This window comes from Phyllobates terribilis, unplaced genomic scaffold, assembly GCF_046119375.1.
Source record: "Phyllobates terribilis strain yellow unplaced genomic scaffold, ASM4611937v1 Scaffold_9__5_contigs__length_417890890, whole genome shotgun sequence".
In the NCBI taxonomy this organism is placed as follows: domain Eukaryota; kingdom Metazoa; phylum Chordata; class Amphibia; order Anura; family Dendrobatidae; genus Phyllobates; species Phyllobates terribilis.
The window spans coordinates 398962093-399106271 of record NW_027362769.1 but is presented as its reverse complement, the minus strand read 5'-3'; the positions used below and the strand labels follow the sequence as shown (position 1 = coordinate 399106271).

Here is a 144179-nt window from a genome sequence, read left to right as displayed (position 1 = left end):
GGTCACCGCCACGGTGACTACAATCCCCAGCATCTGTAGGCCCGGCTCTGGGTACCCCACGGCCCAGGGGGCGCGTCACTGACACCAGGTTCCCCTCGGCCCAAATCACGTGGTCACAGCAGTTCGCCACTGCTGAGACCCCTACCACTAACATGTACAGTGCTAGTATGATTTTTACAGTAGCTGAATCCGTTATATCACTATATAGCTGGCTTAAAGAAGCACTCCTCTTCCACCACCTCCTCTTCCTCCCGTCACACCATCACAAATTTTATCTTCTTAATATATTGCAGTCATCATATTATATAGCACCGCGTATTTACAATTGCTCATTTTTCCTTTCTACCCAGATAATTCTTCTCTTTTCCATTAGGTCTACGACTTCATGTGATTATAAACTGAGGAGCTGAATCCTTCTAAGCTCTATGTAGAAACAGGAGGTCAATTTTACATATATGTTATAAGTCCCTGCAAAAGTCCCTGCCAGTGGGAGGAGGGAGCAGCTGAGTCAGGAGGTGAAGAGAATAATGATAAATGCAGGGTCAAGAGACGTCCTGTTTCTACATAGAGCAGAGAAAAGAGAAGAATTATCTGGGTAGAAAGGCAAAATGAGCAATTGTAAGTACACAATGCTGTATAATATGATGACTGCAAGAATTAACTGGGTAGAAGGTCAAAATGAGCAATTGTAAGTACACAATGCTGTATAATATGATGACTGCAAGAATTAACTGGGTAGAAGGACAAAATGAGCAATTGTAAGTACACAATGCTGTATAATATGATGACTGCAAGAATTAACTGGGTAGAAGGTCAAAATGAGCAATTGTAAGTACACAATGCTGTATAATATAATGACTGCAAGAATTAACTGGGTAGAAGGGCAAAATGAGCAATTGTAAGTACACAATGCTGTATAATATAATGACTGCAAGAATTAACTGGGTAGAAGGGCAAAATGAGCAATTGCAAGTACACAATGCTGTATAATATGATGACTGCAAGAATTAACTGGGTAGAAGGGCAAAATGAGCAATTGCAAGTACACAATGCTGTATAATATAATGACTGCAAGAATTAACTGGGTAGAAAGGCAAAATGAGCAATTGTAAGTACACAATGCTGTATAATATGATGACTGCAAGAATTAACTTGGTAGAAGGGCAAAATGAGCAATTGTAAGTACACAATGCTGTATAATATAATGACTGCAAGAATTAACTTGGTAGAAGGGCAAAATGAGCAATTGTAAGTACACAATGCTGTATAATATAATGACTGCAAGAATTAACTGGGTAGAAGGACAAAATGAGCAATTGTATGTACACAATGATGTATAATATGATGACTGCAAGAATTAACTGGGTAGAAGGGCAAAATGAGCAATTGTAAGTACACAATGCTGTATAATATGATGACTGCAAGAATTAACTGGGTAGAAAGGCAAAATGAGCAATTGTAAGTACACAATGCTGTATAATATGATGACTGCAAGAATTAACTTGGTAGAAGGGCAAAATGAGCAATTGTAAGTACACAATGCTGTATAATATAATGACTGCAAGAATTAACTGGGTAGAAGGGCAAAATGAGCAATTGCAAGTACACAATGCTGTATAATATGATGACTGCAAGAATTAACTGGGTAGAAGGGCAAAATGAGCAATTGTCAGTACACAATGCTGTATAATATAATGACTGCAAGAATTAACTGGGTAGAAAGGCAAAATGAGCAATTGTAAGTACACAATGCTGTATAATATGATGACTGCAAGAATTAACTTGGTAGAAGGGCAAAATGAGCAATTGTAAGTACACAATGCTGTATAATATAATGACTGCAAGAATTAACTTGGTAGAAGGGCAAAATGAGCAATTGTAAGTACACAATGCTGTATAATATAATGACTGCAAGAATTAACTGGGTAGAAGGACAAAATGAGCAATTGTCAGTACACAATGCTGTATAATATGATGACTGCAAGAATTAACTGGGTAGAAGGGCAAAATGAGCAATTGTAAGTACACAATGCTGTATAATATAATGACTGCAAGAATTAACTGGGTAGAAGGGCAAAATGAGCAATTGTAAGTACACAATGCTGTATAATATAATGACTGCAAGAATTAACTGGGTAGAAGGGCAAAATGAGCAATTGCAAGTACACAATGCTGTATAATATAATGACTGCAAGAATTAACTGGGTAGAAGGGCAAAATGAGCAATTGTAAGTACACAATGCTGTATAATATAATGACTGCAAGAATTAACTGGGTAGAAGGACAAAATGAGCAATTGTATGTACACAATGCTGTATAATATGATGACTGCAAGAATTAACTGGGTAGAAGGGCAAAATGAGCAATTGCAAGTACACAATGCTGTATAATATAATGACTGCAAGAATTAACTGGGTAGAAAGGCAAAATGAGCAATTGTAAGTACACAATGCTGTATAATATGATGACTGCAAGAATTAACTTGGTAGAAGGGCAAAATGAGCAATTGTAAGTACACAATGCTGTATAATATGATGACTGCAAGAATTAACTGGGTAGAAGGGCAAAATGAGCAATTGCAAGTACACAATGCTGTATAATATAATGACTGCAAGAATTAACTGGGTAGAAGGACAAAATGAGCAATTGTATGTACACAATGATGTATAATATGATTACTGCAAGAATTAACTGGGTAGAAGGGCAAAATGAGCAATTGTAAGTACACAATGCTGTATAATATGATGACTGCAAGAATTAACTGGGTAGAAAGGCAAAATGAGCAATTGTAAGTACACAATGCTGTATAATATGATGACTGCAAGAATTAACTTGGTAGAAGGGCAAAATGAGCAATTGTAAGTACACAATGCTGTATAATATAATGACTGCAAGAATTAACTGGGTAGAAGGGCAAAATGAGCAATTGCAAGTACACAATGCTGTATAATATGATGACTGCAAGAATTAACTGGGTAGAAGGGCAAAATGAGCAATTGTCAGTACACAATGCTGTATAATATAATGACTGCAAGAATTAACTGGGTAGAAAGGCAAAATGAGCAATTGTAAGTACACAATGCTGTATAATATAATGACTGCAAGAATTAACTGGGTAGAAGGGCAAAATGAGCAATTGCAAGTACACAATGCTGTATAATATAATGACTGCAAGAATTAACTGGGTAGAAAGGCAAAATGAGCAATTGTAAGTACACAATGCTGTATAATATGATGACTGCAAGAATTAACTTGGTAGAAGGGCAAAATGAGCAATTGTAAGTACACAATGCTGTATAATATAATGACTGCAAGAATTAACTTGGTAGAAGGGCAAAATGAGCAATTGTAAGTACACAATGCTGTATAATATAATGACTGCAAGAATTAACTGGGTAGAAGGGCAAAATGAGCAATTGTAAGTACACAATGCTGTATAATATAATGACTGCAATAATTAACTGGGTAGAAGGACAAAATGAGCAATTGTATGTACACAATGATGTATAATATGATTACTGCAAGAATTAACTGGGTAGAAGGGCAAAATGAGCAATTGTAAGTACACAATGCTGTATAATATGATGACTGCAAGAATTAACTGGGTAGAAAGGCAAAATGAGCAATTGTAAGTACACAATGCTGTATAATATGATGACTGCAAGAATTAACTTGGTAGAAGGGCAAAATGAGCAATTGTAAGTACACAATGCTGTATAATATAATGACTGCAAGAATTAACTGGGTAGAAGGGCAAAATGAGCAATTGCAAGTACACAATGCTGTATAATATGATGACTGCAAGAATTAACTGGGTAGAAGGGCAAAATGAGCAATTGTCAGTACACAATGCTGTATAATATAATGACTGCAAGAATTAACTGGGTAGAAAGGCAAAATGAGCAATTGTAAGTACACAATGCTGTATAATATGATGACTGCAAGAATTAACTTGGTAGAAGGGCAAAATGAGCAATTGTAAGTACACAATGCTGTATAATATAATGACTGCAAGAATTAACTTGGTAGAAGGGCAAAATGAGCAATTGTAAGTACACAATGCTGTATAATATAATGACTGCAAGAATTAACTGGGTAGAAGGACAAAATGAGCAATTGTCAGTACACAATGCTGTATAATATGATGACTGCAAGAATTAACTGGGTAGAAGGGCAAAATGAGCAATTGCAAGTACACAATGCTGTATAATATAATGACTGCAAGAATTAACTGGGTAGAAGGGCAAAATGAGCAATTGTAAGTACACAATGCTGTATAATATAATGACTGCAAGAATTAACTGGGTAGAAGGGCAAAATGAGCAATTGTAAGTACACAATGCTGTATAATATAATGACTGCAAGAATTAACTGGGTAGAAGGGCAAAATGAGCAATTGCAAGTACACAATGCTGTATAATATAATGACTGCAAGAATTAACTGGGTAGAAGGACAAAATGAGCAATTGTATGTACACAATGCTGTATAATATGATGACTGCAAGAATTAACTGGGTAGAAGGGCAAAATGAGCAATTGTAAGTACACAATGCTGTATAATATAATGACTGCAAGAATTAACTGGGTAGAAGGACAAAATGAGCAATTGTATGTACACAATGCTGTATAATATGATGACTGCAAGAATTAACTGGGTAGAAGGGCAAAATGAGCAATTGCAAGTACACAATGCTGTATAATATAATGACTGCAAGAATTAACTGGGTAGAAAGGCAAAATGAGCAATTGTAAGTACACAATGCTGTATAATATGATGACTGCAAGAATTAACTTGGTAGAAGGGCAAAATGAGCAATTGTAAGTACACAATGCTGTATAATATAATGACTGCAAGAATTAACTTGGTAGAAGGGCAAAATGAGCAATTGTAAGTACACAATGCTGTATAATATAATGACTGCAAGAATTAACTGGGTAGAAGGACAAAATGAGCAATTGTATGTACACAATGATGTATAATATGATTACTGCAAGAATTAACTGGGTAGAAGGGCAAAATGAGCAATTGTAAGTACACAATGCTGTATAATATGATGACTGCAAGAATTAACTGGGTAGAAAGGCAAAATGAGCAATTGTAAGTACACAATGCTGTATAATATGATGACTGCAAGAATTAACTTGGTAGAAGGGCAAAATGAGCAATTGTAAGTACACAATGCTGTATAATATAATGACTGCAAGAATTAACTGGGTAGAAGGGCAAAATGAGCAATTGCAAGTACACAATGCTGTATAATATGATGACTGCAAGAATTAACTGGGTAGAAGGGCAAAATGAGCAATTGTCAGTACACAATGCTGTATAATATAATGACTGCAAGAATTAACTGGGTAGAAAGGCAAAATGAGCAATTGTAAGTACACAATGCTGTATAATATAATGACTGCAAGAATTAACTGGGTAGAAGGGCAAAATGAGCAATTGCAAGTACACAATGCTGTATAATATGATGACTGCAAGAATTAACTGGGTAGAAGGGCAAAATGAGCAATTGTAAGTACACACTGCTGTATAATATAATGTCTGCAAGAATTAACTGGGTAGAAGGGCAAAATGAGCAATTGTATGTACACCGTGCTGTATAATATGAGGACTGCGGTATATTAAGAGGAGAAACACTGTGATGGGAGGACTCACCCCCAAAATGTAGGAATTGGGGGAGTGGGGAGTGATATGATATGTGAGCTGGTTTAGTCGGTGCGTCCGGGATGATGTTCAGCCTGACCCACAGGGTGAGGTTTGCAAGAATATGCTGGGTCTTTTTTTGGTCTTCTTTACATTTTCCTTTAGTAGATCTTTGATCATCCTAACCGAGCTCCTGACGTGAGCCGCCTCTCTGGACGTGTGGGAATGGAAGGACAATTTGTGCTTTTCTATTTTATAAAGCAGGGTTTTATTTGTGTTTAGCAAAATGTGAACACTGTCCTGTCAGAAAAAAAGGGTTAATATGCTCTATAAGTCTTATAACGAAACAAACACCAGCACTAAACGGACTGTCCATACGTGGGACTTACAGCCCGATTCATCAGGACTGGCATCATTCACCCCAGATTTGATAAGATATGCTGGAGTCGGACGCTCCTGATTCATGAAGAGCCTCTGTGTGCGCCCCCCACAGATCCTACTGCAGTCCTGCAGCCCTGCCGGAGTAAGATTTGTATTTGTGGCATAGTGACCTCCGCTGCACGTCATGAATGTCACCGTGCAGCGACTCGGTGTGGACTTTTCAAAGCTTTTGCGCCAGAATTCTGGCATGAAAACTTTGATGAATCGAGCCCTAAATCTGTTATAAATCGATATTTGCAGTTCAGACATAAAAATAAGATGAAATATATAATCACAGAACCTCTAATTGTAGAACGTCAACCATAAAGGAAAGGGTCTTACCTGCGCTGTCCGCCATGATGATATAATACCGTTTTCAGGATTATAATCTTCTGATGGACAGCCTGCAATAAATAAGACAAAAAGTAGGTAACAAAAACAATCCTCTTACCCTAAACCAGTAATCATGGTTTATCTCTGATGTTACATAGGACTGCAGGTGACATCTACTACAGTATCAGTACTCAGAGAGTTATCACTGTGTTATCTGTGGTGTTACATAGGACTGCAGGTGACATCTACTACATTATCTGTACTCAGAGAGCTATCACTGTGTTATCTGTGGTGTTACATAGGACTGCAGGTGACATCTACTACATTATCTGTACTCAGAGAGTTATCACTGTGTTATCTGTGGTGTTACATAGGACTGCAGGTGACATCTACTACATTATCTGTACTCAGAGAGTTATCACTGTGTTATCTGTGGTGTTACATAGGACTGCAGGTGACATCTACTACATTATCTGTACTCAGAGAGTTATCACTGTGTTATCTGTGGTGTTACATAGGACTGCAGGTGACATCTACTACATTATCTGTACTCAGAGAGTTATCACTGTGTTATATGTGGTGTTACATAGGACTGCAGGTGACATCTACTCCATTATCTGTACTCAGAGAGTTATCACTGTGTTATATGTGGTGTTACATAGGACTGCAGGTGACATCTACTACATTATCTGCACTCAGAGAGTTATCACTGTTATCGGTGGTGTTACATAGGACTGCAGGTGACATCTACTACATTATCTGTACTCAGAGAGTTATCACTGTGTTATCTGTGGTGTTACATAGGACTGCAGGTGACATCTACATTATTTGTTACTCAGAGAGTTATCACTGTGTTATCTGTGGTGTTACATAGGACTGCAGGTGACATCTACTACATTATCTGTACTCAGAGAGTTATCACTGTGTTATCTGTGGTGTTACATAGGACTGCAGGTGACATCTACTATATTATCTGTACTCAGAGAGTTATCACTGTGTTATCTGTGGTGTTACATAGGACTGCAGGTGACATCTACTACATTATCTGTACTCAGAGAGTTATCACTGTGTTATCTGTGGTGTTACATAGGACTGCAGGTGACATCTACATTATTTGTTACTCACTGGTGAGTAACAAAAATAAGGATTATAGATTAAAGATACAGATTTCCTACTAGTATGCATATCCGATGGACTGTTAGGTTTTGATGTGAAGTTAATAGTCATTAGTCAATTAAGCTAATGATTAAAAAGCACTCGAGTCTCCCACCAGACAAGTGACTTTGTTTTTCCACATGAGTGCTGCTTTCAATCAGAAGCCTTTAATGGGCTGCAGTCTTTACACTTCTGTATGATGAAGGCTGCAACTGATTAACAGCTGCTGATAGGCTTTACCGCGTACATGACAAAACAATGTGTGGGTTTCAGCTCACTGGTAGATACTCACAGGTACATGGTTTTCATATCAAACCAGCCTAAAGTGTATTGTCCATCATATACTTCATATCTCCAAAATGAAAACAGCCTTTATCCAGTACAAGTGAATAACATAAACAGTCCTTTCTTTGGGCACAATAAAACAAAGTAAATGTAGCAGCCTTACGAACCTCGGTATTGCAGGCAGTAGCAGCTCCAAACGTGTTCACCAAACAAACACCTCCCTATTCAGCTTCTAGCACAACTCCACACTGCTGAGCTAACCCAGCTGCTGTTAAGCCTGTAAGCTCCAGGCAAGATCATGGGAACGACTCTTTTGGTTACTCTTAAATCCCGGACCGATATCCAGTCAAATGAGCCCTCTCAGTAACCAAGTGTTACTGGTACAGACTTTACATTATCGAGGCCAGCCGCATCGGTGACACATATCTGTCATCCAGGACTTTACCTCCTGCTTTCTTATCAATACCATATGACTGGTGGTAGACTCAGAACCTACAGTGCTGATACAGTGTTGGTATGTTTTTTTTATTTTATCTGGGGAACTTTAGTGTTTAAAGACGGGTTGGCCAGTATTGGACCCTCCTTTTAATGAAAGGTAACAAAGATATTGACAGTCATGAGGAATGATTATATATATGTATATATATATACATACATATATATAAACATTCTATGATTTAATGCAAATTAAATTTGTGTTACATTTTTTGAATTCCCCAAGTCCAGTAAATTTTAGCAATTTGCTCCCTGAGAATCACCGAAAATGGCTGATGCCATTTTACAGATTGTGTACAATTGCATCAGTCACAGAAGGCTCACATGACTTTGGACGCGGCTGGGCTTAATTCTCCATAATGCCTTTCAGCTATCACATCACATGGTATAGAGCAGCCAATCAGGAATTACTATCATATCATAGATAAAAGCAGAGGCAGAGAATTCAGCAGCCACTTTGTGGTGAATCTGGATAGTGAAAAGTCATCACAGCTTAGCCATAGAGATATAATGAGAAAGCCATAAAATACTGAAGAAATTGTTCAGATAGTGTGTGATTGTACAGCAGCAGCAGTTTAGTTTGCGGATACTAGACCGTCGAATACCTCTGTTTATCTTTCAATTACCCATATCCATATATGTGGAGGTCACTTTGATATTACTTTGGCTATGTTGGCATTGAAGAGTTTTAAAGGGGACAGTACAATCCTAGGAGAACTCAGAGTGTTACACACATATTTACAGAGCAAATTGGAGGCTTAGCTGAACTTCCGATTCGCTGTCAATCCTTTTTTTTTTTATTTAAATTCGGAAAATCTGGCGAGTTCGAATGTAAAAATATTTGATCATTTCTAATATGACAAGTATCCGATGTCTTACCTCCAGCCGCTCACAGATGTGTTCATGCCCATCAGGGACTGCCTTCTATTTCTAGAAGGATATGGCAGATCTATTGATTGGGACGATCCATTGCCTTCTGTCAATGAATAATATGTACAGGAGATTTTGTGATGGAGATTTCTCTTGTGACTTGTATTACATCTTCTGTAAACAGATTGTGAATAAATGTCCAGATTCGTCGCTGATGCTAACTTTTTATCAAACTCATTCTCAGTTAGAGATGAGTGGATCGTTTCACTTGACCACGGTCCAGGTCACTACTCTCTGGCTGTACAGAAGTTGTGCAAACTTCCTTATGTTCCCGGTTCCCCGGCGGGGCGTTGGATTCACCGGTCTGGCGTGATGTGCAGCATGCGGCGCACAGGTGACATCTCATCACACAGCTAATCATCAGCCAAGCCTGGGATCCCGGAGGGTAAAGAAATTTGCACAACTCAGAGCACTAACCGGTACGAGGTCAAGTGAAGCAACCCGCTTATCAATTGCCCTGTGTGAAGGTCCATTTACAATACCCAGTCACCGATTGGCGTTTGCTTAATAGCCAGTTTACACCGGCAGACCCTACTTCAAATGCTCAACTGAATAATCAGTAATCGATCACTCCGTGCACACAGGCGGCCATTGTTCTCGGCAGTGCGAGTCCTGTTCACACAAGTCAATGCACTGCAGAAAAGGATGATCTTTTGTGCACCCAACGAACCAGTGTTTTGCTTGATTGTCCGGTGATTGGCAGCCCATTTAGTCTGCCTTCCTATAAATGCTCATTCATGATCATCTTGCAGTGTATACAGATTTTAAGCGATAATAAACAAGGCACTTCTGGAAAAAGGTGAGCAAGTAGGATTCAAATCCGTAAAAACACTTGGCACTCGCTTGGTGTAATCAAAAGAAATATATTTATTTATTGTAGGAACATCCAGACAAAATTCAGAGACCTCTCAGTCAAATACAAGACCTTCATCAGTCTAATAAGGAAATATAGAACAAAAAATGTATGTCTTGTATTTGACCCAAACGTTTCTGAATTTTATCTGGATGTTCCTACAATAAATAAATATATTTCTTTTGATTTCACCAAACGAGTGCCAAGTGTTTTTACGGTGTACCCAGATTTTAAGGCTGTATTTACGTTGGATGATTATCGGAAACAAGCCCGTGTCCTTCTTTGAGAACTCAAATGTGATGTCAGATGAAAATAAGTCTATCAGTCTCTTACCTTCTCGATGCGAGGTTTCACCGCTGAGGCCAAGAGAGCTTGATCTTTAATGTTAAACTACGAAGGCAGCTATATAGATATGTGACGCGCCCCCTGGGCCTTTGTTGCTGCTGCTGTGCAGGGGGAATACCCGGAGCCGGATCGCTGGGGGTTGTAGTTCTCCGTGGCGGTGACCCAGTCCGTGCCCAGGGTGGTCAAACCAGTGGCAGTCTAAATGTTGTAATAAGTGTCCGACTACGCCACCCGTGGATTGTGGTCAGTGGGGACCGCCGCTGCGCTGCAGACCGCTGAGGCTGATGTTGTTTGCGCAGCCGAGTATGGGATGACTCCCCACGGGAGAAGTATTGCCTCAGGGCAGCTAATGTGGAAGATGATGGGAGTGATGGTGTGAGGGTCCCAGTGCTAATGGTGCTGGAGCGGCAAGGAATCACAGAGACGTGAGGTGCAGTTCAGGGTCTTTACTGATGGTACAAGGCAGACCCTCCCGGGAGTACTGGCTAGTATAAGGGGCCTGGTCAGTCTGCGAGCAAGCAGGAGTTCCCCTGGCCAGGTGGAGTTGTAGGCCTCCCCGTTAATCTGCACTCTTCCTGGCTACCTTGCTGTCAGAGGTTACAAGTAGCCCACGTCCCTGAGTATACCGTGTGGTGCTCACCCATATGGCTGGTGACTTGGGGCCTTCTGTTAGCCTCCGCTCCTGGATGGCGGCGCTGGTCCCTTCTCTGTGACTGAGCCTCCGGGCTTCTATGGCCAGAGGACCTGGAATCCCCTGCCGGCTGGTTTCTGCTGCTGGGTGTATATCAGTCCCCACAGCCTCGGACTCCTGTGTCCGGTTTTAGTGTCTTCGTCCAGGGCGAACTCTGCTCAGCTCCAGCCCCTGGACTTCTGCTACTGCTCTTACAGAGCTCCTGTTCTCACTTTCCCTGTGTCTGGAACTGTCTGCAGCTCCACTCTGACTCTGTCTGCTTGTTCTGCAGGCTCTGTCTAACCTAATCCCGCCCCAGACCCAGTTTATAAGGGCAGATTCCTCCCCTCCCAGGTCTGGGCGGACCGTGTTGCATGTTTAGGGATCCTGACCAGAGAAACCTCCCACTTGCTCTCAGACATAATATCTCTATTACTGTGGCAACCAGACCCCTGGGGTGTCACATTCCCCCCTAGTAAATTTTAGTACTCCGGGACTAAACACATTTTTGAAGAAACATAAATACAAGGTATAACAATAACAAGACAACATATTTACAAGAAGCTTTAGTCTGTAGAGGTCACGGCGTTTCCGTGACCGGGTGTCCATATCACCCAAGGTGAAGTTTATGAAACAAAGGGGGTGTCCGTGTCACCCAACAAGGCGAAGTCTTGGCACAGAATAGGGGACCTGTCCAAAGCAAACCCCTTGTGTTGTCCTTGGGTGTGGCTGCAAGGGTAGACTAACTACTTTGGGCCGCAAGGAGGCCACGCCAGACAGGTTTTCTCTTCCGCGGCCGTCTTCACAAGAGGCACCAAGGTGCAACTATCTACAAAACTGTTCCGGTTATCCAGTGTCCATAACCTGTTAGTCCAAATAAATCTGCAGGGTAACTGAGAAACATAATTAATAACAGGCAACAAACATAAACCATAAACATTTTTCAATAAACAGTCAACTTTACAGTGCACTGGTTTAGATTCTCCAGCGAGCGGGCATCTGACCTCTAGTGACTCTAGTGGACCTACGGAGCTCACTAACTGGTTCTGCACTACAGGGTGTAGGAGGTGTTATGGGCAAGCTGGGCAGCTTTCTGCGCACTCTTTGGCTCACTAGGGGCACGGCAGGCTCACTAATAGCAGAGGGTTGATCCTCCTGTACTGCTGGTGTGGACTCTTCTGCCTCTTGGGCCGGCTGCTCTTCCAGCTCTACCAGTTCCTCTGTAGGCACTTGCGGGGCTGGCTGGAGAAAGGTGAGGACGGGTACTACGACAGCGCCGTTTACTTGTGTCCAAGACCGGGGGAAGTCTCCGAGTACGGTACTGATCATTTCTTCCCTTTCCTCTGCGGGTTGAGGGTTTTCTTGATCTTCTTCAGGGCTTTGCAGCTGCTCGGGACACTTCTTCAGGTGGTCTCTGGAGACAATGGCTGTGGTTTCTCCTCCATCCTTACTGATTACGCAGATTTTTGGGTTCTCATGGCTTGATGGCAGTACGGTGTACGGGTCCTTCTCCCACTGGTCGTCCAACTTGTGGAGCCGCCTCTTCCTCTTCAGGACCTGCTCTCCAGGTACCAGGGGAACAGCGGGAGCATACTGGTTATAAGCCTTCTCTTGCCTTTCTCTAGCTTGAGACAGACTTCGCTCGACGCTCTCCTGCACTTTCCGATACTGCTGCTGCCGTTCTGTATCCCAGTCTGCCTCTGGCGAGGTGTCCTCAGGCGTCAGGACTCCCATATCCAGGTCAATAGGCAGCTTACCAGGTCTTGCTCTCATTAGGTAAGCCGGGGTACAGTTGGTGGAACCTACAGGGATGTGGTTATACATGTCCACCAGATCGGGCAGTTTCTCAGGCCACAGACTGCGTTCTTCCAGGGGCAATGTTTTTAGCAGATCTATCACCACCTGGTTCATCTTCTCGCAGAGTCCATTGGTTTGAGGGTGATAGGGCGTTGTTCTTATCTTCTTGCAGCCATACAGGTTGCAGAACTCCTGGAAGACCTCCGCTTCGAAGGCTCGTCCTTGGTCTGTCAACACTTGGTCCGGGTACCCGTGTGGATGGCAGAAGTGCTGCTGGAAGGCTCTAGCTGCTGTTTGAGCCGTTAAGTCCTTGACCGGGACCACCACCAGGAACCGGGAGTAATGATCTACGATTGTGAGGGCGTAGACATACCCAGATCTGCTTGGAGCCAGTTTCACATGGTCCAGGGCTACCAGTTCCAGTGGCTGTCTGGTGATGATGGGCTGCAGGGGAGTCTTCTGGCTGGCACGGTCTTTTCTTCTCAGGTGACACGGGCCACAGTCTCTGCACCACCTCTCGATGGCTCCTCTCATGCCTACCCAGTAGAACCGTTCACGCAACAAGAACTCCAGCTTCTTCCATCCGAAATGCCCTGCTTCGTTGTGGTATGCCTCCAGAACCATAGCCGCGTCTCGTCTTGGGACCACTACCTGCCAGGTCAACTCATGCGTTCGAGAGTTAACCATTCTCCGGCACAGCTTCTCCCTGTAGAGGAACAGCTTACTTTTCTCCTTCCACAGTTGCTTGGTCTCCTCCGGAGCATCTGGGTCAAGACGGGCATCGGCCTGGGTCAGCATTTCCTTCACCAAATGGACTGCGGGATCACTGTCTTGCGTCTCCGCCCAGTTGTAGTGGGGCAAGGGATTGAACGTCACGGAGCGCCTGTCCTTCACACGGTGGGAATACAGGGTAATCCCATGACGGTGGAACGCAGGGAGCTCAACTTCTTCCAGATCTTCTGGATCTTCCCCTACGTCCGGTAAGTTCGGCATTCTAGACAGGGCATCCGCGTTGGCATTTGAGCGTCCTGCCCGGTATTTGATGGTGAATTCAAAGTTGGACAGGCGGGCCATCCATCTCTGTTCCAGGGCACCGAGCCTTGCAGTGTCCAGGTGTGTCAACGGGTTGTTATCCGTGTACACGGTGAATTTGGAGGAGGCAAGGTAATGCTTGAAACGTTCGGTCACTGCCCACACTACTGCCAGGAACTCCAGCTTGAATGAGCTATAATTCTCAGGGTTCCTCTCCGTGGGCCGTAGCTTTCGGCTGGCGTAAGCGATTACCCGTTCTAGCCCAATGTTGCTTGCGTCCGTGTGGAGGATAAAGGGCTGGCTGTAGTCTGGATATGCCAGGATTTCATCCCCCGTGAGGGCCATCTTCAGCTGGCAGAAGGACTCCTCTTCCAGCTTTTCCCACCTGAAGGGCGGCTTCTGGTTTTTGGCTTTCCGAGATTGACCTATCAGGAGGTCCTGCATAGGGGCTGCCATTTTGGTGAAACCGGGAATGAATCTTCGGTAGTAGCCTACCAACCCGAGGAACTGCCGCACTTCCTTTATGCTGGAGGGTCTTGGCCAGTCCTTAATCACAGTGATCTTATCAGGGTCAGGAGCCACTCCGTCAGCACTCACCACGTGTCCCAGGTACTGCACCTTTGGTTTCAGGAGGTGACACTTGGAGGGTTTCACTTTTAGGCCGTAGTTTGCCAGAGCTTCAAACACTTCCCCCAGGTGTTTCAGGTGGTCCTCGTAGGTCTTGGAATAGACGATGACATCGTCCAGGTATAACAGGACCGTCTCAAAGTTCCGGTGTCCCAGACAGCATTCCATCAACCGTTGGAAGGTTCCTGGTGCGTTGCAGAGCCCGAACGGCATGCAGTTAAATTCACTGAGACCCATCGGGGTGGTGAATGCGGTCTTCTCCCGGTCCGCCTCTGCTACAGGAACCTGCCAGTACCCGCTAGTGAGATCCAAAGTAGAGAAGAAGTTAGCAGATTTTAATGCAGCTAAGGACTCTTCTATCCTTGGTAACGGGTACGCATTTTTGTGTGTGATACGGTTGACCTTCCTGTAGTCTACACACATTCTCATAGTGTTGTCTTTCTTTTTCACTAAGACTAGTGGAGCTGCCCAGGGGCTACAGCTGTCCCTGATTACCCCAGCCTCCTTCATGTCTCTAAGCATCCCCTTGGCGTGTTGGTAGTGTGCCGGGGGTACGGGTCGGTATCTCTCCTTTATGGGAGGATGGTCTCCCGTGGGGATGTGGTGTTCTACCCCCTTTACTCGCCCGAAGTCTAGCGGGTGTTTACTAAACACTCTCTCGTACTCTCGAACCACCCGATAGACTCCCTGTTTCTGGTGTGAGGGAGTGGAGTCAGTACCCAAATGCAGTTGCTGACACCAGTCCTCCATTGGTTTCTTAGAGCCGTTACCTTCCTCTGGTTGAAATGGAGGCAAGGGTTCCACGGCCTGTACAGAATTCTGGTTTATGGTGAACAATTTGGCTAGCGTGGCATACCGGGGCAGGTGTACTTCTCTCTCCCCGATATTTATGATGCGAACGGGCACCCTCCCATGGCGTACATCGACCACCCCCCGTGCTGTCAAAATGGTGGGCCTACTGTCTGAGTAGACGGGTTCTACCATTGCTTGGTAGTCTCTACCTCTTAGACCATAGCTGCCCGGCACCAAATCATCATCTCACTTTTTGGGGGCATGGCAATAGGGAACGGGTCACACATTCTCACGCTACCTATCTCACCACCAGATAGTTCCACCTGTTGCCGCTTCATCAGTGCCCGGATCTCTTTTTGGAGCACACGCTGCTGGCCGGAACTGGCGTTCTTGGCAACCTGCTGTAAAATGAGAATCACCTCTGCAAGACAATTTTCAATCACATTAGTTCCCAAGGTTATTCTAGGGTGACTCTCATGACGGTCTATGTCCACTATTATCAGTCCTTGCGCCGCCAGTTCGACTTTACCGATCTTAATGGTCACCTCTTTGAATCCCACCTGCGGCACGGGCTGACCATTGCTGGCGATGATACTCAGGTCGTCATCTGGGTAGCGGGTTATGTCCGAGTCATTCCAGTACTGTTTAAAGAGCACGTACGGGATGGTGGTCACCTGTGACCCAGTGTCTAGTAGGGCACTCATAGGAATGCCATCCAGTACCACAGGCAAGATTGGACGTCCCCCTACGTATTTATCATGCCAGTTTGATGGGCCTGATGGTCTTATGCCTGGGGGTTGGCCCTCTACCCCAGGTTGTGCCCGTTTAAATGACAGTACCTTGCCACATGTCCGGGTTGATTGCAGCGGCGGCAGATGGGTCGTCCGTCCTCGTTGTATCTGTCGCTGGGTCTTCCTCTGGCCGGTGGGGTCCTCCTCAGTCGGCGCCACGGGACGTCCTCCGGTCCGGATGCCAGCTGGATCTTTCCTGGAGAAGAGACCTGTAAAGATTGCACAGTTCTGGTTAGCGCGGCAACGCTCTTAGTCAGCTCTTGGACCTGATGGTGCAGGTCTGTAGCCGGGTCACTGTTTAAAGCCTGCGCATCAGCTCCCACAGGCCCTGCAGACAAGGGCGCCGTCTCCTGATGGTAAGTGATAGCAGGGCACCTGTGGGTCACAGCGCCACCTGGTGCCGGTTCTCGGAGCACCCGGATGGCTCTGTCCTTGAACTGTGCAAAGTCCAGGTCAGGGTCCTGTAAGGCCATTGCCCGCAACTGGGTTCGGTGGGCATTGCACAGTAGACCCTCAATAAATTGTTCAGTCAACAGCTTATCTTCATTTCTCACGCTGTCAGGGTCTGCCTGCTTAATGGCTCTCAGGGCCTCTTGTAGGTTTAGAGCATAGTCTCTTATACTCTCATGTGCCCGTTGTTTGCACCCATAAAATCTTAGTTTTATTTCGGCTGAGGTGCGGGTGTCAAATGTGTCTTTCAGCCGGGTTAGTATGTCTCTGACAGTCCTCTTCCTCCCAGGTGGCCAGGACTTTACCTCCCTTTGGGCTGCCCCGATTAATTGGGCCACCAGGATGCTCACTTTTTGCTCTTCTGTGAGGGGGTACACCTGGAAGAGGCTATCCAGTCTTTCTCTAAAGTCATTTAGGGTATGTGACTCCCCTGAGTACTGGGGTAGCCAGGTTGCCCCTGGGATATAGGGCATGGTGAATGGCATGACTGCTGCAGCAGTTGCGCTGGCGGTGGCTGTGGCAGTGGAGCTCCCCTCGGTATCCGGCATCCTCTTCCCCCCTAGTGGACCGTGGCCTACCTTGCGATGCTCTTCTTCCGTAGGCCGCGGCTCCGCAGTCGATCGTCGGGGTTGAGGACCTGGCGTCGCGCTCCGATGACGTCAGCGTCGCTCTTCCTCCCTTCCAGGACCTTGCGCAGCGTCAGAGCGTGGGGCGGAGCTTCGGATCTCGCGCGCTTTCGGCGTCCACGCCCCTCTTCTTCCCGTGCGGCATCCCGAAGATGGCGTCCGAAGGCGGGAAGCAGCTGCGGATGGCGGGAAGAAGGCAGAAGACGGCGGGAAACGGTCCAAGATGGCGTCTGATGGCGGGAATCGGCTCCGGATGGCGGGAAACGACTCTGGACGGCGGGAAACTTCACCACAGGTAAGTTCAAAAGTCTTTTTCAGGCACGCAGTACCCGGTGGTTGCGGGCACGAAATCCTGCCAACTACGCCAAAGTTGACGCGCCCCCTGGGCCTGTGCTGCTGCTGCTGTGCAGGGGGAATACCCGGAGCCGGATCGCTGGGGGGTTGTAGTTCTCCGTGGCGGTGACCCGGTCCGTGCCCAGGGTGGTCAAACCAGTGGCAGTCTAAATGTTGTAATAAGTGTCCGACTACGCCACCCGTGGATTGCGGTCAGTGGGGACCGCCGCTGCGCTGCAGACCGCTGAGGCTGATGTTGTTTGCGCAGCCGAGTATGGGATGACTCCCCACGGGAGAAGTATTGCCTCAGGGCAGCTAATGTGGAAGATGATGGGAGTGATGGTGTGAGGATCCCAGTGCTAATGGTGCTGGAGCGGCAAGGAATCACAGAGACGTGAGGTGCAGTTCAGGGTCTTTACTGATGGTACAAGGCAGACCCTCCCGGGAGTACTGGCTAGTATAAGGGGCCTGGTCAGTCTGCGAGCAAGCAGGAGTTCCCCTGGCCAGGTGGAGTTGTAGGCCTCCCCGTTAATCTGCACTCTTCCTGGCTACCTTGCTGTCAGAGGTTACAAGTAGCCCACGTCCCTGAGTATACCGTGTGGTGCTCACCCATATGGCTGGTGACTTGGGGCCTTCTGTTAGCCTCCGCTCCTGGATGGCGGCGCTGGTCCCTTCTCTGTGACTGAGCCTCCGGGCTTCTATGGCCAGAGGACCTGGAATCCCCTGCCGGCTGGTTTCTGCTGCTGGGTGTATATCAGTCCCCACAGCCTCGGACTCCTGTGTCCGGTTTTAGTGTCTTCGTCCAGGGCGAACTCTGCTCAGCTCCAGCCCCTGGACTTCTGCTACTGCTCCTACAGAGCTCCTGTTCTCACTTTCCCTGTTTCTGGAACTGTCTGCAGCTCCACTCTGACTCTGTCTGCTTGTTCTGCAGGCTCTGTCTAACCTAATCCCGCCCCAGACCCAGTTTATAAGGGCAGATTCCTCCCCTCCCAGGTCTGGGCGGACCGTGTTGCATGTTTAGGGATCCTGACCAGAGAAACCTCCCACTTGCTCTCAGACATAATATCTCTATTACTGTGGCAACCAGACCCCTGGGGTGTCACATATGCACAAAGCAATAAGGAAAATAGATAACGGCAACATTCCAGAGGTCGTACCTGGCAATATAAATAAGCTAATAAGGAAACATGATGTAAATCAGAAGACATGTAGTAAATGGTGTGACAGAGGTTGTAGCAGGGAAATTAGGTGTGCTGTAGATAATTCTTTATTACCATGGTATGTAACTTTCTGGGGGAGTATTATATGATGCCCTCGCTTCTTATAGCTGGCTCCAAGTGCCGGGAAGCTGGCAACACATGACATACCAACTACAGAGGTTCTGTGGATAAGTGCTATAGGTTGGGGAAAGACCTAGTGACCGACCCCATAAAATCTTCACCATTAAAGAAGTTATCCAGTACTTTATATTACCCCCCCCCCCCCAATGTATCCCCCCCGGGGCCCCTAAGGATTTTTCTAAATACCTTACGTTGCTGTTCCTGCCTGTGAGCGGCGCTATCCTTGGCCGCTCACAGGCATCACGTGACCCCGCACTGACATCACTACAAGTGAGGCGTGACTCAGCGCTGGGGTCGCCGCGGTGACTGCTGGGTTATGGGTGGGGTTACCCCCCGCATCACACCCAGCATCCACCACGCGCTTTCCCAATGAATGGGGAGAGGCAGAGCGCGCGGTGGATGCTGGGCGTGACACGGAGAGTAATCCCGCCCACAGCCTGGCATCCACCGTGGAACGCAGAAGACTGAGACCCCCCGACTTCTGCCAGTCATGACGTCAGTGGATGTCACAGCCGACTGCAGCCGGGGGTCACGTGATGTCTGTGAGCGGCCAGTGATAGCGCCGCTCACAGGCAGTATCTGCAACGTAAGGTAATTACAAAAATCCTTAGGGGCCCCCGGGGGATACATTGGGGGGGGGTGAATATAAAGTACTGGACAACCCCTTTAAACTCTATGTATCAGAATCAATATTCTTCAAATATGTTGCTCAATAGTGTCCCCCCAGGCTGGACAGCATCATTCAAGTTATTGTGGAAGGGCGAATGTATAAAGGAAATTAAAGATGATGCAAGAAGGGGAAACCAACCAGTAGCATGCTTGCTCAGTGATTAGGCATTGTTTATTTCCAACACTGGGGGTCCTAGGTTAAAATCCCACCAAGGACAACATGCGCAAGGAGTTTGTATGTCATCCCTGTGTTTGCGTGGGTTTCCTATGGGTACTTTGGTTTCCGCCCATACTCCAAAGACCTACCGATAGGAAACTTAGATTGTGAGCCCCAATGGGGATAGCAATGATGCTGTAAAGCTGTGCAATTACTGGCGCCATATAAAAGTGATAAAAATTAATAAAATGTATTATCTTAAAATAACTAAACCCTCAACGGGTCCCACTTGCTGATGTGGTCTGTGATGAAAAGGGCTACATTAGCTGCATAGAAGTATATACATTGGAACGTTGAACATGAGCGGAATGAACATTCGAAGCCTGAACGTTATCAAGAGGGAAATCGAAAGAACAAGTGCAGACCTAGTTGAAGTCCATGAATTGCAATGAATTGGATATGGGGACTTCAGCTGAGACAGTGGCACCATTTATTACTCATACAACAAGACAGAAAGGAAAAAGGCAGTTGCGAATATGGTCAACAAAAGGATGGTAAGGTGTGTACAGAGCCCCCAGTACATCAATGATAAGGTCATGTCCATCTGCATTAGTTGTGACCATCATCCAAGTCTATGCACCAACAGCAAATGCGTCAGAGCTGAACATTGAGGAATTTTATGCCTTGGTCCTGTGCGTTCGCACTCAACAGAACCCCGAGAAAGCATATTATCTACATTATGAGTAACTTCAATGCTAAAGATATAGATAATGTAGATTGGGTAGGGGAGATAATTGGGATAGGCAAAAGATGAGGAGTTCAGTTTTGGCCACATTGAGCTTTAACACGCGAGAGGAGAAAGAAGATATAGCTGAGACACTCGGGAATTCTGGACAGAAGAGATGTGACATCTGGGCCAGAGAGGTAGATATGAGTGTCATCAGTGTAAAGGTTGTACTGGAGACCATGGGACTTTTAGTTGTCCCATGCCAAAGGTATAGATTGAGAAGCGTAGGTCCCAGGACAGAGTCTTGAAGGACTCCAACAGAGTGAGGGCAGAATGAGGAGGTAATATGGGAATGGGAAATGCTAAATGTGTGGTATGAGGAGATCCAGGAGAGGACAGGTCTGTGATATTGAGGAAAGAGAGGATCTGTATCAGGTGGCAGTGATCAACTGTGTCAAAATCAAATTACGGTCTGAAAGGAGGCATATAGATAATTGTCTGTTTACTTTGGCGGTAAGTATGTCATTAGTTATTTTGGTTAGGGCAAATTTTTGGGGTGGAAGCCAGATTGGAGGTTGTCAAACAGCATGTTGGATGAGAGATGGGAGGAAAGTTCAATGTGGATATGCTGTTCGAGGAGTTTGGAGGCAAACGGGAGCAGCGATATTGGGTGATATCTGTACATAGAGGTTGGGTCAAGAGATGGTTTCTCCAGGATAGGTATAATCGTTGTATGTTTGAAAGCAGAAAGGAAAAGAACAGAGCTTAATGATAGGTTGAAGAGATGGGTTAGGGCTGAGATAAGCAGGATGATGAGATTTGAGAGGCGATGAGATGGGATCAGGTCAAGTGGTGAGGTGTGATTTAGAGAAAAGAAGGCTAAGTTGTCCTTTAGTGATGTTATGTTTGAAGGGCATTGGTCTGTTACATGGAGGGGTTGTGGTGGTTGAACAGTAAAGACTTGTTTGATTTGATCAATGTTATTTTTGAAATGTGTGGGAAAGTCTTCTGCAGAAATGAGGGATGTCAGACTGTGCAGCAGTAGACGGGGTAGGGAGTTAAAAGCTCTGAATAACTGTTTGGGGTTGTGGGATAGAAAAGACATGAGGCCTGTGAAGTCATCCTGTTTAGCAGAGGTGATGGCCATCTTGAATGTGAGAATTGCTTGCTTGAATATGGTAAAGTGTTCCTGTGAGTGCGTTTTCTTCCATAACCGTTCCACAATCCTGGACACTTGCCACAGCTTTTTAGTGAGGTTGATGCCAGTGAAGTTGTCTATTGGTTCATCGCTCTTTGTTATGTACAAGAGGGAAGGCCAAGTCAGTAGCTGATGCCAGTGTAGTGTGGTAGAAAATGGTGTTGTGGAGAGAAGATATGGAGGACAGCAGTAGAAGTGAGTCAGAGTGTACACATTTCTGGGGGTGGCGCTCGCTACTGTACCTGGGGGGGCACTTGAAGAGATTAAGGATTAGAAAGTGAGTGGATGGTGGTCAGATAGGGGACAGGCAAACTTGTGAAGTTATATAGGGAACAGAGACACGTGAAGATGAGGTCTAGCGTATGTCCGTCTGTGTGAGTGAATGTGGAGGACCACTGAGTAAGACCAAATTATGAAGCAAGTGATAGGAGTTTGAAGGCTGCTGACCGATGAGTGTCAGAGGGGATGTTGAAGTTACCCATGATGATGAAAATGTCAGCAGAGAGGAAGTGCAGAAACCAGGTGGAAAAGTTATCGATAAAGATGGTGGCAGGGACCGTGGGTCGGTATATGACAGCCACTTGGAGGTTGAAGAGACAATGGGTATGGACAGACTACACTTCAAAAGGGAGGATAAGGGAGGGTAGAGGTGTAATTGGGTTGAAGGCCCAGTTGTTAGAAAGAAGAAGGCAAACTCTTCCACCATATTTATTGCCAGGGTAAAGAGTGTGGGTGAAGTGAAGGCCACCGTAGCACAACGCAGGTGTTGGAGCGTGTCATCCATGTGTCTGTGAGGCTCGGGAAGGATAGATTGGCAGAAGTAAAGAGGTCATGAATGACATGGAGCTTATTACAGGTGGAACAGGCATTTTCATAGAGCTCCAGAGAGAGGGGGCGGTGGAGTGGGGGTCAAGTTGATGGATTTTAAATTGAAGAGGCTGCAGTAGCTTCTAGTAGCTGGTGAGAGATAGGAAGGAGAAATAATAGAGTGTATTAGCTGTGGAGGTCCAGGATTGGAAGATATATCACCAGCTGTGAGGAGAAGCAGCGAGGGAGAGAAGGTGGGCATATGAGAGAGGGACAGGAGGTGGGGGAAGTAGAGCGCATATGTGACACCCCAGGGGTCTGGTTGCCACAGTGATAGAGATATTACGTTTGAGAGCAGGTGGGAGGTCCTTTGGTCAGGGATCCTGTGCATGCCACACCTCCTGCCCAGTCTTGGGAGGGGAAGGACTTCCCCTATATAAACCTGGGGCTGAGGCAGGGTAGGGAGTTCTGAGAGGAGAAGACAGGGAGCAGAGCTGCTCTATGGGCTCTGCTCCACAGGCAGGCCCTGTCCTGGGGCCTGAGCCTGGAGTCAAGGAGAGTAGAGACAGAGAAGCAGCATAGGAAGAAACAGCAGAAGCTCATTGGGAGCAATATTACTACGAGTCAGGGGCTGGCAGCTGCAGAGCTCGCCCTGACTGAGAAGCTTTCTTACCGGACCCGGAGTCCGAGGCTGTGGGGACTAACTCTTACCCAGCAGCAGAAGCCGACCGGCAGGGGATTTCAGGTCCTCAGGCCCAGAAACCCGAAGGCACGGTCACACGCGTGGGACCAGCACCGCCATCGTGGAGCGGAAGCCATTAGAAGGCCCCGAGTCACCGGCCATACGGGTGAGCACCACACGGTACACTCAGGGACGTGGGCTACTTATATCCGCTTCTAGCAAGGTAGCCAGAAGAGTACAGTCAGTTTGGGAGGCCTACAACTCCGCCTGGCCAGGGGAGATCCCATCTGCTCAAGGACTGACCAGGCCCCGTTCACTAGCAAGTACTCCGGGAGGGTCTATCGTTGTTACCAGTAAAGACCCTGAATTACACCGCACCGTCTCTGAGTGGTTCCTGCTACCCCCATCATCCACATCTGCTGCCCTGAGGCCATACCCCTCCCGTTGGGGGTTATACCATCTACGCTGCACCATCCATCCACCGGCCTCAGCGGACTGTCCTGCCGCGGCAGCTCCATAGCTGCATTCAACGGGTGGCGTAGTCGTCCTGCATCTACCGCTGTTACATCGCCGCTCAGTTTGACTCCCTGGGCACGGACCGGGTCACCGCCACGAGACTACAACCCTCAAGAGATCCGGCTCCGGGTAAGCTCCCGCGTGCGCAACGCAGCGCGACACAGGCCCAGGGGCGCGTCAACTTTGGCGTAGTCGGCAGGATTTCGTGCCCGCAACCACCGGGTACTGCGTGCCTGAAAAAGAGACTTTTCAAACTTACCAGTGGTGAAGATTCCCGCCATCTGTGAAGATTCCCGCCATCCGTGGAGTTTTCCCGCCATCCGGCGCCATCTTCTGCCTTCTTCCCGCCATCCGAGGAGTTTTCCCGCCATCCGGCGCCATCTTCTGCCTTCTTCCCGCCATCCGAGGAGTTTTCCCGCCATCCGGCGCCATCTTGGAGACGCCACGCGGGAAGAAGAGGGGCGTGGACTCCCAAAGCGTGCGAGAACTGAAGCCCCGCCTCACGTCCGGACGTTGCGTAAGGTCCTGGAAGGAGCCCAGCAGACGCCGACGTCACAGGAGCGCGACGCCAGGTCCTCTACCCCGACGATTGACTGCGGAGCCGCGGCCTACGGAAGAGGATCTCCGGAAGGTAGGCCACGGTCCACTAGGGGGGAGGAGGACACCAGGAACGGACAGCAAGATGGCGGACCGGCAGCAGACTAAGCTGCCCAGCATCGGCAGTGCCCCAGTCGTCGCCGGCCCCGACCAGTGCCGGGAGAAGACGCGTGACGCAGGAGCGGTCGCGGGAGCAGGTAAGAGGAGTCTCCCTGTCCCGGACGCTGCCAGCGTCAGCCTGCTCCCGGGCCCCCTGGTGGAGCCGCCGATTCCGGGCGCTGCAGACACCGACCTGCTCCAGCCCCCGCAACAAGCCCTGCGGCCAAGCCCTCCAGCCCTGGGCACTACCACCACCAGCCCGCGCCCAGGCCCAAAGTCGCACTCTCTGACCCCGGGCGTCATCAACGGCGACCCTCTCCTGGCCCGGTCGCAAGGCCTAGTGAACCAGGGCGCCGCTGTTCCAACAGTGCCCTCTACTTCCAAAGCACCCCCGGCCTGGTCGCAAGGCCGAGTACCCCCGGGCGCTGCCGCCCCTACGGCGCCCTCAACCTCCACAGTGCCACCCCTGGGCGCAGATCTTTTCGCACAACATGCCAGCCCGGACGGGCACCGCAGACGTGATCTCTATCCGGGTGATGTGGTTACTTTCACCCGGCATAAGGGTGCCAAAGGACTGTACGCCCTCCATGTACACCGTCTGACTGAGGAGGAGCTGCAGTACTACCAGTACGAGGAAGGCCAAGAGGACCCGGACGGGTCTGAAGCCTACACACAAGAAGGAGCAGGAGGATGCCGTTACTGAAGTACGGTAAAGTGGAACTGTACATAGTTACCCGTAGGGGTACTTGTGTTGCTAATTAAAATATGGTCCCCGTTGGGACAAGTGTGAACTGTTCCCGTGTGTCCCCTATCCTTAACCAGGCTGAGGACTGTGAGCAGCCATCCCATCTCCCCACAGGCTGAGGACTGTGAGCAGCCAATCCTTATCCCCACTGGCCGAGGACTGAGAGCGGCCATATCTTGTAAATATTATGTGTTTCCAGTTATTTATAGGAGTCCTTGGTGGATTTACCGGGAATCCTTTGTACAGTTAGTGGAGCGTAACCCAGGATGGACTAAAAGACTGTTAAGGACTCGGGGTAGGACAGACCCCTACCTGGTTACGTCTCCCTGTTTTGGTGAAATGGACACCTTGCTTTTCAAAACTGCACCTGGTTGCGGACACGCCGTAACCATCTTATGTGTTTTTCTTATTGTATTGTTATTGTTATACCTTGTTATGTTTTTCTAAAAAAATATGTTTAGTCCCGGAGTACTAAATTTCACTAGGGGGGAATGTGACACCCCAGGGGTCTGGTTGCCACAGTGATAGAGATATTACGTTTGAGAGCAGGTGGGAGGTCCTTTGGTCAGGGATCCTGTGCATGCCACACCTCCTGCCCAGTCTTGGGAGGGGAAGGACTTCCCCTATATAAACCTGGGGCTGAGGCAGGGTAGGGAGTTCTGAGAGGAGAAGACAGGGAGCAGAGCTGCTCTATGGGCTCTGCTCCACAGGCAGGCCCTGTCCTGGGGCCTGAGCCTGGAGTCAAGGAGAGTAGAGACAGAGAAGCAGCATAGGAAGAAACAGCAGAAGCTCATTGGGAGCAATATTACTACGAGTCAGGGGCTGGCAGCTGCAGAGCTCGCCCTGACTGAGAAGCTTTCTTACCGGACCCGGAGTCCGAGGCTGTGGGGACTAACTCTTACCCAGCAGCAGAAGCCGACCGGCAGGGGATTTCAGGTCCTCAGGCCCAGAAACCCGAAGGCACGGTCACACGCGTGGGACCAGCACCGCCATCGTGGAGCGGAAGCCATTAGAAGGCCCCGAGTCACCGGCCATACGGGTGAGCACCACACGGTACACTCAGGGACGTGGGCTACTTATATCCGCTTCTAGCAAGGTAGCCAGAAGAGTACAGTCAGTTTGGGAGGCCTACAACTCCGCCTGGCCAGGGGAGATCCCATCTGCTCAAGGACTGACCAGGCCCCGTTCACTAGCAAGTACTCCGGGAGGGTCTATCGTTGTTACCAGTAAAGACCCTGAATTACACCGCACCGTCTCTGAGTGGTTCCTGCTACCCCCATCATCCACATCTGCTGCCCTGAGGCCATACCCCTCCCGTTGGGGGTTATACCATCTACGCTGCACCATCCATCCACCGGCCTGCAGCGGCAGCTCCATAGCTGCATTCAACGGGTGGCGTAGTCGTCCTGCATCTACCGCTGTTACATCGCCGCTCAGTTTGACTCCCTGGGCACGGACCGGGTCACCGCCACGAGACTACAACCCTCAAGAGATCCGGCTCCGGGTAAGCTCCCGCGTGCGCAACGCAGCGCGACACAGGCCCAGGGGCGCGTCACATAGTTTTTCTTGGGTTAAAAAAGGAGAGATCTGAAGCTTAGCAGTAGGTCGGCAGATGAAGTCAGGTGAGGGCGTAAGAGCAAAAGAGAGATATAACTATTTTATTGGTAGGTGATGGGGTTTGGGGATAGCAAAGGAGAGCAAGGATTAGTGGAACCAAAACTGGACGCATGCACGCATAGTGAAATAGTAATTGAAAAAAAAGGGAGGTGCAGTATTTTGTTTTAGCTATGACCTTCTGTTCACTTCTGGCACATTTCTGGTATATTTGAATTGTGCACTTAAAAACTGCACTTGATGGAGCAGAACAAACAGACCATGGTCAGCATAGACCTATGGCTCAAAGCTGTAATATATGTTACATCACTTTTCTCAGTCACAGCAGGATGATATTACCACTGACAGTGACCCGTAAACAGTTATTCTATTTTTTATTTTTTTTTGTAAATCAGAATTTTATTGAAGAAAAATGATTAACATTTAGTGTATATGGAAATTCTAGAAATTGTGACATACAAAGCCCTGTGGACGAAACACGCTAAACAAATGAGTGGCATGGTTAGCTTATGAGTTTTACATCGTGTAAGAGGTACAGGGTATGATTTGTTTCGATACTCGGATTAATGTTTATTCAGCGAAGTATCCAAGTCTGAAGTCTCCCTAAAAGTGATCCATGGGGCCCATGTGCTGTATATCTTGTCTGAGTTTCCAACAATTTGACCTATTAAGGACTCCATTCTATATATATTGTTGAGTTCAGATATGAATTCAGAGCGGGGTGATGTTCTTTCTTGTTTCCAATACCGTGGTATTAGGTTCCTAGCCGCTGTGAAGAAGTGTCTGAGCAATCCCTTCTTAAATCTAGCAATTGAGATGTCACGATAATAAAGCCAACTCCATTGAGGGTTGGATCTTATGAATAGATAGTTTATCATATAGTTTGAATATTGCCAACCATAGGCTCTTAATAGGAGGGCATGTCCACCAAATGTGTGCGTATGAGCCTCTGTCTTCAAGACACCTCCAGCATGTGTCGGGAGTCTATTGAGTGAATAATGGAGGGGCATCTGTACCACCTTGACAGGACCTTATAACTTCTCTCCTGTGATACCGAGTTTAGCAACGATCTAAATGTGAACAAAAGGATTTTAGAACGGTCTTCTGGTGATAAGGGTCCTCCAAGGTCGCCCTCCCATTTTGAAAAGAACAGGGGAAAATCTTTATGATCAGATTGACTTTCTTCATATAGCTTGTATAGTAAGGAGACAGTGTGACTCGGAAGGCTCTTTGACAGTCAAAGTGTCTCAAATGGTGTGAGAGGTCAAAAAATATGTATTTGTTTACTTATTGAATTGATGTAACTTTTTAGCTGTTCGTATGAGAACCACGAGCCTGTAGGTGGTTCTTCACCAAGATAAATGTCTTGCAAAGTTTTTATACGTTGTTGGTTTATATAATCGAGAAGGATAGGTAGAGAATTTCTGCGCTTATTTAGGAGAAATGTCTTACTGTTGCCTGCTGCAATTGTTGGTTTATCATAGATCGGTGTTAATGGGCAGGGTGTGGATGACATATGAAGAGATCTATTTCCCTGTCTAAGGAATAGGCTGAGATTTTTGATAAGGAAGGGGAGGGAACTCTGAATCCCACTTGAGGTCCCCGTGGACCACAAGACTGCCAATGGATCGCAATCGGAAAGGTCTTTTTCCAAGCTAACCCATTTGCTACCATTATGGAATAGATCCAAAATACATGTTCCCAAGGATGCATAGCTATATAGAGAGAGGTCAGTCAAGCCCACTCCGCCCACCTGTTTGGATCTACTCAACAGAAAATACGATAGACGTGGACGTTTATGAGACCAGATGAATCTAGTGATTGCTTTTTTGAGTCTGGAGAAGAAAGATGCCGGAAGATATAGTGAGATAGTCTGAAAAAAATATAAGAGACGTGGTAGGAGATCCATTTTTATGGTATTGATCATGCTGAACCAAATGAATTTTAATTTATTCCATTTTTCCTGGTCAAGCTCTGTTTTATGTAAGGCTCTCCTGAAGTTAGCTTAAGATAACTGTGATGTTTTGGCTGTTAGATTTATACCTAACTATGTGAGTGAGTCGGTACACCATTTGAAAGGAATGGAAGCACACAATTGAGCCTTTAGTGATGGTTGTAGGGATATATTCATTATCTGGGATTTGTGGGAGTTCATTTTGAAATTACTTAAAAGACCGAAATTGTGTAGTTCTGGGATGATATTAGGTATACTAGTGATAGGGAAGTGATATACAGGAGAATATTATCGGCAAATAATGCTAGTTTATGTTCCTTAGATCGTAACTTCACTCCTTTCATCGAGGGGTTGCTGTGTATAGCAACGGCCAGATACACCATAGTTAGGATATATAGTAGGGGGGACGAGGGGCATCCCTGCCTTGTGCCATTTCGAATTGGGAACGGGTTTGAGAGAGAGGCATTAACTTTAACTTGGGCAGTGGGAGAAGTACAGTATATAGAGCTGTTATTCTACCTAACATATTTTCTGGTATACCAATATTTTCAAGTGCCTGAGTCATGAATTCCCAGTGTACCCTGTCGAACGCTTTTTCTGGGTCGATTGACAAGATTCACATGGACCCACCTCCCCTCCCCATCTCGTCAATCAAGGAAATAGTCCTTATAGTGTTGTCTCTCGCTTCACGACCCGGAACAAATCCCACCTGATCCTTATTTATCAGGCTTGGGAGGCGATAACAGTCTCTTCGAGATCATTTTCGCATACATTTTAATGTCTATATTTATTAAGGAAATGAGACGGTAGCTACTACATGTTGATGGATCTTTCCCAGGTTTGGGGAGAACAGTGATGTGCACGGATAAGGCATGAGGTGGGAAGGAACCCCCCCGATGAGATAGAGTTACACATTGTTATGAATAGTGGGCTTATTAGGTCAATGAACTGTTTGTAGAAGCCTGCAGTATACCCATCAGGGCCTGGGCTCTTCCCCTGCTTTCATTCTTTTATGGTTGTAGTAACTTCTTCCAATGTGAAATCCTTTTCGAGGTCTTACAATGTTGTCTCGGGTACCGTGGGTAGCTTATTAGCTTGTAGATGTTTGGATTTTATTTTGAAATATCTGTGTAGGGAGATCTTTATGATGTCCAGCTATATTGTAGAGAGATTTATAGTAATCACTAAAAGTTACTAGTATATCTTTGGTGCTGTGAACCTTCTTTCGCTTAGAGTTTTTGATAAAGGGTATATAGGTGTTTGGATTAAGTGGGTGTAGGGCTCTAACTAGTAATTTTCTGCTTTTATTTCCCAAATGATAAAAGCGGCTTTTGACTCTTTCTCTAAGGCATGGTGTTTTCTGATCTACTATTGAGAATAGCTTTTGTCTCGTTGTAGAGTTGTGAGAGTGTATTAGCAGATAAGTCTTGTTTATGTTGTGCTTCTAGTTTTAATATCTGTGAAGAAAGTTTGGCTATTTCTGCTGCACGTTCTTTTTTAAGACGTGATCTGTGGGATATGAATATGCCTCTTAAAACACTCTTCAGCGTTTCCCATTTGATAGAAGGTGAGGTGGGATCACCATCGTGGTCAGTCATGAAATTATTAATTGCTTGAGCCACTTCTGATTTATATAAAGGGTCTTGAAGCAAGTTTTCATGTAGACGCCACGAGAAGCTAGGTCTCGAGTTGGGGTCTAGTAGGATCGAGAGATATATAGGAGCATGATCTGACCATAATATCGTCCCAATCTCCTTCTCCAATGGAAGGTCTAGTAAGTTGTGAGAGATAAACAAGTAATCTATTCTGCTGTATGTGGAGTGGATCTGTGAGCAAAAGCTATAGTCTTTGGTGTTTGGGTGAAGAGTCCTCCATATATCAACCAGTCTCAAGCTATGTAACTGCTTCTTTACCTGTTGTATAGAAGAAGGAGGGTATGAAGACTTACCAGACGAGACATCTATTGCGGGGTTCATTGGGAGGTTGAAGTTGCCTCCGAGTATCACAGGAGAGGAGTCGGCGAACTCTTCTAGTAGCCTCCGGCATTCTGAGCCAAACCTCTGCTGTCCTTGATTTGGAAAATACATATTAGCAATGATAAGTTTGTGAGTAGTCCAGGATATTTTTAAGAATAAATATCTGCCTTCTGGGTCTATTAAAGTTTCTAGGACCTCAGGTATGAATGATTTGTGGAAAGCTATTGAGACTCCTTCAGATTTGGAACTTGAGTTGGTACTGTGGAACCATCTGGGGCAATATTTTGATAGGAAGTCTGGCATAGCTCCATTTTTAAAATGTTTCTCTCAGAGCATTAAAACCGAAACAGGCTGTTTGTGGCTTGAGTATAGCACCTGCCTCCTTTTTTCTGGAATGTTTAGCCCCTTTATATTAAAGGAGCAGAACTTTATTTTATCCATAATGATTGAATTTCCCTATGGCTAAAAAGTTTAACAGCCGGAGGAGAGATCAAAGGGACATCTGTGGGAAAGGGTGGGAAGAAGTTTATGAAGAAAGGTAAGGGAGGAGGATAGAGAAGAAAGGGGAAAGGGTTGGTATAGGTGGTGCCAAGGTGGCTATCAATAGCTATTGGTGCCAAGATTGGTAGCATTTTCTGCCTTTGCACCGAGGAGGGATGAAGGAAACCGAGGACGAGTCAACGCACCCATCATACACCCCATCCACCTAATGTGTTGCGTATATACATCCAAACATCCAATGTAAAAACCTTATTATGATTACTAACAAGTATATCTCTATGGAAACCAACGAAGAAGTAATAGATCTGTGGAAAATTTCAACCCCGCCATCTATATCCACCTAATAGAAAGTAAACATTTAACAAAATAGTTAGTTAGAATATAAAAGATGGACAGTTAAGGCACGCTTTAGTACTTGTAGTACTTCTGTTAGAATACAGGTCATTGGTGTTTCAATATACAACTGAAACTTTTACAATTCACATTGTAACACACTAATAAGTAAGTTCAATTCAGTCAGGACTAATAATCCAGATCAACTCCCCTCTTTTGGTGGGACATCAAGACCCTTGAGGGGAAGAGGGAAAGGAAGAAGAGGGGAAAGAGATCCCTTCAGGTGTCATTGGAGACCGCTCCATGTTTTCTCTGTCTTTTAGTCTTCTGTACTGTGTGCTATCTTGGAGGAGCAGTTGGTAGTTGTAGGGTCTGTGACCAATCAGGTAAATCTGTCATTGGAAGCTCGAAAGTTCCCAGAAAATTGGCCAGGTCTCAAATTCTTCGGAATATAGCGGTTTTCCCATCCTTAAAGGCTGATAATTGGAAGGGGTATCCCCATTTGTAGGTAATATCTTTTTCTTTTAGGCGTGCCAATAGGGGTTTTAATGCTCTTCTTAGCTGTAATGTACATCTGGATGGGTCTGGAAGCAGCAGGATTTGTATTACTTAATGGTTTATGTTCCCCGTCTGTCTTGCAGCAACCATTATGGCTTCTTTAATTTTCTAATAATGTATTCTGCAGATGACGTCTCCTGGACGTGATTCTGATGATGGCTTAGGGCCCAGGGACCTGTGAATGCGGTTGAACTCAATTGAGTTGGCTTCATTGTCACCTAGGATGTCCAAGAACAATTTCTGAACTGTGTGATCGAGTTCTGATGTGATTATGGAGTCAGGTAAACCGGGCATACAGATATTGTTTAGCCTATTGCTATTTTCCGGATCTTCCAGACCAGATGATATCTCTTCCAAGTGAAGGGTATGACTGAATATGATGTCTCTGTGGGTTTGTCGTTCCTGAAGTATCTCTTCTTGGGATTTCTCAACCTCTTCAATGCGAGCGGTAAATTCTGTTTTCAGATTATGAAGTTCTTTTTTGTATGAGTTCTCCAATCGGCATACGAATCCCTCTAAATCTTTTTTAGTGGGTAAATATTTTATATATTTGCTTAGTTCAGTTATGTTCATCTTGTCTACAGCATCACTGTCTCCTTCATAATCATCTGTTAATTTGTGAGGGGATCCGTGGGGGGTCAAAGAATCCCGTGGAGGGGAGCTATCCTGAGAAGCTGTTTTTGCCATTTTGGATCTTGTATTTCTTGTTTGAGAGTTGGTATTTAGATAACAGTACATTTCTTTAGAGATACTCTCTGAATTTGTGTTTTGCCTGGTAAGACGTCTGGGTTTGCCCATGTGCACTTGTGACTGGTATATATTGTGAGGCAGTGACCGGGATCGTATAAGAGGGACGTTATATATCCCCCAGAATGTGTACAGAGACCTATTAAACCCATTGGAGTGCATTGCAGTCACGAACTCCCCTGCGGCTGCAATGCAGGAATGAAGGTGAGCAATGACCTGGTCAGACTACCTGACTAAGGCAGATTAAGTAAAATCCGGCAGGGCCTTCATTTCTTGGAGGAGGCTACAGGAAGGCAGTGGGGCGGCCTCCTCCCTCCAACCCGGGTTTTCCAGTGGCTCTTGCCACAGGTCCTTTAAAACCCTGCACTAAGGATTAGTGTTGTTCTACGTTGGAACCTGCTAGGAGCACAGCAGGAAAGCGCGGCGGGCCTGTGTGTAGCTGAACCACCGCCTGGGAAGGCTCTGCACCTGTCAGGCTCTGAGCGGCCCGGCGTGGCCGTTGCCCCCGGCAACCGTTGTTTATGGACTCATGTTAACCCGGCTGCGAACCGGAGGACTTTCTGTTTACCCGTGAGTTGCTGAATAAAAGCTGTTTATGTTGGACTTCCTTGGGTCACTGCCTCAGTTTCTGCACGGTGTGAACACCACCACCTTACAGTTTGGTGGAGAATGCGGGCATAGTGACTGAGGCATACCCCCACCGGCAGCTGCATGACCACAATCCGACCTGCCACCTTTCAGTTCCACCCCGTGGACAAAATGGACGAGCTGTTAAAGCAGCTGATACTTACCCAGCAGCAGCGGCTCCAGTCTCAGCGGCAACAGCAGGAGCAGTACCAGAGTCTCCAAAGGCAACAGCAGGAGCGGGAAAGGCAACAGCAGGAGCGGGAACAGCAGCATAATCAACAGCAGCAGCTACTGTACCAGCAGCAGCAAAAAACAAACGAACTGTTGCTGCAACAGATTGCTGCCCTGCGGGAGACGCCGACAGCACCAGCCCCGGAACGTCGCGAGGCCCGGGACAAGGTTCGCTAAGCGTTGAGGAAGATGGGACCGGAGGATGACGTGGAAGGCTTCCTGACCATTTATGAGCGGACAGCGGAGCGGGAAAACCTACCAGCCGGACAGTGGGCAGAAGTGGTGGTTCCATTTCTGGACGGTGATGCCCAAAAGGCCTACTTCGACCTCAGTCGGGAGGATGCCCAGGACTACCAGAGGCTCAAAGGTGATATCCTTGCCCGACTGGGGGTCAATACATACGTGAGGGCTCAGCGTGTATTTTCATGGGCCTATGTGGAGACCCGACCCGCCCGGTCTCAGGCTTATGACCACCTGCAGCTGGTAAAGAAGTGGCTCCAGCCTGAGACTTTGTCTCCAGATGGTGGAGAGGGTGGTGGTTGACCGGCTGGTTAGGACTCTGCCGGCTGCTATCCAACATTGGGTGGGGCAAGGGGACCCCGGCACCCTCGACCAGGTGGTCAGTCTGATCAAGCGCTACTCGGCCACTCAGGACTTCATTCGAGACTCTGCCTCCTCTCGGCTGTCACGCCGATCCCTGACAACCCAGGAGTTGGGAAAGGGGTCGCGTCCCTCTGCTGGGGGCAGTCAGCACCATAACCGTGCTGAAGGGGAACCTCGGAGTGAGAGTGTCAGGAGACCGATTCCCTCCCAAACTGTCATAAGACCTAACAGTACCTCCACCCTTAGGTGCTGGCGGTGTCATGGGCCAGGACATGTGGTTGCTAATTGTCCCCTGACTACGGAACCCATGGACTGCGGATATAACCGCCAGGTCTCAATGTATGCCCAGACCGTCTTCACAGCGAGCGCCGACCCCCGGGACAGTGAACTCCAACTATGCCAGGTACTGGTTAATGGGTACCCCACGGAGGCCCTCCTGGACTCAGGGAGCCTCGTGACTCTGGTACATGGGTCGCTGGTGGCAGGAGACAACCCCAGTGGACGGCCAGTCGGGGTTGTGTGTACCCATGGGGACCTCCGAGAGTACCCAACTGCGGAGGTAGTCTTGTCAACGCCATGTGGAGATATAAAACATGTGGTGGGGGTGGTAAAAACTCTTCCTTATGGGACTGTGTTGAGAAGAGACTTGCCCCTGTTCTGGACTCTGTGGAAAAACAAAATCCACTCTCCCCCGGTAAAATGTATTACAGGCGCTGTACCTGACGAACCTGCCGTAGGGGTGTCCAACCTAGGGACAGAGTGTGACCCCGATAGGTTTCCCTTAGAGGTGCTGGCAGGAGAGGTCGAGGAGACCCAATCGATCCCCGAGCTGCAAGTGTCCCGGGACACGTTTGGGACGGCTCAGCTACAGGATCCCACCCTGACTCAGGTACGGGAAAGGGTGGTAGAGGTAAATGGCGTAGCCCAACAGCCCGGTGCAGATACTGTATTTCCACGCATGGTAGTCAATGGTGAGTTGCTCTATAGGATAGACAAGATCAGGGACGAGGTCGTGGAACAGTTGGTGGTACCTCAGTCGTACTGTCGGGTGGTTCTAGATTTGGCACACACACACTTGCTGGGTGGACACTTCGGGGTAAAAAAGACGCAAGAACTTATCTTGCAGCGGTTCTTTTGGCCTGGGGCTTAAGCGGAGGTCAAAAGGTACTGCGAATCCTGCCCCGAATGTCAGTTGACCTCACCCACCGCAAGTTTCTGTAGCCCATTGGTACCCCTGCCAGTGATAGAGGTACCTTTTGAACGGATTGCGATGGACTTGGTAGGGCCCATTGTAAAATCCTCCCGTGGCCACCAACATATACTGGTGGTCGTCGACTATGCCACCCGGTACCCGGAGGCTATACCACTACGCTACATCTTTCCAAAACTGATTACACGGGAGCTGTTTGCCATGTTCTGTCGCCTTGGACTACCTAAGGAGATCCTGACGGATCAGGGGACCCCTTTTATGTTCAAAGTGACAAGGGAACTGTGCAAATTGCTAAAAATTAAACAATTGCGCACCTCGGTGTACCACCCTCAAACCGACGGGCTAGTAGAACGTGTAGCATCGGCGTCTCTGCCCTTCCAGGCAGAGACGCCGTCCCTCTCACCGCCGCGCTCCCTGCCCGACGTCCTCCAGCACTCCTCTTCCTGCTTCTGCCGGCGCGCGCAGCTTCCCGGGCACTGTGCTTAGGGCGCGCGCGCTCCCTCCCTCTTAAAGGGGCCGCACGCACCGCCCTAAGAGGTCCCCGGCCAATTGCCGGAGGCCCTCCCATATATAAGGCACCTCCTCCAAAATGGAGGTGCCCGAGCAATAGTTGTTCCACAGTGTACTTACCTTTGCTTCAGCCCTCAGGTCCCGCTGCCTGCCTGACTACTATTCCAGTCCGCCAGCCTGACTATTCTCCAGCCCGACAGTCTGTCTTTCGTTCTACCCACCAGTCTGTCTTCCGTTCTACCCGCCAGTCTGTCTATGGGCCTGTCCGCCTGCTTACCTGGAAGCACCTGCCAGTTACCTGCCTGCTACCTGCCGTGCCTGCTAGCCCGCTCACCTGGGAGCACCCGCCTGTTACCTGCCGTGCCTGCTAGCCCGCTCACCTGGGAGCATCCGCCTGTTACCTGCCTGTTACCTGCCAGCCTACCTGGAGGCTCCTGCCGTCACTTGCCATGACCACCTGACAGCCTACCTGGAGGCTCCTGCCGTCACTTGCCGTGACCACCTGTCAGCTAACCTAGAGACTTCTGCCTGCTTGCTGTGCCATCTGCTATACCAGTCACTCCCAGCCATCTGACCTGTGGGAGTCACCTGCTCTCTTACAAGGTCATCCCCAGAGTAGCACCTGGTCCCTCTGCTCGGTCCCTCCCTGGTCACGGAGTCGTTAGCCGCCGTACGACCAGGGTCGGTCCGAGTTGATACTTAGTCACGCCCCTCTGGGTCCCTCCTTGCACCGCAGCACAGAGGTTCCACCACCCGGATCCGTAACAGAATGGTTCAATAATGCCCTCAAGTCCATGTTAAAAAAGGTGGTTTCTAAGGACGGAAGGGATTGGGACATGTTGCTAACCTATTTGATGTTCGCCGTCCGTGAGGTACTCCAGGCTGCCACAGGGTTCTCTCCCTTTGAGTTATTGTACAGCAGACACCCTAGGGGTCTGTTGGACGTAGCCAAAGAGACATGGGAACAAGAGCCGACTCCAAATAGGAGTATAATTGAACATGTGGCTAGTATGCAGGACCGGATTGCGGCGGTCATGCCCATCGTGAAAGAACATCTGTTAGATGCCCAGGCAGCCCAGAGGCGCACATATAATATAAGAGCCAGAGTCAGGTCTTTTAACAAGTGCGATCAGGTGTTAGTACTGGTACCCACAGCCGAGAGTAAGCTCATGGCCAAGTGGCAAGGGCCATATGAGGTTCGAGAAAAAGTGGGGGAGGTAAATTACCGGGTGTATCAGCCCGGAAGAAGGAAACCTGAGCAGCTTTACCATGAAAACCTGCTAAAGCCTTGGAAAGTTCGAGAGTGTTTAGTTACAGACGTCACCCCGGGCATATCGCCAGAGAGTTCTCTACCTTCAGCCAGGGAAGCATCCGAGAGGGAGGTCAGGATAAGTGATGCTCTCACTAAACAGCAGCGACGGGAAGCTCGCTCGCTGCTGCAGCACAATACCGACGTGTTCTCAGAGCTACCGGGTAGGACTACGGTTATCCAACATGACATTGTCACCGAACCTGGGGTAAGGGTGCGAATAAGACCGTACCGGGTACCCGAAGCCCGGAGGCAAGCCATCACGGCTGAGGTAAAACAAATGCTCCAGTTAAGGGTCATTGAGGAATCACGGAGTGAGTGGGCTAGCCCCATCGTACTGATTCCAAAACCAGACGGATCGTTACGCTTCTGTAACGATTTCCGGAAATTGAATGAAGTGTCAAAGTTTGACCTCTATCCAATGCCCAGGGTGGACGAGCTGATTGAAAGACTGGGGCAGGCCCAGTACTTTACCACGCTCGATCTCACCAAGGGTTACTGGCAGGTACCTCTCACAGATTCGGTGAAGGAAAAGACCGCCTTCGCAACTCCGGAGGGTCTATACCACTATGTGGTCTTACCTTTTGGGTTACATGGGGCCCCGGCTACATTTCAGAGGTTGATGGACATAGTGCTCAAGCTGTTATGAGCTGCTACAAGCACTAAGGAAAGATAGGAAAACTGTCCCTACAATAGGACTAAGCTGATTCCCTACGATGCAGCAGGGGACCTGTTCCTTGTGAACAGACCCGCCTAAGTCCTCGGCTAGTCTGAACGCAGACCTATAGATATAAGGGAGGGGTCCCTACAAGAACTAAAGAAAGGGGCTGGAAGCAAGGGAAGCTGGATGGAAGCCCCACATGACCGGGATGGGCCACGAGGGTGGAATTTTTGAGATAAAGGATCAGGATTGGGTATTAGAGCTGAGGGGCGGGCAGTTGGTGGTGGGAGGGTGAGTATATCAAGAAAAAGTGCGGGAAATTTGTCAGTCCGGCAGGGAAGTTACAGGAGAAAGTTCACCAAAAAAAAAAAAAAATTTTTAATATCCGCTCACTCATTGTTCTGGACACTGACCGGGCGTAATGGAGACCGTGGAATCTCTGTTTAGCAGACTGTGGGATGCGGCTCGATCCAGGCTGGAGGGTGGCTGGAGGCACAGCTTTAAGGGTTGCTGCATGGCTCATCCGAGGAATCGGTGGCAGGGTCAGGAAGGAGGGCAAGGAGAACGCGGCCCACCGAGAGGCTTTTGCCAGAGACTCCCATGTGCTGCAGACGCAGGCTGCGGAGCCCCTCATGGGACCCTGAGCCAGGTGAGCCCAGCGGCGGAACCCCCCTGCCGCTGCGCCCGCCGCTGCAGGAATCTGCCCAGCCGGCCTGTGGGTGCTTCCGTCAGCGGATCGCTAGCAGGGTCTGGACCGAGGGCCCCACCGGAAGTGCGGCCTGCTCCGGCGGCGCGCCGCAGTAATAGAGCCTGGGCCGCGCCGGAAGCAAGGCCCGCACTAGAGCCGCGTCACCAGTCAGGGGGCGTGGCTTCGCCGGAAGTTCGGCCCGCGTCACTTCCTGTGCACGTGACAGGGCCGGACAGGAAGTCGTGATGCAGCGACTGGCCCCCGCAACCAGGGCCAGCAGCGGTACACGGCAGCGGACGGCCGTGATATCTATAAAAAAAAAAAGAAAAAAAAGGGGCCAGGAGGAGCAGCAGCCGTGCAGGCACACCTGGCGATGCACCAGTCGGGGTGCCTGCCAGTCAAATCGACAGTGGAGGACAGTATGGCGTTTTTCGGGCAGGCAGCGGCAGTTTGTAGACCTGTTGCCTGGCCCCAGTCACCGGAGTCACGGTAGTAGAGCGGCGGGCAGGAGCATGGAGCTGCCTGGCAGCCCCCCCACAGATCAGCACGGACTGGGCTGGGGGGCCCAGGTCCAAAGGTCGTGCTGGATCACGGACGGCAGGAAGGATCGGTGCAGAAACGTGCAGTGGACGAGCTGCGGGGGCATCAGCACGTGCTCAGGTCCCCCATGGTGACGAGGAGGCCAGGGGCGCGGGCCTTGAGCAACAGCGAGAGGGAGGATCGGAATACGGAGAGGATCAGGACGACCCAAGGAATCGGCAGGACTCAGGACGTACGGGTGGCGAGGACACAGCACCTGCGCAGCTCCGTGAGTATGCGTCTATGTATGTTTTGTCACCCACGGGGTCTGTAGCGGATGGGGTAGGGGATAGGCAGTTGGCAGGGCCCTGTGGTGTAAATGTTAGGGGGAGGCGTGGTTAGATGTCATGGTGCTCAGGGATAATTTGGCAAACATGTCACAAATTCTGGCTAGTTTAGGCACTGGTGGAGCCAGTGAGGCAGGGTTATCTCCGATGGGGGCTTGGTACCCGGTCGACCTGTGGCGTCGCAGGTGGGGAGTGAATCGGCAAGGGTGGCGGTGTGTACTGAGGGGGACTTTAGGGGGTATCGGTTTCTGTACAGACAGAAAAGGATAAAGCGGATGCCGTAAAACTGGATGATAGCTGGGCACATTTAGAAAAAAAAAAAGAGGTTAAAGAAAAAATTGGGCGGGATGAATTTGTAGAAATTTTTTCCCTACTTTCTCTTGAAAAGTTTAATTTGGACAAGGGAAAAAAGGACGACAGCAAAAAAAAAAAAAAATGGAGGAAGAAAAGCGTAAGTGGAGGTTCATTCCTCAGACGTTTGTTAATTGGTTGCAAGCTTTTGCAATAATGGCTAGTGTCATTGGGAAAAAAGCTCCGGATAATTGCGCAGGTTTATTTTGCTACCTGGATGCTATAGGGGAGGCTCATCGCACTTAGGGGGGCCAGACATGGTTATGATAGACGAGCAATATCGGCAGAGGAAGGCAGTCCGCCCGGAGATTAGATGGGATCAAAGGACATCGGGTTGTGGCTGAAAGTTGTGGCTCCGGTGAGGTATGGGCAGTCCTTTCACGGGAGCAGAGGTAGTGGGAACTAATCAGCAGGACACGGGGGAAGTAGCCAGGGTGCAGAAAGCATTAAGAAGGAAGCGGGATCTTGCTGGCAATTTAATGATGGCCAGTGTAAGTACGGGAACTCCTGCAAATTTAAACATGTGTGCTCCCATTGCAACGGTATTTAACACGGAGCATCTAAATGCTTTAAGAAGGGTAATGGAAAAATGCCAATGGGTACCGGTCAAGGGGGTGACTCCGGTGAAGGTTCACGAGATGGCCCCCTTTCTAAGTAGGTATCCAGATCAGTTGAAGGCTAAGGTCATTTCAGATGGTCTTTTTTGGAAGGTTTTAGAATTCCTCCTCCTGATCATGAGGTCCCCTTTTCTCTTAAAAATTTGATGTCGGCTTCCCTTCATCCGGAAGTGGTTAGCTTGAAACTGGCAAAGGAGGTGGAATTGGGCAGGATGGCTGGTCCGTTTCAGGATTTACCTAGCAGCAGGGTGATTGTTTCGCCGTTGGGGGTCGTGCCCAAAAAGAGCCTAATAAGTTTCGTTTGATTCAGCATTTGTCATACCCTAAGGGTTTTTTTTCGGTGAATGATGGCATTGCTCAGGAATTATGTTCGGTGGAGTATTCAGCATTCGATGCGGCGGTGGGATGGGTGTGGAGATATGGGCCAGGATCGTTGCTAGCTAAAACTGATATCGAATCGGCTTTTGGATTGCTGCCAGTACATCCGGATAGCATCCCATTGTTAGGTTGTTTTTGGAAAGGGGAATACTACGTGGACAGGTGTTTGCATATGGGATGCGCAATTACGTGTTCCCTGTTTGAAACGTTTAGTACGTTTTTGGAATGGGTGGTGAGGGACCTGGCATCAGTTCAGTCGGTCATTCATTATTTGGATGACATTTTGTTTATAGGCCCTCCGCAATCGTTGTTGTGTAGGACTTTGTTAGGAACTATGGTGTGGGTATCGGAGCATTTTTGGCATACCTTTGGCAGGTAATTTAAAAAAAACAAACAAACAAACAAAAAAAAAAACAACAGAGGGACCTTGCACCTTGTTAACTTTTTGGGCATCCTAATTGATACGGAGAGGATGGAGTGTCGGTTACCTGATGATAAATTGAGTTTGCTCAAGCAGGAGGTCGATAGAGTCAGGAGGTTGCGTAAGGTGACGCTGAAGGAGCTACAATCCCTGTTAGGTCGTTTGAATTTCGCATGCAGCATTATGCCAATGGGCAGGATATTTTGTCGCGGGTTGGCAAGGGCGACAGCAGGAGTGCGCGCGCCCCATCATTTCATTCGTTTAAATAAGGATCACAAGGAGGATTTGAAGGTTTGGAAAATGTTTTTTGGAAAATTATAACGGCAGGTCGTTAATTCAGCACGAGTTTTTGAGCAGTCGTGATTGTGAGATTTTTTACAGATGCTGCAGGAGGTGCTGGTGTAAAAATTCCATCGCAGATGCCTTGTCTCGTTTTCCGTGGGATCGTTTTTCGGGCGCTAGCACCAGAAGCAGAGGACTTGGGACAGGAAGGCCCTTCGCATTTGTGGCAGCTGGTTATGGAGGAGTGGGGACGTTTAATACGAGAGTCCATTACGAGGCTGACCTGGTCCTCATACGAGTCATCATGGCGAGTATGGAAAAGTTGGATAATGCAGTGGGGTTTGGTGGAGAATGTCGGTGATAGGGAGATGGCGGTGTTCTTTCTTGTAGGTAGGGCAGCGGAGATTGGATGGTCTGTTTCAAAAGTGGGGATAAGAGATGTTACAAAGTCCTTTTTAGTGTAGCAAGCACTTAGGGGCTTTAGGAGAGGAGATAAGGTGCTGGATAAAAGAAGACCGGTGACTTTTAACATCTTGGAACGTTTGGGTTTAGTGTTAGACGAAACTTGTTGTTCAGTTGTGAAGCTACATTGTTTAGGTTAGCCTTTTCATTAGCGTTTTTTGGTGCGCTGAGATTGTCTGAATCGGTGGCACCAAGTAGACTGGCAATTTTGGCCTGGGCGAGTGGGTTCCTTATTATGTCATGAAAATGGGGACTTTTCTTAAATAGCAGTATTTAAGAAAGGAGTTCGGGAGTTGGGCCTTCGCCCGGAGGTGTACGGGTCACATTCTTTTAGAATTGGCGCGGCGTCAGAAGCTAATGGCTTGGGCTTAGGCAAGGATGTGACAAAGCGGATAGGGAGGTGGAGTTTTGATCGTTATTTGTCGTTTGTGCGGCATTAGGTACGGGGGGCTGAGGTTGTTTTCATCTTGTTAAGTATTGAATACATTGTGGTTGGTTGTTGAAGATGGTGTCCCATTGTTAGCGTGGATTCTGGGACATTCCTTTGTCCACTGGGGGTGTTGCGAGCGGACGGGAGGCCAGACTGTAGGCAGTTGGGTTTTAGGAGAGAGCAAGTTGTGGTTCGGTGGCTCGTCTCCAGAGGCATGGTATGGAGAAGGGTGCTGCCTGAATTTCATAAGGCAGCCCGTTTGGTTCGGACGCTGGATATTTTGGTGGTGCATATGGGGGGGAATGACTTGGGGGCTCGCCCGGTCAGGGAACTGATGAGGGACATTCGATTTAATTTTTAAGGTTATGGACATCTTTTCCTGTGGTGTTGACGGTCTGGTCTGACATTGTGCCAAAAAAAAAAAAAGTGGAGGGAGGCTAGATCTTTGAAGGGGATTAATAGGGCGAGAGTGAGGTTAAATAGAGCCATATCAGCCTTTGTGTCAAGAAACGGGGGAGTAAGCGTTCGACATTTTGAACTCGAGGCGGGAGTTGGAAATTTTTGGGCAAAGGATGGTGTACATTTGAATGACATTGATACCGATTTGTGGGCATTGGCTATACAGGAGGGGAATGAGAGGGCTTTGGCGGTTTTTTGGGGCACTCACGAGCCTGAGGTGGTCAGGGCTGTTCGTTTGTGGCGGGGGGTGGGGTTCTTGGAGTTGGCACAGAAGTGTCGGTTGGAATAATTTGGTTAAAATTACAGCCAATTGGTTAATTGAGCGAGGTGATCTGGCATTTGGTTTTTGGGCTCTGGACGGGGTTTTACCCTGGGAGCTTTTGGTGCCCTTGAGCTGGTGATGGACGGCTGAGGTTAACACGGTGGTTCCAGTTCGGTTTAATTTATGCCAGATCTAATTTTAACTCCAAGAACCCTCCCTTCTTATTTATTTATAACACTGTTAATGTGTTAATGTTGTTTGTTAATAAAATGGCCGCTGTGGCCAAATTTATCCAAAGAAATTACAGGTGCAGTGTTTTTATTTGTGGGAAAAGGTGAGTGCTGGAAAATGGGAGGAACAGGTTAAACGGTGGAACCCGGGTTGGCCGTACACGGTCAGGACTGGGATATAGTTGGGCACCTCCTAGCAGAAATTGTAGCAGAGCAAAGACAAACAAACAAAAAGTACTAGTGGTCCAAGGACCAAGCAAACTAGAGAGTTAGGTACAAGGCACCTGGCTAGCTTAAGAGTAATAGAAACACTGAAGTCCAGCAAGGCCAGAAGGGCGAAGCTGGATTATATAGGCAGAAAGTCATGTGACCAACAAAATAGAAACAAAACTAACAGGAGGGTTCTAACACAAGCCTCATCAGGCGTACGCGTCCGCGTATCTAGATGATATTATCATCTTTAGCACCGACTGGCATACGCACCTATCCCAGGTACAAGCGGTGCTGGATTCTCTCAGAGCCACGGGTGTTAGAACCTTGCTGTTAGGTTTTTTTTCCTTTGCTGGTCACATGACCTTGTTGGCCTATTTAATCCTGCTCCGCCCTTCTGGCTTTGCTGGACTTCATTGTATATCTACTTTCTAGCTAGCCTGTGCTCTGTATCTAGCTCTGTTAGTTTGCTTGGTCTACGGACCTCTATGTTCTATCTATTTTGTTTGTTCGTCTGTCTGCTACTATTTCTGTTAGGAGGTGTCCCATATTCCTCCCAGTCCTTAGTACTTGTAGGGATTCCCTCCCCACATCTATAGGTCTCCGTACAGACTAGATTAGGACTTTAGCAGGTCTGATCGCAGGATCAGGTTCCCTGTTACATCGTAGGGATTCAGCTGAGTCCTATAGTAGGGACAGATCTCCTCTCTTTCCTTAGCTTTGGTAGCAGAACATAACAACGGGGTTAACGGCAAACCCCAAAAAATGTGCGATAGGGCCAGAGGAAGCCCGATATTTCGGGTAGGCCGAGGAGCTATCAAGCCCCAAATCAATAAAGTTGAGGCCATAAAAAACTGGCCTAAACCGTCAAGTACAAAACAGGTGAGGGCGTTCCTTGGGTATTACCACCAGTTTATACCTAATTTGGCTGGGCGAACGGCGGCCCTGACCAATCTCTTGAAAGGAAAAAAATCGGTAATGGTTTGGTGGACTCTTCAGGCAGAAGAAGCTTTTCAGTCCATGAAGTTGGCCCTGTGTGGACAGCCGGTCCTCATCAGCCCCAACTTCAAGGAAACCTTCATTGTACAGACAGATGCCTCGGAGGTAGGCCTAGGGGCAGTATTGTCACAAAATGTGAATGGTGAAGTCACTCGTCACTCGTCCAAGTATCATAGTGCTCGAGATGTTCCTTACTCGGCGAGTATCTTTGAATGTTCGGGTTGGAGCTCGAGTCCCCGTCCCACATGTTTGGCGCATATTAGGCAGCCAATTAACACGCAGGGATTGCCTGAAAGTCACTGTAATGACGCAGCCATGTTGGTTGTGGCACTACAGTGATTGGCTGGGCGAACAGTGTCATTGGGTCTATATAAGAGCTGGGACTCTATGCTCGTCACAGTCTACTGGTCAAAGACACAGAGTAGGGAGAGCTGCAGCTGAGCGAGGGAGAGAATTGGCGCTTATTTTACGCAGTAATTCCACACCACAATTATTAACCTACACTAACAGTCCTTGTAAGGGCTCATTCTGATGAATATTAATCCTCCTGATAGCACTAGTTAAGCAGAGTTTGTGAATACCTAGTATAGTACAGAATAGTGTCCATTGCATGTTGTTTCTGCTGCTGTTACTCATATCCATAGCCCTAGATATCAGGGCAAATAATATTCTTTTTGCTCTTAATCCTCATAATTTTGGTGAAAAGCAATATAAGACACCATTTTTACTGCTCCATTTGCTTGATAATAGCATACAACCAGATTTGGTTGATTTGGTTAGCACTGCTATATTATGAAGGCAGAGACACTTGTCCATCATCGCAGGTGGTCAAATATTACTTTCGTAATAATCCTGAATTTTTTGGGAAGCTGCAAAACATTAAACTCCATTTAAAGTGTGCCAGTTGTGCATTGAGAACATATCCACACTTGGTCGCTAACCAATAGCATCGCTATACTGCCACTGCATCTCTACGTGGTCATCAGACGTGATCAAATATTATTGCGGTAATAATCTTGACATTTTTTGCAAGCTGCAAAATATTATACTCCAGTTGTGTGCTCAAAACATATCCACATTTGGTTGCTGACCAACAGCATCGCTATACTGCCACTGCATTAAAAATTGGTCATCATACGTGATCAAATATTACAAGCTGCAAAATATTATACTCCATTTAAAATGGGCAAGGCGCGTGATAAGGGACAGAGAAGTAGACGTGATGTGGATGGTGCACGCAGAGGCCAAGGCAGTGGGCACGATGAAACTGTGCCTGCTGAGGGAGCAAAACAAGCACCCATATCATGTCGACCTAGCTTCCTGTCCCAATTTCTAGGGGGCCGCGGAACACCTCCACTCTTGAACCCAGACCAGTGTGAAAAGTTGTTGTTTGGATAGCAGATAATGCTTCCAATCAGTTTGCCACCACCACCCTGTCTTCCACACAGTCCAGTCTCAGTAGACATGAGTCTGAACAACATAATCCTCACCCTGATCCTCCTTCCTCCCATCATGCGGAGTGCCCAGAGACAAGTGATCCCACACTTGGACACTCCGAAGAGCTGTTCACATTTCCATTTTATTCATTCTGGCATCTCGCTCTGTCCGCTACAAGCAGGATATAAGGAGATCGCATGGTGGTCAATGAAGTCACTGACCTAACCTGGGAAGTTGACAAGCATAGCGAGGACAGCAACACAGAGGGGGAGAGAGGTGTAGCACCACAACAGGCAGGAAGAAGTGGGGTGGCCACAGACACAAGGCTGGCAACTCATCCCCAAAACGAGGGTTGCCAGTCCAACTGTTAGGTCTTCGCAAGTCTGGCTCTTTTTTAAATACTGTACAGTTAACCCAAAAAAGGCCATTTGCAACTTCTGCCATGCCTGCATCAGCAGGGGCAGCAAAACTACCAGCCTGACCACCACCAGCATGCTCAGGCACATGACAGCAAAGCACCTGATTAGTTGGGCTGAACGCCAGGATCCAGAAAGCGCATCTGCGGGTGACACTACTGACTTTTCCGCTGTTGTGCATGCACGCCAGTCCCCTGTCCATGACGCAAGCAGAAATGTCTCACACCCTGCACCAGTCATTGCACACTTGCAACCACCACCATCAGCAACCATGTCCATGTCCTTGTCCCTGCGCAGAGTTCAGTTGTCCCTACCCTAGTCCTTGGAACGCAAGTGCAAATACGCAACCACCCACCCACAGGTCACAATACTAAACTGCCACATTTCTAGACTGTTTGCACTTGAAATGTTGCCTTTTAGGCTTGTGGAGATGGAAGCTTTCTACAACCTTATGGCGGTGGATGTCCCTCGGTACTCGGTCCCCAGCCTCCACTATTTCTCTAGGTGTGCCGTCCCCACATTACACAAGCACATGTCCCAGAACATTACTCATGCCCTCACCAACGCAGTTACTGTGAAGGTCCACCTAACCACAGACACATGGACAGGTGTTTGTGGCCAGGGATGGTACATTTTACCGACGGCTCACTGGGTGAATATTGTGGAAGCTGGGTCCTAGAGTGAGACAGATTTAAGAAGGTGTCTGTAATGCAAAACAAAGAGATCTTCTGCAACCAACTGCAGAGCGTTCACCTCTGATGCTGAAACCCACATCCTCTCCTATGGACCATAACCCTTCCAGTGCACCAAGATTATAGGGCATGACGTTGGTGACGAGAATCTACAATACTCGAAATCTGAAACTCCAGATTACCATCAACCATTATTGGGGGAGGGCTCAAGATATTCCACATATTTCTTGGGTAGGGCCCTGTGAAAGACATTGTGGACCTTAAGGGCCTGAGGTAGCTCAAGACGAAATGCTGCTGGGTTAATTACGGTGGTTATTTTATAGGGACCAATAAACCTAGGTCCCAGCTTCCAAGAAGGAACTTTCAACTTGATATTCCTGTTAGACAACCACACAAAGTCATTCACATTCAGGTCCAGACCTGGCAAGCGTTTTCTGTCAGCCATACGTTTATACCTGCCTGCCATGATCTTCAAATTACTCAGAACCACCTGCCACACCGAGAAGAGTGACGAAGCAAAACTCAGGAACCCCTGAACCTCCTCCCCCACTAAAAGTACCAAACTGTGGGTGGTAACCGGATGCACCAAAGAACGGTGACCTGCCAGTGGATTCCTGACTATGATTATTAATGGCAAATTCTGCCAGCGGTAAGTAGGATGCCCAATCCTCCTGATTTTCAGATACACCTGAGGTAGGTCTCCAAATTCTGATTGATGCGCTTGGTCTGTCCGTTCGACTGAGGATGAGGAAAGAGATGATTGGCATGCACTCTGTCGGGGACGAGGTGCTGATGCAATGGGCATATATTGCCCTACTAGCAGCTCGAGATGAATTCATCGCACTCTCTAGTATAGATGCATCTACAATTCTGCATCTTCAATACTAGAGAGTGTGATGAATTAATTGTGAACTGTTGTGGTGGTATATCTGCTCTCCATTTTTTTCGAACATACTTTTTTATTTTTTTCTAGGCTCCTATGCTGTTTATAATATTTTGTTTTTGAAAGTCAATGATCAATCAAGGTTTATTTGTATTGAATCCCTGAGTCTATGGGAACTGTCACAAGGAAATAGATCAGAAAATTAAAAAGAAAGCTGTAAGCAATTGAATATGTTCAGATTTACAGTCTAGCAGGTCGTATAGATAGGTATTTTTACAATTGCATTTTAGTCAGGTACAAATGTCCCTGAAGATAACAATGTCCAATAACTTGTAATATTTACAGATTTTTTTTCTTAATTGTTTTATTAAATGGAGTCTGGCATCCCAAAAACTCAAATCACACCACTTATACATTCAGGTAGTGGACTTAGCCCCTATAAAAATCATACTGAAGTGTAGGTTATATTAAAAAAAACAAATTTTAGTACATACAGTACAGACCAAAAGTTTGGACACACCTTCTCATTTAAAGATTTTTCTGTATTTTCATGACTATGAAAATTGTACATTCACACTGAAGTCAGCAAAACCATGAATTAACACATGTGGAATTATATACTTAACAAAAAAGTGTGAAACAACTGAAAATATGTCTTATATTCTAGGGTCTTCAAAGTAGCCACCTTTTGCTTTGATGACTGTGACGCGCCCCCTGGGCCGTGGGGTACCCGGTGCCGGGCCGGTAGATGCCGGGGGATGTCACAGTGGCGGTGACCTGGTCCGTGACCCAAGGCAGTCAATCAAAAAGGGGAATTTTTACAGGGGATTATGTACAAAGTTCGTGACGCCACCTGTGGTATGCGGCTAATGGAGCCGCCGCTGCGGAGCAGGTCCTCTGGAGCTGATGTTACTGCAGCAGGGATGGTGTGACTCTCCACAGGTAGAACTTAGCTCCAGGACAGTGTAGATGTTATGGGTTATGCTGGGCATTGTATTGCAGGGGTTGATGGCACAGCAATAATTAGTCCACAACTTAATGGCGGTTTCCTCTTATCTTTACTGGTGGTGATTAGACAAGCCGGGACTAGGGTACTGGCTACACTACAAATGGAAGTCTGGGCAGCCTGGAAACAAGTAAAGAATCCTCCTTGCCAGGTGAAGTTGGAGGCCTTCCCTTTCCCTTAAACTCTTTGGCCCTGCTGCTTGTAGCTGTGCGGTGGCCCTCGTCCCTGAGTGCAACGTTTCTGTGCTTACCCGTATGGCAGGCAGCTCAGGCCTTGCTGGTGCGTCGCTCCCACGTGGCGGTGCTGGGCCCTCTGTGCTGCTGAGCCTCCGGGCGTGTGATGGGGCCAGGCGACCTGCAGTCTCCTGCCCTCCGGTTTCTGCTGCTGGGCCTTCAGTGCCCCACAGCCTCGGACTCCCGTGTCCGGTTCTTCTGTGTCCCTCTGGGGTGAACTGCCGCGCAGCTCCACTCCCCAGCTCCTCTCTCCTTGACGTCCGGACTTCGACTCCTCACACTAAGTTTAACTAACCCCGCCTCCAGATCCCAGTTGCCAAAGGGAGGAGCTCTCCTTGCTGGTTTGGAGCCAGGAAAGTGTTGCATGCTTAGCAAAACCTGATTAGGGGACCCCTGCTTGCTTCCAGGCATGGCATCACCTCTTGTGAGGGAGGCAATGCCACTGTGGCAACCGGACCTCTGGGGTGCCACATTCCACCCTAGTTAACTTCAGTACTCCCGGACTGAGGATACCTTTTAAAATTAACAATTAACAATTCACATTACAAACAGTGTAACAAGTCAAAAATTACAAACACCCAACAAAAATTTAAAGCAGTCACTGCGGCGCTTAGTGCTTACACCACAATCCTGGTAACTGTAATTTGGCTGGTGGGAACCGCATCAACCCACTTTGTGAATCGTCTCAGGGCATGGCTTCAGGGCACTCTTTCATTGGGCCTGGTCTTCAGCCACGCCTGCGGTTTATTTTCTAGGCCTATTAGTAACTATATTCGATATTGTCCTGACCACACCTAGTCCTGTGGTCCAATTGTCCATAAATTTAACAAATATACTTTTCCAAAATTATTTAACAGGTACAACTATAAACAACATACACTTTTTAGTTCTCTTATACTTTATACTTTAGTTTCTCCAGCGAGCAGGGAACTGACCTTTTGTACTCCTTGTCTATCTACGTAGTACGTTAGTTGTCACTGCCCTACCCTGGTCCCTAGTGTCTACACCTGGTGTGGTGGATTCAGTGTGAATTACACTACAGGTAGTTTGAGGTAACACTAGTAAGCTGGGTAATCTCCTATGAATTCTTTGGCTCACCCTGGGTACGACAGGTTCAATGCTAGCAGAGGGTAGATTTGTTATGAACTGCTACAAGCACTAAAGAAAGAAAGGAAGACTGTCCCTACGATAGGACTAAGCTGATTCCCTACGATGCAGCGAGGGACCTGTTCCTTGTGAACAGACCCGCCTCAGTCCTCGGCTAGTCTGAACGCAGACCTATAGATATAAGGGAGGGGTCCCTACAAGAACTAAGGACTGGAAAGAAGTTGGACACCTCCTAGCAGAAATTGTAGCAGGAAAAAGACAAAAACAAAAAGTACAAAGTGGTCCAAGGACCAAACAAACTACTGAGTAAGGTACAAGGCACCTGGCTAGCTCAAGAGTAAAAGTAACACTGAAGTCCAGCAAAGCCAGAAGGGCGGAGCTGGATTATAAAGGTAGAAAGTCATGAGACCAACAAGACAGAAAAAAAAACTAACAGGAGGGTTCTAACAGTACCCCCCCTTCTATGAGGATCCTCCGGATCCTCCAGGCCCAGGTCTATCAGGTAACCTCCTGTGAAACGCTCCGACAAGTCTAGGAGCAGAGACATCATTCGCCCTTACCCAGGAGTTATCCTCGGGACCGAAACCTTTCCAAGCAACGAGATACTATAATCTCCCTCTATGCCATCTAGAATTAAGAATGCGAGAAATTTCATATTCCCCGTCTTCCACCACCGGAGGAATAGGGATAGTGGCATCCCTATCCGAAACATCAGCTTTTTTCAATAAGGAAACATGAAACACCGGATTAATCTTCAAGGAGGTGGGAACCTCCAACCTAACAGCAGATTGGTTAACTACCTGAAGGACCTTAAACGGCCCTACAAACTTCGGGCCCAATTTCTTAGAAGGAATCCTCAACCGCAAATTCTTAGAGGACAACCAAACCATGTCACCAACCGTAAACAAAACCTCTTGACGTTTCCTGTCAAAGTACCTCTTGGATTTTTTGTTAGCTTCTTGAAGTTTACCACGTACATCAGTCCAAACGCTCTCCAAATCACCGGAAAAATTCTCCTCCTCTGGCACAGCCGATACCAATTTAGAGAAAGACCCAAACGACGGATGTCTCCCAGTACAACAAAAAAAAGGAGAACACCCAGCAGAAGAGGATGTATGGTTGTTAAGAGCAAATTCAGCAAGTGTCAGAAACTCAGACCACCCCTCTTGATTGTCTGCCACAAAACACCGCAAAACCAGTTCAAAATCCTGGTTCTTTCTTTCTGTCTGTCCATTAGACTCAGGATGATATCCAGAAGAAAATGACAAATGGACTTCGAACCTGTCACAAAAAGCATGCCAAAAACAAGCCACGAACTGAGGTCCCCTATCGGAAACAATGTCGGTAGGAACACCATGGAGTCTGACAATTTCCTTAACAAACGCCTTAGCGAGTGTCTTAGCGCAGGGCAGTTTGATGAAAAGAACCAAGTGACACATCTTGCTAAAACGGTCCACGACCACCCAGATGACCGTGAAACCTTCAGAGGCAGGAAGGTCAGTAATAAAATCCATAGCAAGATGTGTCCAAGGAGCACTACAAAAATCCACAAGAGGGCAAAGCAACCCTGCAGCAGGAGCATGTGAAGACTTAGATCTACCACACACAGTACATTGACGCACCCACTTAATGACTTCCTTCTGCCATCCAGGCCACCAAAAACTGCGACCTACAAGTCTCTTAGTCTCAGAAATTCCTGGATGACCTGCCAACCGAGACTCATGACACTCCATAAACAAATCTCTCCTAAAGTTCCTAGGCACAAATAACCTCCCATGGGGAGTGTTAGATGGGGCATCCTCCTGGGCTTTCAGAATCCCATCTTCCAAAACGGAGTCCAATGCTGCTATCACAACACCTTCCTGTAAAATGCTCTCCTCCTCCTCGGTACCAACCATGGGAGAAAAGCTGCGAGATAAAGCATCAGCTTTAACATTCTTGGTACCTGAGATGTAAGTAACAGAAAAATTAAACCGCGAAAAAAAAGTGCCCACCTAGCCTGACGAGCATTCAAGCGCTTGGCAGCATCAAGATAGATCAGATTCTTATGATCAGTGAAAACCTGAATGGGAAATTTAGCACCTTCCAAGAGGTGACGCCAATGTTCAAATGGGAGTTTAATAGCCAGCAATTCCCGATTACCAACATCGTAATTAAGTTCGGTCTCAGAAAAAAATTTTGAAAAAAAGGCACAGGGATGTACTCCATCCTTGTTTTCCTGAGACATAACAGCACCGACCCCCACCGAAGAAGCATCCACCTCGACCAAAAAAGGCTTGGTCTCATCAGGCTGCATAAGGATGGGGGCAGAACTGAACCTCTCCTTGAGATACACAAAAGCTTCAATGGCCTCAGTAGTCCACTGAACCGTATTCGCACCTTTCCTGGTGAGATCGGTCAGCGCCTTAACAATTATAGAAAAATTCTTAATGAATTTTCTGTAATAATTGGCGAAACCCAAAAATCTCTGTATTGATTTCAAACCAATAGGCCTAGGCCATTCCTGCACCGCCTGAACCTTCACCGGGTCCATCTCAAAGCCCTCGCTGGAGATAATGTAGCCCAAAAAACTAATTCACTGCACAGCGAACTCACATTTCTCCAGCTTAGCAAAAAGTGAATTGTCACTTAACAACTGCAATACCTCACGTACACTCTGCCAATGAGACTCCAGATCCGGCGAATAAATCAAGATGTCATCCAAATACACCACCACATTCTTACCGATCAACGGTCTTAGGATGTCATTAATAAGGTTCTGAAAAAACGCTGGTGCGTTGGTAAGACCAAAAGGCATAACCAGATTCTCAAAATGACCCACCGGAGTGTTAAAAGCAGTTTTCCATTCACCACCTTCCTTCATTCGTAACAAATTGTATGCCCCCGCAGATCAATTTTAGAGAACCACTTGGCCCCCACTAACTGGTTGAACAAGTCAGGAATTAACGGCAGTGGGTAGGAATTGCGTACGGTAATTTTATTAATTTCGCGAAAGTCCAGACATGGACGTAAACCGACGTCCTTTTTTTTTTACAAAAAAAAATCCAACAGCCACAGGTGACTTAGAAGGTCTAATGTGACCGGCGGCCAAGCTTGTCTGCATGTATTCCTCCAAGGCCTTTCTCTCAGGGATAGTCAGATTAAATAAGTGACTCTTGGGAAGAGTAGCTCCAGGAACAAACTCAATGGTGCAATCATAGTCCCTATGAGGAGGTAAAATTTGCGACTCCTCCTCAGAAAAAACCTTCCAAAAATCCTGAATAGGTACAGGTAATTCCCCTTTTTCCACAGCAGCAATGCGACCGTTACAACATTTATCATAACACTTAGGACTCCAAGACTTAATTTCATTGGTAGACCAGTCCAGTACAGGATTGGGCAATTTTAACCAAGGTAACCCCAAAACCACTGGAGAAGGCAAATTATTTAATACCGCCAAATTCTCTTGGTGAATACCATTAATGGTGAGGGGAAATTCAAAAACCTTGTGAGTAATACATTTCAAAGGAGAGCCATCAACAGCAACCACAGAAATAGGAGATGACAAAAGTTTGGATTCTAATTTAAATTTTTCCAAAAATCCCTTATCAATCACATTGAGTGTAGAACCACAATCCACAAATACCCGAAATTCAATCAACTCCTCCTGGAATGAGGTGCTCCCAGAAAGAAATACTCCCTTTAAGTTTAAACAAGCTATACGGGCGTAACTGACCTTTTTTTTTTCTTTGTTCAAACGAAGCACACAGTTCTTAATAAAGTAGTCAGATTTACCGCAATAAAAACATAATCCCTTAGAAAACCTGCAGTCTTTTTCCTGAGAGTGGGGTGACATCGCCCCAATCTCCATCGGTTCTCCACCTTCCGAGCAGACCCTCTGAAAACTAGGAGCTGCCATAGCAGTAGATTTCTCTTCATTAACCCTAGCATGCAGTCTCCTGTCCACACGTATAGTTAATTGCATTGCCTCCTGCAAGGTTCCAGGTGTTGGGAAGGCAATCAGCAGATCCTTAACCCTTTCACCTAGACCAGCAAGAAACAGACATTTTAATGCCGAGTCATTCCATTCCACTTCAGCAGACCACCTTCTGAAGTATGTACAATAATTTTTCACATCACCTGATCCCTGCTTCAAACGTCTTAATTCAGTTTCAGCAGATGAGACTCGATCAGGATCGTTATTCAACAACCCCATAGCAGAAAAACAATCTTCCACTGATCGAAAACACGGATCATTAGGTTGGAGAGAAAAGGCCCATCCCTGTGGTTCTTTGCGCAAAAGTGACATTATAAACCCAATGAGCTGTGATTCATTCCCAGAGGATCTGGGTCTTAAACGAAAATATAATAAACAAGCGTTTTTAAAGGAAGAAAAATCTTGCTGTTTACCATAAAAAAAAATCTGGCAGTCCTACCTTCGGTTCAACAAAATGCGCTCCAGGACAGCTACTCACGTGTTGCTGGAGCTCGGCCACCTCCAAAGACAGTCCCTGCAGGCGTTGAGCCAACTCCTGAACTGACACCATGCTGATATCTGGATTTCTTTCCTTAGACTGTTTTATTTTTGTTTTGGGCTGGACTTACTGTTAAGAACTGCTACAAGCACTAAGGAAAGATAGGAAAACTGTCCCTACAATAGGACTAAGCTGATTCCCTACGATGCAGCAGGGGACCTGTTCCTTGTGAACAGACCCGCCAAAGTCCTCGGTTAGTCTGAACGCAGAACTATAGATATAAGGGAGGGTTCCCTACAAGAACTAAGGACTGGGATATAGTTGGACACCTCCTAGCAGAAATTGTAGCAGAGCAAAGACAAACAAACAAAAAGTACTAGTGGTCCAAGGACCAAGCAAACTACAGAGTTAGGTACAAGGCACCTGGCTAGCTTAAGAGTAATAGAAACACTGAAGTCCAGCAAGGCCAGAAGGGCGAAGCTGGATTATATAGGCAGAAAGTCATGTGACCAACAAAATAGAAACAAAACTAACAGGAGGGTTCTAACACAAGCCTCATCAGGAGTCCGCGTATCTAGATGATATTATCATCTTTAGCACCGACTGGCATACGCACCTATCCCAGGTACAAGCGGTGCTGGATACTCTCAGAGCCACGGGGTTAACGGCAAACCCCAAAAAATGTGCGATAGGGCCAGAGGAAGCCCGATATTTCGGGTAGGCCGAGGAGCTATCAAGCCCCAAATCAATAAAGTTGAGGCCATAAAAAACTGGCCTAAACCGTCAAGTACAAAACAGGTGAGGGCGTTCCTTGGGTATTACCGCCGGTTTATACCTAATTTGGCTAGGCGAACGGCGGCCCTGACCGATCTCTTGAAAGGAAAAAAATCGCTAATGGTTTGGTGGAACCCTCAGGCAGAAGAAGCTTTTCAGTCCATGAAGTTGGCCCTGTGTGGACAGCCGGTCCTCATCAGCCCCAACTTCAAGGAAACCTTCATTGTACAGACAGATGCCTCGGAGGTAGGCCTAGGGGCAGTATTGTCACAAAATGTGAATGGTGAAGTCACTCGTCACTCGTCCAAGCATCATAGTGCTCGAGATGTTCCTTACTCGGCGAGTATCTTTGAATGTTCGGGTTGGAGCTCGAGTCCCCGTCCCACATGTTTGGCGCATATTAGGCAGCCAATTAACACGCAGGGATTGCCTGACAGTCACTTTAATGACGCAGCCATGTTGGTTGTGGCACTACAGTGATTGGCTGGGCGCACAGTGTCATTGGGTCTATATAAGAGCTGGGACTCTATGCTCGTCACAGTCTACTGGTCAAAGACACAGAGTAGGGAGAGCTGCAGCTGAGCGAGGGAGAGAATTGGCGCTTATTTTACGCAGTAATTCCACACCTCAATTATTAACCTACACTAACAGTCCTTGTAAGGGCTCATTCTGATGAATATTAATCCTCCTGATAGTACTAGTTAAGCAGAGTTTGTGAAAACCTAGTAAAGTACAGAATAGGGTCCATTGCATGTTGTTTCTGCTGCTGTTACTCATATCCATAGCCCTAGATATCAGGGCAAATAATATTCTTTTTGCTCTTAATCCTCATAATTTTGGTGAAAAGCAATATAATACACCATTTTTACTGCTCCATTTGCTTGATAATAGCATACAACCAGATTTGGTTGATTTGGTTAGCACTGCTATATTATGAAGGCAGAGACACTTGTCCATCATTGCAGGTGGTCAAATATTACTTTCGTAATAATCCTGAATTTTTTGGGAAGCTGCAAAACATTAAACTCCATTTAAAGTGTGCCAGTTGTGCATTGAGAACATATCCACACTTGGTCGCTAACCAATAGCATCGCTATACTGCCACTGCATCTCTACGTGGTCATCAGACGTGATCAAATATTATTGCGGTAATAATCTTGACATTTTTTGCAAGCTGCAAAATATTATACTCCAGTTGTGTGCTCAAAACATATCCACATTTGGTTGCTGACCAACAGCATCGCTATACTGCCACTGCATTAAAAATTGGTCATCATACGTGATCAAATATTACAAGCTGCAAAATATTATACTCCATTTAAAATGGGCAAGGCGCGTGATAAGGGACAGAGAAGTAGACGTGATGTGGATGGTGCACGCAGAGGCCAAGGCAGTGGGCACGATGAAACTGTGCCTGCTGAGGGAGCAAAACAAGCACCCATATCATGTCGACCTAGCTTCCTGTCCCAATTTCTAGGGGGCCGCGGAACACCTCCACTCTTGAACCCAGACCAGTGTGAAAAGTTGTTGTTTGGATAGCAGATAATGCTTCCAATCAGTTTGCCACCACCACCCTGTCTTCCACACAGTCCAGTCTCAGTAGACATGAGTCTGAACAACATAATCCTCACCCTGATCCTCCTTCCTCCCATCATGCGGAGTGCCCAGAGACAAGTGATCCCACACTTGGACACTCCGAAGAGCTGTTCACATTTCCATTTTATTCATTCTGGCATCTCGCTCTGTCCGCTACAAGCGGGATATAAGGAGATCACATGGTGGTCAATGAAGTCACTGACCCAACCTGGGAAGTTGACAAGCATAGCGAGGACAGCAACACAGAGGGGGAGAGAGGTGTAGCACCACAACAGGCAGGAAGAAGTGGGGTGGCCACAGACACAAGGCTGGCAACTGATCCCCAAAACGAGGGTTGCCAGTCCAACTGTTAGGTCTTCGCAAGTCTGGCTCTTTTTTAAAGACTGTACAGTTAACCCAAAAAAGGCCATTTGCAACTTCTGCCATGCCTGCATCAGCAGGGGCAGCAAAACTACCAGCCTGACCACCACCAGCATGCTCAGGCACATGACAGCAAAGCACCTGATTAGTTGGGCTGAACGCCAGGATCCAGAAAGCGCATCTGCGGGTGACACTACTGACTGTTGCGCTGTTGTGCATGCACGCCAGTCCCCTGTCCATGACGCAAGCAGAAATGACTCCCACCCTGCACCTGTCATTGCACACTTGCAACCACCACCATCAGCAACCATGTCCATGTCCTTGTCCCTGCGCAGAGTTCAGTTGTCCCTACCCTAGTCCTTGGAACGCAAGTGCAAATACGCAACCACCCACCCACTGGTCACAATACTAAACTGCCACATTTCTAGACTGTTTGCACTTGAAATGTTGCCTTTTAGGCTCGTGGATATGGAAGCTTTCCACAACCTTATGGCGGTGGATGTCCCTCGGTACCCGGTCCCCAGCCTCCACTATTTCTCTAGGTGTGCCGTCCCCACATTACACAAGCACATGTCCCAGAACATTACTCATGCCCTCACCAACGCAGTTATTGTGAAGGTCCACCTAACCACAGACACATGGACAGGTGCTTGTGGCCAGGGATGGTACATTTTACCGACGGCACACTGGGTGAATATTGTGGAAGCCGGGAACCAGTCGGACCCTGGGGCGGAACACGTCCTCCTGACGCCGAGAGTTGTCGCCCCTGATTGCCCCCACATTCTACAGCTCCTGCACCTCCTCTTTCTCTTCCTCTTCAGCCTCCATCTCCGAAACTACCACATCAGTCGCAAGTTGGAAGCACTGCAGCATGGCCAAGCGGCAACAGGCTCTGCTGAAGCTAATCTGCTTAGGTGACAAACCGCACACCGCAGCAGAGCTGTTGAAATCTGTAACAGAGCAGGCAGATCTGTGGCTCTCACCACTGAACTTACAACTAGACATGGTCATATGTGACAATGGCCAGAGCCTGGTGGCGGCTCTGAATCTTGGCAACCTCGCACACGTACCATGATTGGCCTATGTGCTCAAGTTAGTGGTTCAGTGGTTTCTCAAAACCTACATAGATCTGCCTGAGCTGCTTGTGAAAATACGTTGTGTGTGCTCATTTCCGAAAGTTAGTTACAGCTTCGCCGCTTTGGCAGTGCTTCAGCAGTGTTTGCAGCTTCAAGGTCACCATGCATTGCAACTCACTGTTGCATATGTTGGGAAGGATTTGTGAGCAGCAGAGGGCAGTTGTCGAGTATCAGCTTCAACATGCCCGTCAATATTCTGGTCAGCCTCCGCACATAAGAGCTGATGCGTGGGCATAGATGTCTGACATCTGTGCCATTCTCCAAAACTTTGAGGACTCGACCAAGATAGTGAGCAGCGTTAACGCCATAATTAGCGTCACCATCCCGCTTCTCTGTCTACTGAAACATCTGCTGCTGACAATTAAAAATGAGGCGTTGCAGGTGGAGCACGATGAAATAGAGCAAGGAACTATGCAGGCTGAAGCTACACAGCCCAGCCTCATCTCAAAGCGAATTGGGTGATACTGAGGAGGAGGAAAAGGTGCACAGTGTAGGAAAAACAAAGTGCAACACGAAGGGAACAGGGGAAGGGTGCCCAGACACTAGGTAAAGGGGGAGTAGAGATCTCCTAGGCTGATCTAATATCACCCTGTCTCCCCTACCATTCCCATATTGGTTCCTCACCAATCGCTGAACAGAAAACCTAAGCCCTGTATCTCCCTAGAGCTTGACCCTAGATAGGGAAGGGGGGGTGAGCACTGGTCAGTCCCCACTAATAACTAAAGACAACAAGGGAGACAAACACAGGGGGAAGCAACTTAGCTTGAGCCGACTTCAAAGAGATTACACCAAACATCCTCCAAGCACCAGAGAGGAAGTGAACAACTGCAATAGCTCCAAGCCTTCTCAAGGGAACACATGAATATCATCGACGTAGAAAACTGAAAGTATTTGAACATCCAGGCCAGGATGTCAATCAGACCAGGAGGAAGGTAGCTGCTGGGTCCTAGAGTGAGACAGATTTAAGAAGGTGTCTGTAATGCAAAACAAAGAGATCTTCTGCAACCAACTGCAGAGTGACTGTTTGTCACATCTGACACACCCGTGACAGTACCCCCCCCCCCCCTCTACGAGTGGCCTCCGGACACTCAGGACCAGGTTTCTCAGAATAAGATGTGTGGAATGAACAGACCAGCTTGGGAGCGTTCACCTCTGATGCTGAAACCCACATCCTCTCCTATGGACCATAACCCTTCCAGTGCACCAAGATTATAGGGCATGACGTTGGTGACGAGAATCTACAATACTCGAAATCTGAAACACTAGATTACCATCAACCATTATTGGGGGAGGGCTCAAGATATTCCACATATTTCTTGGGTAGAGCCCTGTGAAAGACATTGTGGACCTTAAGGGCCTGAGGTAGCTCAAGACGAAATGCTGCTGGGTTAATTACGGCGGTTATTTTATAGGGACCAATAAACCTAGGTCCCAGCTTCCAAGAAGGAACTTTCAACTTGATATTCCTGTTAGACAACCACACAAAGTCATTCACATTCAGGTCCAGACCTGGCAAGTGTTTTCTGTCAGCCATACGTTTATACCTGTCTCCCATGATCTTCAAATTACTCAGAACCACCTGCCACACCGAGAAGAGTGACGAAGCAAAACTCCTCAGGGACCCCTGAACCTCCTCCCCCACTAAAAGTACCAAACTGTGGGTGGTAACCGGATGCACCAAAGAACGGGGACCTGCCAGTGGATTCCTGACTATGATTATTAATGGCAAATTCTGCCAGCGGTAAGTAGGATGCCCAATCCTCCTGATTTTCGGAGACAAAACACCTGAGGTATGTCTCCAAATTCTGATTGATGCGCTTGGTCTGTCCGTTCGACTGAGGATGAGGAAAGAGATGATTGGCATGCACTCTGTCGGGGACGAGGTGCTGATGCAATGGGCATATATTGCCCTACTAGCAGCTCGAGATGAATTCATCGCACTCTCTAGTATAGATGCATCTACAATTCTGCATCTTCAATACTAGAGAGTGTGATGAATTAATTGTGAACTGTTGTGGTGGTATGTCTGCTCTCCATTTTTTTCGAACATACTTTTTTATTTTTTTCTAGGCTCCTATGCTGTTTATAATATTTTGTTTTTGAAAGTCAATGATCAATCAAGGTTTATTTGTATTGAATCCCTGAGTCTATGGGAACTGTCACAAGGAAATAGATCAGAAAATTAAAAAGAAAGCTGTAAGCAATTGAATATGTTCAGATTTACAGTCTAGCAGGTCGTATAGATAGGTATTTTTACAATTGCATTTTAGTCAGGTACAAATGTCCCTGAAGATAACAATGTCCAATAACTTGTAATATTTACAGATTTTTTTCTTAGTTGTTTTATTAAATGGAGTCTGGCATCCCAAAAACTCAAATCACACCACTTATACATTCAGGTAGTGGACTTAGCCCCTATAAAAATCATACTGAAGTGTAGGTTATATTAAAAAAACACATTTTAGTACATATGTAAATGAGGAGTCCGCAGTACACCTTTGGCGTGACCAAGGATTCCGTGCACCCTAAGCATCCTCCACACTTTGCTTCAGCACCATTGAATCCTCTTTCCTGCACATTCACGCTAACACGGCAGGAGCTGAGAGCACGTACAGCGTCAGTGTGGGTGTGCTCTTATACCTCTTTCCTGTCTGCAGGGGGATGAGAACATGCACGCAATTACACTGTGTGCCCCCTCGGCTGATACTGTGTCCATATCCTTCTTTTCTATCATACTTTTTTTTCTTCTTCCTATTCTTTGCTTCTTCTTAATCTTCTTCTACACATACTTCGATTTCCCTTTCTTTGTGTCTTCTCCTTCCTCTTCACTAGGCTCCTCATCTGTTGTTCTGTGTAATTGTCATACTCTATGACTATCACTGGAGAACCTGCCTCATCCATGGAGTACCAGAACAGTTGATTGGTTCCAGTGAGAACTGTGTAATGGGTCATCCTTCCCCCAGTTTTGCTGCTAGTACATCTAACAATTTAACACTGGCTTCCAGGTTCTCTCACTGATTATGGTTGATGTCAAGGCCATCATACGATCATCACGTTATTATTGGAGAATTCTAACAAAAATAAATTGTCCAAAGCTGAAAACAGCCTTAATCTCTTCTTTTTATCCTTAACTTTTCTTCTTCTCCTCTCCATTTTATTCAGCCTATTTATTTATGATTTCTTCATCTTCTTACTTCAGTTCTTTGTATTTTCCTTTCTTGTTTCCCAATTCCAGTATAGCTTCATAAGGAAAGTCAAAACCTGGGCAATGCTATGGTTGTACCACTTTATGACTCTGTTTTTTTTTTAGAGGGTAGGGTAAATTGGTCAGGAAAAAGTGAATTAAGGTGAGGTCTATAAAAGGTAAGGTGGCGAAGAAGAAGCTAGTACACACAGAGAACAGGAGCTAGAAGTTTCTGTGGGCATCTAGCTCAAAACCCAAGTAGGCATTCTGTATTTGAGCTGTGATAAAATCTGAAGTCTTCCTCCTAGAGAATCTCAGCATTGCAGCTGGCTCACAAGGCCACATTTGGTTGGAGGTTCAGGTGTCTTCAGTGGTGTCAGCAGCTCCCCAACCTTTTCCTGATTGTCACTCCCACACGGCAATTCTGGGTGAATGGAAGATATATCAGGTTGTGTTATCTTAATGAGTGGACAGATGGGGTCTGTCCAAAGTAAACCTGATGGCGATGAGAGAAGATGCCAGAGATTTTCCTTGATTGACTGCCACAACAGATACTCTGAACGCCTTCTCCATCCAAAAGCTTATTGGTTACTTCCTCTGCTGTTGCTTTCTAAAGTCTTAACAGATCAGGCAAGATCAAGTTTCATTAATTTTTTATCTTGAGGAGCATGTTTCTCTTGTTCCTGAGAATGTGTGAAAAAATCTGTTAGAACGATCCCCCTCAATCCATACCTGATGTTACAGAACTACGAGCTGTCCAACAACCTGAAGATATTACAAATGACGGCATGTTAATTGATAGACCCCTGTACAGTGTCCATTTTAGTACATGATCAGATATCAAAATCAAACATCAGAATGAAGTCATTTTCAGGCTAAATACCCTGTCTAGCAAGTGATTTTGACAAGTGATCCTGACAAGTGACTTTGACAAGTGATTTTGATAAGCGACTTTTACAACTGTAATAATAATTAGTGTTGAGCCACCCCCGTAGTGTTCGAGTTCGGTTCGGTTCGTCGAACACCCGTGTGTTCGCCGAACTGTTCGTCGAACACCTTTGAACACCGTTAAAACCAATGGCAGGCAAACAAAAACACATAGAAACACATAGAAAACACCTTCAAAGGTGTCCAAAAGCTGACAAACTGCTCAGAAGACACAACTAACACATGGAAAAGTGACAAGTACATATAGTCATGCGAAAAGAAAAGAGGTGGAGGAGTAAAAGGAGGGGGAGACACAGATATAGGCATGTCATGCCCTTCTAAAATCCAAAAAGTGAGAAGCCGACAAGGCCAGTCCGTTCCTGCCCGTACCACCTCCGTGTCGCCGGGTTTGTGCCAGAGCCGCGGTGAACCCTGACGGCCAGCCCACCTCTCCCAATACTGGTGCCTGTCCGCTGGTGGGTCGAGCCCCCCCGCGGTGGGGGGGGGGGGAGTAACATCTGCAGAAGAAAGACCATCTTCCAGCCAAACTAACATGTCGACTTCTTTTCGTGGACAATGTGATACGATGCCTTTGTTACGGACACGCCCATCGCTACAAATTCCAGATGAGGCACAAAAACAGCAGGTGCTTCAGCGGATATCAAGTGCTCCTTCAAGTGGGCTCTCCTCCACCTCAATTTCAACATCACAAATACTCCAGTCCTCAGAGGTGTCACCCCAATCGCACTTGCTTCCTCACAGCTCCCAAGTCTCCAGCTGCCCGTCTGAGTATGGGGTAGCACAGATGGTTGAGTCTGCACAGCTGTTTACTCATACTATAGCCTGGGAAACGGAGGTCTGCTCCAGAGCTTCTGTTAATCCAGATGAGGAAATGATCTGCACTGATGCCCAGAATCTTTATAAGTCGGATCCAGGACCAGAGGCAGAAGGTTCTGACCATAATGTAGACCCTCATTCCCAAACTGTAACTCCTGTTGGTGGAGACAATGAGGAAGACGATGATGAGACTCAAATACCTGATTGGAGCGACAACTTGACTTTTCGGTCAGGGCAGGAAGAGTTTGGCTTTGAAGACGACGGGTGTGATAACACACAGGGTGACGATGACAAGGTTGGAGATCCCACTTACTGTCAACCCACAGTCAGCCAGTCGATGAGGTCACCCGGGCCTTTGCCTGGCCTTGGGGATGTCGCGGTGGTCGGCTCCCTGGCCCGTACCCTGGGGTCACTCTTTAAAAGGGTGGATAATTGTTAATTTTATAAGAGTTCGTGACGCCACCTGTGGTATCTGGTGAGAAGCACCAGCACTGCAGCAGTCCACTGAGGCCCGTGATAAGGCAGCTCGATGGTATAGCTCCCCACAGGTGGAGCTAGGTCTCAGGGCAGCGTATGCTGGGGGAATGCAGGACAGGCGAGACCCAGCTGGGTCAGAGCAAGAACGGGAACGGACACGGTAGTCACTTCAGTACCTTTTACTGGAGGAAATTCAGGCACATCCCGGAGCACTGTAGGGTGAAGGGTGCATATCAGGATCCTCCCCAATGAGCGGGTGTAGGGCCTCCTGTTTCTTGCCTCTGCGTAGTAAGTTTCTGACCTGCCTGGAGCTAGGCCTAACTTTGTCTCTGTCCTGCGCTGGCTGACCTTGTGGTAGGGCCTTCTCTTGGAGTTCACGCTCCCAGTATGCGGGGCCTAAGCGTCTCCTGGCTCTGTTACGTATCAGCACCTTAGCGATCCTGGGACTTGTAGTTCTCCAGGGATTCCGGTTATGCCTTACTGGGTCATAGAGATCCCGGTAAGCTCGGATCTGGTGTCCGGTAAATGCTTCGGGGTGAGCTGGTTAAGCTCCTCTGCCCCTTATGTACTAACTCGCCACTCGCCTTCGGCCTACTCGGGCCCTCACTAGGCTATACACACTAACGGCAGCTTGCCGCGCTTCACCGATCTTATGGCGCCGGCACACCTTAAGCTCTATCTGGGCTCCCTGAATCTAGCTAGCAGGAGCCTCGTGCTCCACTGCTGAACTATTAACTGAGTTCTCTAGACTAGACTGAGCTCCACTGTAGACTGACCTCTCTTAGGCTTCTCTACTGCAGGAACTCTTCAGAGGAACTGAACTGCCTAGCTCCACCTTCCCTATTTATATCCCTAACGGGCTCTCTCTGCTGGTCTGAGGTGGAAGGTGGAGATGTGTGAATGTTTATGGGGGCCTCTTGTGGAGGATTCCATCAATACACTCTTCTAGGATCTGTGATACCAAGCGCAGCGGGGCGTCACAGATGCTATTGACGACAAGGTTAGGTTGCGCCTTCCTGGACAGAGACGGAGTACTGGAAGTGACGCGCCCCCTGGGCCAGTGTTGTTAGGGATACCCGGAGCCGGATCAGATGGGGGTTGTAGTCTCCGAGTGGCTGTGACCCGGTCCGTGCCCAGGGTGTCAAGCTCAGTGTGTGGCAGTCCTTACTGATGTTACTAAAGTTCTTTATGTCTACTACGCCACCCGTCGAATTGCGGTCACTACGGCCGCCGCTGCAGCAGGGTCCGCTGAGGCTGATGGTGTTTGTGCAGCCCAGGTAGTATAACCCCCAACGGGAGGGGTATAGCCTCAGGAGGTCAGGTGCAGAGGATGGTGGTTGTGGAGGTGCAGTGAGGATGGTAATGAGAGTCAGAGTCGGGCTGTGCAGTTCAGGGTTTGTTTACTTACTGCTGTTCTTGTACCGGTCACTCCGGCCTTAAGTGACCACCCGAGCCGTGCTGCGTCCACCAGGTCCTGGACTCGGCCAACCCCCAAGTAGTTCTGGAGCGTGGTTCTGAGCTCCCTTTCTGTCCTGTCCTCGTCTCTGGCCTTCCCCACCAGGGATCCACCTATGTCCGGCTCCCTCGGGCCTCTTGGTGGTAAACCCTTGTCTCTGGGTTCCCTGACCCTATTCGTGGTCTGCCTTCCGGGTGGATTTAGTGGGTGATCGTGGCAGATCAATCCTGCCCACGACCTCCGGTTCCTGGCTAAGGTGTGCTGTAGCCTCTGCCAGCTTGGGATCCGGTACCCTGTTGCAAACTCTTCACCCTCTGGTCTAATTTGGGCTCTTGGAGTTCCTTCTTTCTCCCCCTCTGGATCTTTCAAACTCCTCTCTCACTCTTGGCCTTGGGGCTGCTCTGCTCCTCTGCTTTCCTCCACTGCTCTGCAAAAGACTGACAGACTGACCAGCCTTCTACAAAAGACTCCTCTGCAAAGACCCTGTCCTAAGATGGTGCCCACCTTATATACTCCCTCTATGTGTGAGCTCAGGTGACCAGCACCCAATGAGCTCCTAGCACTACCCAGACTGCTCCCCCTATCTGCCCCTACACTACTGGGATGTTCCACCCCCCTCCCACTCCAGCCAGGAACAGACACTGTCGTACCTGCACATTTCTCTAGTGGGAGTACCATCGGTCTGTTCCTCAGAAATGGGATGTGTGTAGTGCATGCAGCTAACTGAGCTCAGTTCCACACTCCATCCTTACCCGGGAGTGGAATATCACACCTCTGGGTTGAGGTGCAATACCCCTGTAGCAGCCGAATCCTCAGGGTGCTACAGAAGCACGTCAACAACTGCATCCTCAACCACAACTCTGCCTCTGACCACAAGTCATAGTGGCTCTTCAGGTCGCATGGGCTCTAAGCCTTGCATAGCCTGGGCATTTATTCAGATCGATAAGGATGACCCAACTCGTGTTATCTGTAATATTTGTCACCAAAACCTAAGTAGAGGCCAAAAAATCCATAGTTTGAGTACTTCATGCATGTACCGTCACATGGATATGAAGCATAAGTTGCAGTGGGAAGCTCACTGTGCTACAATGCGGCCTAGCAGGCTGGGCCCACCACCGTCTGCCCCATCTTGTGCATCCGCGGCCTCTTCATCCTCTGTGACTGGGGGGACAGCAGTCACACATGTTTTTGGACGCAGACCTGCCACCTCTTTACCTGCAACAGCCAGTGTGATTGGCAGGTCGTCAGTTCATTGGGAAGTGGAAACACCTGCTGGTGTTGAGCGCTCTCTGACATCGAGAGCACCACCTTTGGATCAAGGCAACCTAACATGTCCGCCTGCATCTTCCTCACAGACTGGCAGTTTGCCGGGGACACCCTACTCAACCCCGTCAAAGCACAACAGCCAGCCCTCGGTCCCTCAGATGTGGACAAGTAAAAGACCATTTCTTCCTAGCCATGAGAAAGCTAAGAGGTTGAATTTCACCATCTGCAAGCTGTTGGCTACAGAAATGCTGCCTTTCCGCCTGGAGGACACAGTGGATTTTCGAGACCTTATGTCCGTCGCAGTGCCCCAGTACCAGATGCCCAGTCGGCACTACTTCTCAAAGAAAGGTGTGCCTGCGCTCCACCAGCATGTCGCACACAACATCACCGCTTCTTTGAGAAACTCTGTGTGTGACAGGGTGCATTTCACCACAGACACTTGGACGAGTAGGCATGGACAGGGGCGTTACATGTCGCTGACTGGGCACTGGGTAACTATGGAGACAGGAGGACAAGGGGCTGCTGTCCAAGTCTTACCGTCCCCACGAGTTTTGAGTCAATCCTCTTTATCTCGAAGTTCCTCCACTGCTTCTGCCTCCTCAACCTCCTCTCGGTCCTCCACCTGCACCCAAAGCCTGTCTGGTAATGCCACCTGCTTTCTAACTGTGCAGAAGGAATCCTGCACACCTCCTTACTATGCTGGCAGCAGGGCTCAACGGCATCAGTGTTTAGTTTGAAATGTCTGGGAAATGTGAGTCACACAGCTGAGGACTTGTGGTCAGCTCTGGAGACCCAGTTTCATGAATGGTTGTCTCCACTGGACCTGCAACCAGGGAAGGCCGTGTGCGACAATGCTGCAAACCTGGGTGCGGCCCTTCGCCGGGGCAATGTCACACACGTGCCTTGTATGGCTCACGTGTTGAACCTGGTTGTCCATAAATTGTTAGCCCACTATCCCGGACTAGATGGCCTTCTGCAGAGGGCACGGTCGCTGTGTGCTCACTTCCGCCGTTCGCATCCCGCAGCTCAACGACTTACATCTCTACAGAAGTCGTTGGGCCTGCCAGTTCACCGGCTGAAATGCGATGTGCCGACACGGTGGAATTCAACTCTGCACATGTTGCAGCGACTGTGGCAGCACCGACAAGCCCTGGTGCAATACGTTCTGACGTATAGCCTGGGCCAACGAGATCCAGAGGTGGGGCAAATCACACAGCAGGAGTGGTCTCAGATCAGGGACCTATGAAGTTGACGCGCCCCCTGGGCCGTAGGGTACCCGGAGCCGGGCCGGTAGACGTTGGGGGTTGTAGTCACTGTGGCGGTGACCCGGTCCGTGACCCAGGGCGGTCAATCCAACGGTAATTTGTATATATGGTTTTTATAATGTCCGACTACGCCACCTGTGGAGTGCGGCCAAAGGGGCCGCCGCTGCGGAACAGTCCTCTGAAGCTGGTGGTTTTGCAGCAATGATATTATTACTCACCACAGGAAGAGTGTAGCTTCAGGGCAGTGTGGGTGGATGATGGTGGTTGTAGTGCAGGGAGTCAGTAATGAACACAGAGTCCGTGTGATGCAGTCCCAAGATCTTTACTCACAGTTGTTGCAGTCCAGATTACAGGTACCAGAGCAATCTCACCCGTCGTGCTGTGCGTACTCAGTGAGGGGCTCAGTCCACCCCCAGATAGCTCCGGAGTACTTAGCAGGACCCCCTTCTGTGTGTCCTTTCTCTGGCCTTCTCCCTGCACCTCACACCTAGTGACACTTCTATCCGGTATCCTCGGGCCTTGGCGGGCGACTTGTGTTCCGTCCCCTGGGTCCTATGTGGCTACCTTCTTGGTGAGACTGGTGTGGACTTTTGCCTGCAGTACATGAAATGCTGCAGCCTCCGGTTTCTAGTTGAGCCTTGCTGTTTCTCCTCTAGTTGAGGGACCGGTTCCCCTTATCTGGCCTGACCCCTCTACCTCCTGGTAGCAGCGGGAGTACAGGTGGCCTTCTGCACGGCCCGTAGCCCTAGGGTCCCTTCGGTTCCTGGAGCCTTCCTGCTCCCACTCCTCTCTTCTCTCCTTCAGTCCTGGGCCTCCTAGGCTAGGCCCGCCTCCGGAGCAGAGCTCATGCCGAGCCTCTGCTCCTGTCACTTTTCCTCCTCTGACTGGCTTGCTCTTTCTAAGATGGCTTCCTATTTATACTCTCCGTGTCATGTGCTCCCCTAAGCTGCTCCCCTAAGCACCCACTACATAGGACCCTCCCACCAGCTAGGGACCTGGGACTGTGCTCTCCCTTAGGAGCAATCTCGCCCTACCCCCACTGCGGGTATGTGTTGGATGCAGGTGTTAGGGTCCCGAGCCATACGCCTTCCTTACCTGAGGGTGAGATACCACACCTCTGGGTGAGATGCAGTAACTCTGTGGCGACTGAACCCTCAGGGGCGCCACACAACCTTCTGCACAGTTTTGAAATGGCGACGAAGATGTTTAGTGCTGACGACGATGCCATTATCAGCATGACTATTCCGGTGATTTACATGCTGGAGCACACATTAAACAGAATTCAGAGTCAGGTGGTGGGACAAGAGGAGGTGGAGGAAGTAGAGGAGGAGTCGTATGCGGAAGGGATAACATCTCCAAGGTCCAGACGGTTGGCAGCACCAAGGCGGCAGGCATGGGAGGGTGGGGGAGAGGGATTAACCAGGGCGCATGGTAGCAGCCAAACTGTTGAAGAAGGTGCAGGAGCCGAGGAAGAAGTGGAGGATGAACTGGCGATGGGCATGGAAGACTCATCAGATGAGGGAGACCTTGATCACATTTCTGTTGTGCGAGGTTGGGAGAAGAGGGCAGAGGAAGGAAGCATGATTCTTACCTCGCTGCCAACACAACAAGGACTTGGTCCTCCTGGATGCGCAAGACACATGAGTGCCTTCTTGCTGCACTACCTGCAACATGACCCTCAGATTGCAGAATTCGAAGTAATCCCGACTACTGGGTTGCCACACTCTTAGATCCCCGGTACAAAAGTAAATTTGCCGAAATAATTCCTGCCATAAAAAGGGATTGACGCATGCAGGAGTATCTGCAGACGCTGTTGCAGAATCTTACATGTGCTTTTCCACAAAACACCAGTGGTGCACAAAGTGAATCTCACAGTTCTAACTTGCCAACCGTGGGACTGTCGAGTCTTCATCACTCAAACCGTAACAGTAACACAGTATCTGCTGGTAACAGCAATTTTGTGGAATCGTTTCACCACTTTTTTAGACCATCCTTTGCAAGGCCACAGGAGACAAGAAGTCTGACACATAGTCAATGCCTAGAGAGGATGGTGCAGGAGTATCTCCAAGTGAACATCGAAGCCATGACTGTGTCACTGGACCCTTGCTCATTTTGGTATTCCAATCTGGAAAAATGGCCGGAGCTCGCCACTCACGCCTTGGAGATCTTGTCATGCCCTGCAGCCAGTGTTCTCTCTGAACGTGTGTTCAGAGCTGCTGATGGTGTGCTGACAGATAAGCGCACGCGGCTCTCCACTGAGAATGTAGACAGACTCACGTTCATAAAAATGAACAAATCATGGATTCGCAAGGACTTTTCTAACCCTGTGTCATCCTTGGGAGACTAAAAGCTTGAGGATTTGGTAATATCACCTCACCAACCGTTTTAAGCAACTGTGGGGCAATTGATGCCACTTAACCCTAGAACGCATGACCATAAAAATCTACACTTTCATATACCTGGGGCCTTTTAGGCCCGTGTGCAAATAACATGGAATAACGCAAACTAAAATGACAAACAACTATATACATGAAGAATACCTAGAGTTTCAAAATTCTAACTAAAGTAATCTTGCAGAAAATAGAAAACAATTAACAGGGCGGGACTGCGAGGCCCCAGGTATGCGTTCTAGGGTTAAGTGGTGTCTGTGCCACAATTTTGGGAAAAAATGGAGACTCTTTTTGGAGTCCCCTTGCTGTGTCTTACGTGACGTTGGCATCGTCAATTCCAGGTGGGTTGGGTTGCTCACCCCTTTCCCTTTTATCTGTAAGAAACTACATACACTATGGCTTGGGGTAACACAGATGGTTGAGTCTGAAGAGCTGTTTACTCAGAGGTCTGCTCCAAATCTTCAGTGTCTGCTAGTCAGCGTAGAATTTTTAACTGCATCTAGCCTAGGCAATACTTTGGGCATAGTAGCCCAGCTGCGAAGCAAGCTGTACCGCCTGTGTATCTAATAAGAATTTTTAAATGCATCTAGCCTAGGCAGACTGTGGGGACCCCCAACCAAACCCAGAAGCTCAGCCCCCCTACCGCCCCCCTTTCCTTGACAATACAATAATGTAACTCTTACAACTGGATGGGTGAGGATCGGTCACAGCTTTATTAACTCTTTATACTCATTCCATTAGAAAGGCATTTTATTTCTAAAATAATTCAGCTTGTTGCAGCATGCCCTGGGTCTCCACTACGGCAAGTTGGCCAACAAGTGTAACTCTCCAACATGTCCTTTCTATTTCCAGGCCACGGAGGATCCTGCGTACTCGTATGCAGGACTCTGACCCCCATCCATTACTCTTAACGCTTGTTCCACTCCGTCCTGGAGTCCTGACAGGAATATGTCCAGTCCAATATCCATTAAGTGAACACCGTCAGGCCGTATGAGGCCTGCTTTATCTCCTTCCAGTTGTCGGTGTCGTACCACTACACCGCCTCTGTCTCTTCTAAATTTTGCCATCCGAATATTTATTACCCGCCTTGTTCGTTCGATGGCCGTGATGTCTCACGCACCTTGCCATACCGCTATCGGCACAATCTCTGACCATACTATCGCTAGTTTTGTGAAAAATTCTCTGAAGCGCTCAGTGTCTAGTTTCATTATTGCCATTAGTTATGCGCTCTTGTGATGACCTAGGTTGTTTCCCCCGGCCTGTATAACTAAGATGACCGGACATCTTGCCTCTCTCCCTACCTTGATTACCTCCATTAGTACCTGTGGCCATAGCAGGCCTCTAATACCTCTCCAGTTGAAATATGTGTTATGAAACTCTAATTTCCTCCCGCCTGGGCGGACTTTCGCCCTTTAATCTGCCCAATATATATACGAGTAGCCTATCACCCACACTGTTGGCTTAGCGTCACCTGTAAAAGAAACAAACCACATTAGGATAACAAGTCCGGTCTTATGTATCTTGCCAAACACGTGGATCGCCATCTCCCTATCCTCTGAACTTCCGTTTCTGACAGTCCTGCTCTTGCTGCTTCTGTGGCCGCGCCTATGCGGAATGAGTGTGTCCCGTAATCTTTGGGGTGGTTCCCTGCCGATGTTATGCATTTATTAAATATAGCTTGGAACTGGTATCTTGATAATGGCGTCCCATCAATGTGTGATAGGAAGAAATTACTTTGTGATCTGATGGTTAGATATGTTTTTACTATTGTTACCCGACTCAGTGTACCGTTTGTGGGTTGTAGAAGTACCCAAGTGCCCCCGCCCGCTGGAACCGTTTTCGATTTGTGTATGCGTAGACGTATTGCATTATTGGCTATGACTACGTCCTGGTGTAATAAGCCTCCACTGGTGGTAATTTTGGATTGAGGGACTAATTCGCTTATGCATAGCGCCCCGAAGAAGGCGATCACAAATGCAGTAGACAGTAGTGTTGCTTCAAATTGTGAGTGTCATGTTAATGGTGTTAGGGATATGATGTGAGAAATCAGTTTTAATGACACGGGACGGGACATCTACACTCCTGACTTGGCTGACCCCTTTTCCACCCTTTTATGGATTGTCTGATGATGAATCTTTGTCACATCTCCCCAATTCAGTAGTTGGAAGTGAAATGCTACTCCGGTCAGACACCGCTGCGCTGACGCCTCTGATATGCCCCTCATCATTAGGTGGTGGAGAAATTCTATGGTGACTTGTGATCTGGCTTGTTCACATTGGTCAACCCGTCTGCCTGCTACTAGTCGTGTCCACTCTTCCCATGCCTTACTGTATGCTTGCCACGTCGACGGGGCAACTGACGCTCTGATTAATGGCATAAACTATTCGCCACTAGATCCCATAGGGAGGGTGGGCAACTGTTGCCCGATGGGTGGGCGTTGTGGAAGAGCTCTGTGAAAATCTGCCAATTGAATTGTTATAAAGCGTTAGCAGCAGCTTTAGACCCCTCAGCATAGTGGCTAGCGCGGACCCATACATTGTGTTTTAGGCACAGGAATGCTAGCCTGGGTAGTAGGCCTAGCACTGGGAGAGACGATGATGCCATATGATTAATGCAGTGCGCTAGGCTGGTGTTTTTTGTTATGAAGCGTATATTTTTGTAAGCCAGGAGCGCGCCCCATATTTCTATTGCTACCACTATTGGGAAGAAAAATTATTTTCAGGGCTAGATGCAGCGAAAAATTATTATTAATTGAAAAGCTGGTGGAGCTTGGTATAGATGGCCTAATACAATGAGTCCCACACACTGCTAGAAGGCCAAATATTTTTTCAGAGCTAGATGCAGATAAAAATTATTTTTAATTTGCAACCTGATGGAGGTCAGTAGAGATGGGCTAATAGAGAAAGTCCCACACACTGCTAGAAGGCCAAATATTTTTTCAGAGCTAGATGCAGATAAAAATTATATTCAGTTTGCAACCTTATGGAGGTCAGTATAGATGGACTAATAGAACAAGTCCCACACACTGCTAGAAGGCCAAATATTTTTTCAGAGCTAGATGCAGATAAAAATTATTTTTAATTTGCAACCTGATGGAGGTCAGTATAGATGGACTAATAGAACAAGTCCCACACACAGCTAGAAGCCCAAATATTTTTTCAGAGCTAGATGCAGAAAAATATTATATTCAATTTGCAACCTGATGGAGGTCAGTATAGATGGACTAATAGAACAAGTCCCACACACTGCTAGAAGGCCAAATATTTTTTCAGAGCTAGATGCAGATAAAAATTATTTTTAATTTGCAACCTGATGGAGGTCAGTATAGATGGACTAATAGAGAAAGTCCCACACACTGCTAGAAGGCCAAATATTTTTTCAGAGCTAGATGCTGACAAAAAATTATTTTGAATTTGCAACCTGATGGAGGTCAGTATAGATGGACTAATAGAACAAGTCTCACACACTGCTAGAAGGCCAAATAATTTTTCAGAGCTAGATGCAGCCAAAAAATTATTTTGAATTTGCAACGTGATGGAGGTCAGTATAGATGGACTAATAGAACAAGTCCCACACACTGCTAGAAGGCCAAATATTTTTTCAGAGCTAGATGCAGAAAAATATTATATTCAATTTGCAACCTGATGGAGGTCAGTATAGATGGACTAATAGAACAAGTCCCACACACTGCTAGAAGGCCAAATATTTTTTCAGAGCTAGATGCAGATAAAAATTTATTTTTAATTTGCAACCTGATGGAGGTCAGTATAGATGGACTAATAGAACAAGTCCCACACACTGCTAGAAGGCCAAATATTTTTTCAGAGCTAGATGCAGATAAAAATTATTTTTAATTTGCAACCTGATGGAGGTCAGTATAGATGGACTAATAGAACAAGTCCCACACACAGCTAGAAGGCCAAATATTTTTTCAGAGCTAGATGCAGACAAAAAATTATTTTGAATTTGCAACCTTATGGAGGTCAGTATAGATGGACTAATAGACCAAGTCCCACACACTGCTAGAAGGCCAAATATTTTTTCAGAGCTATATGCAGAAAAAAATTATATTCAATTTGCAACCTTATGGAGGTCAGTATAGATGGACTAATAGAATGATGCTATGCCCAAAAGATTTTACTTCACTAGGTGCAGTAAAAAAATTGGTATTCTATACACAGGTGGTGTAGCTTGCAACACAGATAGGCTACTCCACTGACTAACACACTCTGCAATAGGCCAAAAAGGATTAGCTTTGCTAGATTCAGCCAAATGCTGTGAAAAAAACTTGCACAGCGCTGGCACAGACCTGCCTGGCAAAAACTGATAGGAACTGATGTAACTTAGTCCTGAAAAGGACTGCAATTACAATTAGTCTTTACTCCCAACCTATCTATTTAAGAGCACAGACCTGCCTGATAAAAGTCATAGGAAATGCTGTAACCTAGTCCTTAAAAGGACTGCAATCACAACTATTCCCTACTCTCAAGCTATCTGTAGATTTGTGCGAAAATTGGCTTGAAATTAACAAGGTATAGCGCACACAGCAACAGCGGTGCCGTCTAACACGCAGCTGCAGCAGTGAGAAAATGGTGGCGACGGGGAAAATGGCTTGGTCTTATAGGGCAAAGACATGTGACATACACAGCCAATGACACATGCCCTTGCTTGTGTGAAAAAAAGCACTTCGCTCCGTGTGTGCGCTGCTGATAGGCTGACAGATTGCACCTCCCCACTGTAAATGCGGGAAAGAGAAAAAAAAATGGAGATCTTCATTGTTCCTGCAGAGATCCATCCCCTGACCCTCCCCCCACCCCGCTGTACACTCAAACTGCGTATTAACATTGATTATCAGCATTACTGAGAAAAAATCCAGTTATGATTTTGGTGCACGAACAGTTATCGAACATAACCTCGAACAGCCGAATTTTTTTCAAATCGTTCGTGTTCGCCGAACGGCTCAAACACCGCCCAAAACAGCTCGAATTTGAGATTGGCGAACAGTTCGAGTCGAACAACGCTCATCTCTAATAATAATAAAAAAAAAGTCACTGTTCGCTGATGGGACTTGAACCCAAAAGCTCAGTTGAAGAAACCTAGGAGTTCTATTTGGTTATATGATTTTCAGTGCAAACCCGTCTGAAACTCATTGGGACTTATGCACAGAGTGCAAGCAAGCCAAATTGAAATGATGTTTGATTTTGATGTGTGAGTCTGATGTGTGACTTTCTTCAAACATCACAATCAGAATCACAATGACTTTTAGTCACCCTGAGTATTTTCATGGTTGATCTCATAAGACAAGAAAAGCTGACAGTCACTATCACTTGACTGGATAGCTCAATGGTAACACATCAGCCTCTGAAACTACAGTGCCAGGGTTCAAATCCCAATAGTAGTATATATATATATTTTTAATTATGCCTATTTAGCACACAAACTACAGGAGTGTTTTACTTTTAATATCTGACATTTTGATTGTCATCCTGACGTGTTACAAGTTTCAGACACGCTGTCTATTTGCATGGCAAATTACATAGCAAAAGTAAATTGGGAGGCACTAATTTACTACATACCTATTTCAAATGATCGTACATTTGCATAATTTCTTAAAGGGGTCTAATGATAAAATTTCTTTATTGTAAATTTTTCTTTCCAGCCACCCAAGCACTGGCTGCAAACTCCCAATTTATTTTTGCTATGTAATTATTATTGTATATCACTACCTAAATAATCAAATAATGAACCTATAATTTAATGGTAAGGCATCTGTGTCACATAGTTGTGGTCTAAATGTTAATAAATAACATTTCCCACATGTCTACTTCACATTAGTGTTGAGCGAGCATGATGTTCGGCGAGCACCGAGCATTTCCGGGTTACTCGGGCGGGAGCTCGGGTCTCCGCCCTGCATGTTTGGCGCTCTTTACAGAGCCAATGAACATGCAGGGATTGCCAGCCAGTCACTGTAATGCCGCAGCCATGTTGTTTGTGGGCATTACAGTGATTGGCTGGCCGCACAGCGTCACCTCGAGTATTAAAAACCGGGCGCCGCCATCTTGGACACAGTCGCTCCGGATCAGACAGTGTAGGGTCAGTGCTGCTGAGCTAGGGAGAGATTTGTACTGCGAAATAGGTAGTGTAGGGTCTCTAAAGCCTGCCAAATCAAACAAACAGTCCTTCTCAGGACTAATATCCATCCCAGATATCAGGCAGGCAGGCAGGCAGGCTGTATAGGAGACGCAGTGGTTATACCAGCAAACACTGCATTACAGTCCTGTGTGCTCCTGCTGCTCAAATTGCTAGACTTATCCCCAGGTCTCAAGGGCCAGGAAAAATCCTTTTTTTTTTATCTAAATCCTGTTTTTTTTTCCTCAGTCAGACTGTACAAATACCCGTCTTATTAACCTTTTGGTATCCCCCCCCCCACCAAAAAAAAAAAATTAAAAATTGAGTGTGTGTGAGTGTTTAGACACAAATATATCTGTTTAAAAGAGTCTGGTGTAGGCCAGATAACTATAACTGTGGTTTTCCTCTTCCACAGTTCAAATCTGGGTGTTATCAACCTGCTTGCCTTTTTTCCATAAAAAAAAACAGTTTGAGTGTGTCACTGACTGTTCAGACACAAATTTATCTATTTTAACAAGTCTGGTATACGCCAGGAAATTATAACTGTGGTTTTGCAGTTCCATGGTTCAAATCTCTGTATTATCCACTTTTTTGTCTTTTTTCCATAAAAAAAACATTTTCAGTGTCTCGCTGACTGTTCAGACACCAATATATCTGTTTAAAAGATTCTGGTGTAGACCAGAGAACTAGAACTGTGGTTTTCCTCTTCCACGGTTCAAATCTGGGTGTTATCCACCTTTTTGCCTTTTTTCCATAAAAAAAGCAGTTTGAGTGTGTCGCTGACTGTTCAGAAACAAATATATCTGTTTAAAAGATTCTGGTGTAGGCCAGAGAACTAGAACTGTGGTTTTCCTCTTCAACGGTTCTAATCTCCTTTTTCTTACCATTTTTCCATTGATAGTGCGAGTGTAAGCTATTTTACTTCCTTTACAATGGACAAGGCGCGTGGCAAGGGACGTGGAACTGGACGTTCTGATGATGGTGCGTGCAGAGGACGGGGCCGTGCCAAGGTGAAAATGTGCCACAACCAACAGCCACATCTTCTCGCTCCCAGTTCTTGACCGAATTACTATGGAAGCACACAACAACAAGACCACTATTGCGAACTGATCAGTGTGAACAGGTTATTAATTGGATAGCAGATAATACTTCCAGTTACCTGGGCATCACCACCTCCGGTCTGTCTTCCACACGGTCAAGTGTTAGTAGCCGTGAGTCTCGACCACATACTCCTCACCCTGATGCTCCTTCCTCCCACAATCCCGAGTGTCGTCAGACAGCAACTGATCCCACAGTTGGACACTCTGAAGAGCTGTTCACTGGTCCATTTCTATATTTGGGCCCCTCGCCTGCTCCGCTTGAAGTGGTGGAAGAGGAGATCCCATGTACCGATGGCCAAATATTTGAACAGCCACGGCCACAGGAAGGTGACGCTGGCAATTTGTCACAAGAGGTGGACGATGACGAGACACAATTGCCACAAAGTGAGTAGGAGGACCATGGTACGGAAGTGGAAGAGGAGGAGGTAGTGGATGATCTAGTAACTGACCCAACATGGCAGGAGGATACGCAGAGCGAGGCCAGCAGCACACAGGGGGCGGGAGGCAGAGTACCCCAATAGGCAGGAAGAAGCAGTGTGGCGGCCGCAGACAGAAGGCAGGCAACCGTTCCCCGTAACACCAACACGAGGGACGTTGCTAGTACGACCGGTAGGTCTTCCAGAGTCTGGAATTTTTTTAAAGACTCTGCTGATAACCCCAAAAAGGCCATTTGTACCACCTGCCAGGCCAGCATCAGCAGGGGTGACAAAACTACCAGCCTGACCACCACCAGCATGATCAGGCACATGTCAGCAAAGCACCCGACTTTGTGGGGCGAACCCCAGGGTCCACGACCAGTGTCAGTGGTGTCACCACTGCTTCTTCCGCTGTTGTGCGTGTAAGAGAACCCCCTGTTGTGCGTGCAAGGCAATACCCTGCCCATACTGCATGCAAAGATGCCCCCTCCTCTCAGTCTTCACTTGTTATGGCAGTTTCTCAAGAAACAGCATCAATGTCCACGTCCCACCGCAGCGTTCAATTGTCCATATCCCAGACCTTTGAACGAAAGCGCAAATTCGCAGCCAATGCCCCACAGGCCACAGTTATAAATTCGCACATTTCATGACTGCTTGCGTTGGAAATGCTGCCTTTTAGGCTGGTGGAGATGGAATCCTTCCTCAGTCAGAGTTGCCCCCACAGTGTACAGCTCCTGCGCATCATTCTCCTCCTCATCATCATGTTCAGCCTCCATCTCAGATATCACCACATCAGTTACAAGCTGGAAGCACTGCAGTACTGCCTCAGCCAAGCGGCAACAGGCTGTGCTGAAACTCATAAGCTTAGGTGATAAACCTCACACTGCTTGTGAGTTGTGGACAGCTGTGAAAGAGCAGGCAGATCTGTGGCTGAGACCGCTGAACCTACATACAGGTATGGTCGTGTTGTGACAATGGCAGTAACCACGTGGCGGCTCTGAGGCGAGGCGAGATCACACACGTACCATGCCTGGCTCATGTGCTTAACCTTGTGGTTCAGCGGTTTCTTAAATCGTACCCCGAGTTGCCAGATCTGCTCGTCAAAGTACGCCGCCTGTCAGCTCATTTTCGGAAGTCGGCTACAGCTTCCGCCGCCCTTGCTGTGTTGCAGCAGCGTTTGCAGCTTCCGGCACACCGACTGGTGTGTGATGTCCCCACACGTTGGAACTCTACCCTCCACATGTTGCAAAGGATTTGTGAGCAGAAGAGAGCAGTTGTGGAGTACCAGCTGCAACAAGCCAGTCGATATTCAGGTCAGACTCCACACATAAGACCTCAGGAGTAGTGTTGAGCCACCCCCGTAGTGTTTGAGTTCGGTTCGGTTTGTCGAACACCCGTGTGTTCGCCGAACTGTTTGTCGAACACCTTCGAACACCGTTAAAACCAATGGCAGGCAAACAAAAACACATAGAAACACATAGAAAACACCTTCAAAGGTGTCCAAAAGCTGACAAACTGCTCAGAAGACCTAACTAACACATGGAAAAGTGACAAGTACATATAGTCATGCGAAAAGAAAAGAGGTGGAAGAATAAAAGGAGGGGGAGACACAGATATAGGCATGTCATGCCCTTCTAAAATCCAAAAAGTGAGAAGCCGACACGGCCAGTCCGTTCCTGCCCGTGCCACCTCCGTGTCGCCGGGTTTGTGCCAGAGCCGCGGTGGACCCTGATGGCCAGCCACCCTCTCCCAATACTGGTGCCTGTCCGCTGGTGGGTCGAGCGAGCCCCCCTGTGGTGGAGGCAGCTCTAAGCTTTTTAATTTAAATTGTCTCTCTAATTTGAATGAATACACTTTAAATCCTTTTACAAGGATCTATTGGAGGGCAAGTCTCATGCCAGCAGCCGCGTAATTCCAGCTCCAGTAGCGTCCACTAAAGCTGCTGCAGTTAAAAAGCTTTTATTAGGATCGAGCTCGGCTGTCCACCGCAAGGCGTCCTACCGCCAGTCCCAGCCCCTATGCCTTGGGGTGCCTCCTGATGCTCTTCACTGAGTATCCCGTGGTCCCGAAGCATTTCCTTTGGAAATATTAAGTGTCCAAACTACAGGTGGTGTAGCTTGCTTAACAGCCGGGATAATCCGCTGACTAGCAGACACTGCTACTAGGCACAAAGTATTTCCTGGGCTAGATGCCGTTAAAAATTTGTAATTAGATACTCTCGTTGGATGCTGAGAAAGCATTCCATAGAGTCTCGTGGCACGCCATATATTATTCTCTTAAAAAGCTTGGGGTAGGGGTCTAGGGGACCCTTTTATAGCCAAAATCACGGCCCTGTATCGCAATACGTCACCTAGGCTGAAGATAAATGGAACTGTAGCACTCTGAGGGCTCGGTTGCTACAGAGGTATTGCACCTCACCCAGAGGTGTGATATCTCACTCTCAAGTAAGGATGGAGTGTGGATCAGGACCCGACACCTGCATGCATTACACCACATTGCCGTGGGGCAGGGCGACCAATATGCCCCTGAGATGGGCATGACAGTCCCTGTCCCTGGCTGGAGTGGGGGGAGGGAACACTGAGGAAGGGGAACCCTGTAGTGCAGGAGCAGGGAGGAAGCAGTTCCTGGGTGCATTGAGAAGGGAGTATAAAAGGTGGGCACCATCTTAGTTCAGTGCAGAGAAGTCTGAGCAGAAGTGACAGGGAGCAGGGGCTCTGCATGAGCTCTGCTCCGGAGGCGGGCCTAGTAACAGAGGCCCAGGCCTGGAAGAGGGAGAAGGAAGGAAGAGGAGCGGAGAAGGCTCCAGGAACGAGGAATGAAAGGATCCCAGGGGTGCGGACGGGCGAGTCGCCACCGCACGCCCGAATCCACCTGCGTGGAGGGGTCAGGCCAAAGGGGGAGACCGGTCCCCGAAACTAGTGGAGGCGGGAAACGACCCTCAGCTAGAAACCGGAGGCTGTGACATTTTATGTGGCGCAGCCCCTCGCTACACCCGCTAGGAAGGCACCACATAGGGTCAGGGAAACTGGCGCCAAGTTTACCAAGAGGAGGCCCGAGGCAGCCGGACAGAAGGGTTGGTAAGAAAGGCCAGACAAAGGACACACAAAGGGGGTCCTGTGAAGCGCTCCAAAGTTATCTGGGAGTTGTCTGAGCCCCTCACCTGGTGAGCACAGTACGACGTGGGCAGCCGTTACCTGCAGAAGTGGTCTGGATAATAAGAACTGTGAGTAAAGGCCCTGGACTGCATCACTGACTCCGTGTCGTTACTGCTGCTGCCCTGCACCATCACCCCCATCCTCCGCATACACTGCCCTGAGGCTATACTCCTCCCGTGGGGAGTTATGCTACGATCTGCTGCACCCACAACACCTGCCTCAGCGGTCTGCCCTGCAGTGGCGGTTCACTCTGACCGCAATCCACGGGTGGCGTAGTCGGACATTTAAACATCAAAACCACATAAATAGTTCCGCCACTGGTTTGACCGCCCTGAGCCACGGAACCGAGTCGCCGCCATGGAGACTACAACCACCAGCATCCACCAAAAAGGGTCCGGCTCCGGGTGTCCCAAGGCCCAGGGGGCGCGTCAGAACATTTTCATCACCTTTCATAATCACCAATGGGACAAGGCAGGGATGTCCTCTGTCCCCTCTCTTATACATCCTAGTGACGGAGCACCTGCTCTCATCAATTCGCCATAACCCCAATATTAGGTGGATTGAGGTGGGAGGCACCGAGTACAAGTGCTCTCTATTTGCTGATGATGTCCTAGTATATATCACTCAATCACATATATCCATCCCTGCTGTTATGGCTGAAATAGATCACTTTTTTACGTGGTCAAATTTTAAAATCAATGCAGCGAAGTCTGAGGCCCTCAATGTCTCCCTCCCCGAATTCATACAGGATTCCATCCAGTCCAACTTTCCCTTTGCCTGGCCCTCACAGGGTATCAAATACTTAGGAATTCCTATTCATAGAGACCTCTCCCATCTATGTTATCTTAATTTTGGGCCCTTTATTGAACAACTCCATACAGACCACGGTTGGCAAGTTAGAACTGTAAGATTCACTACGTGAACCACTGGTGTTTTGTGGAAAAGCACATGTACACTGTGTTCCAAATTATTATGCAAAAAGTGTTTAGGAGTGATAAGGGAAGAATTTGTTTGTTTGTCAGTTAAACTCATTGATGGTGATGTGTGTCAGGGCTCTTTATATCACTGTAAGCAATTGCAGACACCTGTGCTTATTAGTTTGGCAGGTGTGTCCAATGAAAGGCAAGACTACTTAAGAAGGCTGTCTCACATTATTAAGCAGCCTACATTTTCTGCCAAAATGGGAAAGAAAAAGGATGTGTCGGCTGCTGAGAAGCAACAAATTGTGGAGTGTTTAGGTCAAGGCATGACTACAATCAACATTGTGCGATGATCAGGATGAAGTGTCTTGGCAATCAAGAAGTACAGTACAGACCAAAAGTATGTCTTATATTCTAGGTTCTTCAAAGTAGCCACCTTTTGCTTTGATGACTGCTTTGCGCACTCTTGGCATTCTCTTGATAAGCTTTAAGAGGTAGTCACCAGAAATGGTCTTCCAACCATCTTGAAGGAGTTCCCAGAGATGCTTAGCACTTGTTGACCCTTTTGCCTTCACTCTGCGGTCCAGCTCACCCCAAACCATCTGGATTGGGTTCAGGTCTGGTGACAGTGGAGGCCAGGTTATCTGGCATAGCACCCCATCACTCTCCTTCTTGGTCAAATAGCCCTTACACAGCCTGGAGGTGTGTTTGGGGTCATTGTCCTGTTGAAAAATAAATGATGGTCCAACTAAACGCAAATCGGATGGAATAGCAAGCCGCTGCAAGATGCTGTGGTAGCCATGCTGGTTCAGTATGCCTTCAATTTTGAATAAATCCCCAACAGTGTCACCAGAAAAGCACCCCCACACCATCACACCTCCTCCTCCATGCTTCACGGTGGGAACCAGGCATGTAGAGTCCATCCGTTCACCTTTTCTGCGTCGCACAAAGACACAGTGGTTGGAACCAAAGATCTCAAATTTGGACTCATCAGACCAAAGCATAGATTTCCACTGGTCTAATGTCCACTCCTTGTGTTCTTTAGCCCAAACAAGTCTCTTCTGCTTGTTGCCTGTCCTTAGCAGTGGTTTCCTAGCAGCTATTTTACCATGAAGGCCTGCTGCACAAAGTCTCCTCTTAACAGTTGTTGTAGAGATGTGTCTGCTGCTAGAACTCTGTGTGGCATTGACCTGGTCTCTAATCTGAGCTGCTGTTAACCTGCGATTTCTGAGGCTGGTGACTCGGATAAACTTATCCTCAGAAGCAGAGGTGACTCTTGGTCTTCCTTTCCTGGGGTGGTCCTCATGTGAGCCAGTTTCTTTGTAGCACTTGATGGTTTTTGCAACTGCACTTGGGGACACTTTCAAAGTTTTCCCAATTTTTCGCACTGACTGACCTTCATTTCTTAAAGTAATGATGGCCACTCGTTTTTCTTTACTTAACTGCTTTTTTCTTTCCATAATACAAATTCTAACAGTCTATTCAGTAGGACTATCAGCTGTGCATCCACCAGACTTCTGCACAACACAACTGATGGTCCCAACCCCATTTATAAGGCAAGAAATCCCACTTATTAAACCTGACAGGGCACACCTGTGAAGTGAAAACCATTTCCGGTGACTACATCTTGAAGCTCATCAAGAGAATGCCAAGAGTGTGCAAAGCAGTCATCAAAGCTAAAGGTGTCTACTTTGAAGAACCTAGAATATAAGACATATTTTCAGTTGTTTCACACTTTTTTGTTAAGTATATAATTCCACATGTGTTAATTCATAGCTTTGATGCCTTCAGTGTGAATGTACAATTTTTATAGTCATGAAAATACAGAAAAATCTTTAAATGAGAAAGTGTGTCCAAACTTTTGGTCTGTACTCTATGTAGCTGATTCACAGTACACACGTGTGCGTACTGATAAGGGCAAATTGAGGACTCTTTCCTACAGGCAATTACGTCAGGTTAAAAGAGCAGCGGCAAAAAAGCCTTGTCATAGCAGCAGAGAAGTTTTTGAAGCTGCTGGTGCCTCCAACGTCCCCCGAACAACAAGATGCAGGGTCCTTCAGAGGTTTGCAGCTGTGCATACGCCATCCTGTCGACCTCCTCTATCCACTTCACACAAGCAGAAACGGCTCCAGTGGGCCAAACATTACATGAAGACTGATTTCAAAACTGTTTTGTTCACGGATGAGTGCCGTGCAGCGCTCGATAGTCCAGATGGATGGAGTGGAGGATGGCTGGTTGATGGACACCCCACGCAAACACGGCTACAGCGCCAACAAGGAGGAGGTGGAGTAATGTTTTGGGCTGGAATCATGGGGAGAGAGATTGTCGTCCCCTTTAGGATCCCTGAAGGGGTAAAGATGAACTCCATAATTTATGTGGAGTTTCTCAAACAGCACTTCCTGCCATGGTTCAAGAAGAAGAACCGTGTATTCCACAGCAAGATCATTTTTATGCATGATAATGCACCGTCTCATTCTGCACATAACACATCTGCATCTATGGCTGATATGGGCATAAAAGGGGACAAACTTATGGTGTGACCCCCATACTCCCCTGACCTCTACCCCATTCAGAACCTCTGGAGCATCATCAAAAGGAGTGTCTATGATGGCGGGAGGCAGTTCACATCTAAGCAACAGCTTTGGGAGGGTATTCTGTCCTCATGCAAAACAATTGAAGCAGAAACCATCCAAAACCTGATAAATTCAATGGACGAGAGAGTTCAGAAGCTCCTTTCGAACAAGGGGTCCTATGTGCAAATGTAACATCACCTAGAATAAAGTTTTGAGTTGAAAACTGTTTGATTTCAGTTTCTAATAACCTGCTAATGCTTATAATTTAAAAAATGACCATTTTTTTGGTCTTTATTAAAATGAAAAGGTTGATCGAAGAGTGTGGGGGATCTAAAAGTGTGGCAACCCAGTAGTCAGGATTACTTTCAATTCTGACAATCTGAGGGTCATGTTGCAGGTAGTGCAGCAAGAAGGCACTTATGTGTCTTGCGCATCTCGGAGCCCCAAAATTATTTTCCGGGCTAGATGCAGCTAAAAATTATTATTAATTTTAAATCTGGTGGAGCTTAGTATAGATGGCCTAATAGAATCAGTACTGCACACTGCTACAAAGCCCAAATTATTTTCCAGCCAAGATACAGATAAACATGATTAGTAATTTTAAATCTGGTGGAGCTTAGTATAGATGGCCTAACAGAATCAGTGCTGCACACTGCTACAAAGCCCAAATTATTTTCCAGCCAAGATACAGATAAACATGATTAGTAATTTTAAATCTGGTGGAGCTTAGTATAGATGGCCTATTAGAATCAGTGCTGCACACTGCTACAAAGCCCAAATTATTTTCCAGCCAAGATACAGATAAACATGATTAGTAATTTGAAAGCTTAAAACGGTTGGTGAGGTGATTTTAACCAATCATCAAGCTTTTACTCTCCCCAGGATGACACAGGGTTAGAAAAGTCGTTTCGGATCCATGATTTGTTCATCTTTATGAACGTGAGTCTGTCTACATTATCAGTGGAGAGCCACTCCTCCAGCGTGATTTGCCCCACCTCTGTATCTCCTTGGCCCAGGCTATACGTCAGAACGTATTGCAGCAGGGCTTGTCGGTGCTGCCACAGTCGCTGCAACATGTGCAGAGTTGAATTCCACCGGGTAGGCACATCGCATTTTAGCCGGTGAAGTGGCAGGCCCAACGACTTCTGTAGAGATGTAAGTCGCTGAGCTGCGGGATGCGAACGGCGGAAGTGAGCACACAGCGACCGTGCCCTCTGCAGAAGGCCATTTAGTCCGAGATAGTGGGCTAAAAATTGCTGGACAACCAGGTTCAACACGTGAGTCATACAAGGCACGTGTGTGACATTGCCCCGGCGAAGGGCCGCACCCAGGTTTGCAGCATTGTCGCACACGGCCTTCCCTGGTTTCAGGTCCAGTGGAGACAACCATTCATGAAATTGGTTCTCCAGAGCTGACCACAACTCCTCAGCTGTGTGACTCACATTTCCCAGACATTTCAAAGTAAAAACCGCCTGATGACGTTGAGCCCTACTGCCAGCATAGTAAGGAGGTGTGCAGGATCCCTTCTGCGCAGTTAGAAAGCTTGTGGCATGACCAGACAGGCTTTGGGTGCAGGTGGAGGACCGAGAGGAGGTTGAGGAGGCAGAAGCAGTGGAGGAACTTTGAGATAAAGAGGATTGACGCACAACTCGTGGGGATGGCAAGACTTGGACAGCAGCCCCTTGTCCTGCTGTCACCATAGTTACCCAGTGCCCAGTCAGCGACATGTAACGCCCCTGTCCATGCCTACTCGTCCAAGTGTCTGTGGTGAAATGCACCCTGTCACACACAGAGTTTCTCAAAGAAGCGGTGATGTTGTGTGCGACATGCTGGTGGAGCGCAGGCACACCTTTCTTTGAGAAGTAGTGCTGACTGGGCATCTGGTACTGGGGCACTGCGATGGACATACGGTCTCGAAAATCCTCTGTGTCCACCAGGCGGAAAGGCAGCATTTCTGTAGCCAAGAGCTTGCAGATGGTGAAATTCAACCTCTTAGCTTTCTCATGGCTAGGAGGAAATGGTCTTTTACTTGTCCACATCTGAGGGACCGAGGGCTGGCTATTGTGCTTAGACGGGGTTGAGAAGGGTGTCTCCGGCAAACTGCCTGTCTGTGAGGAAGATGCAGGCGGACATGTTAGGTTGCCTTGATCCAAAGGTGGTGCTATCGATGTCGGACAGCGCTCAACACCAGCTGGTGTTACCACCTCCAAAGAAAATGATGACCTGCCAATCACGCTGGCTGTTGCGGGTAAAGAGGTGGCAGGTCTGCGTCCCAAAACAGGTGTGACTGCTGTCCCCCCAGTCACAGAGGATGAAGAGGCCGCGGATGCACAAGATATGGCAGACGGTGGCTGGCCCGGCCGGCTAGGCCGCATTGTAGCACAGTGGGCTTCCCACTGCAACTTATACTTCATGTCCAGGCTTAGCACCCATGCGACCTGAAGAGCCACCACGACTTGTGGTGAGAGGCAGAGCTGTGTTTGAGGATGCAGTTGTTGACGTGCTTCCAGTACTACGTCTCTGTCCAGGAAGGCGCAACCTAACCTCGTCGTCACTAGCATCCTCCTCCACCTCCTCTGCTGACCTCATCTCTTGGCTGACTGTGGGTTGACAGTAAGTGGGATCTCCAACCTCGTCATCATCACCCTGTGTGTTATCACACCCGTCGTCCTCAGAGCCAACCTGTCCCTGCCCTGACAAAAAACTAAAGTTGTCGCTCCAATCAGGTATTTGAGTCTCATCATCGTCTTCCTCATTGTCTCCACCAACAGGAGTTACAGTTTGGGAATGAGGGTCTACATTATGGTCAGAACCTTCAGCGTCTGGTCCTGGATCCGACTCATAAAGATTCTGGGCATCAGTGCAGATCATTTCCTCGTCTGGATTCACAGAAGCGCTGGAGCCGACGTCTGATTCCCAGGCTATAGTATGAGTAAACAGCTCTGCAGACTCAACCATCTGTTCTACCCCATACTCAGACGGGCAGCTGGAGACTTGGGAGCTGTGAGGAAGCAAGTGCGATTGGGGTGACACCTCTGAGGACTGGAGTTTTTGTGATGTTGAAGTTGATGTGAAGAAGAGCCCACTTAAAGGAGCACTTGATATCCGTTGAAGCACCTGCTGTTTTTGTGCCTCATCTGGAATTTGCAGCGATTGGCGTGGCCGTAAGAAAGGGATCTTATCACATTGTCTGCTAAAAAAAGTAGACATTTTAGTTTGGCTGGAAGATGGTCTTTCTTCTGCAGATGTTACTGTTGCTTTAACACCTACCCCACGGACACAACCTTTTTTCCCCTTCCCAACACGCCTATTCCCCTTTCCACCAGCAGCAGGCCTTTTTCCACTTATTTTGGTGGTTAACTAATTCACAACTCTGGAGTTGTTTGCACAAAAAAACAATGGATGGGAACCGAGCAGAGCTGAGTGGCCAAACTGTGGTATTAGGCCAAAACTATTGTCTGGGTTGGATGCAGAAAAAAATTATATTCAATTTGCAACCTGATGGAGGTCAGTATAGATGGACTAATAGAATGATGCTATGCCCAAAAGGTTTTACTTCACTAGGTGCAGTAAAAAAATTGGTATTCTATACACAGGTGGTGTAGCTTGCAACACAGATAGGCTACTCCACTGACTAACACACTCTGCAATAGGCCAAAAAGGATTAGCTTTGCTAGATTCAGCCAAATGCTGTGAAAAAAACTTGCACAGCACTGGCACAGACCTGCCTGGCAAAAACTGATAGGAACTGATGTAACTTAGTCCTGAAAAGGACTGCAACTACAATTAGTCTTTACTCCCAACCTATCTATTTAAGAGCACAGACCTGCCTGATAAAAGTCGTAGGAAATGCTGTAACCTAGTCCTTAAAAGGACTGCAATCACAACTATTCCCTACTCCCAAGCTATCTGTAGATTTGTGCGAAAATTGGCTTGAAATTAACAAGGTATAGCGCACACAGCAACAGCGGTGCCGTCTAACACGCAGCTGCAGCAGTGAGAAAATGGTGGCGACGGGGAAAATGGCTTGGTCTTATAGGGCAAGGACATGTGACATACACTGCCAATGACACATGCCCTTGCTTGTGTGAAAAAAAGCACTTCGCTCCGTGTGTGCGCTGCTGATAGGCTGACAGACTGCACCTCCCCACTGTAAATGCGGGAAAGAGAAAAAAAAATGGAGATCTTCATTATTCCTGCAGAGATCCATCCCCTGACCCTCCCCCCACCCTGCTGTACACTCAAACTGCGTATTAACATTAATTTTCATCATTACTGAGAAAAAATCCAGTTATGATTTTGGTGCACGAACAGTTATCGAACATAACCTCGAACAGCCGCATTTTTTTCAAATCGTTCGTGTTCGCCGAGCGGCTCGAACACCGCCCAAAGCAGCTCGAATTTGAGATTGGCGAACAGTTCGAGTCGAACAACGCTCATCTCTACTCAGGAGTGAACCTGGATGTCTGACATATGTACCATCCTGACAAACTTTGAGGAGTACACCAAGATGGTGAGTGGCGATGACGCCATCATTAGTGTCAGCATCCCACTTTTCTGTCTTTTGCAACGCTCTCTGCAGAGAATTAAAGAGGAGGCATTGCAGCCAAAGTATGATGAGATGGATCAAGAAGCCGTAGCGGGCGATTACACACAGCCCAGCCTCATCTCATCCCAACGTGCATTGGGGGACAATGAGGGAGAGGAGGAGGAGGAGGAACAGGAGCTGGTATCATGCGCTGCAGACGGTAGTACCTGTACAACTGTCATAACGCCGGTTCAGCATGGGTGGCCTGAGGACAAGGGGGGGGGGGGAGCATGGTCAGTCGTCATCTTGGTGAGGACACGGAAGTCTTGCCCGTTACCAGTCTGGCACGCATGGCTGACTTTATGTTACGCTGCCTTAACCGTGATCCTCGCGTTGTCAAAATGTTGGGTGACAGTCATTACTGGTTGGTGACACTTTTAGACCCCCTCTACAAGGCGAACTTTCACTCTCTTATTCCTGAGGTGGAGAGGTCTACAAAAATGGGGCAGTACCAGAAGGCCCTTGCTGCAGAACTGTTAAAAAAATTCCCATCTGAACACGCTAGCGGCAGAGGTCACATTTCTTTGATCAACCAAGGCGTACAGGCGAGAGAGACGCAACTCCAATCCAGGAGAGGCAGGGGAACACTGTCAACATTCTGGGACAGTTTTCTGAGACCCGCCCAGCTTACAGGCCCTGAGGCGCGGGGTACTCTCACAAGGAGTGGAAAGTTTCAAAAGATGGTGAGGGAGCACCTTGCCGAACCACCAGCGTCCTCCGTGATTCCTCTGTGCCTTTTAATTATTGGGTATCCAAGCTGGACACTTGGAATGAACTCACTCTCTAAGCCTTGGAGATCCTGGCCTGCCCTGCCGCTAACTTGTTATCGGAGCGTGTTTTTAGTGCCGCTGGGGGAATTATAACTGATAAGCGCACTCGCCTGTCAACTGACAATGCTGACAAGCTGACCCTTATCAAAATGAACAAGGGCTGGATTGGGCCAGACTTCTCATCACCACCAAATCACAGCAGAGTAACATAAAGTCAAATCCACTGTGTTGTTTCGGGAGATTTATTCCCATGCACCGCTTCACACCCACAGATGGGTATACGCTTCCTCATTTCGGCTGTTTTTTGCTGTTTTTTGCTCTTCTCCTTATCCTCAGGCTCCACCACCACTATACCACCACTATACCGTGTTGCTAGCATTGCAAGTTCCTCCGTCCTAATTTTTGGCAGCTTTTGCTTGGAAGGCATAGGCAAAGACAATGGGAGACCCACTCCCCCATAATGGGAATAATGTTTTTAATATGCTGTACTGCATGGTTCTTGTAGGGGCATTGCAAGTTCCTCCGTCCTAATTTTTGGCAGCTTTTGCTTGGAAGGCATAGGCAAAGACTATGGGAGACCCACTCCCCAATAATGGAAATAATGTTTTTAATATGCTGTACTGCATGGCTCTTGTGAGGGGCATTAAAATCGTCTTGTTAAGCTACTGTGACCTCAAAGTCTCTTCCACGGGGCATTGATATTGTCTTTTTATTCCACTGCGACCTCCACCACTCTTCCAAGGGGCATTGATATTGTCTTTTTATTCCACTGCGACCTCCACCGCTCTTCCAAGGGGCATTGATATTGTCTTTTTATTCCACTGCGACCTCCACCACTCTTCCAAGGGGCATTGATATTGTCTTTTTATTCCACTGTGACCTCCACCACTCTTCCAAGGGGCATTAAAACCGTCTTGTTAAGCTACTGTGACCTCCACGTCTCTTCCAAGGGGCATTGATATTGTCTTTTTATTCCACTGCGACCTCCACCACTCTTCCAAGGGGCATTAAAACCGTCTTGTTAAGCTACTGTGACCTCCACGTTTCTTCCACAGGGCATTGATATTGTCTTTTTATTCCACTGCGACCTCCACCACTCTTCCAAGGGGCATTAAAACCATTTTGTTAAGCTACTGTGACCTCCACGTCTCTTCCATGGGGCATTGATATTGTCTTTTTATTCCACAGCGACCTCCACCACTCTTCCAAGGGGCATTGATATTGTCTTTTTATTCCACTACGACCTCCACCACTCTTCCAAGGGGCATTAAAACCGTCTTGTTAGGCTACTGTGACCTCCACGTCTCTTCTACGGGGCATTGATATTGTCTTTTTATTCCACTGCGACCTCCACCACTCTTCCAAGGGGCATTGATATTGTCTTTTTATTCCACTGCGACCTCCACCGCTTTTCCAAGGGGCATTGATATTGTCTTTTTATTCCACTGCGACCTCCACCACTCTTCCAAGGGGCATTGATATTGTCTTTTTATTCCACTGCGACCTCCACCACACTTCCAAGGGGCATTGATATTGTCTTTTTATTCCACTTCGACCTCCACCACTCTTCCAAGGGGCATTAAAACCGTCTTGTTAAGCTACTGTGACCTACACGTCTCTTCCACGGGGCATTGATATTGTCTTTTTATTTCACTGCGACCTCCACCACTCTTCCAAGGGGCATTAAAACCGTCTTGTTAAGCTACTGTGACCTCCACGTTTCTTCCACAGGGCATTGATATTGTCTTTTTATTCCACTGTGACCTCCACCACTCTTCCAAGGGGCATTAAAACTGTCTTGTTAAGCTACTGTGACCTCCACGTCTCTTCCATGAGGCATTGATATTGTCTTTTTATTCCACAGCGACCTCCACCACTCTTCCAAGGGGCATTGATATTGTCTTTTTATTCCACTGCGACCTCCACCACTCTTCCAAGGGGCATTAAAACCGTCTTGTTAGGCTACTGTGACCTCCACGTCTCGTCCACGGGGCATTGATATTGTCTTTTTATTCCACTGCGACCTCCACCACTCTTCCAAGGGGCATTGATATTGTCTTTTTATTCCACTGCGACCTCCACCGCTCTTCCAAGGGGCATTGATATTGTCTTTTTATTCCACTGCGACCTCCACCACTCTTCCAAGGGGCATTGATATTGTCTTTTTATTTAACTGCGACCTCCACCACTCTTCCAAGGGGCATTAAAACAGTCTTGTTAAGCTAATGTGACCTCCACGTCTCTTCCACGGGGCATTAATATTGTCTTTTTATTCCACTGCGACCTCCACCACTCTTCCAAGGGGCATTAAAACAGTCTTGTTAAGCTACTGTGACCTCCACGTCTCTTCCACGGGGCATTGATATTGTCATCTTATTCCACTGCGACCTCTACCACACTTCCAAGGGGCATTAAAACCGTCTTGTTAAGCTACTGTGACCTCCACGTCTCTTCCAAGGGGCATTAAAACCGTCTTGTTAAACCACTCTGAACTCCACAGCTCTTCCAAGGGGTATTTAAATGTTGTTTTTAATTACCTCTAACCTCCACGACTCTTCCAACAGGCATTGCATTTCCTTCTAATTTTAGTCAGCTTTTTCTTTTCAATGCATAGGCGAACACTAAGGGAGACCCACTCCCCAATAATGGGTAGAAGGTTTTTAGTACGCTGTAATCCACGTCTGTTTCAAGGGGCATTGCAGTTCCTCATAATTTTTGGAAAGCCTTCCATTCACTGCTTAGGCCAACAGTGTACAGGAGACCCAGTTGCTATAAATGCAAAAAATGGTTTAGTTAAGGCCCTCTGACCTCCATGTCACTTCCAAGGGGCATTGGAGTGCTTCGAAATTTTTGGTAGGCATTGCACTCACTGTATGCCCTATAACTGTGTAGCCGAACCGCTCCTTTTGGTACAGAAATATATCCTACAAGACATGTGTGGTTGACTGGCCTGATATTGATGTGAATGGTCCCTGTTCCTCCTCTCTTTCTCCTTTGCCACCACCTCATCCATCATTCATCACCTGAAGCTTTGTTTTAACGGGAGTCATAGAACTGGGATAGTAGCAGGAAAACATCCAGCAATCCTCGGAGGAGGTAGGATATGCGCCAAAACGCTGACCACCTCAGGCCTAGCCGCTACTACATACATGCGCTTGCATTCTAAGGAACAGAAAGCTAAGGAGATGGAGGGCCTCATGATCATGAATAATTTACTCGTTATGTAGGAGGCCGACCACTGCTGCTGCCTATTTTCTGAACTTTGTGTTGAAGCCGGATTGACCCAGGACCCGCAATCCTCTATGTCTGGAGGACATGTTGCATCCCAGTGTCCAACTGTGTCCTGGCTTCCACAATATTAACCCAGTGTGAAGGCGTCAGTGAGATGGACCATCCATGGCCACATTCACTTGTCCACGTGTTTGTGGTTAGTCTGTCCTTCCCACTAAATGCACAGGTAATGTTTTGGTATGAGCACTTGTGTATAAGGCGCACCGGGACAAATAGGGGCGGCTGGGGACCGTTTATGGACACCCGGCCACCCCATGGCGGCTGGGGACCGAGTGTGGACACCCGGCCGCCAGGCGGCTGGGGACTGAGTATGGATACCAGGCCGCCGACGCAGCCATGATATGGTGGCCAGCGTCTGCCTCCACAAGCCTAAAAGGCCTCATTTCAAGTGCAAGCAAGATAGCAGTATGATATTGCAGCCTGGGGATCGGTGGGTGGCAGACTGCACACTTACGCTTGCATTAAAAAAAAACAAAGCAGATGCTAACTTCTATCATCATCATGCTCCTCACCTTGGCACTCTCAACTACCCTGATGGAGAAGCCAGGGCCCACCGGAGGAGTCTGGTTGTCCGGTGGGCTCGGCCAATGCTGCTCTAAAGCAGGCCAGGCTAAGAAAAGTGTGGGGAAGGTTACCGGGACAAATAGGGGCGGCTGGGGACCGAGTGTGGACACCCTGCCGCCGGGCGGCTGGGGACTGAGTATGGATACCAGGCCACCGACGCAGCCATGACATGGTGGCTGGCATCTGCCTCCACAAGCCTAAAAGGCCTCATTTCAAGTGCAAGCAAGCTAGCAGTATGGTATTGCAGCCTGGGGGTGGGTGGGTGGCAGGCTGCACATTTGCGCTTGCATTCCAAAAAAAACAAAGCAGATGCTAACTTCTATCATCATCATCATGCTCCTCACCTTGGCACTCTCAACTCCCCTGATGGAGAAGCCAGGGCCCACCGGAGGAGTCTGGTTGTCCGGTGGGCTCGGCCAATGCTGCTCTAAAGCAGGCCAGGCTAAGAGAAGTGTGGGGAAAGTTACCGGGACAAATAGGGACGGCTGGGGACCGAGTATGGACACCCGGCCGCCCCCTGGCGGCTGGGGACCAAGCGTGGACACCCGGCCGCCGGGCGGCTGGGGACTGAGTATGGATACCAGGCCGCCGACGCAGCCATGACGTGGTGGCCAGATTCTGCCTCCACATGCCTAAAAGGCCCAATTTCAAGTGCAAGCAACCAAGCAGTATGGTATTGCAGCCTAGGGGTGGGTGGGTGGCAGGCTGCATACTTACGCTTGCATTGCAAGGAATGGTGGAGGTACAATTGAACACTGCCCTGGGACAAGGACTTGCACGGGGATAGTTGCAAGTCTGCATCTTCTGTTGCAGCAAGGATCACTTCTGAGGGGCACACTTTTAGGGAGTTACCTGGGTGTCAGAGATGCTTCCAGGGGTCTTCCCCATGCTGTTCCCATGTCTTTTCAGCACTGTATGCATGTGTCACACAGCACATGGCCAGATAAGGTTGTAAAATGTTAAAATGACATTTCCCGGTGAATGCATTTGTCACGGTTGAAAGCAATACAAAAGTGCAAAAACGCATAAAAATGCTACTTGTGAACATAGCCCAAGGTGTGGAGGAGTATTTTTGTTTTTGGTTATTTATTTTAACTTATACACAAGTCTTTACCCTGGAAAGGATGTTCCTTAACATATTTCACAGGAAAGCAGTTTCAGTTTCGTTTTTGAACGTTTTATTGTGAGCCCGTAAAAGTGGCTTAATACCTCTGACCACGTTGTTGACAGCAGTGACCGGGGGTCAGAAATGCTTCCTGGGCTGATCCCCATGCTGTCCCCATGTCATTTGAGCACTGCCACTATCGTTTTGGGCACTTTTTAGGCTTTCTACAGACTTCCGGGGGTGCCTCCGCGAAAATGCTCGGGTCTCCCATAGACTAATATTGGGCTCGTTGCTCGGGTCGAGCACCCGAGTATCACGGTGAGCTGGGCCCGAGCTTCGAGCACCCGAGCATTTTAGTGCTCGCTCAACACTTCTTCACATTAATATTTTTGAGACAGAATTATTTTTCCTAGGAAGTTAGAAGGGTTAAAAGTTTATCACAAATTTCTAATTTTTCCAACAAAATATACAAAACAATGACAACACTTCAAAAACTGCACCCCTAAAAGTGCTCAAAACAACACTCAAGAAGTTTATTAACCCTTTAGGGGCTTCACCAGAATTATAGCAATGTGAAAGGAAAAAAAATCAAAGTTTTACTTTTTCCCACCAAAATATTTAATTAATTAAAATAATTTGGAAAAATTGACCATATAATTTGATGTGCAGTTTCTACTAAGTAAGCTGATACCTCATATATGGTGGAAAATTACTGTTTGGGTACATGGCAGGGCTCGGAAAAGAAGGAGCACCCTTCAACTTTTAGTGCGCAAAATTGGCTAGAATAGATAGCGGATGCCATGTCATGTTTGCAGAACCCGTCATTTGCCTACACAGTGGAAAGCTCCCACAAGTGACCCCATCTGGGAAAACTAAACCACTCAAAGAACTTATCTAAAGGTGTGGTGAACACCTTGAACCTACAGGTGCTTCACAGAATTTTAGAACGTTGAGCCGTGAAAATAAAAAATCACATCATTAACACAAAAATGTTGCCTTAGCCCCAAATTATTTATTTTCACAAGGGTAAGATGAGAAAATGAACCCCATAATTTGTTGTGTAATTTCTCCTGAGTACACGGATACCCCATATGTAGTGGAAAACTACTGTTTGGGTGCATAGCAGGGCTTGGATGGGAACGCATACCATTTGACTTTTGGAGCGCAAAATTGGCTGGAATCGATAGCGGATGCCATGTTGTGTTTGCAGAGCTCCTGAGCCTAAACAATGGAAAGCCCCCACAAGTGACCCCATTTTGGAAACTACAACCCTCAAGAAACTTATCTACAGTTGTGGTGAGCACCTTGATCCCACAGGTGTTTCACAGAATTGTATAAAGTTGACCCGTAAAAATGCATTTTTCCAGCAAAAATGTTACTTTAGCCTCAGATCTTTCCTTCTCACAAAAGGTAACAGGAGAAAATATGTTGTGCAAATTATCCTGAGTACACCAATACCATATATCTGGTGGAAAACTACTGTTTGGGTGCACAGCACGGCTCGTGAGGAATGGAGCGTCAATTGAATTCTTGAGCCTAATTGTGGCTGGAATACATTGCTTATGCCATCTCACATTTGAAGAGCTCCTGAGATGCCAAAACAGCATAAATCCTCACAAGTGACCACATTTTGGAAACTACTCCTCTTAAGGAGTTTATCTAGGGGTGTAGTGAGCATTTTTAACCTTTAGGTGATTCATAGAATTGTATAACATTGGGCTGAATCAATGGAAAATTAAAACATTTTTCACTAAAATGTTGCTTTAGTCCCAAGTTTTTAATTTTCATGAGGGATAATATAAAAAATGAAACCTATATTTGTTACGCAATTTCTCCTGAGTACGCCAATACCCCACATGTGGTCGAAAACTGCTTTTGAGGCACAATGGAAAGCTCAGAAGGGAAGGAGAGCCATATTGGAGTTCAGATTTTGCTGGAATGGTTTGATGGTGCCATGTCACATTGGCAGAGACCCTGATGTACCAAAACAGCAGAACCACCCATAAGTAACCACATTTTACAAACTGCACCGCTCAATAATTTCATCTAAGGGTGCAGTGATCATATTGACACCATAGGTGCCTCCCAGAATTTTATACCATTGGGCGGTGAAGAAAGAATAATTAAATTTTTACCACAAAAATGTTGTTTTAGCCCAGATTTTACATTTATTTTCACATGGGGAAATGAATAAATCTGTCAACAAAATTTGTCCCACAATTTCTGCTGATTGTAGCAATACCCCATATGTGGCTGTACAGTACTGCTTAGCCACACAGCGAGACATGGGAGGGAAGGAGCACTATTTAACTCTTGGAGAACAAAATATCTTAGAATAGTTAGCGGACTCCATATTCAGAGTACCTAAGTCCCAGAAGAGCAGAAACCTCCCTCGAGTGACCCCATTTTGGAAATTATACCCCTCTGGGAATTTATCTACAGGAGTAATGATGATTTTGACTCCATTAGTGGTTTCCAGAAATAAGCAGTAGTGGATGTTGCTGAGTGGAAATTGCAAATCTGCCATTCTAGTGCCCATATATTTCAATGCCCAGTACATTATACTGCCCGTACACTGCAGTGCCCAGTACATTGCAGTTATCAGCACATTGCAGTGCCCAGCATATTGTAGTGCCTGTACGTTGTAGTGCCCCTACATTGTGCCCAACTCGTGCTTCTGGAGACATGGACCCGTAAATTAGGCGGGCTCTCATTGCTACAGAAATGCCAAACATATGGACACTAAGTGTGGTTTAGGCATATTGTGGGGCTCAGAAGGGAGAGGGGCATTAGGATTTGGGAGTGCAGAATTTGCTGGATTTATTTTGGGGGGAGAGGAGCTATATCTTTTTTTGCAGCACTTTTGTGCTAACGAGGAAACCCCCTATATTTCTGTTAACAGAAGACGGGCCTGAGTGTGAACTTTCTTTTGTGCATTGAGTTTGATGGGAACATTTTACATAACTTCTGGGATCACATTTATCCTGCGCTCTACGCTGAAAACTTACATCGGGGTTTCCATCTAAATCTCCGAGTGACGTGATTCAGTTTAAAGCCCTGAGGGATCCATTCACTATAATGAGGCAGCAAAGTTACTCTGGACTTCATCAGGCCTCTGTTCAGTGGTGTCCTTCTTTTCAGAAGTGCACAAAACTGTGGCTGACGGCACTTTTATGCACACTTAAATAGACAGACACTGTCGCATCACAGGTCAGACTGTGTCTACGGTGACTTCATCTGCCTCATTATAGGAATCTTCTGCAGAGGTTCCGTCTGAATCACGTATTACAGAGATTTACATGGAAACCCCGGTGTAAGTGCTCAGCGCAGAGCGCAGGTGTCACGAAGTGTTAAATGATTTGTGACGGCCTTGTCATTTTTGCTGTTTATATGCTGTTTTTTCCTTTTGGGCAATCAGGGGTTAATGTCCGTCTTCCTGGCCAAGCTTGATGTGTCGATTGTTCAGCTGAAGTGGGTGGAAATTCTTGCTCCACCTTATAAATAGTCTCAAGCCCCTTCAGCTGATGTTGGTGTTCAGTTAATTCTGCCTAACCTGGAGTGAGGAGGAGGAGGAAGAGGAAGAGGAGGAGGAGGAAAGGAGATGAGTCTGTTGTCTGGAGAAGTTGGAGATGTTAGAGATTTATCTTGGGATTGCTGCTTGCTGTTTGGCTGAGTGTTTTCCTATCCTCTATCCCATTTAGTTTACCTACCCTTTCTTTCCTGGTGTTTTCTTTTGTGGCTATGAGTGTATTTTCTGGTGAGCTTGCTATTTCTGTTTACCCTATCTGTTTTCCCTGTCTGTCGCAGTATTATTCTATTTGTACTGCCTTCCTCCCTGGGGGAGAGGGGGTCACCGGTAGGGCCTGCGCATATGATAGGGAGACGCTGGTGGCTCAGGCCTCCTCACTTTCAGAGGTACCCCTGAGATAAGGGAAAGTCAGGGCCCCCTTAGTGTGACAGGGGCAGGGACAGGTCTGGGTCCCAACTCGCTGCCATTTCCCATTTTTGCCATTTACGGCGTGACAGCAGAATAAATGTGTTTGAGCCTTACAGCAATCTTTAGGAGGCAGAATGAACAAATCAACAGCAGATGAAATTTTATTTATTTTTTATGACGTTCTTCATTCAGTATCAGTGATTAGATGACTTTATTCTTCGGGTTGGTACGATTACAATGATACCAGATTTATATAGTTTTTTTATGTTTGGTTGCTATCACACACTAAAAGATGCTTTTTTATTTTGAGAGCTATAATTTTCCCCAACAGGGTCATGTGAGAGCTTGTTTTTTGTGGGACGAGTTGACGTTTTTATGGGTACCATTTTTGGGCACATAACATTTTTAGATCACTTTCTATTCTGATTTTTGGGAGGCAGAATGAAAAAAATCCAGCAATTCAAGAACTGTTTTTTGGGGGGTTATTTCATTTCCAAGTGTGGTAAAACTGATAAGGCAGCTTTATTCTTCAGATCAGTACGATTACAGTGATACCACATGTGTATAATTTTTTAATTTTTTGCCACTTTTACACAATAAAAACTATTTTATATTAAAAAAAAAATTGTTTTTGCTCTGCTTTATTCTGAGGGCTATAACTTTTTTATTTTTCCGCTGCTGGAGCTGTATGGCGGCTTGCTTTTTGCAGAAGATGGCATTTTCACGTACCATTTTTATTTCAGTTCAACTTTTTGATTGCGTTTTATTCTACTTTTTGTTCGGCGTATGATGAAAAAGCATAGTTGTTTGCCACATTTTTTTTTTTTTTTACGGTGTTCACTGAAGAGGTTAACTAGTGTGACAGTTTTATAGATCGGGTCGTTCCGGATGCCGAGATGCCAAATATATGTACTATTTTTTACATAAAGGTATACTATTCTTTTAATTTCTTTTCTTTTTTATTTTGTGTTTTTTTTTTAATATTTTACAATTTTTTTTTACTTTTTTTTTTTTTACTTAGTCCCTTTAACATTTTTTACTGTGATTGCTGGTATAATGTATTGCAATGCAACAGTGCTGCAATTCCTTTTACGCGTCAGTGCTGAACTGACAGAAGCCTCTTAAACCCTGCTCCTGACATGGTCTAAAATGCTTGCCGTAGCTGGCTCGCCAGACCTCAGGTTGCCAAGGGAACAATCAGACCCTCATGATGATGTCACGGGGTGCCGATCGGAAAGGAGAGGAAGCCCCCTCCTTTTCCCAGTTTTTCTAAATGCCGTGATCGAAATTGATCGCGGCATTTAGGGGGTTAAAATGCACGAGGCAGTGTGGGCACAGCTCCAAGCAGTGACAGCTGGGTCTTGGCTTCACCTTGAGCTGAGTTCCCATCGGAAATCGACTTGGCACTTCTCATGTGCCCTGCATGATTGCAATGATGTACCCATATGTCAAACGTTTGGAACCCCTATCCGACCATGACATATGGGTATGTCAAAGGTCGTAAAGGGACTAACACCTCAATTTTTTAAAGCATTCTTACTTTGCAACATTGTTTCCACACCTGCCTTTTGTTTGTATAATACTGAACATATAAATGTGTGTTCGGCTGAGGGCGCAGATAGAAGGGAATGAGTCATTTCACACACGTCAACTGACAGACTATGTCCTTTAAAAACAAAAAGATTGGGTGTGCTAAAATTTAAGATACCCCATTCTCCCATTCTTCTTTATTGATATCTGGTGTCAGGGAAGAATCAGGAAAATCCCATACACAATGTCAATCCCTCATTTAGGAAGTAATATATAAACCCTTTTTGTGAGTGTGGGGTGGTGGGGAGGAGAAACTGCATTTTATTAAAATTTTGGTACCTTTCAACCAATCATATAGTGACTGTTAGTCTGTGTGTTGTCACAAGTCATTAAGCCGATAAGACAAAAAAAGGCCATAATTTGCATTAATTATAAAAAAATATTTAGATTTGAGAGTCCTCAGTGGTTGATACCTTTTAATGTTTAACTGAAAAGATGGTAACAAATTGAAAGCTTTCCAGACTACTCAGGTCTGATGAAGAGACCTGAGTAGTCTGGAAAGCTTGCAATTTGTTACCTCTTTTCAGTTAGACATTAAAAGGTATCAACCACTGAGGACTCTGAAATCTAAATATTTTTCTATCTACTGGCTAACGCGGTACAAGAATATATATTTTCCCTATATCATAAATTATAAAAGTGTTTTTTTTTTGTTTCATTTTCCTTTTTTTAAATTTTACAGTTACGGCATTTAATAAAGGGTGCTGGGTCACGCATTCTGTATATTAGACCTGTACACCTGTGCAGCCCATATAACCAATGTTATAGTTTTCAAGCATAAAAGTTTATCTGAACTTTCCTTTGTCTTATTACAGGAGGCTCCTCTACACTTTCAGACACTCTGGAGCTTCTAGGATTGAGAAAATACTTAACATCTAAACTTATAGTCAGTGACATTTTGGATATCGGGCTGGACACCATGAAGAATACCAGATGTAATACTGTTGAAGATATTCCCTGGTATTTTTTACAAAAAAATCATGGCCCTTAATCCATCAACAAGAAGAACGACTGTAGAGGAAACAGAAGACCATGAAAAATTGCGTAGAAACGATAGTGACTTTCTGTTTGATGAAGACACGGCAGAAGTCCCCATCCACCCACTGGATGTTGTGTGCGCCATCTTGCATTGTTCCGATAGCTTTTTACAGCAAGAGATAATGTCAAAGATGTCCGTGTGCCAGTTTGCTCTTCCCCTGTTGCTCCCGTGTGGTGATGGGAAGACATTTACCTTCTTGCTTTGGGCAATGAGAGACATTGTAAAACGATGGAGACCACGAGCATTAACAGAAAACAGAGGTTTTAGAGAAGACAATTTGGTGAACATTAGTGTGCCGGTTTTCTCTTTCGTGAGACTGGGGGATTGTAGTGTATCAAAATCTAAAGTTCTTAACAGCATTCTGAATCGGGGACAAACACCCTATGACCATTTTGTGAACCCAGACATGGAAAGTGGGAACGTTCAGAAAACTCTCTCGTGGCTTAGTTGAAATTTTTCACTTTTTTCCTGGTGGAACAAATTCTTATCCAGAACCTTTTGCTGTTAGTAATTTACATGGAGACATTTCTAATAATAGGAAACCATTCACCTTCTTAACAGAAGCGTCATCAGCTGTTTTTATTTTTGGCAGAGAACTTACAGATAGAAATGTCAAGTTTCTGTCAGAATATCAGAGTAAAGATGTCACATTTTACCTACTTCCCGAGAGGCAAGTTGACAAGCCCATTGAGGACACGATCGACACCTTCCAGAATTGTAGAATTCTAAACGGAAGGAATACAGCAGATTTGATCAGGAAACTGCAAAACTACATTGAAAACTTTTCAAAAAGACAGTCTCATCATTTAAGCCTGATTGATATGTCACGCACAGCTCATCACCTTGGCATAGAGGTGGATGAATTCAACGCAAAATGCCAAGAAGCTAAAAATCACGCTCTGTCAATCACTCAAGAAATAAAGGATGTGGCTGACTATAAAAGCAGAAGATTAAAATTGCAGGGGGGAGCTCTGGAAGAAATTGTCTAAAACTGAAAAAGAAATATGCCGAATGAAAGACCAGGGTAAAATGAAGAGTACGGATTACAAATTGTTGAGGCAATGCAATGAGATACAAGAAAAACAATATAACAGTGAGGTCCACAAATTCATCAATGTGATGACAAAATCCAATGTAGTAGAAAGACGGTATTTTTTTAAATGGATGAAACTCTTTCTTGATGCTATTGCTAGAAAGAATATATCAATTCTACGTGAGGATTTGAAAAAGAAAATCACCAATCAAAATTCTAATGAACCTGAACTAAAAATTTTACGTCAGAAAATTTCCGAGAGTTCTTTAGGGTTGGAACATTTTCTGCGAGAGATGAGCCAATTTTATGAGGCTGAGTGCTCCATGGTCAGAGAAAGAAAATTATCATCAAATCAAAGACAATTCAATAATCTCCCAGAAATAGCTGCTAATCTCCTGTTGGATGGGTTCCCGCTGGAGCTGATGGATGGAGATGCCTCCAACATTCCCTTACAGTGGATAACTGATGTCCTGACTGAACTGGATAACAAGACAGGGAGAAAATGTAGGATGAGGGTGATAACTGTGCTGGGAGTGCAAAGTTCAGGGAAGTCCACCCTCCTGAACACCATGTTTGGTCTGCAGTTCCCTGTGGCCAGTGGTAGATGCACTCGAGGAGCCTTCATGACTCTGATTAAAGTGAAGGAGAATTTCCCAGAGGCGTTTAGCTGTGAATTTATTTTGGTGATTGATACTGAGGGGTTAAAAACTTCTGAACAAGAATCTTTAGCAGATAATTATGAACATGATAATGAGTTGGCCACACTTGTGGTTGGGTTGAGTGACATCACCCTTGTTAACATATCGATGGAAAATGTATCAGATATGAAGGACACCATACAGATTGTGGTCCATGCATTCCTTAGAATGAAAGAAGTTGGAAAAAGACCGAACTGTCACTTTATACATCAGAATGTTCCAGATATTTCTGCTGATTATAATAATATGACCGCACGAACAAAGCTTCTAAAAGATTTGAATGAAATAACAAAGCAGCAGAAATGGAAAAAAGGTCAAAACTGTTGAAGTTTACTGATATTATTGACTACAATCCAGAAACCAACACGTTCTACGTTCCTAATCTTTTTCTCGGGACACCACCAATGGCATCGGTTAGTTCTGGGTACAGTGAAAACATCTCTACAACAGCCGGGATCTCCTGCCCCTCAGGAATTAAACACGTTTCATGAATGGATTAGGAGTTTATGGATGGCTGTGAAATATGAAAGTTTCATTTTCCATTTCGGGAATGTTCTAATAGCAGAAGCATATGATAAACTGTTAAGAAGATATTCCGAACTAGAGTGGAACTTCAAAAAACAGGTTCAGCTGTGGTGGGTAGAGCAAGAAAACAGAATTAAGTATCAGTTACAAAATAACACTGCGATAGAAGAAATAGAGAAATCTGTTAAGACTTCAGGGGAACAAATGTTGGACAAGGAGCAAGCTCAAATCACCCAGGAGTTGGAAAATATATTTAGCAGTGGTCAGAATAATGTTCGCCTTATTGAAAGATACAAGGAAGAGTTCAGCGGTTATTCAAAATCTCTTACACAGGACCCCAATGTTTTTATTTTAACAAAATTTTGAGAAACTGTTCAAATGAACAACAGAAGACGTGAGATTCAAAAGATGCAAAGTGGTATCCAAGAGATCATTGAAGACACAATCTTCAGTTATTTGAAAATAACTGAGAAAAAGCAGAAAAATGTGACTGATAATCAGCTGAAGGAACAATATGAAATTATTTGGGGAAATATATTGTCCAGTTTATATGTAGGTCAGGTGGAGAGTGAAATATTAGAACAACTGAAACGAGAGATGAGAAATAAAGGTTCTGCGGTAAACGAAATACTGCAGAATGTAAGGTCACTCTCTAGCAGGATATGGACAGGGATTATTTAAGATGGAAAAGTCTTACATTGATCGCACTATTTTGTCTAAACTTAAAGACATCATATTCTTTACAAAAGATTGCTTTATATGAGGTGTACCTAAAGTTACATGTTTTTGGGAGAGCTGTCCCTCACTTTCAGAAGATGCATGATAACTATTGCTCAAAAAATGATCCAAACAATTTTTTAGACCACTTGAAAACGAGGTATTTTTCAATCTTCAAAAGCAAGTTCCAAATCGAGGATGAATTGAATTAGAGAGCTTAAAGCTTCTGCCAGCAAACTCTTAAGCCTGCAATAAAAGTGCACATCCACGAGAATCTTGGGAGAAAAATTGTAGATTCCATTACAGCACGGATGGAGTCAAAGAATTTTCAGTTTAATGTCCTAAAGGTGCTCCTGGAAAGGAAAGACTTTCACAGCTATGCCAAATACATTAATGAACACGAAATGTACATAAGAAACTGGATTTCAGTATATGTTGTAAAGAGGTATGAAGATTCTTCAAAATTACACATGCTGATTCAAGATCTCATCTCTTCAATTTGTAAAAAGATTCAATTCGCTTTGAGAGATCCATATGTAAAGAAGAGTCCAGATATATTAACATTTTTTGACAGATTTTCCAAAATTGTAAGCAATTTTGTGGTGTTAGCACAAAAGGACATGAAACTTATGTCTTTCCAAAATACTGTGAAGATCCCTCAGTTTTCCCATGATGTGGAATTGTTTCTCAGTGAGTTAGAGAAAGAATTAATATCAGACATGAAATCTGTGAACATTGAATCACTTCTCGATAATTTAAAATTCCCTCCTCGAGAAGAATTATTCAAGATCGTGATCGGATGTGGCAAGAAATGTCCATTTTGCAGAGCTCCCTGCGAGTCTGGAGGCTTTAATCACAGGGAACATTTTTCATCGGCTCATCGACCAAAGGGACTGGCTCAATATACCTGGTCAGACTGCAACGCTCTCTGTAACTCCATCTGCACCACCGATGTGCTCTCCAATGACATGTTCATAAATCCAGACACAGGAGGAGAGTGGTGCTATTACAAAGAATATCGAAGAATCTATCCAGAATGGAGAATTCAACCTGACACAAGTATAGAAGATTCAGACTACTGGAAATTTGTTCTCATGGAGTTCAATGCCAAATTTGCTGAACTCTATTTTGCCGAGCCAGCTGAAATCCCAGATCTCTGGAAGACAATTACCCAAGATCAGGCTCTCTGCAGTTTAAGACAAGCTTACAATATTTAGATCAAATTAAGTAAGATCATTGTGTAGCTACGTGATAGGAAGTTACATGTACGAAACTGGTTTTTAATAATGCTCGTTAAACGTTCATGAAATTTCAAGATGTTTTCAAAATGGAAGAATGCAACGTGTTTCTCATACACGAATGTAGAGTTCTGAATTAAAGTGACTTTTATTGGCTCTAGTAAAATACCAAAAAATTATACATGCTATTCTTTGATATCACTATAGTACGGTATTTCCCAAACTTTAGTTCTCACGACCCCCAACAGGTCATGCCTTCAGGGTTTCCATAGTATTGCACAGGTGAGAGAATTCCCGAATGTCTTGATGATACTTCCATAATCTGTGCAATACTAAGGAAATCCTAAAAACATGACCTGTTGGGGGTCGTGAGGACTGGAGTTTGGGAAACACTGCTATAGCCCCAAAGATGCCCAGATTGTACAAGTAATAGACATTGAGCAGGATCATTGAGGACGTATTTGATCAAAACTTGTTGTAATTAAAAATGATTAACATTTAATGAACATTTGTTTTCTTGTATTATTTTTAAAGCTAAACACAAAAATCTCAAAAACGTATTATAATTACCAATTCCAGTCACTGCCTTCATTACACCTGGTTCTAAACAATCATTGAAAAATCAGACAAGGAGTTGTATAGAAGCAACAACAGAATGTAGTATTTCACAATACTACAAAATAGCAAGTCTTTCCATGTTTGAATCCTCAACTAAAAGATTTATGAGGACGGGATCATATACCTGCAGATTTATATACTTATCACAAGTGAAATAAAACATTAATGCATCAAGAGGTTTGTGAGGTTTCATTGATATACAACCTTGGAGTGTAAAATATTAATCAATACCTTCGCATGTATTGTCTCAAAAGGGGAAAATTTTGTTTTCTAAAATGAAAAAGTAGATTTGCAGCTAGCTTTTTCAAAGATTCACTGAACTTTACTCTTTTCACTGCCCTCAACCGATGATTTTATATATTCTTGCTCAACGGGCTATATAAACGACTTAAAAGATAATTATAGGTGGAAATACTACTAGTGTTATGGGCTCATCAGGCTGTGACAACCGGTTGGTCAACACTTGAGGAAGTCAAAATAGAGAAATGAAACAATTGCAATGAAAACTATGTAAGAAAACTATTTTGCTCTGAATATCTATTATAATTATGCTTTGCGTATACTTCACCATCATATTCCACAGTTCCACAACACTTTACAGACATCATCACTGTCCCCATTGGGGCTCACAATCTAAATTCCCTATCATTATGTCTTTGTACCTATTTAATAAAAAAAAAAGTGATTGTGGTTCAGAAAAGAGACTTGTACTGTTTCCCCATTGAAAAGCAGGAAAAGAATCAGAAATATTTCAAAGGTTAGACTCCTCACTAGGGCTGTGGAGTCGGTGTCCTTTTTGGGCGAGTCATAGTTACATAGTTACATAGTTTATAAGGCCGAAAAAAGACAAGCGTCCATCCAGTTCAGCCTATTTCTTGTGCACTGCAGCTATTCCGCAGCGTTGATCCAGGGGAAGGCAAAAAAAAAAAACATGCGGTATAGGCCAATTGACATCATTGAGGAAAAATTCACTTCCCGACACCAATCTGGATTAATTAACTATCACTAAGCATAAGATGTAATTTTATTGTTCTCAAGAAAGGCGTCCAGGCCTCTCTTGAACTCATTAAGTGAGTTGGACATCACCACTTCCTCTCCCAGAGAGTTCCAGAGTCTCACGGCTCTGACCGTAAAGAATCCCCTTCTATGCTGGTGCAGGAACCTCCTTTCCTCCAGACGCATAGTGTGCCCCCTCGTCTTTGTCACCATCCTTGGTATAAACAGGTCTTGGGAGAGATCTCTGTACTGCCCCCTGATGTATTTATACATGTTTATGAGGTCTCCCCTAAACCTTCTCTTTTCCAACGTAAATAGGCCTAATTTTGCCAACCTCTCTGGGTATTCTAGTCCCTCCATTCCCTTTATTACCTTAGTCGCCCTCCTTTGTACCCTCTCTAGCTCCAATATGTCTTTCCTGAGCACCGGAGCCCAGAACTGTGCACAATATTCTAAGTGCGGCCTTACCAGCGCTTTATACAGAGGAAGAACAATGTTCTCATCATATGCCCCTATTCCTCTTCTGATGCATGCCATGACTCTATTTGCCTTCGCAGCTGCTGCCTGACACTGGGCACTCCAATTTAATTTGCTATTAACCAAGACGCCCAGGTCCTTCTCCATGTCAGATTTCCCCAACGTTTTCCCATTTAATATGTATGGGTGACTGCTGTTTTTCTTTCCCATGTGCATGACCTTACATTTATCGGCATTGAACCCCATTTGCCATTTTTTGGCCCAACTCCCCAATTTATCTAAATCCTCCTGTAGCTGTGCCCTATCCTCATCTGTATTAACTACTTTACAAAGTTTAGTATCATCTGCAAATATTGCTATTTTACTATGCAACCCTTCCACTAGATCATTAATAAATATATTAAATAATATAGGGCCCAAGACAGACCCTTGAGGCACCCCGCTAGTAACCCTGAAACCCCCTGAGCTTACTCCATTGATAACCACCCTCTGCTTTCTATCACTCAGCCAGCTATTTACCCACTTGCACACATTATCCCCCAGACCAAGCATTCTCATTTTATATACCAACCTTTTGGTCAGAGATTCCGTTCAGCTAGAAACTCATTGTTCTAAGACTCAGACCAGTGAGTTTAAGAGTTGATGTTACGACGTCCATTATCAATACTCTTGCTAGAAAAACTAGAGTAATTTCCAGAAGCTCAATTCTCACAATTCAACTATCTAATGAAAACTTTATTTTGTTTCCTCCTAAAATAGATCTAAGTTTCTAATGAACAATCGTTATCACACCAGACATCTCTTCAGAATCTTAACACTTCAGCCAAGAACAAGAAGTCAAGTAATACAATACTAGGGAGGAGACCGTTAGGGAAGGGTTAGAAGAAGTGCTATTCTAATAACCATTTGCCCACAAAATAAGTTGTTTTAAATTAAGAAAAGACCATTTATGGAAGCAGTTTCATTAATATTCTTGCTATATATAGAGGGGAATTCATCTCAGGTTTTATTGTCTCTACTCAGTAGAAGTCATCTTTCGACCAGAATCATCAAGGTAAGTGTTGTCTTCAATAGTTTATAAGACCCAAATGGTTACCTAGAACCTGGGTGTGGGTAGCACATGGTAGCTCTATTACTAAAACTCTTTACGGATACCTTCAGCCAAAACTATGAGCCCCACCAATCCACGAGTTATCACCCTATCTTTGAATAGGTTGTAATCTCCAATGTTGGGAATAACAATTTAATGCAGGCACAACATGCAGCCAGGGGCCACATGCAGCCTGCTATCCAATTATTGTGTCAAAAAAATTGCTCAAAAGCAGGGATTGGCAAGCACGAATCGAGTACTATGTTCCCCAGGTCCCCTATACATCAAGAGGGTCAAGTTCCTTGATCCCTCTTTTGCACTCCAAAAAGGCAAATGTAAACCAGAGTAATGGCTCCCTATGTGTGCAACTTTCTCAATTCTATTTTAAAGGAATCTTGAAATGCACAAAATTACTACAACACCCATAGTCTTCAATGGAGAGAGTTACATGTGTGCATGGTCTTCTCCACTCTCGAGCACTGAATGGTGGTGAAGAGCACCCCCATAATCCAGATATGTGAGGGCCCTGGCAGTGCAACCCACATCTCTGTGTGATTTATGGCATAAACTTTATATTTGCCATAAATCTCTCAAAAGGTAATATTCCTTCAAGTTTCATTGTAGCCCTTAGAAATAATTCAACATGACAATGTGACCCGTAGGCTTGAAAAAGTCTTGTACCCCTGGTTTAATCCCACAGACAGTTTTGGCCTTACGGACGGAGCCCAAGTTTTGAAATCTGTCTTGACACTTTTTTGTGGGGTTAACTTTTTTTTCATTTTTTTCATTCCACTAATTTTTAGAATGTTTTTCTTTATGAAACATTTAACTTTTTTTTTAATAGTAAGTTTGTTTTCCAATCATATGTAACTTTAGCTTAAAATATTTCATTCTCAAAAGATTCTCACAATTTGTTACGCAAAATCTCCCAAGTATGGCAGGACCTCATATATGGCAGGACCTCATATATGGCAGGACCTCATATATGGCAGGACCTCATATATGGCAGCAAACCATAAGAATTGTCATTTAGCTTTTCAAGTCGAATGTTGCATTTTCAAAGCCTCTGAGGTACAAGTCTAGCAGAAATGCCCAGAAAGTGCAACTATTTTGGATCCTACAACTTTCAAGGAATTCATGTAAAGGTGTAGTGAACATTTTGACATAATAGATTTTTGCCAGAAAATAAACCAATAACACATATAAAGTTATAAACTATTATTTTGGGTACAAGCATGATTCAGAAGGTAGAAAAGCCATCTAACTTTAGGTGTGCTGATTGCGTTGAATTTATTTTCTGGCACAATGTTGCATTTTAGGGCTCTTAAGAGGTACCAGAACAGTAACCACCAAGGAGTGACACCAGTTTGAAAATGACATTAAAAGTTTCTCCTCAAGAGGTATAACAATAAGTAGCAGTTTTACTTATAACCATTCTCATCTTTACATTTTTCCAATGACGTAGCTTAGCTTTACACAGACTTGATGACACACAATAAAACCCCTTATTTACCTAAAAACATGACCCAATTCATCATTTGCATTTTCTAAATCAATTTTTGTCTGGTCTTTTATTATGTGTTGGTGGATTTTCCACCAAATCCATCAAAATGGACACACAATGTTTCATTAAACAAAAACAGCAATTCTGGCAATTTTTCTTTTTTCATGTTGGATTATAACATACGGTAATAGTTTTAGAACTTAGTCCACTACAGACATGGCCATACCGATTTCTTTATATGTTTATTTTATGGTATAATAAAGTGGTTGATGGCAATTTTTTTCTTCTTTTTTAGTATTTTTTAACATTTTAAATCATTTTTACATGTAGATTGCATGTTCATGCCATTGTACATGTAAATTGTGAAGTTTAAACTGCAGGCAATGTAGCAGGAGCAGATGGGGTGCCCGGCTATCAGAGATAACTGAAGTCGGCGAAACAACAGAATTGGTGTATTTGGTGTATAACCATCCTGTCGTACAGCTTCCAGCGTAGACTGAGATAAATGTAGATAGGAATTTCACAGCACACTCTTATTTCTGTAATGAAAATGCTTCATTTACATGTGTAGGCAATAAGCAGACATGTATTTAGACTTTAATGCAGGGCTGTGGAGTTGGAGTCGTGGAGTCGGTGCCCATTTTGGTGGAGTCAGAGTCGGAGTTGGAGACGATATAAAATAGACCGACTCCGAAAATATATAATAAATTGGGTACAGTAGTTCAATGCAGTTTGTGGGGAATATTTTTTCATAAGAATTTGGGAAAGTTATGAAATGTCCTATAAATGTCTGTCCTGTTCCTGATCTAAGCGTCTGGACTTTTAGCTGATAAAAACGTGTCCTACCGTAAATTTATCACTTAAACATGAGAGTATGATGGAGTCGGAGTTGTGGAGTCGGTGTCCTGGAAATTGAGGAGTCGGAGTCGAAGGTTTGGCTTACCGACTCCACAGCCCTGCTTTAAAGGTTGTAAAGTTTCTACTCACTCGGTTGCATTTGAGGTAGGCATGGGAAGTGGTTTAAGTAAAACATCCAGGCTGGTGATATCAGAATGATGTTATCATTCAAATAACAGCACTTGAATGATAGTCTAGGACACTGTCTAGGACACTCAGGCTGGATAGTATTCAGTATACCAGCTTAGTCTGGAGACATCAGACAGGAGGCCTGCTTACCTCCACTGATTGTGCAATAATGATACAGCTGGACTTCCTTATATCCATCATGCTACACCCCGAGGTGGGGATATGTGAGCAGCCAGTCCCACCCATCTCTCTAAAATAAAAATAATAGTTGGCACTTTGTCATTTATCGTCTTGTTTCAGTGGTGCACGTGAAGAGGTTACATACTACAGTAGAAAAGGATCCCGGCACTCACGTGTGAAGAATTAATTATTTATTCACAACAGCAAAACTTTTCAGCTCCACCAGAGCCTTTGTTTTGCTGATGTGAATAAATAATTAATTGTTCACACGTGAGTGCCGGGATCCTTTTCTACCACCCATCTCTCTGACTGCTCATAAACCAGGCCCTTGCCCCACCCTATTAACACTCTCACTACTATATGTGCTGGAGATTGCTTCCGGGCTTACAGTACTGATGACAACCACCTTCGTGATACATATCTCCCACCAATGATGTGTCCGCCAGACATCATACAAGGTTCAGGGAAGCCAGCGACATATTTTATGTTTCAACCCTATCCAGGGTCTTCATCACAAAGTCACTGTATGGCAGGTGAAGCAGGGTGCTGGAAGGACATGACTTGGGCTCAGAAGCGCCCTACTTCACCTGCCATACAGTGACTTTGTGATAAAGACCAGGGATAGGGTGGAAAAGTAACATATGTTGCTCACTTTCACCCAACTACACACTTCTGCCTGTTGCCTACATATGGAAATAAAAATGTAAGTTATTTAAATAAGAGTGTGCTGCGAAATTCTTATCTCCGTATACTAGGGGTTCACACCTCCTTCCTCTAGCACCTCCCTACCTCTAGAGTGTTCATGCCAGTTCTACTTACCTAGACAGGAATACATGACTGCTATGTAGTGAATAAAGGCATGAGCAAAGCAGCTACCTCGCTTGGACCCAGAAGTCATGTTACCACCAGACCCAGACAGTTCTTCCAGTGACTGTGACACAAAGCTGTTTTTCCCTATAATTATATAGACATTTACTTATTAGAGTTGAGTAAAAAACAAAGCATTTCAAGGTCCTGGAGCGGCCTAGTCAGTCTCCAGATCTAAACCCTATAGAAAACCTTTGGAGGGACATGAAAGTCCATGTTGCCCAGCGAGAGCCCCGAAACATCACTGCTCTAGAGGAGATCTGCATGGAGGAATGGGCCAACATACCAGCAACAGTGTGCCAACCTTGTGAAGACTTACAGAAAACGTTTCACCTCTGTCATTGCCAACAAAGGATATATAACTAAGTATTGAGATGAACTTTTGTAATTGACCTAATACTTATTTTCCACCAAAATTTGAAAAAAAAATTCTTTCCAAATCAGACAATGTGATTTTCAGGATTTGTTTTCTCATTTTGTCCCTCATAGTCGAGGTCGACCTCATCTTTGTAAGTGGGAGAACTTGCACAATTGGTGGCTGACTAAATACTTTTTATCCCCACTGTGTACAGTATATACATGGAATATGTATATATAGAAAAAAATCCAAAATAAAAACAAATATAGGAAAAATAAAACGAGCAAACTTGCCAAAGCAGCTCTATAAACTAACACTATAGATATATCATTAAACAAAAATAAAAACAGAGACCTACTCCAACATTTTATTATACTGTAAATTTGCAAATTTAAAAAAAAAGTATAATATATATACATACACACACAATACATATATATTTTTTCTTTTTTTCCTCTTTACCCTAGTAGAACTGAAAAAGCTAACAATAGTTGAAAAACTGCCAAATGTTCCCAAACAAAAAAAAGCACAATTTATCATGTTTCTAAATACAAAAATAATACAGATTATGAACAGACAAATTACTTGTGAGCCTTAGGGCATGTTCCTATGTGAATAAGCCGCATAATGGATGACACTTTACAAAATCTCAACTACACACCGCACAAGAATATGCAGCCAATGTGACCTTCACTGTCAATTTATGCTGCATATTTTCATGGCAGATTTCATCCTTTACAATGCATCAAAGACATCCAATCATTGTGTAAATTACATATTTTCAATAACTCTCCTTCAAAAAAAAAAGTTCTCCAGTGTGGTTAAATTGCTAGCAAGGTCCTCATGCACGGACCACCATAGTTAATTTTAGATTGTCCTTGTGATACATACGCAATCATTTTTATTATGTCTGTTATAAATTTTATGCCCAAAGATGACAAAAGTATTCTAGGAGTGATCCCTGGTATTGGCTAACCAGAAGAATTATGTTTGTAGCTTTCCGAGCACAGAGGCTCCTTCTTCTCCGTCTTTGTAAACCTGCCTGAAGAAGGAGCCTCTGTGCTCGGAAAGCTACAAACATAATTCTTCTGGCTAGCCAATACCAGGGATCACTCCTAGAATACTTTTGTCATCTTTGGGCATAAGAGTATTTATATCGATTTTTCTGGCTAACACGGTACCACAATATAATTTTTTATTGTTCATCATATTATGTCTGATGAAACCTACATCTCTTTCTCTTTATACTTTTTTCTTTCTAGGACATTTTCATCAATGGACCACAAACTGTGTGTTTTGTTCTGGTTTCTGCTTCTTCAGAATCTCACACCTTCTAAGTGCTCTCCTATCCTTACTTATGGGTGTAGACCTGGCACAATCAAAGAATGCAAAGATGCTAAATTTGTTCCAGGCCATACTTTGCTAGGAGAAGGCATAGATATAGTCACCTTGAAGACAACCGGTTATTTTCTTTTTGATCTACAGGAAGTTGAAAATAAATGCACAGTTTGCGAGAACCCTCATAAAAATCTCATCTTGCAGAAACTACCCAAGGCGCTGGTGGACTGGAGACCAGAAACTTCATGTTCTAGAAATATACAAAGCTCAGTGTCTCGGTCTAAAGTGTCAGTAGCTAATGAAGCAACGTCTGTAGTGCAGAACGATTGGAAAGTTGGTCTGAAGGTGAACGCTCATGTGTCGGCAAGCATTGCTGTGGGAGGTTCTCAAGGCAAAATGGCCAAATTTGCAGAAAGTAGAAGTCTCACTGACGGGTACACGTTTCTGAGCCACAAACTACAATGTTCCTTTTACAGGTATTAATGTATCCTGCATTGGGGGAGGTTACTATAGTAGCTATGAATTTTTATATAATTGATAGAAATATTATGAACAAAAGGCTTAAAATTCGACATTTTTGTTTCTTTTCTTTTTTTATTTCAGTTTTAGTTTGGGATCAAACGCCTCATTTACACCACATTTTCAAAAATCTCTGGACGAACTTCCAGATTTCTATAATACAAACAATAAAGCCGGATACAGACGTCTGATAGCCAAGTTTGGCACACACTATGTCACACACGTAAAAGTCGGAGGTCGGACCCAAGAGGTCACTGCAGTGAGAACATGTCAAGTGGCAATGAATGGGTTAAAGATGGATGAAGTCAAGGATTGCCTTAGCGTTGAAGCGGAGATTGAGGCATCCAAAATGGGCAAATCAGCAAGTATCGAATCAAAAGTTGAACATTGCAAAAACAAATTAGCAAAATCGCGACTTGGGGGTAATTTTCACCAAACATTCAATGAACGTTCAGTGGAGGTGAGTGGTTTGGCTTTTTTTCAATCATAGGGATATCGGCCACTCTGGATTAAAAAAAATAAATATTCAGCTGGTGTTGGTATATCGCCTCAATTATAAGAATTTAACTGAATTTTTAGTAAATTGAAGCTTTAGAAATCTTAAGGTGGAAATAGTTTTTTTTTGTGCTTTGGTCCCGAGTAATTGATGTCAAATATTAGAGCTTTAACATTTTGTGACGCGGATTTCAGTAACACGGTGACTTTTCTGCTGTTTGGGGAGCGCGTACATATAGACTGACATTACAAAATTAACAGGACCAAGAATAGACTTTTCTAGAAAACAAGTTACATACATTATATCGACAAAAGTATTTCAACACCTACACATTACTCCTCCATGAGCTTCAATGCCCCTCATTCTAAAATAATAGGCATCGGTAAGAAGTACAGATCAGCAAACCCGAACTTAAAAGTTTGGAGTTCATACCGAACAGTTAGTGTCCGGTGGTAAATGCCAAACACGGACTTCTCCCGGAAGTCCATTGAAATGTTCAGAGTTCCGGGGGAAGTTCTGGTACCTGAACCCGAACGTCCATGGGTCCTCTCATCCCTTCTAAGAAGTTGATTTCCTTTGCAACAATAATAGTGTCCACTCTTCTTGGAAGTTTTTTTTTATCCAAACATCCAAAAGAACATTTGTGAGGTCAAAAATTCATGTTGGAGGAAAGAGCTATGTTCACCATCTCTGTCCTAGTTCATCCCAAAGATTTATCAAACCTACAAAATATTTAGGCACCAAACCTATGAGCCTATAGATAAAAATTGTGCTAAAAATGCAGTATATAGCTATGATTCAACCAAAAAGTATAAGAAATAATTGCATACACCATTCATAACATCAAATATCCTTTTATTGTGTACATTCTGGATAAAGGATATTTGATGTTATGCGTGGTGTATGCAGTTATTTCTTGTAAGCTTTAGTTCATCCCAAAGATGTTGGATGGGGTTGAGTTCAGGGCTGTGCGCAGCCAGTAAACTTCTTCCATACCAAACTCCCCCAAGCATACCTTCATGGATCTGCACTGGGGACCAGTCATACTGGAACAGAAAATGGCCTTCTCTAAACTGTTTGCACAAAGCTGGAAGCATACAGTTATCCAAAATGTCTTGTTAGTATTAAGATTTCTCTTCACTAGAATTAAAGGTCATAGGCAAAACCCTGACAATAATCCCATAATATCCACCAAGCTTTACAGCGAGCACAATGCAGTCAGGGGGTAACGTTCTTCGAACATTCACAAAACACAAACTCGTCCACCAGACACCAGACAGAGAAGTGCGATCCATCACTGCACAGAACACGTCTCCTCCAGAGTCCAGTGGTGGTGGCTTTACACCACTCCATCCGACGCTCGACACTGTCCTTTATGTGATAAATTCAGAGGGTGCATAGTTTTTGTGCTGACTGTAATACCAGAGGAGGTTTGCACTCTGCAGTTATGGAGTCAGCAGAGCGCTGGTGACTTTTATGCCCTATGTTCCTCAGCACTCTGTTGCATGGTCTCCATTTCGTGGCTGACTTGCTGAGGTTCCTTCCACATTTCAGTGAGAATGTTGTAATAGTTCATTCACTAAACAAAGTTTCAAGAAAGGCATTCAGGCCCATCTTGAAAATATAATATTACAGGTTAGGTACTGATCCTGTGATGAGATACTAATCCAGGGATTGCCATATGTGGAGTCAGGAAGGAATTTTCCCCATAATATGGGGTAATTAGTATCTACCTCATGGAGTTTTTGCCTTTCTCTGGATCAACATGTTAGGTTATAGGTTGAACGCTATGTACTTCCGTATACCTTCAACCATAAAAAACGATGAAAGCATACATAGGTGATGGAGTAATATGTAAGAGGTGATGATAAATGTTCTAAACTAACCAGTTGCACCGGTCGCTCCTATTACAGAATCAACCTAGAATTACGTGAGCTGTCACAAAAGGCAGATTGCATGGCAAGGGGACGGATATTATACACCGGGGGGCAATGGGGCTGGATGTTATCCATCTGTATCATTGGGACTGAATGAAAAAACTAAATGCAATGATTAATCTGTGTCTGTATATATATATATTCATTTTTAGTCATACCGTAATTTATCGAACACCCTAACATCATGAATACACCAATTGCCTGTAGACTTTATGGTATGAAAAGACATTGTGTGAGGATCTTACTATGAAACTTTCATTTACATTTACAGGTGATCGGAGGAAACGCAACTTTTGATCTCCTCTCAAACGAAAAAAACACTGATGATGTCTATAAGAGATGGGTAGAAAGTCTGAAGACTAACCCTGGTCTGGTCTCCTATTCCTTAGATTCCATACATAATTTGGTGAAAAATAAGGGTTCTAAAAAAGAGAATCTCAGGCTGGCCATAAGTGATTATATCAATGAAATGGCTCTAACACAGAAGTGCTCATGTCCTGGTCACCACCAAGGGAAGGACTGTTCCTGTACATGTCCAGCTTCTAAGTACACAAGTCCTAACTGCTGTCCAACTCATGAAGGAGCAGCTAAGCTTCATGTGACCATCATATCTGCCACTGGTCTGAAAGGTGACTTTTGGTCACAAACAGATGCTTTTGTGAAATTTAAATTTGATGGTAATGCCATAAGAACCTCAACAATCATGAATAAGAATAATCCAAAATGGAATGTTAATTTCAATTTGGGAGTTGTAGGACTCAGCAAAGGTAAAATGTATACAATAGAGGTTTGGGATGAGGACAACACATCTGATGAGTTTCTGGGAAAATGTGAGAAAGTTCTGACTTCCGGTAATATTTCTGACACCTGTTACCTAAAGCATGGAAGCATTTCATACTCTGTAAAGGTTACTTGCGTCAGTCATCTCGAAGGGTTGTTTTGCCAGGAATATACCTCAGTGCCAAGTGCTTAGAAAAGATTTCGATATTCCCAATAGTTTAAGTGACTCTGTCCAGATCTGTATTCCGCAGTTATATAAATCTCCCTTTGTTTTATATTCTGGTTATTTTTCCCCCCAACTATTTTAAGTGCCAGATTTAGATTTCTCTGAGATCTTTGGTTTTATTATTTTAAGGCTATGTTCACATGTACAGTAATCATCCTTTAGAATGGATCCAGCAGCAATCCATTGACAACAAAAAAAAGTTGTGCAGACACAACTTTTTCATCTGGCTAAAATAACTGATTTCAACTGGATCCATTTTTTTAAACATTGAAGTCCATAGAAAACAGATCGGTTATTTCGCCATCCATTTTTCTTTCATTTGAAAAGGATCCATTTTTTTTTACTTACGGGATCAGTTGTCTTCTCAATTCATTTGTAATGACGCCTGAAGAAGGAGCGTTTATGTTCTGAAAGCTTGCATATATACAGTGCCTACAAGTAGTATTCAACCCCCTGCAGATTTAGCTGGTTTGATAAGATGCAAATAAGTTAGAGCCTTCAAACTGCAAACGAGAGTAGGTTTTATGAACAGAAGCATAAATCTTACAAACCAAAAAGTTATGTTGCTCAGTTGAATTTTATTAAATTTTAAACATAAAAGTGTGGGTCAATTATTATACAACCCCTATGTTTAATATTTTGTGGAATAACTCTTGTTTGCAATTACAGCTAATAATCGTCTTTTATAAGACCTGATCAGGCCGGCACAGGTCTGTGGAGTTATCTTGGCCCACTCCTCCATACAGATCTTCTCCAAGTTATCTAGGTTCTTTGGGTGTCTCATGTGGACTTTATTCTTGAGCTCCTTCCACAAGTTTTCAATTGGGTTAAGGTCAGGAGACTGACTAGGCCACTCCAACACCTTGACTTTTTCCCTCTTGAACCAGGCCTTGGTTTTCTTGGCTGTGTGCTTTGGGTCGTTGTCTTGTTGGAAGATGAAATTACGACCCATCTTAAGATCCTTGATGGAGGAGCGGAGGTTCTTGGCCAAAATCTCCAGGTAGGCCGTGCTATCCATCTTCCCATGGATGCGGACCAGATGGCCAGGCCCCTTGGCAGAGAAACAGCCCCACAGCATGATGCTGCCACCACCATGCTTGACTGTAGGGATGGTATTCTTGGGGTCGTATGCAGTGCCATCCAGTCTCCAAACGTCACGTGTGTGGTTGGCACCAAAGATCTCGATCTTGGTCTCATCAGACCATAGAACCTTGAACCAGTCTGTCTCAGAGTCCTCCAAGTGATCATGAGCAAACTGCAGACGAGCCTTGACATGACGCTTTGAAAGTAAAGGTACCTTACGGGCTCGTCTGGAACGGAGACCATTGCGGTGGAGTACGTTACTTATGGTATTGACTGAAACCAATGTCCCCACTGCCATGAGATCTTCCCAGAGCTCCTTCCTTGTTGTCCTTGGGTTAGCCTTGACTCTTCGGACAAGCCTGGCCTCGGCACGGAAGGACACTTTCAAAGGCTGTCCTGGCCGTGGAAGGCTAACAGTAGTTCCATAAGCCTTCCACTTACGGATGATGCTCCCAACAGTGGAGATAGGTAGGCCCAACTCCTTGGAAAGGGTTTTGTACCCCTTGCCAGCCTTGTGACCCTCCACGATCTTGTCTCTGATGGCCTTGGAATGCTCCTTTGTCTTTCCCATGTTGACCATGTTTGAGTGCTGTTCACAAGTTTGGGGAGGGTCTTAAATAGTCAGAAAAGGCTGGCAAAAGAGATCTTTAATCCACACATGTGAAGTTCATTATTCTTGGTGCCTGAACTACTTCTTAATACTTTAGGGGGACCAAACAGAATTCTTGTGGTTTGAGGGGTTGAATAATAAATGACACTCTGAGTTAACTTTTAACGTTTTTTTAAAAAAAAAAAAAAAAATTTGCTGCAGTGCATTTCCCACTTCCAGGCTGATCTACAGTACAAATGTCACAATGCCAAGTTAATTCCGCATGTGTCAACCAGCTAAATCTGCAGGGGGTTGAATACTACTTGTAGGCACTGTATATATATATTTTTTTTTCTGGTTAGCCAATAAAGGTATCACTCCGAGAATACTTTTATCATTTCTGGGCATAAAAGTATTTACATCGACCTTATCCATGATATAATCTGAGTATTCAATGAGAAAAGCAAAGCCAATGAGTGAAGAGGATGCCCACTCTTCTATAGAGCGAGACGATAAGCCCCCAGAATCCAAGATCTCACGTCCAACACTGGACTCACCGATGAGATGACTTTTATTGGTACATGACTCCGACACATTCAGACCACCTGATTCAAAACCCTAAATATATGTGTTTTTTCATATCATGATTAAGGTCAAAACCACAAAGAAAACGAAACATCGCCTTTATTTGACAATCTGGATTCTTAAAAGAAATGATGGCAAATGCACAGGACTGACAGCTTTTCATCTTCCTCCCTTGTGTCTTCCCCCATCGCGTTGCGGCTCGCTGGACGATATTCGGCTTGATTTTTTGCTGATTCGGCTGTCTCATTATAAGCACAATAAAGAGCATTACAAAATCATCACTTGTGTCATTTTCATCGATTTTGGCTTAGGATACTGGAAGGTTTCGATCCATAGAACATGTGAATATATCATCACATATACAAGCAATGTAATGAAATGTAGAATTTGCTGGTTACACGGAAGTCATACATATTTTCACTATTATAATATCAGGGGTGGGTGTAAATGGATTGGCCCATTATTTATTAAGGGGGATTGCCACGATTTTCTTATGTTTGCCCATGAGTAAAGAATGATCTAAAATAAAGATATAACAATATATACCTTTTGAATCTCCTGCACCTTCTGTGGTCCATGGCTCTGAATGATCATTTCTTATTTCCTGGAAAAACTTTTTGTAATGACAGAAACGTCATTGTTATCTGATGTATATATCCGTCATGAACACAGGTCCCTTAGTCCTCCACAACTGATATAAACGTCATGCTGATCGCACAATGCATTCTCGCCGTTTCTAGCAGCGAAGAGTGAAAGCAGCACATGAGGAGTTAGAAAGAGGTAAAGAGATCCCTCTGTCAGCCCATTGTTACCCCGCAGTACAATCGCGGGTGCCAATGGTTTGCTATGACAAAGGCCTCCAGGTCGGCCTTAGACCACACCCACTTAGATCACATGTTAAAGTTAAGGGGACTAAAACATTGTAAAAGTATGGAAAAAATGTTTTTAAATGTTAAATAAGGTAAAAAAAAAAAATCCCTGTTTTTCCTCAAAGAAAATATTTTTGTCTGGAAAAAAATAAACATAGCTTAAAACCATGACATATTTGATATTGTCGCATCTGCAGTAACTCAAACTACAGCATTATCAATCATTATTTATCCTGCATTGTGGATGTTGTTGACAAATATACTTTTCCATGAGAGATTTACCATAGCGGCCTCCTACTAGCTGCAGTAGATCTCCAAAAGGAAAATCAATTAATTTCTGCAGTATAAAATGCAACAAACGGAAAAAAAACTGACCGACACATCCTCTAGTGTGTACAGAGGCAAGCTAGGACAACAAAGTCAATAAAATGAAGAAAAAAATAGCTGAACTCTGAAATGCAAAACATCGAATGTAGAAAATTGGAATTGCATCACTGCCATAAGGTACGCCTTGTCATTGACTTTGATGTCCTAGCTTGCACCTGTACACAATAGTGGATGTGCCGGTCAGTTTTTTTTCTGTTTGGAGCAAATTCCTTCTGACCTGAGCACTCCTCATGGATAAGGTCGATGTAAATACTTTTATGCCCAGAAATGATAAAAGTATTCTCGGAGTGATACCTTTATTGGCTAACCAGAAAAAAATATATATATATACAGTGCCTACAAGTAGTATTCAACCCCCTGCAGATTTAGCTGGTTGACACATGCAGAATTAACTTGGCATTGTGACATTTGTACTGTAGATCAGCCTGGAAGTGGGAAATGCACTGCAGCAAATTTTGATTTTGTTATTTATTATTTTTTTTTTTAAAACGTTAAAAGTTAATTCAGAGTGTCATTTATTATTCAACCCCTCAAACCACAAGAATTCTGTTTGGTCCCCCTAAAGTATTAAGAAGTAGTTCAGGCACCAAGAATAATGAACTTCACATGTGTGGATTAAATATCTCTTTTGCCAGCCTTTTCTGACTATTTAAGACCCTCCCCAAACTTGTGAACAGCACTCAGACATGGTCAACATGGGAAAGACAAAGGAGCATTCCAAGGCCATCAGAGACAAGATCATGGAGGGTCACAAGGCTGGCAAGGGGTACAAAACCCTTTCCAAGGAGTTGGGCCTACCTATTTTTATAATTTTTTTTGCATCTTAATCCTCATAATTTTTTTAAAAAGCAATCCAGAGAACACCGTTTTTCTGCGCCATTTGCTTGCTGGCACTGCAGAATACAGCCAGGTCCTTTCCATATTACAGCGCTAGAAATCCAGCTATTTAAAACTGTGTTTTCTCCGTCACATGGATCACATATATGTTGTCAGAAAATACAGCCATTTCTGGCCTCCATAAAAAAAAGTTTTCAGTGTGTCACTGAAGCAATTCACAGCAGTTTGCTGTTCAAACTACTTACCTACAGGCCAGGTATTTGAAACTCTGTTTTCTCCGTCACACGGATCACATATAAATTCGCTCCAAACTCAGTCATTTGTAGTGAGCGTGGAAGATACTGTCCTCCATTTAAAATGGGTAAGGCACGTGGCAAGGGACGGGGAACTGGACGTGATGGTAATGGTGCATGCAGAGACCGAGGACAAGGCCGTGGGCAAGCCGAAATTGTGCAACAACAAACACTTCTCGCCTGACCTTCCTGTCCCAATTTCTAGGGGACCGCAGCACACCACTATTGAACCCAGAGCAGTGTCAAAAGGTTGTTGGTATGATAGCGGATAATGCTTCCTGTCACTTAGCCATCACCACCACCACCCTGTCTTCCACATGGTCAAGTCTCAGTAGCCGTGAGTCTGGACCGCATATTCCTCACCCTGATCCTCCTTCCTCCCACCATGCCGAGTGCCCAGAGACAACTGATCCCACACTTGGACACTCTGAAGAGCTGTTCACTTTTCCATTTATAGATTCGGGCCTCTCACCCGGTCCACTTGAAGCGGGGCAAGAGGAGATCACGTGTAGCGATGCCCAAATATTTGAGCAGCCATGGTCACAAGAAGGAGACGGTGGGAAAGTGTCACAAGAGGTGGACGATGATGAGACACAATTGCCAGAAAGTCAGGAGAAGGACCAGGGTGCGGAAGAGGAAGACGAGGTGGTGGACGATATAGTAACTGAACCAACCTGGCAGGAGGACATGCAGAGCGAGGACAGCAGCACACAGGGGGAGGGTGGCAGAGCACCCCAACAGGAAGGAAGAAGCAGTGTGATGGCCGCAGACAGAAGGCAGGCAACCGTTCCCCGTAACACCAACACAAAGGAAGTTGCCAGTACAACTGTTGGGTCTTCCCGAGTCTGGTTGTTTTTTAAAGACTCTGCCGATAACCCCAAAAAGGCCATTTGCACCACCTGCCAGGCCATCATCAGCAGGGGTGGCAAAACGACCAGCCTGACCACCACCAGCATGATCAGGCACATGGCAGCAAAGCACCTGACTTTGTGGGCCGAACCCCAGGGTCCAGGAACAGTGTCTGCGGGTGGCACCATTGCTTCTTCCGCTGTTGTGGATGCAAGCCAATCCCCTGTCCATGGTGCATGCCTCCTGCCCTGCACCTGTCATTGCACACTCTCAAGTAGCAGCATCAGGAAGCACGTCCATGTCCTTGTCAAAGCGCAGTGTTCAGTTGTCCATACCCCAGTCCTTGGAACGCAAGCGCAAATATGCAGCCAACGCCCCACAGGCCACATTACTAAATTCTCACATTTCACGACTGCTTGCGCTCAAAATGTTGCCTTTTAGGCTCGTGGAGACGGAAGCATTCCGCATCCTGATGGCGGCGGCCATCCCTCGGTACTCGGTCCCCAGCCGCCACTATTTCTCCCAGTGTGCCATCCCCGCATTACACAAGCACGTGTCCCAAAACATTAGCCGTGCTCTCAACAACGCAGTTAACGGTAAAGTCCACCTACCCACGGACACGTGGACAAGTGCTTGTGGGAAGGGATGGTACATCTCGCTGACTGCACACTGGGTTAACATAGTGGAAGCCGGGACCCAGTGGGACCTTGGGACGGAACACGTCCTCCCGATGCCAAGGATTGTGGGCCCTAGGTCAATCAGGGTTGCCCCCATGGTCTACAGCACCTGCACCTCATCCTCCTCAGCCTCCTCCTCCTCTTCAGCCTCCATCTCCGAAATGACCACATCAGTCACAAGCTGGAAGCACTGCAGCACTGCCTCGGCTAAGCGGCAACAGGCTGTGCTGAAGCTAATATGCTTAGGTGAAAAAACGCATAATGCTGAAGAGTTGTGGACAGCTCTGAAAGAGCAGGCAGATCTGTGGCTCACACCGCTGAACCTACAGCCAGGCATGGTCGTGTGTGACAATGGCCGGAACCTGGTGGCGGCTCTGAGGTGAGGCTAGCTCACACACGTACCATGCCTGGCCCATGTGCTTAACCTCGTGGTTCAGCAGTTTCTCAAATCCTACCCGGAGCTGCCGGATCTGCTTGTTAAAGTACGCCGCCTGTGTGCCCATTTTAGAAAGTCAGCTACAGCTTCCGCCGCCCTTGCAGTGTTTCAGCAGCGTTTGCAGCTTCCAGCTCACAGACTGGTGTGTGATGTCCCCACGCGTTGGAACTCTACACTGCAGATGTTGGAAAGGATTTGTGAGCAGAAGAGGGCAGTTGTTGAGTGTCAGCATCAACAAGGCCGTTGGTATTCAGTTCAGACTCCACACATAAGACCTAAGGAGTGGACATGGATGTCAGACATATGTACCATCCTCCAAAACTCTGAGGACTCCACCAAGATGGTGAACGGCGATGATGCCATAATTAGAATCACCATCCCGCTTCTCTGTCTTCTGAAACGCTCTCTGCTCACAATCAAAGAGGATGCATTGCAAGCGGAGCACGATGAGATGGAGCAAGGAACCATACAGGGTGATTACACACAGCCAAGCCTCATCTCATCCCAACGTGGATTGGTGACAATAAGGAAGAGGAGGAGAAGGAGGAGGAGGAAGGACAGGAGCTAGTTTCATGCACTATAGATGATACTACCTGCACAGCTGTCATACCATCTGTTCAGCGTGGATGGCCAGAGGACAGAGAGGAGGAGGAGGAGAGCATGGTCAGTCATCCTCTTGGTGAGGACATGGAAGTCTTGCCTGTTACTAGTTTGGCACGCATGGCTGAGTTTATGTTACGCTGCCTTTCCCATGACCCTCGCGTTCTCAAAATTTTGTGTGACAGCCATTACTGGTTGGTTACACTTATAGACCCACGCTACAAGGAGAACTTTATATCTCTTATTCCTGAAGCGGACAGGTCTACAAAAATGGGGCTGTACCAGAAGGCCCTTGTTGCGGAACTATTAAAAAAATTCTCATCTGAAAACGCTGGCGGCAGAGGGCACACTTCGTTGGACAACCAAGGAGTACAGGCGAGAGAGACACAACTTCAATCCAGCAGAGGCAGGGGAACACTGTCAAAGTTCTGGGAGTTTTCTCAGACCCTCCCATCGGACAGGCCTTGAGGAGCGGGGAACTCTCACGAGGAGTGTAAAGTTTGGGAAGATGCTGAGGGAGTACCTTGCCGACCGTACCAACGTCCTCCGTGATTTCTCTGTGCCTTAGAATTATTGGGTATCCAAGCTGAATATGTGGAATGAGATGGCTCTCTATGCCTTGGAGGTCCTGGGCTGCCCTGCCGCCAGCGTTTTATCATAGCGGGTTTTTAGTGCCGTTGGTGGAATTATAACTGATAAGCGCATCCGCCTGTCAACTGAAAATGCTGACAGGCTGACTCTCATAAAAATGAGCAAGGGCTGGATTGGGCCAGACTTCTCAATACCACCGAATGATAGCAGCGTAACATAAACTCCAATTCAGTGTCTTTTCTTGAGGGGTGTATTCCCATGCACCTTTTCACACCCACACATGGGCATACGCTTCCTGATTTTGGCTATTTGCTCTTGTCCTCCTCCTTCTCCTCATCCTCCACCATCATATCACCAGGGTGACCATGGTCCGTGATGCAACACCCACCTAATTTTTTAAAGGGTGTTTATGATGCCCGTAAAAAATTTTTTTGATACAGTATGTTCATGTATACCCCCCAGGTGTAAATGTTTGTCAGCCCATACACTTAGTGCATGGGCATTACAAGTATAGGAGGCCTGCTCTTTTCTAATGGGAACATTTTTTTTATGAGGCCCTCCTCCACGTCTCTTCCAAGGGGCATTGAAGTGCCTCCAAATTTCTGGCAGCCCTTGCATTCACTGCATAGGCCAACACTATGGGAGACTCTCTCCTTTCTAATGGGAATATGTCGTTGCTGTGACCCTGCTCTATGTATCTTTAAATTCTTAGTGGGGTTTTTCCTAAAATTGTCAGCCGTTGGACTCACTGCATACCCAATAACTGTATAGCAGACTCTCTCCTTTCTAATGGGAACATGTCGCACTGTGTTACTGTGGCCCTGTTCTATGTGTCTTTAAATTCTTAGTGGGGTTTTTCCTAAAATTGTCAGCCGTTGGACTCACTGCATACCCTATAACTGTATAGCAGACTCTCTCCTTTCTAATGGGAACATGTCGTACATTGTTACTGTGGCCCTGCTCTATGTGTCTTTAAATTCTTAGTGGGGTTTTTCCCAAATTTTGGCAGCCCTTGCAATCACAGCATGGGCATTACCACTTATAGGAGACCTGCTCCTTTATAATGGGTACATTCTTTTTACTGAGACCCTCCCCTATGTCTCTTCAAAGGGGTATTGGGTTGCGTCCAAATTTTTGGCAGCCCTTGCAGTCACTGGATACGCAATAACAGTATAGGAGACCCTCTTGTTAATAATGGGAACAACAAAGCATAGCCGGCTGATGGCTCTCTAACAATAGAGAGGGCCGACTGCTGGCCTTTTAAGAATAGTAAGGGCCGTCTGATGTCCCTATTAAAATAGGCTTTATGACTTTCAGAGTCCCTCCATCATAAATAAAACAGGAAGTGTCTGATGATGTGTCACACACCACATGGCCAGATAAGGTTGTAAAATGTTAAAATGACATTTCCCGTTGAATGCATTTGTCTTAAAATAATTTAAAAAAAAACAAAAAACAATAGGATCTTTCTTTAGTATAAAAAACAGCTCATGCACCTCCTCCTCCATCTCTGAAATGACCACATCAGTTACAAGCTGACAGCACTGCAGCACTGCCTTGGCCAAGCGGCAACAGGCTGTGCTGAAGATAACATGCTTAATGCTTAATTGACAAACTGCCCAGCACTGCAGAGTTGTTTAAAGCTGTAACACAGCAGCCTGATCTGTGGCTCTCACCGCTGAACATATAGCCAGGCATGGTCATGTGTGACAATGGGCGGAACCTGGTGACGGAGAAATGACAGCCAGGGTAGATACGGTTTCCCTCTATGCCAGTCCTTTCACCGAGCTAAATACAACTGTCAGCAAAAAAAAGTTGTGGACTGGCTCCGTACCGTCCCTGGCCACATTCACCTGTCCACGTGTTTGTGGTTAGGCGGTCCTTCCCAGTAAGTTCACTGGGGAGGGCATGGGTAATGTTGTGGGACCCATGCTTGTGGAAGGCGGATGCGATACCGGGAAATATAGTGGCGGCTGGGGACCGAGTATGGACACACGGCCGCCGCCGGCATGAGGATGTGAAAAACCTCCGCCTCCACGAGCATAAAAGGCCACATTTCAAGTGCAAGCAGCTGTCAAAAATTTGGCAGTATAGTATTGCAGACTGTGGGTGGGTGGGTGGCTGCCTGCATACTTGCGCTTGCATTCCAAGGAATGGGGTAGGGAAAACTGAACACTGCAGTGGGACAAGGACGTGGACTGTGATTGTTGCAAGTCTGCAATGACAGGTGCATGGTGGGAGGCATCTTCGCATGCGCCAAGGATCACTTATGATGGGCACACTTTTAGGCAGTGACCTGGGAGTCAGAAATGCTTCCAGAGGTCTTCCCCATGCTGTTCCCATGTCTTTTCAGCACTGTATGCATGTGTCTGATGATGTGTCATACACCACACGGCCAGATAAGGTTGTAAAATGTTAAAATGACATTTCCTGGTGACTGCATTTGTCTTGGTTGAAAGCAATGCAAAAGTGCAAAAATGCATCAAAAACGCAACGTGTGAACATAGCCCAAGGTGTGGAAGAGTAGTTTTGCTTTTGGTTATTTATTTTGCCTTCTATACAAGTCATTACCCTGGAAAGGGTGTTCCTTAACATATTTCCCAGGAAAATCCATTTTGGTTTTGTTTTTGTATGTTTTATTGTGAGTCTGTAAAAGTGGCGTAATACTCTGACAACATTGTTAACAGCAGTGACCTGGGAGTCAGAAATGCTTCCAGGGGTCTTCCCCATGCTGTTCCCATGTCATTTGAGCACTGTTCCCATCGATTTGGGCAATTTTTAGGCCCTCTGCAGACCGCAGGGGAGAGCCGCCTGAAAAATGCTCGAGTTTCCCATAGACTTACATTGGGCTCGTTACTCGGGTCGAGCACCCGAGTATTCCAATTTGCTCGACCCGAGCAACGAGCACCCGAGCAATTTAGTGCTCGCTCATCACTAATCATATATGAAAAATCAAGTCATGCGGATTTTAGTCAGCTTCAATACACAAAGATCCACAAGATAAAAGCTAAAGGTTATGTATCGGTCAACCCAAATAGGCTACCACAAACAAACAGTCTTGACATTAGCCACTCTGCTTAGTAGGGTCAAAACGTACCCTTATTTTTGACCCTAAACAGAGACAAGTCCAGAAGGTCATCTAAAAGTTAATTTATTTCAGTTCTTCAATACAAAAAAGTGAAACTCCTATATTATATAGAGTCATTACACACAGAGGGATCTATTATATAGAGTCATTACACACAGAGGGATCTATTATATAGAGTCATTACACACAGAGGGATCTATTATATAGAGTCATTACACACAGAGGGATCTATTATATAGAGTCATTATACACAGAGGGATCTAGTATATAGAGTCATTACACACAGAGTGATCTATTATATAGAGTCATTACACACAGAGTGATCTATTATATAGAGTCATTACACGCAGAGGGATCTATTACATAGAGTCATTACACACAGAGGGATCTATTACATAGAGTCATTACACACAGAGTGATCTATTACATAGAGTCATTACACACAGAGTGATCTATTATATAGAGTCATTACACACAGAAGGATCTATTATATAGAGTCATTACACACAGAGGGATCTATTATATAGAGTCATTACACACAGAGGGATCTATTATATAGAGTCATTACACACAGAGTGATCTATTATATAGAGTCATTACACACAGAGGGATCTATTATATAGAGTCATTACACGCAGAGGGATCTATTATATAGAGTCATTGCACGCAGAGGGATCTATTATATAGAGTCATTACACGCAGAGGGATCTATTATATAGAGTCATTACACACAGAGGGATCTATTATATAGAGTCATTACACACAGAGGGATCTATTATATAGAGTCATTACACACAGAGGGATCTATTATATAGAGTCATTACACACAGAAGGATCTATTATATAGAGTCATTACACACAGAGGGATCTATTATATAGAGTCATTACACGCAGAGTGATCTATTATATAGAGTCATTACACGCAGATTGATCTATTATATAGAGTCATTACACGCAGAGTGATCTATTATATAGAGTCATTACACACAGAGGGATCTATTATATAGAGTCATTACACACAGAGGGATCTATTATATAGAGTCATTACACACAGAGGGATCTATTATATAGAGTCATTACACACAGAGGGATCTACTATATAGAGTCATTACACACAGAGTGATCTATTATATAGAGTCATTACACACAGGGATCTATTATATAGAGTCATTACACGCAGAGGGATCTATTATATAGAGTCATTACACGCAGAGTGATCTATTATATAGAGTCATTACACGCAGAGGGATCTATTATATAGAGTCATTACACGCAGAGGGATCTATTATATAGGGTCATTACACGCAGAGGGATCTATTATATAGAGTCATTACACGCAGAGGGATCTATTATATAGAGTCATTACACGCAGAGCGATCTATTATATAGAGTCATTACACGCAGAGGGATCTATTATATAGAGTCATTACACGCAGAGGGATCTATTATATAGAGTCATTACACGCAGAGGGATCTATTATATAGAGTCATTACACGCAGAGGAATCTATTATATAGAGTCATTACACGCAGAGGGATCTATTATATAGAGTCATTACACACAGAGGGATCTATTATATAGAGTCATTACACGCAGAGTGATCTATTTTATAGAGTCATTACACGCAGAGTGATCTGTTATATAGAGTCATTGCATACAGAGGGATCTATTATATAGAGTCATTACACACAGAGGGATCTATTATATAGAGTCATTACTCACAGAGTGATCTATTTCACGTGGTTATTTCTGTTAATGTTGATGATTGTGGCTTACAGCCAATGACAACACAAAAGTCATTGTCTCAGTAAATTAGAATACTTTATAACAACAGCTTGAAAAATGTTTTTAAAATCGGAAATGTTGTCCTGCTGAAACGTCTCTTCAGTAAATGCCCTCAATACTTGGTCGGGCTCCTTTTGCATCAATTACTGCATCAATGCGGCAATGTGGCATGGAGGGATCAGCCTGTGGCACTGCTGAGGTGTTATGGAAGCCCAGGTGGTGTTGATAGCAGCCTTCAGCTCATCTGCATTGTTGGGTCTGGTGTCTCATCTTCCTCTTGACAATACCCCATAGATTCTCTATAATAGATTCTCTATGGGGTTAAGGTCAGGCGAGTTTGCTGACAATCAAGCACAGTGATACTGTTGTATAGTGTTGAGTAGTGTTGAGCCACCCCCGTAGTGTTCGAGTTCGGTTCGGTTCGTCTAACACCCGTGTGTTCGCTGAACTGTTCGTCGAACTGTTCGTCGAACACCTTCGAACACCGTTAAAACCAATGGCAGGCAAACAAAAACACATAGAAACACATAGAAAACACCTTCAAAGGTGTCCAAAAGTTGATAAACTGCTCAGAAGACATAACTAACACATGGAAAAGTGACAAGTACATATAGTCATGCGAAAAGAAAAGAGGTGGAGGAGTAAAAGGAGGGGGAGACACAGATATAGGCATGTCATGCCCTTCTAAAATCCAAAAAGTGAGAAGCCGACACGTTCAGTCCGCTCCTGCCCGTGCCACCTCCGTGTCGCCGGGTTTATGCCAGAGCCGCGGTGAACCCTGACGGGCAGCCCCCCTCTCCCAATACTGGTGCCTGTCCGCTGGTGGGTCGAGCGACCCCCCCTGTGGTGGAGGCAGCTCTAAGCTTTTTAATTTAAATTGTCTCTCTAATTTGAATGAATACACTTTAAATCCATTTACAAGGATCTATTGGAGGGCAAGTCTCATGCCAGCAGCCGCGTAATTCCAGCTCCAGCTCTAAAAAATTAAGTGTCCAAACTACAGGTGGTGTAGCTTGCTTAACAGCCGGGATAATCCGCTGACTAGCAGACACTGCTACTAGGCACAAAGTATTTCCTGGGCTAGATGCAGTTAAAAATTTGTAATTAGATACTCTCGTTGGATGCTGAGAAAGCATTCCATAGAGTCTCCTGGCACGCCATATATGATTCTCTTAAAAAGCTTGGGGTAGGGGTCTAGGGGACCCTTTTATAGCCAAAATCACGGCCCTGTATCGCAATACGTCACCTAGGCTGAAGATGAATGGAACTGTAGCACCCTGAGGGCTCGGTTGCTACAGAGGTATTGCACCTCACCCAGAGGTGTTATATCTCACTCTCAGGTAAGGATGGAGTGTGGATCAGGACCCGACACCTGCATGCATTATACCACATTGCCGTGGGGCAGGGCGACCAATATGCCTCTGAGATGGGCACGACAGTCCCTGTCCCTGGCTGGAGTGGGGGAAGGGAACACTGAGGAAGGGGAACCCTGTAGTGCAGGAGCAGGGAGGAAGCAGTTCCTGGGTGCATTGAGAAGGGAGTATAAAAGGTGGGCACCATCTTAGTTCAGTGCAGAGAAGTCTGAGCAGAAGTGGCAGGGAGCAGGGGCTCTGCATGAGCTCTGCTCCGGAGGCGGGCCTAGTAACAGAGGCCCAGGCCTGGAAGAGGGAGAAGGAAGGAAGAGGAGCGGAGAAGGCTCCAGGAACGAGGAATGAAGGGATCCCAGGGGTGCGGACGGGCGAGTCGCCACCGCACGCCCGAATCCACCTGCGTGGAGGGGTCAGGCCAAAGGGGGAGACCGGTCCCCGAAACTAGTGTAGGCAGGAAACGACCCTCAGCTAGAAACCGGAGGCTGTGACATTTTATGTGGCGCAGCCCCTCGCTACACCCGCTAGGAAGGCACCACATAGGGTCAGGGAAACTGGCGCCAAGTTTACCAATAGGAGGCCCGAGGCAGCCGGACAGAAGGGTTGGTAAGAAAGGCCAGACAAAGGACACACAAAGGGGGTCCTGTGAAGCGCTCCAAAGTTATCTGGGAGTTGTCTGAGCCCCTCACCTGGTGAGCACAGTACGACGTGGGCAGCCGTTACCTGCAGACGTGGTCTGGATAATAAGAACTGTGAGTAAAGGCCCTGAACTGCATCACTGACTCCGTGTCGTTACTGCTGCTGCCCTGCACCATCACCCCCATCCTCCGCATACACTGCCCTGAGGCTATACTCCTCCTGTGGGGAGTTATGCTACGCTCTGCTGCACCCACAACACCAGCCTCAGCGGTCTGCCCTGCAGCGGCGGTTCACTCTGACCGCAATCCACGGGTGGCGTAGTCGGACATTTAAACATCAAAACCACATAAATAGTTCCGCCACTGGTTTGACCACCCTGAGCCACGGAACCGGGTCGCCGCCACGAAGACTACAACCACCAGCATCCACAAAAAGGGTTCGGCTCCGGGTGTCCCAAGGCCCAGGGGGCGCGTCAGAACATTTTCATCACCTTTCACAATCACCAATGGGACAAGGCAGGGATGTCCTCTGTCCCCTCTCTTATACATCCTAGTGACGGAGCACCTGCTCTCATCAATTCGCCATAACCCCAATATTAGGTGGATTGAGGTGGGAGGCACCGAGTACAAGTGCTCTCTATTTGCTGATAATGTCCTAGTATATATCACTCAATCACATATATCCATCCATGCTGTTATGGCTGAAATAGATCACTTTGTTACATGGTCAAATTTTAAAATCAATGCAGCGAAGTCTGAGGCCCTCGATGTCTCCCTCCCCAAATCCATACAGGATTCCATCCAGTCCAACTTTCCCTTTGCCTGGCCCTCACAGGGTATCAAATACTTAGGAATTCCTATTCATAGAGACCTCTCCCATCTATGTTATCTTAATTTTGGGCCCTTTATTGAACAACTCCATACAGACCACGGTTGGCAAGTTAGAACTGTAAGATTCACTACGTGAACCACTGGTGTTTTGTGGAAAAGCACATGTACACCGCGTTCCAAATTATTATGCAAAAAGTGTTTAGGAGTGATAAGGGAAGAATTTGTTTGTTTGTCAGTTAAACTCATTGATGGTGATGTGTGTCACGGCTCTTTATATCACTGTAAGCAATTGCAGACACCTGTGCTAATTAGTTTGGCAGGTGTGTCCAATGAAAGGCAAGACTACTTAAGAAGGCTGTCTCACATTATTAAGCAGCCTATATTTTCTGCCAAAATGGGAAAGAAAAAGGATGTGTCGGCTGCTGAGAAGCAACAAATTGTGGAGTGTTTAGGTCAAGGCATGACTACAATCAACATTGTGCGATGATCAGGATGAAGTGTCTTGGCAATCAAGAAGTATGTAGCTGATTCACAGTACACACGTGTGCGTGCTGATAAGGGCAAATTGAGGACTCTTTCCTACAGGCAATTACGTCAGGTTAAAAGAGCAGCGGCAAAAAAGCCTTGTCATAGCAGCAGACAAGTTTTTGAAGCTGCTGGTGCCTCCAACGTCCCCCGAACAACAAGATGCAGGGTCCTTCAGAGGTTTGCAGCTGTGCATACGCCATCCTGTCGACCTCCTCTATCCACTTCACACAAGCAGAAACGGCTCCAGTGGGCCAAACATTACATGAAGACTGATTTCAAAACTGTTTTGTTCACGGATGAGTGCCGTGCAGCGCTCGATAGTCCAGATGGATGGAGTGGAGGATGGCTGGTTGATGGACACCCCACGCAAACACGGCTACAGCGCCAACAAGGAGGAGGTGGAGTAATGTTTTGGGCTGGAATCATGGGGAGAGAGATTGTCGGCCCCTTTAGGATCCCTGAAGGCGCTAAAGATGAACTCCACAATGTATGTGGATTTTCTCAAACAGCACTTCCTGCCATGGTTCAAGAAGAAGAACCGTGTATTTCACAGCAAGATCATTTTTTTGCATGATAATGCACCATCTCATGCTGCACATAAAACATCTGCATCTCTGGCTGATATGGGCATAAAAGGGGACAAACTTATGGTGTGACCCCCATGCTCCCCTGACCTCTACCCCATTCAGAACCTCTGGAGCATCATCAAAAGGAGTGTCTATGATGGCGGGAGGCAGTTCACATCTAAGCAACAGCTCTGGGAGGGTATTCTGTCCTCATGCAAAACAATTGAAGCAGAAACCATCCAAAACCTGAGAAATTCAATGGACGAGAGAGTTCAGAAGCTCCTTTCGAACAAGGGGTCCTATGTGAAAATGTAACATCACCTAGAATAAAGTTTTGAGTTGAAAACTGTTTGATTTCAGTTTCTAACAACCTGCTAATGCTTATAATTTCAAAAATGACCATTTTTTTGGTCTTTATTAAAATGAAAAGGTTGATCAAAAAGTTTGGGGGATCTAAGAGTGTGGCAACCCAGTAGTCATGATTACTTGGAATTCTGACAATATGAGGGTCATGTTGCAGGTAGTGCAGCAAGAAGGCACTTATGTGTCTTGCGCATCTCGGAGCCCCAAAATTATTTTCCGGGCTAGATGCAGCTAAAAATTATTATTAATTTTAAATCTGGTGGAGCTTAGTATAGATGGCCTAATAGGATCAGTGCTGCACACTGCTACAAAGCCCAAATTATTTTCCAGTCAAGATACAGATAAACATGATTAGTAATTTTAAATCTGGTGGAGCTTATTATAGATGGCCTAATAGAATCAGTGCTGCACACTGCTACAAAGCCCAAATTATTTTCAAGCCAAGATACAGATAAACATGATTAGTAATTTGAAAGCTTAAAACGGTTGGTAGGGTGATTTTAACCAATCATCAAGCTTTTACTCTCCCCAGGATGACACAGGGGTAGAAAAGTCGTTTCGGATCCATGATTTGTTCATCTTTATGAACGTGAGTCTGTCTACATTATCACTGGAGAGCCGCGTGCGCTTATCTGTCAGCACACCACCAGCAGCGCTGAACACACGTTCAGACAGAACGCTGGCTGCGGGGCATGACAAGATCTCCAAGGCGTAAGTGGCTAGCTCCGGCCATTTATCCAGATTGGAAGCCCAAAAAGAGCAAGGGTCCAGTGACACAGTCATGGCTTCAATGTTTACTTGGAGATACTCCTGTACCATCGTCTCTAGGCGTTGACTATGTGTCAGACTTCTTGTCTCCTGTGGCCTTGCAAAGGATGGGCTAAAAAAGTGGTGAAATGATTCCTCAAAATTGATGTTACCAGCAGATACTGTGGTTCTGTTACGGTTTGAGTGCTGAACACTTGACGGTCCCACGGTTGGCAAGTTGGAACTGTGAGATTCACTACGTGCACCACTGGTGTTTTGTGGAAAAGCACATGTAAGATTCTGCAACAGTCTCTGCTGATACTCCTGCATGCGTGCATCCCTTTCTATGGCAGGAATAATTTCTGCAAATTTACTTTTGTACCGGGGATCTAACAGTGTGGCAACCCAGTAGTCAGGATTATTTCTAATTCTCATAATTCGAGGGTCATGTTGCAGGTAGTGCAGCAAGAAGGCACTCATGTGTGTTGCGCATCCAGGAGCACCAAGTCCCTGTTGTGTTGGTGGCGAGGTAACAATCATGCTTCCTTCCTCTGTCCTCTCCCCCCAACCTCGCACAACAGAAATGTGATCAAGGTCTCCCTCATCTGATGAGTCTTCCATCAGTTCGTCCTCCACTTCTTCCTGGGCTCCTGCACCTTCCTCACTAGTTTGGCTGCTACCATGCACCCTGGTAAAACCATCTCCCCCACCCTCACATGCCTGCTGCCTTGGTGCTGCCGACCGTCTGGACCTTGCAGATGTTAGCCCTTCCGCATACAACTCCTTCTCCTCTACTTCCTCCACCTCCTCTTGTGCCACCACCTGACTCCGAATTCTGTTTAACATGTCCTCCAGCATGTAAATCACCGGAATAGTCATGCTGATAATGGCATCGTCAGCACTAAACATCTTCGTCGCCATTTCAAAACTGTGCAGAAGGGTGCATAGGTCCCTGATCTGAGACCACTCCTCCAGCGTGATTTGCCCCACCTCTGGATCTCGTTGGCCCAGGCTATACGTCAGAACGTATTGCACCAGGGCTTGTCGGTGCTGCCACAGTCGCTGCAACATGTGCAGAGTTGAATTCCACCGGGTAGGTGTGACACCCCAGGGGTCTGGTTGCCACAGTGATAGAGATATTACGTCTGAGAGCAGGTGGGAGGTCTCTTGGTCAGGGATCCTATGCATGCCACACCTCCTGCCCAGCCCTGGGAGGGGAAGAACTTCCCCTATATAAACCTAGGGCTGAGGCAGGGTTAGTGAGTAGAGAAGAGGTAGAGAAGAGAAGCAGCATAGGAAGAAACTACAGGAGCTCTGTAGGAGCAGTGCAACAAGGAGTCAGGGGCTGGCAGCTGCAGAGCTCGCCCTGACTGAGAAGATTTCTCACCGGACCCGGAGTCCGAGGCTGTGGGGACTAACTCCTATCCAGCAGCAGAAACCGACCGGCAGGGGATTGCAGGTCCTCTGGCCCAGAAACCCGAAGGCACGGTCACACGCGTGGGACCAGCACCGCCGTCGTGGAGCGGAAGCTACTAGAAGGCCCCGAGTCACCGGCCATACGGGTGAGCACCACACGGTACACTCAGGGACGTGGGCTACTTATACCCGCCTCTAGCAAGGTAGCCAGAAGAGTACAGTCAGTTTGGGAGGCCTACAACTCCGCCTGGCCAGGGGAGATCCCATCTGCTCAAGGACTGACCAGGCCCCAATCGCTAGCCAGTACTCCGGGTGGGTCTATCTTTGTCACCAGTAAAGACCCTGAACTACACCGTACCGTCTCCGAGTGGTTCCTGCTACCCCCATCGTCCACGTCGGCTGCCCTGAGGCCATACCCCTCCCGTTGGGGGTTATGCTATCACGCTGCACAATCCTACCACCGGCCTCAGCGGTCTGCCCTGCAGCAGCAGCTCCTTAGCTGTACTCAACGGGTGGCGTAGTCGTCCAACATCTACCGCTGATACAGCGCCACTTAGTCTGACTCCCTGGGCACGGACCGGATCACCGCCACGAGACTACAACCCTCAAGAGATCCGGCTCCGGGTAAGCTCCCGCGTGCGCAACGCAGCACGACACATACCCAGGGGCGCGTCAACTTTTGGCGTAGTCGGCAGGATTTCGTGCCCGCAACCACCGGGTACTGCGTGCCTGAAAAAGACTGTTCAAACTTACCTGTGGTGAAGATTCCCGCCATCCGGCGCCATCTCCCGCTTCCTTCCCGCCATCGGTGGAGTTTTCCCGCCATCCGGCGCCATCTTCAGCCTTCTTCCCGCCATACGTGGAGTTTTCCCGCCATTGGACGCCATCTTGAGGACGCCGCGCGGTAAGAAGAGGGGCGTGGACTCCGAAAGCGCGCGAGAACTGAAGCCCCGCCTCACGTCCGGACGTTGCGTAAGGTCCTGGAAGGAGCCCAGCAGACGCCGACGTCACAGGAGCGCGACGGAAGATCCTCAACCCTGACGATCCACTGCGGAGCCGCGGCCTACGGAAGAGGATCATCGCAAGGTAGGCCACGGTCCACTAGGGGGGAGAAGGATGTCGGATAAGGAGGAGAGCTTCACCTCTTCAACCCCCGCCAGCGCCACCCCTGTGGCGGTCATGCCTTTCACCATGCCCTATATCCCGGGGGCAGCCTGGCTACCCCAGTACTCGGGGGAGTCACATACCCTGCATGACTTTAGAGAAAAGCTGGATAGCCTCTTCCAGGTGTACCCCCTCACAGAGGAGCAAAAAGTGAGCATCCTGGTGGCCCAATTAACCGGGGCAGCCCAAAGGGAGGTAAAGTCCTGGCCACCTGGGGGGAGGACTGTCGCAGGGATACTAACCCGGCTGAGGGACACCTTTGATACCCGCACCTCAGCCGAGATTAAGCTTAGATTCTACGGGTGCAAACAGCGGGCACATGAGAGTATAAGGGACTATGCCCTAAACCTACAAGAGGCCCTGAGAGCCATTAAGCAGACTGACCCTGACGGCGTGGGAGACGAGGACAGGCTGTTGACTGAACAATTTATAGAGGGTTTATATTGCAATGCCCACCGAACCCAGTTGCGGGCAATGGCCTTACAGGACCCTCATCTGGGATTTGCACAGTTCAAGGACAGAGCCATCCGGGTGCTTCGAGAACCGGCACCAGGTGGCGTTGTGACCCACAGACGCCCCACTACCACTTACCACCAGGAGGCGGCGCCCTTGTCGGCAGGGCCTGTGGGAGCTGATGCGCAGGCTTTGAACAATGACCCGGCTCCAGACCTGCACCATCAGGTCCAAGAGCTAGCTAAAAGCGTTGCTGCGCTAACCCGAACTGTGCAGTCTTTACAGGTTTCCACTCCAGGGAAGATCCAGCTGGCATCCGGACCGGAGGACATCCCGTGGCGTTGACCAAGGAGGACCCCACCGGCCAGAGGAAGACCCAGCGACCGATACAACGAGGACGGACGACCCATCTGCCGCCGCTGCAATCAACCCGGACATATGGCAAGGTACTGTCCTTTAAACTGGCACAACCTGGGGTAGAGGGCCAACCCCCAGGAAAAAGATCACCAGGCCCATCGAACTGGCGCGACAAATATGTGGGAGGACGTCCAGTCTTACCCGTGGTACTGGATGGCATTCCTATGAGTGCCCTGCTGGACACCGGGTCACAGGTCACCACCATCCCGTACGTGCTCTTCAAGCAGTACTGGAATGACTCGGATATCACCCGCTACCCTGACGACGACTTGAGTATCATCGCCAGCAATGGTCAGCCCGTGCCACAGATTGGATTTAAAGAGGTGACCATTAAAATCGGTAGAGTCGAATTGGCAGCACAGGGACTGATCATTGTAGACATTGACAAACACGAGAGTCACCCAAAGATAACTCTAGGAACTAATGTAATTGAAAATTGTCTTGCAGAGGTGATTTTCCTTTTACAGCAGGTTGCCAAGAACGCCAGCTCCGGCCAGCAGCGAGTGCTCCAGAAAGAGATCCGGGCACTGATGCGACGGCAACAGCTAGAACTCTCCGGTGGTGAGATTGGTAGCGTGCGAATGTGTGACCCTTTCCCTATTGCCATGCCCCCAAAAAGTGAAATGATGATTTGGTGCCGGGCAGCTATTGGTCTGAGAGGTAGAGATTACCAGGCAATGGTAGAACCAGTTTACTCAGACAGTAGGCCCACCATTTTGACAGCACGGGGGGTGGTCAATGTACGCCATGGGAGGGTGCCCGTTCGCATAATAAATATCGGGAAGAGGGAAGTGTACCTGCCCCGGTATGCCACGCTAGCCAAATTGTATACCATCAATCAAGATTCCATACAGTCCGTAGAACCCTTGCCTCCATCTTCCCCGGAGGAAGGTAACGGCTCTAAGAAAACGATGGAGGACTGGTGTCAGCAACTACATTTGGGTAATGACTCCACTCCCTCACACCAGAAACAGAGAGTCTATCGGGTGGTTCAAGAGTACGAGAGAGTGTTTAGTAAACACCCGTTAGACTTCGGGCGAGTCAAGGGGGTAGAACACCACATCCCCACGGGAGACCATCCTCCCATAAAAGAGAGGTATCGACCCGTACCCCCTGCACACTACCAACACGCCAAGGGGATGCTTAGAGACATGAAGGAGGCTGGGGTGATCAGGGATAGCTGTAGCCCCTGGGCAGCTCCACTAGTCTTAGTCAAAAAGAAAGACAACACCATGAGGATGTGTGTAGATTACCGGAAAATCAACCGTATCACACACAAGGATGCGTACCCCTTACCAAGGATAGAGGAGTCTTTGGCTGCTTTAAGATCTGCTAACTTCTTCTCTACCTTGGATCTCACTAGTGGGTACTGGCAGGTTCCTGTAGCAGAGGCGGACCGGGAGAAGACCGCATTCACCACCCCGATGGGACTTAGCGAGTTTACCTGCATGCCGTTCGGACTCTGCAACGCACCAGGAACCTTCCAACGATTAATGGAGTGCTGTCTGGGCCACAGAAACTTCGAGACGGTCTTGTTGTACCTGGACGATGTCATCGTATATTCCAAGACGTATGAGGACCACCTGAAACACCTGGCGGAAGTGTTCGAAGCTCTGGCAAGCTACGGCCTAAAGGTGAAACCCTCCAAGTGTCACCTCCTGAAACCAAAGGTGCAGTACCTGGGACACGTGGTGAGTGCTGACGGAGTGGCTCCCGACCCTGATAAGATCACCGCAATTAAGGAATGGCCAAGTCCCTCCAGTGTAAAAGAAGTGCGGCAGTTCCTCGGGTTGGTAGGCTATTACCGCAGATTCATCCCCGGTTTCACCAAAAAGGCAGCTCCTATGCAGGACCTCCTGATAGGCCAGTCCCGGAAGGCCAAGAACCAGAAGCCACCCTTCAGATGGGAGAAGTTAGAAGAAGAGTCCTTCCACCAGTTGAAGATGGCCCTCACGGTGGATGAAATCCTGGCGTACCCTGATTACAGCCAGCCCTTTATCCTCTACACCGACGCAAGTAACATCGGGCTAGGAGCCGTGCTGTCCCAGATCCAGCAGGGGAAAGAACGAGTAATCGCTTACGCCAGCCGAAAACTGCGACCCACCGAGAGAAACCCTGAGAATTACAGCTCATTTAAGCTAGAGTTCCTGGCAGTGGTGTGGGCAGTCACCGAACGCTTTAAGCACTACCTCGCTTCTTCCCGGTTCATCGTGTACACGGATAACAACCCGTTGACACACCTGGACACGGCAAGACTCGGTGCCCTAGAGCAGAGATGGATGGCCCGTCTGTCCAACTACGAGTTCACAATCAAATACCGGGCAGGACGCTCCAATACCAACGCGGACGCCCTGTCCAGGATGCCAAACCTACCGGACGTAGGAGAAGATCCAGAGGGACTGGAAGAAGTTGAACTCCCCGCGTTCCACCGTCATGGGACTATCCAGTATTCTCATCGGGTAAAGAGTAAGCAAGCCGCTACGTTTAACCCCTTGCCTCACTACAACTGGGAGGAAACGCAAGACAGTGACCCTGCCGTCCGACTGGTGAAGGAGATGCTGACTCGGCCAGAGGCTCGCCTTGACCCAGACGCTCCGGAGGAAGCCAAGCAACTATGGGCTGAGAAGAGTCGACTGTTCCTTTACAAGGGGAAGTTGTGCCGCAGAATGGTTAACTCCCGGACGCATGAACTAATCTGGCAAGTAGTGGTGCCACGAAGAGACGCAGCCATGGTGATGGAGGCATACCACGACGGGGCTGGACACTTCGGATGGAAGAAGCTGGAGTTCCTGCTGCACGAGCGGTTCCACTGGGTAGGCATGAGGGGAACCATCGAGAGGTGGTGCAGAGACTGTGGCCCGTGCAACCTAAGAAGGAAGGACCGTGCCAGCCAGAAGACTCCCCTGCAGTCCATCGTCACCCGGCAGCCGTTGGAACTGGTAGCCTTGAATCATGTAAAACTGACCCCAAGCAGAAGTGGCTACGTCTACCCACTAACCATCGTAGATCACTACTCCCGGTTCTTGGTTGTCGTCCCCGTCAAGGACTTAACAGCTCGAACAGCAGCTAGAGCCTTCCAGCAGCATTTCTGCCGTCCACACGGGTACCCGGACCAAGTGTTGACAGACCAGGGACCTGCCTTTGAAGCGGAGGTCTTCCAAGAATTCTGCACTCTGTATGGCTGCCGGAAGATAAGGACAACACCCTATCATCCGCAAACTAATGGACTTTGTGAGAAAATGAACCAGGTGGTAATGGATCTTCTGAAAACGTTGCCCCTGGAAGAACGCAGTCTGTGGCCTGAGAGGCTGCCCGATCTGGTGGACCTATACAACCACATCCCGGTAGGTTCCACCAACTGTACCCCGGCTTACCTAATGAGGGCGAGACCTGGTAAGTTACCTGTTGACCTGGAAATGGGAGTCCTGACACCCGAGGACACTTCACCAGAAGCAGACTGGGACACAGAGAGGCAGCAGCAGTACCGGAGAGTACAGGAGAGTGTGGAGCGAAGTCTCTGTCAGGCTAGGGAAAGACAAGAGAAAACTTACAACCAGTATGCTCCCGCTGTTCCCCTGGTACCCGGAGAGCAGGTCTTGAAGAGAAAAAGACGGCTCCACAAGTTGGACGACCAGTGGGAGAAGGACCCGTACACCGTACTGCCCTCAAGCCACGACAACCCAAAGGTCTGTACCATCAGTAAAGACGGAGGGGAAACCACGACCATTGTATCCCGGGATCACCTGAAGAAGTGTCCCGAACAGCTACGGAACCCTGAAGAGGAACAAGAAGACCCTCGACCCGTAGAGGAAAGGGAAGACATGGTTAGTACTGTGCTCGGAGACTTCCCTCGGTCTTGGACTCAAGTCAATGGCGCAGTTGTGGTACCCGTACTCACCTTCCTCCAACCAGCATCCCAAGCACCTACGGAGCGACAGGTAGAGCTGGAAGAGCAGCCGGTCCAGGAGGCAGAAGACTCCACACAAGCAGAACAGGAGGATCAACCCTCTGCTTATAGTGAGCCTGCCGTACCCCTAGTGAGCCAAGGAGCCGGTAGACAGCTGCCCAGTTTACCCTTGACAGCTCCTACACCCTGTAGTTCAGGGCTAGACAGTCAGCTCCGTAGGTCCACTAGGGCCACTAGAGGCCAGTTACCCGCACGTTGGAGGATTTGAAGTGTATAAATTGTTTTATTTGTGGTTACCTGTTTTTCTTGTTGCTTGTGTATAATTATGTGTTTCTAGTTGTTTATAGGAGTCTTTGGTGGATTTACCGGGAATCCTGTGTACATAGTTGGAGCGTAACCCAGGACGGACTAAAGACTGTTAAGGACTCGGGGCAGGACAGACCCCTACCTGGTTACGTCTCCCTGTTTTGGTGAAATGGACACCTTGCTTTTCTTCAAAGACTGCACCCGGTTACGGACATGCCATGACCACCTTTATGTGTTTTTCTTATTGTATCATTATTGTTATACCTTGTTATGTTTTTCCAAAAATATGTTTAGTCCCGGAGTACTAAATTTCACTAGGGGGGAATGTGACACCCCAGGGGTCTGGTTGCCACAGTGATAGAGATATTACGTCTGAGAGCAGGTGGGAGGTCTCTTGGTCAGGGATCCTATGCATGCCACACCTCCTGCCCAGCCCTGGGAGGGGAAGAACTTCCCCTATATAAACCTAGGGCTGAGGCAGGGTTAGTGAGTAGAGAAGAG

The 144179-nt window shown here is 46.3% G+C and overlaps 1 protein-coding gene and 1 pseudogene across 2 annotated transcripts; both read left to right on the top strand.

Moving 5' to 3' along the window:
- Positions 1 to 60186: 60186 nt before the first annotated feature.
- Positions 60187 to 120170, top strand: LOC141162608 (perforin-1-like). Of its 2 annotated transcripts, none has more exons than XM_073648879.1 (4): positions 60187 to 60445; positions 114273 to 114824; positions 114952 to 115327; positions 117572 to 120170. In XM_073648879.1, exons 1-4 carry the CDS (start codon positions 60417 to 60419, stop codon positions 118271 to 118273), a joined length of 1659 nt encoding a protein of 552 aa, XP_073504980.1. In that variant the 5' UTR covers positions 60187 to 60416; the 3' UTR covers positions 118274 to 120170. The 2 variants fall into 2 exon arrangements, with proteins under 2 accessions (XP_073504980.1, XP_073504981.1); XM_073648880.1 differs by lacking the exon at positions 60187 to 60445 and adding an exon at positions 108833 to 109039.
- LOC141162723 (up-regulator of cell proliferation-like) lies at positions 100537 to 106074 on the top strand (annotated as a pseudogene).
- Positions 120171 to 144179: the final 24009 nt, after the last annotated feature.

What these genes read in the sequence shown, in the direction of transcription:
- LOC141162608 (XM_073648879.1), top strand. Translation starts at nt 60,417, where the DNA reads ATGATTATTAATGGCAAATTCTGCCAGCG. An exon ending in AATGGCAAATTCTGCCAGCG is followed by an intron (nt 60,446 to 114,272) that starts GTAAGTAGGATG and finishes TTTTCTTTCTAG; the next exon opens with GACATTTTCATCAATGGACC. An exon ending in CTACAATGTTCCTTTTACAG is followed by an intron (nt 114,825 to 114,951) that starts GTATTAATGTAT and finishes TTTTTATTTCAG; the next exon opens with TTTTAGTTTGGGATCAAACG.